Source organism: Cuculus canorus, chromosome 16, assembly GCF_017976375.1.
Source record: "Cuculus canorus isolate bCucCan1 chromosome 16, bCucCan1.pri, whole genome shotgun sequence".
NCBI classification, from domain to species: Eukaryota; Metazoa; Chordata; class Aves; order Cuculiformes; family Cuculidae; genus Cuculus; species Cuculus canorus.
Window position 1 is genome coordinate 13,857,578 of NC_071416.1, and position 129,158 is coordinate 13,986,735.

At 41.1% G+C, this 129,158-nt stretch overlaps 8 protein-coding genes across 14 annotated transcripts; 2 read left to right on the forward strand and 6 right to left on the reverse strand.

The window, feature by feature from the left end:
* Positions 1–6,177: 6,177 nt before the first annotated feature.
* Positions 6,178–31,428, reverse strand: RTF2 (replication termination factor 2). The gene is made up of 9 exons (XM_009558721.2): positions 31,291–31,428; positions 30,053–30,147; positions 29,856–29,949; positions 29,534–29,673; positions 28,217–28,295; positions 12,894–13,007; positions 9,695–9,749; positions 9,524–9,616; positions 6,178–7,062 (listed from the first exon to the last, which is right to left on the reverse strand). Exons 1-9 carry the CDS (start codon positions 31,357–31,359, stop codon positions 6,878–6,880), a joined length of 924 nt encoding a protein of 307 aa, XP_009557016.1. The 5' UTR covers positions 31,360–31,428; the 3' UTR covers positions 6,178–6,877.
* On the forward strand, positions 13,048–24,282 carry LOC104057364 (beta-1,3-galactosyl-O-glycosyl-glycoprotein beta-1,6-N-acetylglucosaminyltransferase 7). The gene is made up of 5 exons (XM_054081337.1): positions 13,048–16,066; positions 18,518–18,654; positions 20,049–21,080; positions 21,553–21,648; positions 22,360–24,282. The coding sequence occupies exons 3-5, from the start codon at positions 20,105–20,107 to the stop codon at positions 22,584–22,586; spliced, it is 1,299 nt and encodes a 432-aa protein (XP_053937312.1). The 5' UTR covers positions 13,048–16,066; positions 18,518–18,654; positions 20,049–20,104; the 3' UTR covers positions 22,587–24,282.
* Positions 31,429–33,150: 1,722 nt separating the features above from the next.
* On the reverse strand, positions 33,151–55,449 carry CASS4 (Cas scaffold protein family member 4). 4 transcript variants are annotated; one of them, XM_054081879.1, is made up of 7 exons: positions 55,095–55,449; positions 43,503–43,931; positions 40,276–40,380; positions 39,177–39,326; positions 36,055–37,380; positions 35,596–35,655; positions 33,151–34,912 (listed from the first exon to the last, which is right to left on the reverse strand). In XM_054081879.1, exons 1-7 carry the CDS (start codon positions 55,128–55,130, stop codon positions 34,499–34,501), a joined length of 2,520 nt encoding a protein of 839 aa, XP_053937854.1. In that variant the 5' UTR covers positions 55,131–55,449; the 3' UTR covers positions 33,151–34,498. The 4 variants fall into 4 exon arrangements, with proteins under 4 accessions (XP_053937854.1, XP_053937855.1, XP_053937856.1 ...); XM_054081880.1 differs by lacking the exon at positions 55,095–55,449 and adding an exon at positions 51,660–55,001; XM_054081881.1 differs by lacking the exon at positions 35,596–35,655 and having other exon boundaries at positions 55,095–55,448.
* Positions 55,450–57,603: 2,154 nt separating this feature from the next.
* Positions 57,604–65,726, reverse strand: CSTF1 (cleavage stimulation factor subunit 1). Of its 2 annotated transcripts, XM_054081312.1 has the most exons (7): positions 65,400–65,726; positions 64,817–64,987; positions 64,051–64,246; positions 62,561–62,838; positions 61,569–61,766; positions 60,606–60,996; positions 57,604–59,143 (listed from the first exon to the last, which is right to left on the reverse strand). In XM_054081312.1, the coding sequence occupies exons 1-7, from the start codon at positions 65,517–65,519 to the stop codon at positions 58,884–58,886; spliced, it is 1,614 nt and encodes a 537-aa protein (XP_053937287.1). In that variant the 5' UTR covers positions 65,520–65,726; the 3' UTR covers positions 57,604–58,883. The 2 variants fall into 2 exon arrangements, with proteins under 2 accessions (XP_053937287.1, XP_009557018.1); XM_009558723.2 differs by lacking the exon at positions 64,817–64,987.
* A 16-nt stretch (positions 65,727–65,742) lies between these two features.
* LOC128853800 (uncharacterized) lies at positions 65,743–67,272 on the reverse strand. Of its 2 annotated transcripts, none has more exons than XM_054081314.1 (2): positions 66,768–67,272; positions 65,743–66,550 (listed from the first exon to the last, which is right to left on the reverse strand). In XM_054081314.1, exons 1-2 carry the CDS (start codon positions 67,255–67,257, stop codon positions 66,375–66,377), a joined length of 666 nt encoding a protein of 221 aa, XP_053937289.1. In that variant the 5' UTR covers positions 67,258–67,272; the 3' UTR covers positions 65,743–66,374. The 2 variants fall into 2 exon arrangements, with proteins under 2 accessions (XP_053937289.1, XP_053937290.1); XM_054081315.1 differs by having other exon boundaries at positions 65,743–66,557.
* On the forward strand, positions 66,981–75,494 carry AURKA (aurora kinase A). Of its 2 annotated transcripts, XM_054081313.1 has the most exons (9): positions 66,981–67,116; positions 67,556–67,640; positions 68,937–69,213; positions 69,767–69,866; positions 70,538–70,729; positions 71,392–71,530; positions 71,887–72,035; positions 72,630–72,804; positions 73,400–75,494. In XM_054081313.1, exons 2-9 carry the CDS (start codon positions 67,590–67,592, stop codon positions 73,589–73,591), a joined length of 1,275 nt encoding a protein of 424 aa, XP_053937288.1. In that variant the 5' UTR covers positions 66,981–67,116; positions 67,556–67,589; the 3' UTR covers positions 73,592–75,494. The 2 variants fall into 2 exon arrangements, with proteins under 2 accessions (XP_053937288.1, XP_009557019.2); XM_009558724.2 differs by lacking the exon at positions 66,981–67,116 and having other exon boundaries at positions 67,438–67,640.
* Positions 74,587–83,040, reverse strand: FAM210B (family with sequence similarity 210 member B). The gene is made up of 3 exons (XM_054081317.1): positions 82,871–83,040; positions 78,939–79,111; positions 74,587–77,516 (listed from the first exon to the last, which is right to left on the reverse strand). The coding sequence occupies exons 1-3, from the start codon at positions 83,000–83,002 to the stop codon at positions 77,300–77,302; spliced, it is 522 nt and encodes a 173-aa protein (XP_053937292.1). The 5' UTR covers positions 83,003–83,040; the 3' UTR covers positions 74,587–77,299.
* Positions 83,041–116,378: 33,338 nt separating this feature from the next.
* Positions 116,379–117,356, reverse strand: MC3R (melanocortin 3 receptor). The gene has a single exon (XM_009558725.2). It carries the CDS (start codon positions 117,354–117,356, stop codon positions 116,379–116,381), a length of 978 nt encoding a protein of 325 aa, XP_009557020.1.
* Positions 117,357–129,158: the final 11,802 nt, after the last annotated feature.

Sequence of the window (129,158 nt, forward strand, 5' to 3'; positions counted from 1 at the left end):
CACCGAATTAAATAGGAGTGCTTGTTCAAATATTAGGAAAGCCAAGAAAAATCTTCTTGGAGAAACAAATCCTGCTGTGCTGGATCAGCTCCATGGATTAACTAACCCGGGATTCTGTTCTAGGAGTCACCAGCACCAACGATCTGTGAGAAAGGTGCAAGATGCAGACACATCTCGCCTCCGAACCGTAGGGGTGGTAATCGTTAAGGGAAACAAACATTTAACAATAAATATATGAGCTAGGTTGTCTAAAAGGGACACTATGAAGTGTTGGGAGTTCAACTTTGTAAGCTCGAACAGACAATGCAGTTCTCATGACTAGGTTTTTATGTTTATTAATGTAATTTACTGGTCGCAATCGGATCCCAGCAGGGAAGAGGAGAGCCAGCGTCAAAGGACAGTTATGGGCTTACTAACAATATATATAATCACATCAGGAAAACCATGTCCTTACAGCGACACAGAACGCAAAGCCTGAGTGGCAGCTGCTGCTTGGACAGACAGGACAGGAGCTGGGACACGGCTGGGAGGGGGCTTAGGGGTGAGGACAGCACATGCAGGCATTGCAGCTGGCTGATTATTAATCGTTTCCATTCATAAGCATAAAAGAGCCAAGTATTCCCACCCCCCATTGCCATTTAAAAAAGTATCTGACCTAATTATTACTATCCCTGTTGTGTAAATTCAGCGCTTTGTCAGTGTGAATAAATGTACATTAGCCTTAACATGAGTTAAACAAGTTTAAACAATGAGGGAAGCTTTGCAAAGCTCCCTTGCTTTTTAACTTGTTTGACACCACACTAAAGAGCCCATTTAGACTAAAGAGTTCAGCACATTTCGGGACCCATTAAATACCCAGGTTGAGACTAGATATTCCCTTTTTCTGTTTTTAATTTGTCCTACCTAGTTGCTAAAGTCAGCATAATTGAGCAATAAGCTGCTTTGCATTTCTTTAGCTTTGTAGGCAAGTTGAAGAAAGCTACACCCATCCCGTTCAGGGCAGCCCTTTCGACGCTGACAGGGCAAACCCCACTTATCACAGCCAAGAGATTCCTTAGAATTACTCTTAATTAAAAAAAAAAAAGAGGAAACTCATGGCATAAAAATGTGACATTCATGACTGTTAGGAAAAACTTACACAGTCAATTTGTTTCTATTTTAGGCTAATTTTAGGCTTCTCTCCCGAGTGAAGTCAGTCTTTGACAGCCGGCGTAAAAGTATTCCTTGTTTTCTGTTTACAAATTATGCTGTGCCCCGATATGGACATCTTCTGTCCTCCAAACGTAATAATTAAGTCTTAAGACATCCTTATATAGTGAGGAAATAAATTACATGGGAGAGAAAGGAGTGAAACACTGGACACCCATCCAAAACAAGAGAAGGAAGAGGGGAACACCTTCTTACCAGTAATATAGAAAAGAAAGTGATAGAACATCCTGATGTTCTGCACTGTGGATACAACTCTGCTCTTTAAAAATTGCCACACAGAGAGCAAAATAAGTACAGTGACAAGCTCCGAGCCCATCCTGGCTCAAACTGCCATTAAATTCAGGATGTGGCCTGAAAGATGGAGACAGTTCAGCTGGGGCAGCCTGTCTGGCTGCATAACAAACGCAAATCAGCCCCGAAGAACAAACAGGGCTGGAAACCAGAGTGCATCACCCTGATCATCATCAGGCAAAGCACTGTCTGACATCTGTAAGCAGCAGGAGTGAAGGAAACAAATGAGAAGGGGGAAACTGGGTGAAAACAGTAGTAGTGCAGTCTGACAGATGAAAAGCTTCTACAAGGGAAAGGGGCTGGTTTTCACCAACTTACATCCTTAACTTTTGAGAAAACCTCTTAGAGATGTCACAAATACTACACCCAAGTTTGAGCTCTGCTGGATGTGTTACAAAGAGCCGGCAGGGCAACACTTTAAAGAGAAATTCATTTTACTCAATGTCATAGCGAAATCTGTTCTTCCCCCCAAAAGACCTGTGATCAATTTGCTAATGGAGTTCCGTCAATGACCTGTATGAGATATTTTAATCCACATGAAGTTAAATGCTTGACAAAACCACAGCTATGAAACTGTTAGTAGTACCTCCACAGTAACTGGGCAGTCGGATGGATATTTAGATTAAAATCCTAGTTTACAGGCAGGATTCCCATCAATTGCAGATGCGTTAGGATTCCATCCCTCTTGCTCATTTTGAAGGTTGGTAAAGTTTAAAACAGAATAAACCCAACTCAATTACAGTTCCTTCCTGACAGCTAGAAATTCTATCAGTTCCATCTTACAGAAGGAAATGTGCGCTGTCTAGCAGTAATCAGTTCCATATTTGTGAAGCCTTCCAACAAAACACTTTCTGTCTACGATTTGTATTCATTTTAGGACACACTGATTTCAGACCCTCTGTGGATTGTAATGTATAAACAGCCCCTTTATTTTTTTAAACGCAACTAAGAAACTACTTGGCAGGGTCACTGCAGTTCTGAATCTTGAGAAAAATATACCAACTGCAACTGGCGTCGAGGCTGCAAAGCAAGCAAGACAGGACACTTACAGACCATTGTGTTCGCTCAGTTTAGCTAAGAATAGGGCACGAATATGAAATATTTTAATCCAACAAGCATCAAGTTTTAAAAGGAACTTTAAGCTTTTTTTGGTCAGCGTGGCAGGCATGTGATGATCTCATGGCATGGAATTTGGAGACTGAAGCAGAGAATTTCTGAGATTCCAATAAAATCTCCCAACCATCTCAGCAAACCACATGGATTTTCCCACTGTATGCCTCTCAAACTTTATTCCCATTAGAGAGAAGGCAGTTTTATGATTACTTCTAAAAAAAAATAGTCAAGGGAAATAAAACTTAACATATCCTTCCTTACCGAATGAACTCTCTCCCTTGTAGCTTACTATTCACTAACTACATCGTTTTATCAGCAGGATGTCACTAAATTCCAGGCCTTCCAGAACAGATACTACATGTTCCTCCTCTTCAACTCTTCCTTCCCCTTTTGAGGGGCTGCTTTTTCTCTGAAGGATTTGTCCAATTTTTGGAGATTCAGGGCTGCTACACCCTCATTTGCATCACCAACATTATAAATCTTTGTTTAATTACAACTAAAGTTCACAGAGATACAAAAGCCTTGAAGACACGCTGTTCTTAAGAGGTCTTGCAGAAAAAGATGGCTGGAGAGACAAGACCTCCAACATCAACGCACAAAGCATGAAAATAACAGGGGTTAGGGAGTAAAGGATGAAAGTCACCTTCTACAAGAGTGTGCGGGAGTCAGGAAAGAGCAGTCCACCCCAAACCCACCTTTGTCAGCTCTAGGATGTCAGGCGTGCAAGGTTCATTATCCTCCGCAAAAACAAAAAGTCAGAGTGTCAGCAGCTCCGGTTCAGCACATGCACGGGCCAGCACAAGGTGGTTGGGTTTATCAGCTGCAGCAGCGCATCACAGTCGCTCCTCAGCATCCGAGTCTATAGGCAGCCTTTCCAGTGGGTGAATTGTCAGGGCAAATGAGAAAGGAAGCTTTTGGATACCCTGTGAAACACCGTGAAATATCACATCCAGTTTGGTATGACTAAAAAGTTAAGCTGGCAGTATTGAATAATGACACGAGGCTGATCTCCGCTGAGTCTGAAAGTGTGAACACCCTCAGGTTTTCTGTTTTAGAGGTACTGAAAGGACTGAACGCTCTGCAAGCGTGCAGAGACAGGTGGTTCACGGGACTGTCGATCAGGATACGCAGCTTCACAGCCCCTTTTCACTCCTGCATATCTGGGCCATGTTTCATGACCAACATTTGATCATCGGGCTCCAAGAAGGAAGTTGTTACATTTCAGTCCAGTTCCCAGTGGGCAGGTTCCACACCACACAAAAAAAATCTCCCTATTATACAACTGACACTAAATGGATCCTTTTTAAGCTCTTCAGAAGAGAAGCCAAGTCTTGAACATCATGGAAACAGAACTAACTGTTCTGTGAACTCCACAAGAACAGAGACACATGGATGCAATGCTGCGAGAGACTTATGCGGCATCTCAAAAAATATAGGTTTCAGATTCTAAGACTTCTGCTGTCTTCAACTTTCACCAACATTCAAATTCACCTACATTAAAAGAAAATTAAATTGCCCTCCCCCACAAAAAGCAAACCACAACAAAGCAAACATCCTCCAGCAAACTATTTGCTTGAATCTATTAAAACTTGCCAAGTCAACGTTCCAGTCTCAACTGCCTAACCCAGCTGCCAGCAACAGAAGTGCCGTTTTTTCGCTCCTCTATTTTACATTAACAAAAGTCAATTGTGGTGAACTGCATCACATGCCAACCATATATCACATTCTTTCACAGCTGTTTTTTGTAAAGGGAAGGAAAAGACCTCATCAGTCACTGACAACCCTTCTATAAACCATAAACATTTTAAGAACTCCAGCCACAAAAGTCCGGATGGTAAACTACCAAACAAAATCCTAGCAAAGCAGCATAGCACAAATTATTGATTCCAGGTAATAAACTCAGTGCATAGGAAGAATCCATACCTCATCCAAAGCATGGCAGTCACAAACTCATTTTAATAGAAGAGCAGGTCGGTTGTAAAAAAGAAGTCACTATTATGCCCCAAGGAGCAGAAAGCTTGTTACCAAGTCAGCAGGCTGGACTTTGTCTAACACACTACCAAGAAAAGGGAAGCAAACTTGCTTATTATATTTTCTTGTATTCTTTAGCAAAGTAATAGCTAAATAAAAAGCATTAAGTTAATTCCCGTTAGGATTTATAACCAATTTAAATAAAAGAGAAATGCATGCCTATAAAACACTAATAGGGCTTTAACATATATTGTCAAAATAGAATTAGACTGCAAATAAAGGGCCTAACAGTACATCTTTCCGTGCAGTAATTTCATTTTCTGACTCTAACAAATAAAGGGTAATAATGAAAAGAATACAGAATGGGGAGAACAAAGCTGATTACTAGACGTGCATATAAAATGTGGCTGAGTGCTTCCCGGGGGCTCGAATAAACCTCAAACCATTTGATGTCATGTGTATATATACACTCACCTCCTTGGAAAACAAAAATGCTTACCACCATATAAATTCTACAACAAGCCAATTTTTAATTATACCTATCAAAATAGTAATAAAATCCTAGCAGTCTCATTCAACACGCTTGAATCATGGAGACCACCTATGCAAATACAAACACAGCATTTGAATCTCCAATTAACTATTGCCAATTATAAATGGGGACACTTTTAAAATTAAATTATGAGGATAATTAATCATTTTTTGCACACAAAAGCAACAATGTAACATCATGCAGTGTTTTTTTAAAAGCTTCCTACTTTCTGCCTTTCCATCCTGTTTAGTTTATGCCAAGATTATAAAAGCATATTTTAATTTTAAAAGAGGAAAAGCAGAAGGTGAAAAGCTTCCATCCCTCTCTCTGGTCATTTCATGTAGATATTAACGAAATAAAATGTTCAGCCACTAAATCATTGTTAAGGAATAGTAACATTTTAAAAGGATTCCTGTGCTTGGAAAAAAAGCTAAGAATAAAAGGGCGAAAGGAAAGCCCATAAAAAGTTATTCTGGTCTAACACTGACAAAATAAGCACCTGTACAATCTGTTCAACTGAACACGAAGTGTTATGGTCATATGATGACAACAGCAAGTTTTATTTAAATCAATGTCACAGGGATAAAAAGCATTCAGTATACAAGCAAAACTGAGCGATATACTATGCTTAGCATCTTTCTGTAGCAAGCAATTAACAGTCAAATAGTTGTTTGCTGTTAAGAATTTTATGTCAGAAAATAAAACGGTGTACTACAGATGATGTGAAAGCAGCACATTTCAGCTGCCTTGCGAACTGAAAGAGAAACATTCTCAGAAGACAACTCCAGCCTTGAAGGGTTCCCTCCATCAGCCACCAATCGTTTCTCCCCAAAAGCTAGTTAAGCAGAAAAGCCTGCTCCTATTCTCTCATCCTGTGAAAACACTCATATTTTCAGGTAACCTGCTGAATTCAAAACAACAAATTTCTCCTCAGAAATGTAAACAGAACCTCCCTGTTTCTGCAGAAAAGTAAGGAAACTCATACTTTTGTTCCACTATATTCTGATCCTCTGACAGAAGGCGGCAAGCTCAGACCTGATTCTTCTAACCTTAAAACACTCACAAAGAAAAACCCCAAAACTTTTTTGGGAAAAAAAAAAATCTTCACTATTACAGGCTCATCTTTATAGATAAATTATTTACAAGTGAATATTCTGTTAGTAAAAGCAGGCTACAACAATATGTACAAAAAGACAGCTATAAAACATCTTTATAAATTCCATAAAAAGATGCATTATTTGAAAATACCTATAGAATCTTCAGAAAATTTGCACTAGTGCTGCTGAGGGCCCCGGTTAACTGGTACAAAAGAAAAGCATTATCTCTTTTTACTGTCAGAAAGTTTCAAGAAGTTTGAATTTCTGTATTAATATGCTGAAAGCTACAATTACAGTTGCAGCAAGTCCCAATAGAAGATGACAGCCGGCAGACCCTTCTACCCTCACTCCTACTGCTGAGGACACTGGCTGGTGGGACTAAGAATGATAGCATCCAATTGAGAGAAGAAAAACTGTTGTCCAAATAATCCATCACTTTAGAATGAGGTCTGCTGATACAACACGGATTCTGGTGATCTAGTTCTTATTTAAAGAAGTTGCAATTTACACAAGTTCATTAGTTAATCACAAGTTTATGAACACCTTAGAAACTGAATAATTCCAGGTAACATCCGATTACAACAGAAGGTCTGTATCAGTTGTACAGAAAAAGCCTTAGGGAAGGAAAGCAGTAATGAATGTTACAATCAGGCTCATCATTGTTTCAGAAATAGTACGCCGTGTGAGTAACCCAATTGGAACACTCTTCCTTTGAACGTTTTGCTGAGCTGTGTGTTGTAAAAATAGATTTGTATGCCTCAGATTTCTCCTTGCTGTCTGCAATGGATCTCTTCGTAGCAGTAGAAGAAGCCTTATTGACTTTTCCTGGTATAGATGAATTTCCATTATCTGGCAGAGAAAAAGGAATAGAATGAAGCATGCATAACAGCTTACAATTGATAGAAATATTTAAACAGAAAAAAGTATTCGCAAATAATATGTACAGCAATGAAATACGTTTCTTTTTCAGGGCTATTGCAAACATATCCCATAATACTCAACAGCAAACATGTTCCTAACAGCAAACATAGTCTAGCTTTCAGATTTTATGCACAAAATGCATTTAGAATTCTTGGAGAGAGAAGAATTCTTTCCTGCATGTGTAAACCCCTTGCCCTGCAGTTTGGTATTGACAACATTTATTCCTCTCAGTGGAAAACAGCTCTGAACTCTAGTCTTAAGAAAGAAACGTGAAAGTATTCCATCACCCTGAATCATTGTTTAGAAATTAGCTATCAAATGACAAGCTAAACTTGTGACATACTCTCCCCAGGGAATCTATCTCCTCCCTTTAATGTCTGTGAAGTAATTTACAATCAATAACAACGGTCTGTATCAGTTTATACTTGGGACAGGAAAATGCCCATCCCTCTGCCTCTGATACCATCTCACTCTGTATTATACCTACTGCTACCTCACCCTCCTCTTCATTAACAACTAATTAATCTCCAAAGTTGAAGGACGACATATTTTAAAGAGCAAGTGCAACGTCTCTTGTGCAGAGAAATGAATACATAGAATCCTACAGGAAGTCTATATCCTTGGATTAATGTGGGCACAACGGCAGGTAAACAGTTAATAGGGAGCCCATCTGATAATGAACTTAAGAGAATTCTGTATGTAATCATAGGAATTCTATGTGCAATCCTAAATCATCATAGGTCAGATCCTTTTTTATATTTGGAGAACACTGTTTTTAATGCCACTAACGGCGATCTGGAAAGAATTACCAAATACTGGTTTTGAAAGAATGAATATACATGGTGCAAGTCCAGAAACTTTAGGTGCCATGTTCACAAATTAATTCCTATGCTACTGGCATTCCTCAGGCTATAGTTCTTCTTTTCTTTTCCTTCTCTCCTCTTAATCTCTTGCTGGTCAATACAACTGCTGCCATTTTAAATCTTTTTCTTTTACACTCTTGAAAAAGAAAAATACACCAAATGTTATCGGAACTACTAGGTTCTTAAATATCCAAGAGCTACTATAATCATCTGGAATGAAATACTTTTAAAAGTCTGTCCTTTATAAGAAGTGACAGCAGCAGGCAGGGAAGGCATTCCCCGAGGGAAGTTCTCCCACCTTCTCACATAGTTTGTCCACAGTTCATCAATTAACTATTCTCAGATTCTTCAAACAAATTATATAGACTTTTTCTCTGGCTCTAAGGTACATGATTGAACACTCCACACAGGAGCTTCAGACTTAGTTTAAAAAAAGTATCCATGCTTAAAGTTCTGAATGAAAAAATCAGTATGAATTTGAGACATTAAGTAACATAATACTTGTTATATAAAGAGAGCACCACCCTTTGGACTACAGGACTGCCAGGTTTATTAGTACCTCCATGACTACCAGAGGTTCATCAGTACATCCCAAAGTTACATTCCACTGCTCCCACTGACACACAGCAAATTAGCAACTAAAACGGAGGACTAAAAGTCAAGGCATCAGCTTGGGACATTTTAATAGACTTCACTGAAATAAACTGCCACAACACATTTTTTGATCACTTCTACTTCAGGAAAACAACTATTAATTCTCCTCACACTACCTCTTAGCCAATAAAACAGATATACCAAACCCTCAACTAGACATTGTTATTCAGACAGTGATATCATGTCATTCATTCCAGTTGGTTCCCACCAAGCACATCAATAGTGGAATGACATAAACAAGCAAATCTAGCTTGTTTGAAAAAAAAAAAAAAATGCAGTGTGGTGAAAAGACTTTATTATTTTCTTTAGCTGGATCACTACAGCACTTGCCAGTCACAAACATGAGCACAGACCCTGTTTAGCTATTTTGAGAAAGTATAAGAAGTAGTCAGTCTATCAAAGCACAGGATGATGGACAGCAGGTGGGACAAAGGCAAACTGGGCAGAAAAAGGAAAAATGGAGAAACAGAAGCGCTTGCACACTTTCTGCAGTCAGTTCTGTTGATTTTGCAGATTGTAAAACCAAGCTGTGTTTTAAAAAAAAGCTCAATTCACTACAGTTTCTACTGAACAAAGAGCTTTGTGCATGTTTGTGAAGCAGCTTCCTACTCCAGCTTGGAAAGGCAGCCTTTTAGGAAAGACTTGTAAAAGAGGGAGTTCTTTGAAAAAGTGAGCCACAACATTATGACTCCCTTGAAGGCAGAAGATTGATCTTTTATCTGAGAAACACACACATAAAAAAAAAAAAAAAAGGGAAATTAGAGGTATTTTCTGAAAACTATGGTTCAAAATAGCCAGAGAAGGATCTCTCCTAAAATATTTTTTCAAAGAACTATTTGTTCACATTTTCCAAATTTAGATTAAACACCAACCTGAACTTTTGGTGAAGATAATCTGCCTCTTTTCCCCAGAACTGGAATTGAGACAATCCTTTCCATCGTTAGTCTTTGATGGACCTGCTGAATCTATTAAAGTAAAAAATGAAATCATTAGTCTGCTCCATGACTCGAAAGGCCACACAGGATTTGTAGCTGTGACATTACCTTCAGCGGTATCTTGCTGAGCAGCTGATTCTGCTGACTTACATTTCTTTGATTTCTGCAACAACACAAGCAGAGATCGGGTGATGTACCAAAAGGATATACAGTTCTCGACTTTTATCTGACAGACACACAATTACACTCAATACAATTCTAAGTCTTACACAGTGGAATTCTTCCTTTCACAATATTGCTCCACACTTTTGGTATCATTTCTATACGGAAAAATAATAACCTTGGCAACCTTGAAGGCACCTTAAAGAAAACCACACAGGCCAAAACTGATCACAGTACTGATCTCTGATCACTGGCACAGGCCAAAACTTGAGCAGCCGGATCCAGTGGGAGGTGTTTCTGCCCATGGCAGGGGGTTGGAACCAGATGATCTTTAAGGTCCCTTCCAACCCAACCCATTCTATGATGCGATGGAAACTAAACTGTCTGGGTATGTGGTTTTGGTTTGTTTATTTTGCAGGGGGGGTGTGTGTGTGTTATCATAAAGTTAACCTGATACTCACAACTCACATGTCAGGCCAGTAAATTGCATGACATTAAACAGGGCACAATTAACTGTTATCAATAAAAACATTTTTCAATAAAAAAATTTCAGAATAATCCCGCATTTCATATCCACTTAATTTTATTTAGTTAAGAAAAACTTAACTGCTGGGTAACTTCCAATAATAATATGGCCCTTTGTCGCAAAATTGCTTGGGAAGAAAGGATGCAAACAGTTAATCTAAATTTTTTAAAGGCATCTGTGGACCACATTTTCCAAGTTAAATTATGTTTGTCCAGATTAAAACCCACAAAAAACAACCAGCAGGAACAAGAATCCCATTACTGGCTTTGATTATACAAATTCCAAGCTGAAAAAAAAGATATATTAAAACAGCGACCGATGTTACCATCACAGAAGATGACTCAGTATACATTCAAAATGGTGTATGTATTTTAAGAAAGCGAAAATAACTTAAAGAAAATAAATATATTTAAACGTGTTTTAAAAATGAAGAGAACCCATGCTGTCAAGCATATGATTATAGTTTGAGGAAAAAAATTCCATGCCAATGTTGCTGCAAAGCTTGGCCAGGAGGTGGTGGCAGAGGGTTACTATTGCAAAAGCAAACCTGACTCTTCTGGTGTCCTTCAGCGTACAGGCAAAACCTCTTTTCAGGGTGCTTCTACCTTTGTTATTACAGGTGGATTTAAAAAGAAAGGTTACCTCCCAGTATGTGGCATCTGAATTATGAGATGTTTGTATATGTTTGTATGCATATACATTATACATATTTCATCATGGGCAAATCTGATGTTGAGTTTGAATAACTTTTTATACTACTGCAAGCTGCGTCTTCTTTATGTTTTGTCTCACGGGTATAACGAAAAGGAGTTTGTGCTTCCTGCTCCAAACACAACTGGTCCACTTAGATTGCTCTCCCGGCTGAAAGAAGTACTCGAGGAAGAGGTCTGAACAGCAGTGTCAACAGACCTCAGACTAGAAACTCTTCAGAAGCTGGAACTGGAGCACACAGAACTCACAGGAGAGTGCGTAGTGCCAGTGACAGCAGAGAAAATTAGTTGTAGCTGCAAAAAGATCAGCTGGTGCAGCAAGGCAAGGCAGTATTGAAAAAAAACATCAGAACTTGAGGACGAAATGTAAGAGGCCTGCTGAGAGATCTGCAAATACTGTACCTAACTGTAATGTAATTCTCCACTAAACAAACAAAAAGTATTTGCATTTCACCTAAGGCATATAGAGCCTCACAACCAAGACAGAATTGCTCAGCACGCTTTGGTACTTCTTTATTGCGCAGAAGTTGGAGACAGCACCAGCTTCCAGACTATTCCAGATTATTCAAACCAAAGCTATAAGGTGCTTTATTAAAGCCATCTTCCTAAAATCAACTGCAAATGACCACTACTTTTAGGGCTGATTACTTAATACACTGGCATCTGCAATATTCTATTTTCAAATTATCTCTAAAGTTATTTCAAACATTTAATTACAAAGTACTGGGAAAAAAAAAAACCCAACATGTCCCCCTCAAGAGACGTTGTAAGATTTACAGTATTGTTCTTACACCAAAAGAAGACTGGTGCTCTGCACTGTACAGTAGGTTCAGAGCCTATGAACAGAAAGGCAACAGAGCAGCAGGATTTCTATGGGTAACCTAATAGTGCAGAGCAATAAAGAGTCTGTGATGAGAAGGAATCATGTTTGCCGCTAAGTAAATGAGTATTTGTCTCAAAACAATCTAGGAAAACATTTGCATGCCACTGAATCCTACAGGCACACAAAGTCCAGTAACGGGTGAAACGATCAACCTCCATCTAAAAAGTCAGCTGCTGAAAGTGTCAGCCAATTGATTCATGCTCTTGAGATTCAACTAAATCTGTCTGCACTCTGGACTGAGTAAACACTAAAGTTTTTGCTTGCTTTGTCATCCTCCAGAATAGCAAAGCCTGTTCAGAAAAAAATAGCATTGCTGAAAGAAGTCTCACACGCAGAACTGTCATTTGACAGTACAGTACCACAGAACGACTGCTTCACAGAGCAGCAGGAAACAGTAACGCATGTCGTAGGGCTGCAACAACTTTATTTTCATGGCATGCTGCCTGGTCTAATTAAAAGAAACACCAAAACCTTGACAGTATAGTAGGAATTAGCATCACCAGTAATCACTCAGGGCTATAAGAACCACATAACACAATGAGATTTCCAAACAGTAGTCTCAGAGAGTCAGATTGGAATCTCCATATCCCCATACTGTGATTCTGACAGTAGCCAGCAGAGGATACTTAGAGATCAGAAAAACTAATAACATACTACCAGGAACTACCATATGAAATACAGTGAAGATTTTGTTCGTTACTAGAATTAACTAACACAAGCTCCTTGTTTCAAGAAAAAACTGAAGTATAGCTGGCACATCATCCGTTTCATCCACTGCACTGAATTCTGTGATTTTTCAAAGCACTCTGTACTGCCTGCTAGTCAAAAGAAAGTTTCAGTACATACAACTTCACCATTAGAAAAACATGCAGACAATCTCATTACTTTTAAAAGTTCCACTGAAGTACAACAGAACTTACTGAGTAAATCTTCCAGGCTGCAGAAAGATTAGCAGCAAAAGCTATGTGATCTTAGAGCAGATTGCGTTACAGACAAGAACTCTTTCCATTTCGATAAGAAGTTTACCTTTTCTAATTTACTTTTAAGTCTTCTATCCTCCATTCTTTTCTTCAATACTTCCACATCTTCTTTACTACCATTAAGGATAATCACATCTTCCTCTTGAAACGCAACACCACACTGCAAGAAAAAAAACAAAAAGGACAAAATTAGTATTTTTTTCCCCAGTATTTTTATGCTGTTGAATCTCTTGTTAAAATTAATACTGTGTTCAAGCTTTCCAAGGTCTCCAATTCTTCCCTTTCCCGCTGTGTCTTTTCCAATAGCTTCCTATTTTAATACAGTCTAATGCCTCTTCTCACGTAAAACGTGAAAGGGAAAATCTCAGTTGTTTTTACCATTGAGCAAAATAATACTGATTGACAGCATCCCTCTTCAAAAAAAGGAGAATAAATACTCATCTTACTAGTGAAGCGTGACCTTTTGATAACCACATTTACAAAGCAGCTCACATATCAATCGGCACAGCAAATTCTAAAAGAATTTCATTAGCAGTCCCTTATAAACAACATTCTTAACAAATTCTTTATTTCCGTTAAAGAAAAAGTCCCACTGCATATCTTCTCGTTTTACAAGCATAAAATGTAGTGACTAGATTAAACAAAGGAGCCTTAGAATCTAGTCAATTTTCTGAACCTCACAGCTAAAAACCAAAACACTAAGGCACTTCGATTTTTCTTTCTAAATGCATTTGATTAAGATCCAAGCGTTATGCCACTCTGCTCTAGAATTTGTCTTTCAACTTAGTAATACAAGAAATAACAACTGATAGGAGATGTTCCTTTACACTGCGCAGGAAAAACATCGAATGTGTTATTCCTCTACATGCAGAACAGACAGCACCAGGGAATTTTTCTACCCAATAGCTCAGGAAACCCTGCTTTGTTTGTGCTTTCTGTATTATTATTACTACTACTACTATAGGGAAAAAAGGGGTAATAAAAGCAGCATTACTCATTAACCCAGCCTTGCTTACTCATTGTCCTTCATCTGATTTATTAAACACTGCCAAGTTTCAAAGTACATTTATAAATTAATCTGGATAATGCATGCATGGTGCTTCAGGTAATTCCACATTTGTTTACTGGTTGAAGACACAGATGTTACTCTGCACACATCTTCAATCATCTGGTGAAACCAGCACATTAACTATGGTGTTTTCTTTTCTAAGATCTCAATTTGCCTTTTTTTTTTTTTTTTGTTATTTTGTTAAATCCAAAGGCCTCCTGTTAATCTGCAAGATTAGTTTATAATCCTACCTTTGTCATGACTGTTCTGTTTTCTAAACAAAGGTTTAGAAAGGTTACTCATGTATTTGCAGTAGAAATTAAACAGATGAAAGGACATACGGACAGTACTCTGACACTGACTGCAGACTGCTCAAGCGATGAACACAGTTTAAAAAGTGGTCATTGATATTATGAAAAAGATGCAAATTAAGTAAGTCAGGCTGAATAATAAGTCACATAAGAAATGGGTGAGAGAAGCCCAAATTTTTCCATTGCTACTCAATAAGCTAGTGTTAAAAATACCAGCTTGCTATGATCTCAGACGCTTGCAAATGAGGAGTCCAGAAAATAAAGACAATCAGTCTTCATACTGAGGCAGGAGGGACTGGCAGCTGCTTTGGTTCTAGTGAAGCTCCACACATTAATTTCTAGTGGGGTATTCTCCAAATACAGCATGAAATACCAACGCCCTCCTGCAGGCCAGTGACTTTAAAAATAACTACTGCAAAAAATTTTTAAAGCATAGAAAAATGAGCGATCATTTACTCCAAGTAAAAGTTTATGTCAAAGGACTTTCAATAAATGTTGCATTTTGAAAAAGCAAACAAATCCAGGTTCCCATGTGGATGACACAGGTGGAACTGGTCTAAAACTAAAAGTATTTACAAGGAACAGAGAAATAAAGACAGTGTCCTTTTTCCATTCACCAAACCAGATATTTTTTGCCATGACAACAGTTAGATTATATCACAGAGACCATACCCTTCCAAATATACTTCAACTACAGCAAGTTACAGGCATAGAACCAACTCCACCTTCCCAGGTTTCAGTAAGCGCAGTAGGTATGATTTGTTGTTGCATCATACATATGCAAACATTTTTTTACCTGTCGGTACTGTTGGATACTAAGCTTCAGTTCTGCTTTTTTAAAAAGCTGACTACCCCTTAATGAAAAAAAGGACAGATTTTTAGCTCAACATTTTGAAATGCTGAGATAAAAAGCGGAAAGAAATTTTGCAGTTTTGCAAATTCAGAAAGATTGTTCCTTCAGATTAAGGTCTTCTGGAACAGATGCTGGTTTTATGATAGCACAGGGTTTCCTCTACTGCCTCTATTTACAGAGCTTCCCTTAACGTCTGTCTGCCATACCTGCAAACTGTGCCTTAATTTACTCTGAGGTTTTCTCAATTTATTTCTGACAAACAAGCTATTTTTATCTGAACATGTCTAAAATACACCAGCCTTCCTACTCGTTTCTAGAACCCCAAAGCTTCCTAATTCCAGTAAATTTAAACTGTTAATTTTTTACTTATTAAAACCAGCAAGAACCTCTATAAAAGTAAACACAGTAAACATTCTCCTTTGGAAGGAGGTATTGCATGTTACCTTTTAAACTTCCAGCTACTAGAAATCACCACAGGCAATCCTTTGCTATACTTATTTGCTACAAATTGGAAAGTTTCAGCAGGCAAACAGTTAAGAACTGGGGGAGGGAGAAGAGGAGGAGAGGGTTCGTTTCTTTTCCAGTTCTCATCATCCAGCATGCTCTGTTAACAGCACAGAGGTTAAAGCCTCCGAGGTAAAGCAATACTATTTATAATCAGCAGCAATGTACTCTACATATTTGAAAGTCTGATTTCTGTCCATGATATGCTGTCTCGGAAAGAGGGGCAGAGAAATTTGGAGAAGCGCAAGTTTAGTCTCTTTATTGTGAAGCAGAGGACGTTTCTGAAGCTAAACAGCATTGCTGCAGAATAAATACGCGAAGCATTGCGGGAAGCCAGATGAAACCTTAAATGAAAACATTCGTGTTAATGTTTAACCCCTTTCACTTATGCGGGACCTCCACACAAGCGACAGAATGAAGAATGCTGCCTGAATTCTGCTGAAGGACAATGGGACTTTCTTTATTTTCATTATGCTGCCGTCTCCTGGCTAATTTTGTACAAGGTAAGACTGAATAAATTAGATTGCAGGACTTCAGGTTTTACCTTTTCCTTTATTAGAACACAATATATTTTAATTTTTGTAAAGTGACAAATATTTTCACTTCAGAAAGACCATTTCACTTTAAAAGACACTCAAATCTGCAATAAGATTAATTTTTTTCCCTCACTTTGTCCTAGATGTACAGTAGGGTGGAGGCCTAGGGAGTGATGCTTGTATCGTAAGAATCACAATACAAATGATACTTGTTTTGCTCTGTAGAAAGCAGTTAATTTTCTTATGGCCCTATAACTTAACAATTTAAATAGCTTTCATAGTATTTGTTTTAAATTGCTATGAGGTCAAACACAGCATGGCAAAAAAACCAAAACAACAAATGCAAAACAGGAAAACAGACAGAAATAGCAAGGATGAACAGGTAAATCTCCATTAACCTGTTTAATATTTGTCAGTAAATACTGACGCAATATTTTCAAGTAAGAATGATGTAAAAATCCTAACACAGTATTAATTTGGTTTGATGAAGGATTTTTTCTTTTACTTGATGCGTGTCACAACACAGCAGCAGACTGACCCATGCTTCAAGAAAAAGCAACGCAAAGTAAAAAGCAGTAGAAGTACTGATTTTAACATTAAGTTTCTAGAGGATCAAGTATTCACTTGCTTATCAAAATGTCTACAGTACTGCCTGCATAAACACTTCACAGATGTTAAAAGGTTTGGAAATAAGGAGTTAATGCTTTTTAACCTTTTTATTAAAAGATTAGGTATTCTTAAATTTTTTGCTTCACTGAATTACAAAGGCATAAGAACCAGATTTTATCTAATAATATTAAGCAAATGCAAAGAGTACACACAAAACAGAGTATTTTAGAGGTGCAATGATGCAGTCTAAAATCCTATGGTAGGAAGAAACAGTGAATTGTACAATGACTTTTTACTACGAAATGCACAGCAAAGTATATAGTTAACGGAGTCTCCATAAACCGAGATGATATTTCACAGGCTTATTTTCAGGCATAAACATAACCCCACTTTTCTCTAGAGTTCACCTTTTTAATCGAGATGGAGCAGCTTAGGCTTAAACCCACAAATTTCTGCTAAGTACTATCCATAAAAACAGCCATAGAGTTGCTTGAAAATCCCTACAAACATATTATTTCAAGAATGTCAAACACTGCTCTTGGCACTTGTAAAAATTATGATAACTTCATCCTCCAGATTGAGAAAACCTTTCCACATTGTAGGAAAGGTTGAGTTTCAGAGAGAGTTTCTGATAACAATACCTGAAACAGCACTCTTGCATAACAAAAGCCAGGCAAGACAGGCACGGACTGGACGACACCTCACTCTTCGAGGGTAGGAGCAAATATGGTAGCATAGTCTTTGACAGCAGACAATAGCATAGGGCAAGAGGAGTCTTCTAACTGGCAAATTTCACACACAATGGGTCTAACAGCTGCAATTCTAGCTCTAAATCTGGTAAAACACTAGCAGGAAGCCAATGCTTTCATTCAGTAATATGCCTCGAGGCTGAAAGCTGTCAAATTATTTTCTCGTAGGCAAGGCTTCATTATTCAGTCATGCTTCAGAAACATTATCACTGGAGAAGGAATTGTTTCTTCTTACCTTATACTGGGGTGCTTCTGCACTTTAATGCTTCCACTTAAAACACAGCTTCTAGATGGCAGGCAGTTCAATAGGAAAAGTCCACAGAAAACACTTAACAATAGGAAACATCCCTGGAAGCTATTATTTGAACTGTAATAAAAATTTAAGTGTATGAAACAAAGAGGTTCTAGCTCAGTTCCCTAGGGAACTACCATTTGCAGCCTGTCCACAGAGACATATTTAAGGAAAAAAGCTGATGAGAGCACTTGTTCTGTACAAATGTTCTATATTCTAAGCATGTGTAAAGTCCCAAACATTTCTACAGCTGCCCAGTGTCTTCAGTGTAATCCTTACATCCAGAATGAACCTTCCCTGTGACGCACCACAGAGATCTCACCACATTCACTAATTCAGAGCAACTTCAAAGCTCCTCCTGTAATTATTTATTCAGAATAAAACAGTTTTCCTGACTCCAAGTGCACAAAAGACAGTGCTTCCCAAACACACACTCCCTCTCCCTAACTTCTGCTAGTGGGTACATAACGGTCTTCACGCAGATCTAGTCTCAGCTCTGGTAGTAGGCAACAGCACTGGTGTATTTCATTTTTACTGTGAGACATCCTGTCCTTCACCTTTAAGTGGTGCTCCTTTTCTGCCCCTTTCCACACAATATTGAAAGGGTGATGTGGATTTTATTTGCTGAAGTTTTTGGTTCAAACGGAGGAAGGACTCACATCAAGCTTGTTTACCCAGTAAACGCATCCCTTAGGAGCTGCAAAGAAAAAATATTCTTCTGGGACCTGATTTCCTAATGTTTTTCTCTGGCCTGTGCATTCAATGCAGACTGAAGAGCACTACTGACAGAACATACAAGCAAAATGGATGAACCCTCTACCTAACATACAACTCCACTTTCTGGAACGCTAAGTGGAAGAGAGGCATTCTCCCAGCACGAAATCCAGTGCATGCCAGGAAGGACAGTAAGATAAATACATTCTTTCCCAACAGTCTAATAAGATTTTAAAATTGTGGTATTACAGAGTATGCATTTTCTTGGTTCAAATAATGTATTTTTAAATGCTTTTTAGATTTTATACCTCATTTCTACTTTAACTACAATGCCTTCTTTATTTTCAAGCTTCTATGACAGACGTATACTGCATTTTCATTTAAAAAAAAGTATTTTCCACTTCTCCTAATGAAAACGCAGAGCCTTCTAACTGCAATATCATTCCTATAAAGAAACTACCTTTATAGAAATATGCTTGTTCTCTGATCCTAGGTAATAACGAACATTTTGTGAGGTTGACAGCTGCAAAGCATGAAATATTCACAGGTGAAATACAAATTTTGTTAAAAACAAACTCATTGAGTAAAACAAGATAAATTTAACTGTCTTTAAAATACAGATAAAATCTTTAATTTAACTATTAAGTTTAATGGCAGTAGGTGGACTCTTCCCCCAGCTGTGGCATTTTCTCTGGGAAGTTCTATACCAAATGCTTCAAGGATAAAGACTTCAAGTAATTGCTGTGGAATTCAGGACTGCTGCACTGTCATTCTTCTGACTTTTCAACAAGGTGTATATATAGGAAAAAAATCTCCACAGAAAAAATCCTATGCCATTACTGATGTAAATTATGCAGTTATCTCTGCATGCTAGTACTGCCAGTAGTACACTTATCTCACAATATGTACATATGCTAAAATAAGAAGCAAATGTTGTCCACACAATCTGTTTTCCAAAGCACTAATGCAAAGATATCAGAGAAAAAAAAAAAAAAAAAAAAGTCTCTCAAAGAGTTAGAAACACTTGCTGACTTTATAAGGACAAAAGCTCATGTATTTTGTGGACTACATTTTTGCCTCTTCCTTTTGTTTATTTAAGAAATTTTCTCCTGATTTAATTTACTGAATTCTGGTCCTCTGGCAGAACTTAAGGTTTCCCAGGCCTTAAGGAAATCTCAGCAGCAGCTTTCCCTTAGCACACAGCACTCACATGTCTTCCCTGCTCTAAAGCTAGACCTTGATCAGCCAATGGTACCGGAATTGCCTACTGGCACACACATTGCCTCGAAGGAGGAGAAACTTCTATCTGATGGGCTAGGCTTGCCCTTGCTCACAGAAAAAGCATAAAAAGCCATTTGGCATTCTTTGGATAGTTTTGTTTTTCCTAGAAAGACAGTTTCATAGCTGTGCAAGTTCCCTTTACAGTGGCTGAGTACACTGCAGCATAAGCATGGGCACAGAGTCTCTCTTAGTGACTGGAAAGAGAGCAATCTCAAATCTATTTATAAATGCATGACCAACATGTCTTATATATCGAAAAGTCAAAAAGGTTCTCTCCCTCTCTTTATCTCACTTTTCCTTTCAGATAATCTGAACGCTTAATTAAACTATGATGAGAAGACAGTACCTGGAAAATATAAGATGAACCCACTTGATGCTACAAAATCAGGATTTTTAGTGTGCATTGCTGTCTGTCTGTTCATCTACACTTTTATCTGCCTAAAGGATAAGCTTTCTGAAGAGCCAAATGGCCGAAAGTTTAATGCAAATATAGCAGAGTGTGGGTTTTACCCAGATGAGCTTTGTTCAGCTCTTTTCATGGGGAAAACTGCTGCCTTAAAAATTGGAAACTTCTGTCAGAATACCTACCAACCCAAACCACTCAACTGCATTCAGACTTCGTGCAACTGTTCCATGGTTTTGAAGACTCTGCATTTTATCACAAGACCACTGTCAGATGAAGAAGGGAATTTCTCATTGGCATACATTATCACGATTCACAAGGAGCTGGAAATGTTTGTAAAGCTACTGAGAGCTATTTATATGCCTCAGAATATTTACTGCGTACATGTTGATGAAAAGTCACCAAAACATTATAGAGCTGCTGTACAAAATATCGTTAATTGCTTTGAAAATATTTTTATTTCCTCAAAAAGGGAAAATGTTGTTTATGCAGGATTTTCAAGATTACAAGCTGATATTAATTGCATGAGAGACCTAGTTCATTCCAAAATTCAGTGGAATTACGTTATTAATCTATGTGGTCAAGATTATCCCATTAAAACAAACAAAGACATTATACAATACATCAAAAGTAAATGGAATGGTAAAAATATGACTCCTGGGGTAGTCCAACCACTTCATATGAAACACAGGACACAGGTTAGTTACAAGGAGTATGTACATTCTGGAATGTCATATGTATATCCAACAAAGAATATAAAAGCTAAACCTCCATACAACTTGACAATATATTTTGGTAGTGCCTATTACATACTCACTAAAGAATTTGTAGAGTTTACATTGACTGATGCACGTGCAAAAGATTTGCTCGAATGGTCAAGAGACACGTACAGTCCGGATGAACACTACTGGGTGACACTGAATCGTTTAAATGGTAAGACCTATGTTATTTCTACTATGACTAACACCCAGGCCAACAGCACTGTAAGGTCTCTGACGCAGACAGCTAGTGAGCTCCAATTCAGAGCTAACAGCGCAACCACTTAATTGAGTTACATTGCATAAATAAGGTCATTTCTCCAGCCTTGATGCTGCCCTTTTCAACAGTGACATCTTCTGATGGCTGAAAACAGAGCTCGATTCCAGAAAAGTATTACTTATGGTCTAGATCATTATCTACAAGGCCAGAAAATTGCTGATTAAAAAAAGTAATTTTTTTTGCTACATAAAACCTCATGCTCTGGAAGAATATATAAAGCAGGAAAACTAAGAATTATTTCTGTTCTTATGATGTAAATATCTGTAAAGAAATACTTAATGTGGCTACGTTTAAAAAGCCTTCAGCAGTTAAAATTTGCCCTTTAAGAAGTAGAAAGAAATCTTATCTGATTCTTATGTTTTTAAAGATGCTCCAGGGGCTACACCCAATGCAGACTGGGAAGGAAATATACGAGCCATTAAATGGAAAGATCAAGAGGGAATCGTGCATAAAGGCTGCAAAGGTAATGTGAATTTGGACCATGAATCAAAATTTGATTCACTGACTAGCATTCATTGCAAATTATGTATTAGGCTTTAACCTAGATGTTAAACATGCCTCAGTGGTTATACTTATTTTATTTTGGAAGTATCAAATAAAACAGCAAATCATTCTACCAAATGACTCCACTGTATCTAATCTAAACATCTGATATATTCTTGCACAGATCATCACACTATCCATATACTGACAATTGCTCTTTCAACTTCCAACCACATTTACTCGACAAGCGTGTTTTTCAAGTACTTTCGTAAAGATTGGGTTAAATCCCTTTAATTTAAATAATAATAAAAAAAGCGGAGTGCTGACCATACAGAAAGAATGCAAAAAAATATTTAAATATGTAACTGTATAAACTCAGCACAATGATTTTATTACTGCATGATTAAATGGGGATCCAAACAGAAGTAGGAGATCAGCAGTTCAATATGCCCAACTACAAGACACAAGATCAGGTAGAGCAGCTGGAAGTTAACATGCATCCAGTTGCACAGAAGACAAAAACAAACCCTCACCTTTATGTTTAAACCCTACCATTATCCTCCAGATTCATTTCAGCGATGTGAAACCGTAAGATAATTTTTGCTGATAATGCTACAGATTGCAATTATTTTTTTTAACTATTCTGCTCAGCCTTCTGCTGCTTTCAGGCACCTTCAATTTGTCTTTGCAGGTCATTACATCAGAGACATTTGTGTTTACGGATTAGGGGATCTGCAGTGGATTATTGAGTCACCTCATCTGTTTGCCAACAAATTTGAGCCTGCAACATATCCGCTTGTTATGGACTGCCTAGAGAGACGCCACAGGCTTAAAGTACTGCACCAGGCAGAAGTCCCCATCGAAGAGCACTGGCGTTTTCAGGAAGAGAACTACTTCAACATGAAACTGAATGTTTGACCTTTGCTAACATCGAAACAAGTGTTCAGACTGACGGCAACCATTAACATTTTTAGCCACAAACTTCACTCTGTCCATTACAGCATGAGGGTAAGCACAATGCTGTACTGCCAGTGAAATACACAGCTTTTATTTATTCCAGTATGATAAAGAGCAACAACTGCTAATGGGTTAATTCTCAAAGGGGACATGCCTAAATCTCTAACTTACTGAAGACAAGGGGGAAATTCACAATCCTTTAAGTGACTTATTTAACTGGAAAAATACATATTCCTCATGTCTGCAGCCAAAGCAAGGACTAACTGGTACGGAAATAATAAAATGGAAGCACCAACTGAACAAAGATAAAATATTAAAAGCACAAATTAAAGTCATGTCTACTGTATGTCTGATGAAATACATTGTTTTGAATAATGAAGTTCACACTAAAATTTTAGAGCTTGTAAATAGGCAACTGTCAACCAGTTTCAGACACAGTCCGCTTCGCTGTTCTTTGTGAGGCTCTTTTCCAGGGCCAGCTGCATCTCTAATTTCATTATGTAGCACAGCAACCTCACCTGTGCTACTCAGGCTTTGCTCCTGATGAAAACAGGGTGTGTGCCAGTAGCAGGGGTCCTGCAAACCATGTTTACCTTTAAGTCTCTGTTTCTGAGTCTCTGCAGCAGTTTAGGGCAAGGAGACATGGAAAATTTGAGGCCAGGGAACAAAGGAAAAATGAGTGAAAAGTCATCTTTCAATCCCAGTGTACTTGTCCAAGGGAAAGAAGACTTCCCTGAACCTTGCAACAGTCTGCAGCAATTGGAGATAACACCTAACAGCAACCAGGACAAGTATCTTTTCTCCCAAACCCTCTGCAGACCAACCACAGTGAGAAAGTGGCTTTCAACAGACAACATAGGCAAAAGCAGGGACGAGTAATAAAAAAGAATAAAGATCCAGCCCCTTGTCCAGGCAAGAGTTGCTGTTTCCGCTTCAGGACTCCTAAGTTAATAATTTCATTTGTGCAACTAAAAAGATTGGGGGAATATAAGGGAACAGAGGATATATGACTACCCTTGCACCGGATTAAAGCTCTACACTCTCCAAAGGTCTTTAGATAGGGGCTACTGATGGAAAGAGAGTAGGAAAAACCTGAATTGTGAGAAATCATTTCAAACTATTCATCCTCTTCTAGAGGTATTTTCAGAAGAATGCAGATTAAACTTTAACTACAATAAATCCAATTATTTTGCATGAACGGATGCGAACAAATTAAATACATCCATCCCGTTACTTATAAGTTCACTTGATTAGAAACTATGAATTATAAATAAATGCCTAGGAGAAATTTAGACGTAAGCTTCAACATGTACCCAAAATATAACTCACTTTTTACAGGAAAACTCACTTATAGATGAAGCATTTTTCCAAAATATCAAATGAATCAACAAAAGACCCAATAATAGAACATGAAAGTTTAATACAAACTTATTCCCAGTTTCTTGGAACTGTACTGCTCATTTTCCCACATGAATTTCTCGGAAATGTAACTTCTTTCAAATGAACTTTAACCTAAAAGAAAGATCATCTGGTCCCTATTTATTTACACAAACTTACAAACTCAACCCAAAGGCCTGTACTCAGTTTCATGGATAATCCAGGACTTATCTTGTGGCTAAATATTGCTGCAGATGCTTTTTTATGGAGGGAAATAAAGAAGGGGGGGAAGGAGAAAAAAAAAAAAAAGCAATCCATGCATCATGCTCAGACTGAGCTCGTTGAGAGTTGTTCTGAAAAACATTGCTGAAGCTAATGGGTCTCTGCTATGTATTAATCACAGCAATATTCATAATTAATTTCTCTCCAAACCACTCTCAATCCACTGGCGGCTCTGGCAGCATTTATCCACTCCATATTGGTTTTTAGAATGTGAATGGAATGCACCTTGTTTCCATTCCTGCAGCAAATCCAGTATTGAGCTTTCACCTTTCATTGCCATCACACAAAACAATTGTGTCTCACTTCTGAATTGAATTAGAAGGGTAAGTTCAATAGAAAGGTGATATACATCATGAGGCTGATTTGCAGAAACTGAACTGGTCAAACCGGGGGAAAAAAAATCTGCACAAAAACCCCTCTTAAAATATAATTTAGGTATGACTTTATCCATGTCAACCCAGGAAATCACTGGAACATGGTCCTCCTTCCTTAGAGGATTTTCTATTTTAAACGAAATTTGACATAGATAACCCCCCTAGAAAAATCATAATTAAAGCATCACTTCTCTATCATTAAGATACAGTGTTTTATACATTATTCTGAGTGACCACAACCACATTATATACTTGAAAGATTTTTTTACTTCTAACAGCAGTTGAAAATTAAGCAATGAAACGGTGAAAGCTGAGAGTATTCAACACACATAACATGATAATGCTTACAGAACAATACTTTTTATGAGTAGCTAGATCACAACGTCTAGATTTCATCAAGCGATGTTTACTAACTTTTGGTGACTGCTGATCTAAGAGAGCATATAGCATCAATGTGACTTTGTTCGAGGTAAGGTTATGCTCTATAACATACTGCAGACACATTAACTCTGTATCTGAAAGATGTATGCATAATTTCTATCTCAAAAAGCCTGAGGCCCGTGTCCAACAGCTCTATATCTAAGTTAAACATTTCACTAAGTGTTTTGCGTGGCACAGACTTTGTTAGAGTACTTTTCTGATGTGTATTAAGAGTCTGTTGACTCTGGAAACAACTCCAAAATCAATTTTAAAGTGATAGGAAAAAACTACATTTTAAAACATAACCTTGTCCTTAACTTCCAGAGTGACAACCTGAACTCCCAGGAGGACTTCCACCACGGATACAATAGCCACTATCCTGCTTCCAAACTACCTTTAGCATGCTACTACACCAACAGTAACTTCTTAGACAGTAAAGTTAACATCAAAAATTGGTAATGGTGCATTTCTCTACCCCCGAAAAGTGTGGTTAGATAGATACTACAACACTGCTAGGTAATTATTTCATTCCTTTATCTCTAAAAGTATATTTTTTGTCAAATACCAGATTTCCCAACAAACAGGAACCAAAGACCACCTTTGCAAGAATCACAAAGCCAGTTAAAACAGCAGTTCCAAAACATATAAACACTTAAGGTCCCATCAAAATTGACAGACCACCACAGATGAGCACTACCTTACAATCTACAAGATCCTATCAATAACAAAAGGAGTGAGTATAAACAGTCTTGCTTGTTCTTTTAACTTTAGTCTGTTGTAGAATTAAATACAACAACAGGTGAGAACATCCTATTCATGAGTACGAATTTTAAACTGATAATTTGCACGTTGCATACCATTCTTCCTGAAGAACAGAAAGCTCCGATATTCAGAGCTTTGATATATAAGACACACATCAAACTCCGTCAACTGGAAGCAAAGTTGTTTCTCTTCCTGCTGACTGAAAGTTCTATCCTGTACATTTTAGCTCGTGACTTAGTACCGATAGCTTAAATTTTCTCTTCTTACTGTACAAAACCTCAAAAATGTCTCAAACAAAACATAATGCCTTTTTACACAGTAGTGCAATTTTTATTTGTATTCATAAGCTTTTCTGTTTTAGACAAAGCTCTTCAACTCTCTTCAGTCTAAATTATCAGAAGATTCAAAATCTGTCCCAAGCATTTCATCCAACAAACCCGCTGTCCAACATAAACCATCACTAAAAAGTTCTCCTTGCTCTTTAAAAAAAATCTTTGGCCGGGCAGTTTTATGTTTGGCAAGACAGTTCAGAGCATTTACCATTCCAGCAATAAGAGGCAATTTCCCTCAGCACTGATACAGCATCTGACTGTTTGCCTTAAGAGTTTTCACATTTTAATGTTATTTTTAAGCCTGAATCCTTCACTGTACTGCTACTTAAGATGTGAAGCAAGAAAGAAAAGCTTACTGTCAAGGGAGGCAAATCACTTAGAAAGTCCTCACACATCAATTACAGATGCCTTACTAAAAGCCTTCTACCCACGACAGTTTTCTCTTACGTTCTTGCACCTCTCCCCAGTCTTTTTAACAATTTCAGTAAAAGCAGATAAATATACATATTTAATGCTGTGAGCTCTTCACAAAGTTTCCACTGAGGCAGAATGTTTTTTCTTTTTTTTTGAAAGAGAACTCCGACAGAAAGACTGCTTCATCCTCCCTGTATGTAGACTCCATAAAACCTTTCAAATCTAGTACTACAGTAAACACTATTGAGACAAACCAAGGAACGCTGAAATCTTGGAGTTTTCCATTTCCTTGAAACAGACAATCTCTCCATATGCACTAATTTTTTCTTAAACACTTATTTGGTGATCTGCATATCACTGGACAAACAGATTGCTCTACTTCTTGTATGAGCTGCCAAAGTAAAAACTGAGAGGAAAACTGAGCAGCGAGACACCCATCTGTGGGACTTCCACAAAGTGTTAAGCATTCCCGTGAGCCACGCCAGAGGCCTGGAGAGGAAGAAACCCACGGCTCTGAGCACAGGCAAGAGATTTTCTACAGGTTCACAAAACCAACATTTTTTTATATGCATCTTGTAGCACACAAATATCTATTCAATATCCAGTTCAGATTATATACTTTAAATTATATGAACATAAAGGTGAGTGCTGCAGAAGTGCTGTTTGGGCTGCTGGATATCTGTATTCTCTGGGGAATGTTTTCACTGCATCATTACAGCATCTGTTTGACAAAGTCCTTCGGGAAACCGTTGCTGTTTACAATTTAGCAGACTAATAAGACTGCTCCGTAGGCTCACAGGCAAAATTAATACACAAGAATAGTTTGTTTTGAAAGAGCTCTCTTGAATTTCACAGTAGTGGGGAAGAGAATTGCCAGACAACCTCTAGACTGACACCCAGTTTACATCCATGCTACTACCTTGTCCCCTGCCATGAAAACAGAGTCTGCGAGCTGAAAGGAGAGCCTGAATGCACAGTGTAAACAAGCAAATGCATGATTATTCTTTTTCAACTACTCTCATTATGTCACTCTCCAAAGCCACATAACAATCCCTCTGCACACATGGACGTTGTCAGGGACACACAGAGCACATATTGGAAGGTGACAAGGCCATACAACAAAAATGCTGTGGCCCACACGGGCCTGCATAGGTTGGATATCGGTTCAAAAAACAGTGTGATCCTTAAAACACAGCAGTTAGCACCAGCAGAAACACATATGGCAAGCCACAACATTCAAACATTCTGTACTTCAAAAATTTTTTTCATTTTGAAAAAGCATTTATCAGAACAGATTCCACTTAATAATAAATCCTAATCCTAGCATATATATAACACTTGATTTTTTTTCTTCTTCCTGAGTTCTACTTAATTTTACGATATGCCCCACTGCCGCATGAAGACAAAGTGCTGGGGAAATGCTGGCAATTAGTGCCTTGGATATAAACAAATTGTTAGCTACCAGAAAGCATGACAACTAGTTCCCCATGATCCTCCTAGAGAAGTTCTGGGCCCTTTCTTGATTCTGAATACAGAATGAGAATGTTATCAGTATATATTCAAAAATCTACCAAATCACTCTTTGATCTTAATCAAAGGAAATGTGGACTAAAGCTGAAGGAAAACTCACCTTGTGACAAACTTCTGATTTAATTTCTTTGAGAGCACGTTCAGAGAACACGCAGCCACAGTTCCTCAGGAAGCAAAACCTTCAAAGAAAAAATGACAAGACATATAATTGTTTTTAAGAAAACCTCTGTCTAAAAGATATAAGTTTTCTGATTTAACTGCATTTCTAATTTAACACAGAAACAATACTGCAATGGGCTAGCAGGATACAGCTCACTTTCTCTTTACAAATTCTTGCAGCTGATCAAGGTATTTAAGCAGGCGCTTAATTACTTCCACAATGTAAGACTCAAATGAAAAGTATCAGGTACATTAAACACATTTTGTTATTTCCTTCTCTGTATGATTCAACACAGGTTTACAACAATCTCTCAAGGGGATCTTAACAAAACAGAAGCTCTCAACATGCTTTTGTAATTTGCTACACATTTAAACACGCTTCTCTGGAATCATCACCACAATCGAAGTTACTTTGAGTTCTACCGCTCAAATGGTTTCACCTTTCACTGAGCTTATTGGTTTCACTTAATCTTATTCAAGCTCTCTAGCAAAACTGTAACAAGTGATCCTAGCCAGGGTCTGCTCTCCTCAGATTCTAAGTGAAGCAATTACGCACACAGTTCACATGATGTCCCTTTCCCAAGAGCTGCTCTTTAATCCCTTCCTTGCCATTACCTTCAACTGAACTAAAACATACTAAAGTGGCTCTGACAAAAATGGGTTTACTTTTCAGGTTCTCTCTTTAATTCCACCTGAATACCTCCCAGCTAATTGCTCTCTGGAGGAAGAAATGCCTTACAACTATCAAAGCTGTGAACTTGGGTCTCTTACCACTCAAAATTAGCGTGCACAGAGAAAGAAATTGATAAATTGCCCAAACCAGGATGCAAGGAAATGTCCTTCCTCATCCCAATAAAAATCAGATTCCATCCCCATTCTGATCCTAACAGAGAGAAAAGTAGAATGCCTTGATGTGACACAAAGGGAACACTCATTCAACTTCCTTCTGCTTGTCCCATAGCAATTTCCCGCGATTTAGCCTCCAAACAACTTTTAGTCACTTTTTCTCCGCAAACATTATCCTCTATTCCTATAATATAAGTATAAATTATTTTAGGAAACAGTTAACTTTCTATCTTTCCTCTTGGATGTGAAACAAACGGACATTTACTGTCTCCTGAACAGTACTGTCTCTCAGGAAGGCAAATCTTCTCCATAAAGGCGCGAGTACATGAGTTGAGACATTATCAATTCAAACATTTTTACTTGCTCTATATCCAGTTTAGCTTCTAAAAACAAACCCCAGAAGCTTACTGACCTGTGTCTTCCATTCATTTCCAATCCCACCACAGGGCATATAAAGCATGCAGACTGGATGTCATCATACTTGTCGCCTTTGATACTCTCTTTATCACCACTCCAAGCCGGATTATCCACAAGGTTTAGTTCTGTTACATTCTGCAAATTAAAAACACAAGCCTTAAGCTGTTTCTAAATGATTTTTGAGCCACGATAACATTCCCAAGATTTTCCTCACTGTGATGTCCTATTTTTCAGTATAAAGTGAGAACACAAGCAAATCGAAGTTTTCTAGCATGTTTTAACTTTCATGGCACTAACATGAGACACAGCCTGTTTACCTTAATGCTCTTGATATGTGATGCTGCTTCCATAGGAGTTTTATCAGCCGACTTGTCCAACAAAAATTCAATGATGGCATCTTTATTATACAACCTATAAAACAAAATTTTTAGTAGTCACGTTTGATTCTCATAACATTCTTGTGTTTATAAATTAATACCTTTTAATATAGCAGTCTTTATGGAAACATTCATACCTTCCTAGCTCACAGGCTACAATTGGTCGACGTAACTTCTCCTGACTCAGAGCACAGTAGAACCACCTTGCCACCAATTCAGCATTTTTGTCAACCTGAAGGAAGAAAAATCTTCATGATATTACAATAGCTTTTATATTTGCAAACTATTTAAACATAAAATCAAGTAATACTTGAAACATTAATCAAATTCCTAGGTATCTTGCCAAATCTATTCCCTGCATTCAAACCTAATACATAAAATAATTTTAACAAAACCATTAAGCAAAATTCATGGCCTGTTCCAAGGGTTTGCCTCTATCAAATGAACATGTTTCTGCAACTTGGGACTTGGTACTTGTGTTCTTAACTCTAACTAAGTTTTCTTATTTTTTGCCAGTTCCACTTGCCCCCTTCCTTCTTTATTCTTTTTTGCTCTCCACATGTTCTCCACTAACCTCTTTGCTCTAGAGCTACAGCATGTCACTGCTTAGACCAATTACCGGTTCCACCTGGTTTGGGTTGGAAGGGACCTTAAAGATCATCCAGTTCCACTCCCTCCCTGCCATGGGCAGGGACATCTCCTACTACATCAGGCTGCCCAAGGCCCATCCAACTTGGCCTTGAACACCTCCAGGGATGGGGCAGCCACAGCTTCCCTGGGCAACCTGGGCCAGGGCCTCACCACTCTCATGATGAAGAAATTCTTGCTTATGTCTAGTCTAAATCTGCCCCTCTCCCGTTTATAACTATTGCCCCTTGTCCTATCACTACAAGCCTCTGTAAACAGTCCCTCCCCAGGTTTCTCATAGCCCCTTCCGGTATTGGAAGGTCACTATAAGGTCTCCTTTGAGCCTTCTCTTCTCCAGGCTGAACAACCCCAGCTCTCTCAGCCTGTCCTCATATGGTAAGTGCTCCAGCAATCAGATCATCTTTGTATGGTTCTCTGGACCGGTTCCATCTTCCGAAGCGCTACCAACAGACATCCCACCCCGAGATGCAGGAGGCTCCTAAGCCCCCTCACATTAAGCAGAATGCCCAGCATGGCCCCCAGAAGGCCTGCGGATCCCCGCTGTTGGCTTTCACTGCCACGAGGGAGGCCAGGGACCCGCCGGCCGTCCCCGGGCCGTGCAGAACTGCTCCTCTCCTCCATCCAGAGCGACAGATTGGGCCGCGGGCACCGGGTAGGCCCCAGCTCGCAGAGCCGCTCCGACAGCCCACAGCCGCGCTCCCCACGCCTCCCCGCGGCCCCCTCCAACCTTCTCGACTTTGCGGGGCCCCTTCACCAGCTCGTGTCGCTTGGGGATTGTGCCGCCATCGCACCCCATCGCGCTCTCTCCCTCGTTTCCGGCCTCGTTTCCTGCTTGCGCTGTACACTTCCGGGTCAAGCAGAGCACTTCCGGCCAGCGCTGAGGCCGCTCTAGCGCCTCACAGCATCCGCCGGCAGGGGCGGGCGGGGCGGGCGAAACCATCGCGCCGGAGCGGGAGGGGCGCGGGCCGTGCCACTGCGAGGGGACGTGGGGGGAAGTCCGCAGCGCCCCCTCCCGGCGGCATGCGAAGCTGCTGCCTCTGCGCTGCCTTTGATTGGATCATAGACTCGTGTGGCTGGAAAAGGCACCTGAGATAGAGCCCAGCCGTACCTGACCGTTACTAAACCGTGTCCCTCAGCACCTCGTTTGCCTCTCTTTTATAGCCCTTCAGGGTTGGAGACTCCCTGGGCAGCCTGTTCAGTGCCCAATAACCCTTCCATGATGTTCACCCGGGCCGGGGCAGCGCGCTGTTCAGCCCGGGCTGGGGTTGGGGCGCTGGAGGAGGGCTCGGGGCGCTGGGGAGGAGCTCGACACGAGCCCGCAGTGAGCCCAGAGGCGTCCTGGGCTGCAGCGAAAGCGGAGCGGCAGCAGGGAGGGAGGGGATTCTGCCCCTCTGCTCCTCTCCTGTGAGACCCCGCCTGGAGGGTTGTGTCCAGTTCGGGAATCCTTAACATAAGAAGGAGATGGAGCTGTTGGAATGGGTCCAAAGAGGGCTATGAGGATGATCAGAGGGCTGGAGCATCTCTCCCGCACGAGGACAGGCTGAGAGAGTTGGGGTTGTTCAGCCTGGAGAAAAGAAGGCTCCGAGGAGACCTTAGAACGACCTTCCAGTGTCTGAAGGGGCTACAGGAAAGCTGAGGGGCTGTTTACAAAGACTTGTGATGACAGGACAAAGGCCAACGGGTATAAACTGGAGAGGGGCAGATTTAGACTGGACATAAGCAAGAATTTCTTCACCATAAGAGTGGTGAGGCACTGGCCCAGGTTGCCCAGGGAAGCTGTGGCTGCCCCATCCCTGGAGGGGTTCCAGGCCAGGTTGGATGGGCCTTGGAGCCCCTGATCCAGTGGGATGTCCCTGCCCATGGCAGGGGTGGAACTGGATGATCTTTAAAGTCCCTTCCAACCCAAACTATTTGATGATTCTACAAAACCATTTTTCCTGATGTCCAGTCTGAACCTGCCCAGGCACCGCTTGAGGCCACTCCCATCACTTTTATTTAGGAGAAGAGACTAACACCCACCTTTCTACCACCTCTCCTTTCAGGCAGTTGTAGGTGGACAGCCTCCTCTTCCCCCAGCTCTCCCAGCCACCTCTCATAGCCTTTGTTCTCCAGCCCCTTCCCCAGCTCCGTTCCCTCCTCTGGACAGACTCCAGTCCCTCAATGTCCTTCTTGTAGTGAGGAGCCCAAAACTAAACACAGGATTCGAGGTGCAGCCTCAGCAGTGCCGAGTGCAGGGGCACACTCACTGCCCTGGTCCTGCTGGCCACGCTGTTTCTGATACAGACCAGGATGCCATTGGCCTTCTTGGCCAACTGGGCTCCCTGCTGGCTCAGTTCTTTCCTCATCTGGAATGTTTATGCCCCTTCTTTTGAGAAACTTCCCACCTCGGACACCCATTTGGGGGGTTTATGGCCAAGGGAGGCATGCCTGTGCCCAGGCTGGCAGGGGCTAAGCTGCATCCCACCTTTCCTGCCCTCATCCAAAGCTGCTAAGGCAAGAGCGGGCAGTCACAGACACTCAGTGTGTCAGGGAGTGAGTTTAATACAAAAAACAACAAAGCCAACATGAAATACAGTTACTGCCTTTATCAAATATTTGCAAATGTTGGCGTTTAAATAACAGTATAAAATGCAGTGAGTGCCAAATGAAAATCATACAGAAAAGGATGATGGTGCTGGGTTTTCTACAGCCACACCACGAGCATGAGCACTGTCACAGTCCAAATTTGCTCTACCTGCTCACAACGCTAATTGTCTGTTTTTTCAGAGCAAAGAAACTGTGTCATGTTGCCAAGACAGACCCAATTTTGATATTCCAGATAAAAACTTCAAAATAAATTAATTAGGAAAAATACAAATAATGCAGGTGTACAAACAGGCTGGCTGGGTGGTGGCAGGGCCTTCATCGCCGTATTTCAGATCCAGCAAATATGAGGATGAAGTTAAATGAATCTGCAGTAATGGTGGGTCCAAGCCCTGCGGGAGCTTCATCAGTGCGAAAAACAATACCAACTTCCCTGGCTGTGGGAGAGCTCGTCCAAAGCCTCTGGTGAATTTAGCAACTCGAACCAGTTCTGCTTCAGTTGGAGCACTGCTCTGAACAGCTTCAGGCTGCGATGGAGCATGGCCAAGGTGGCTCCCCAAGGATTTTGCCAGGATCCAGGACTCATAGAATCATATAAAGGTTTGGGTTAGAAGGGACAATGAAGATCACCTAGTCCAACCCCCTGCAGTGAGCGGGGAAATCTTCAACCAAATCAACTTGCTCAGAGCCCCATCCAACCTGACCTTGAATGTTTCCAGGGACAGGGCACCATACTCCTCCAAGTCAGTTTTTCTTCTGTGCTCAGATACCAGCTGCAGCATTTCCCACTAACATCTAGGCTATGCATAGTGCCTGCCAGATTTTGCCTTGTAATACATTAATTGCATTTGAATATGAAGAACAAAAGTTAGCTTTGGAGCTGTTAGAAAATACATTGTTATTACAAATTTTGAGTAAAGTCCTCAAGAAACAATTAATAAAGGGGCAGCATAACTTACAGAACATTGTGCAGCAAAATTTAAAGGGAAACTTTACATACCCAAATATAAAAAATAAAATAAAATATATTTATTTGACCTATATAAAAATTAAAGAAATAAGAAATTGGCCAGATAATAAAATAGTCTTGCTCTAAGACACAACAAACATTCCTGGCCAGCCACTAAGATGATGACACTTCCAGGCAGGATCTGAACAGTGGAGAAGAAAATACAGATTGAATTTAGCAGGTGGATCTTCACCTGCTAAAAGTGCACCAACACCCAGGGAGTTCTAGAGGAGACCAAAAAGTTGGTGTCACTGAGCTGCATTTGCCCTCCTTGGCTGCCACATGTCAAAGGAGCAAAGAGAATCATAACAATGGAGCTTTTGTAAAAACAGCGAAGTGCCTTTCATTCCATCATTGCTCTAAACTGCTGTGTGTACTTCCACAGCTCCTCAGTTTGATCCTGAAGTTCTCTTATGGCATCTGTGTTTGGATATTGTATTGCAGCATTTTTGGTGGCCAGAGCCAGATTCTTCAAGAGGCTGCAAAACTGGCTGCTGCTGTGGAGAATGTCATTCCGAGCATCTCTTTCTTGAGTTTCCTGGCAGAGACAATCCACCAGCTTTTGCCCCACCATAATGATCAATTTGCTGTGGGATATGAAGACTTCGGGTGGCTGGTTGTTGCTTAGGCTATTAGTAAATACACCAATTGCCTTGTGAAGTGCACTGAAACACAACCTACAGTGTTCAGGGAGAGCGATTTTCTTTCCAGAGTCCTGCTTGCTTTGTATTACAGCCTTTTTTGCAGATGGCAAAACCTGGAAAAAAACAGATAAATAGAGACTCAGCTTGGTGGCACACTGATTGTTTCTTTATTTGCTCTATCCTGTGTTCTTCGTATCTATCTTCCTTTACAGGGAGTTTTGTTAGTTAATAGTTTGCAAATTGCCCAATCCCAGAAGTCTTTTACCATCAGCTCTCTTTCCATATAGTACTGGACTTCAAAGTGGTATTTTCTCCTGATTTTGTCCCTAAACAAATTCCACTGAACACAATTTTAATAATGAATAGCACACAAAATGCTGAAAACATCAATAATTTATAGAGTCTACCACAAAATATTTAGACCTGGTCTTTAATGGTGCTGACTTCAAGAGAGTTATGAATGATTAAAACTGTACAGTAACAAGGATGGATCCTTATACCAGTGCACGAAATACTAACTCTCACAGCCTTAGCCCAAATGATACACAAAGGTAAGCAAATAAATTCTACGACTTTAAACAAGAGTGGTTTATTACATCTGAGGAAAAGAAATGTTTTGGATGGGTTTCCAGCAGTGTATCTAAGAAGTAGTTCTGGGAAATGAACTATGAGAAAAGAAATAGATCTCTATGTAAAGATAAGTGTGTTCAGATGTAAATAATTTTGGATTTTAGCAAGCACAGAAAATCAGGGACTAGAAGTCCACAGGAGTAGTAGTTTTCAAAATCAGAAATACCTTTGGTTTAGAATCTGTACTCTTCTTTGCTACTTCTTTACCTGAAATGATTTTCTGTGCCTGTACAAATCAAAATGAATGCAAAGGTGAAATGGTTTACATGAAATATTTAAATATAAATGTGATTTTCTATTACTTCATGGGGAAACAACTACTTGCTATGCAGCCTTCATGTTAAGAACAACAGTGGTTCCTTTATTAGAAGCAACTAAAAAATTGATGTCTGATCCTGCAAGATCTAAGACTGAAACCAACATCAACGGAACATAACATTTCCTAAATACTAATGACAAGCCAGCATTTCTTTGTGAAGCCAAGAGAGTTATATTCTTAGTAGACATTTCAGTAATTCTAAGGAGAATTATTCTAACACACAAATCTGATAATTCGTAATAAGGAGTTAATTTGTTAAATCCAAACTTTCTACAAAAGCATGCTTTCCAATCCAGTTATACTAACCTGTAACTGAACGTAATCACAGTCCTCAGTGGCATTTTCTTTTGGTTTCTCAGAAGAGGGCTGACTTTGGTTGGGTTCATTAGAAGTATTTCTTTGTAGTGAATCTATTTCTATTCTTGGCACTGTGATTTGTTTTGCCATTTTGTGTTCTGGGTTAATTTTTGATAGCTTCATTTCTTGTTCCTTCTCATTCTTTCTGAAGAGAAGCTTTCCATTGGCAATGATGATGGATACGAACCTCTTGATATCATCTGGAATTGTGCGGGCTACCATAACAAAGCGATCAAGATCATCTGGATTGTTCTGAGGTTTCTTGAGGACCAAAGCCTCCAGTGACCAGTTGCAGTTGTTCAGAGCTTCTCTCGTTTCTGTTAAGATTTTGAATGAGTTCATGAGAATTTCCAGCTGTTTTTTAATTCTGATCTGGAGGTTATTATCAGTGAGGTTAGAAGCATTTACCTTTACAACTTGAGCAAAGGCCAAGAATTCTCCCAGTGATACTTTTATGTGATCGACTGCTCTATGGATTTCTTCAATGCTTTTCTGCAGGTGCTCTTGTAATCTCCACTTACTACTCACAAAGATCATTAAACTGGCAACCGAGCTGGATACGCTGTGCTGCAATCTAGTCAGTGTCTCTATGGCTACATCAAGGTCCAGTTTAATTTCTTTGACAGGCTCTTCTGATGATGGCATAGAAAAAGACTCTGCAGAAGAGCTTGAGGATGTAGAGAGTGTGCTGCTTCTGCTATCCACACTTGAAACAGATAATCTGTCTTGTTCTAATTTGGCATCTCTTGAGAGCTGTGGAGGAGCACTGGATGCTTGGTCTCCAGAACGATCGCTGTTTTTTTCCATCTCTTTCTTGGACTGCAAAACAGTGGGCAAACCTTTTGGAATATCATAAACATTCTCCTCAGAGATCTGATTCTCAGCTTTTGTTGCTGGCAGACTTGGAGGTGCATCACTGTTTTGTGGCAAAAGAAGCACATCCCGTGAGGATGGAACATCGTAGAGATGGATATCTGGAAATGTTAATTTCCGTTGTGTTGGTGGAATATCATATAATTGTGGATTTACAACTTTGGCTTCAGTATTTGTTGTCAGTGCCTTGTACCTGGCCGGTGGTATATCGTACAGCACCTGGTTCTCCAAGGAATGACCAGAAGGGTTTTGTTTTAACCTTGTCTTTTCAGGCGATACTGGAATATCATAAATCCATTCTGACTTTCGAGGATTTGGCAGTGTATTGTAATGGCCCCAGAACTTTTTCTGAGATTCATTTTCTGAAACATCAGTTTCTCTTTTGGGAGGGACATCATACAGCTGCAACAGAGCACACAAGATTTATAAACAGTGTTTTGAAACAAGAACTAAGAAATAAAACTGAATTCTCAGGGCATATAAATGTGAGCAACTCCGGTAACATCAATGGAACGGCACTACAGAAAGGCCAGACCATAATTTTTTATTTTCTTTCTAAAATAAGCGAGCTGCATATATGAAGGTTAAAATATTTTGAGCATAGGTGATGAAATCATACAGCAGAGTACCCAGCCAGTGCAATCTGTGGGTTCTTCACCGGTTCCTTTGAGGTAGGAAACTTTCATAGTTGTCTGAAATGGCTACAAGAAAAATTAAATGCCAGTTTATTAGTAGCTAATGTCAAACACACAGTTTTACAGGATGAAGGCGAAAAGTTTTTATTAGCCTCTGTGTAAGAAAACACTTGATTTTCCAATATCCTCATCCACATTTATATGTATAACCTGACAAAAAATAAATTACCAACAGATAAAACTGACCATTCTCAAACAAATGTAATGAGTTTAAATTTTAATTGATATAGGTTTGCTAAGACAGATACAGATTTTGTCCAATACCTTAAAAACATATGCATGCACAGATGAAATCTCTGAGCTGGAAAACGAGCGCCTCTTGTGTAAGAAAATCCAGAGTAATGTTAATAGGCACTTCAGGACAGATTGTACCAGGATGCCTTACAAGCATGAGGCACAAGCATGAGGGACTGCAAGGAAGTATAGGAATGTGCAGCAACAAGAAACAATAGAAAGTACCACTATGTAATAAAAACTTTAGAAAGAACAGGCTAGGTCAGGCCAAGTTGCATAAAAACCCAAGGGTGTTTCAGACCCAAGCCAGAAATTTTCCAAATTACCCACAAGCAAAGAATGCTAAGAATCTTTTAATTTGGAAGCAATGATAAGCCATGTCTCCAAAAGGAAATCTGCTCCCAGGCTGTTGCAGCTGGTCAGTAAACTATTAACAGCCACGGAGATGTCAGGAATGCCAGTTTCGATGAGCAATTGCTCATATGCCAGCATCCCCATACTGGCTAGCACCAGTCTCACCGCAACTGCTGAACGCACCCTGTACAGGACTGGCTTCTCCAGTTGTGAGGCAGTCGCAAACCTACAGCACTTCTCTTTAAATTCACCTCAGATTTCCTGTGCTAGGATGGTCTGCCCTGAGATCCTGCACTTCTTTCCTGGGCATGTGCACTATGGAGCCTGTCAAAATTCTGTTGGATCCTAAAACCCTTCAGGAAACCTGAAATACTTGACACACAACTAATGAAGAGTTACCATTGAGGCATTTTTTTTTGTTATGAAATTTCAGATCTGCCCTTTCTTCAAGTATAGTACCTGTCAAACAGTGGGAAAGAGATGGGAAGCTTGACACCCCACTCCCCCATCCCAAAGCCAGGTGTGCTCCATTCCCCAAAAAGAGAGCGGAAGAGTGCTGCATGGAATGGGAACAGTTAGTTTCTTTCTGCTTAAATATTACTATACAAACAGACAGTCAAGAATGTAGGGTATTGAATTTGCTTTTCGCACTGTCATAAAAAGAAGTTAAGGCAAAAGTTCTTGTTGCCTGCACTCTAAAAAGCAAATGCACATGCAGTGGTGCTCCTAGTCCTGGTAGGTAACCCAACTATCCAGGAGTCTGGTAGTATTTGTCTCTTTAATATGAAGGACAAGGTATTGCACTGAAGATGTGCTGGTCTAATCCCCGCAATCACCTTGAGGGAGGTTCAGCACACATACCTAACATCATAGCAATGAGAGATTTTTCTCTCGTGTCCAGCAAGTTTTACTTACATTGCCCGCTGGTGAGTCTTTCTGGGTAACAACTGCTGCTTTTTCTGGGCTGGACGAGGTGTTGTAAAGCTGCTTCTGCTCTTCTTGGAAACACTCGGTCGATCTAACCAGCAGAGAGGCCTTTCGTGCAGTGGGTGGAGTGGCACCACTCTGCTCAAAGGGAAAAAAACCCAGGTTGCTTCAGTCCTTTTTAGAGCCCACTGAAGAATTCAGTGGGCCATATAATGCACAGCTCCTTGTTTGACCCACGCTGCCCAAACTCAGCCTGCTGGAGAGCTGCTGGAGCTCCTTCCACAGCGCTCGTTTGGGTCTGAGCAGGGATCGCCCCAAAACATAAAGTGGGTAACAGAAAGAAGTTTCTGGATAACTTGACAATAAGTGAATTAGAGTGGACTGAACCCTGCAGTACCAGTCAATTGGAAGAGGCATGGGGAGGGTCCGTAGATGTGCTGCAGTCCCTCCCCAACCTTTGCACAAGAGGCTGTCCCAGCTTGGTGACCTGCACAGGCTGCAGTGAGACATAGAAGACGCATGATGACATTCACGCTCTGCAGGGAAGCACGGTATCAAGAGCAGGATCATGCAACAGGATGCTTCAGCAGTAGATGTAATCTGTGTGTTGTCCTGACCCTGAGTGCATCACAGTTACAGGACCCATCCCTTGCATTTTCTTGCCCAGGAGGCGGGCGGTGTGGGTGATATTTAGGTCTTTTTTTTTTGTACACATACTAGTGACTTTTCTGTGAGCATCCTGAAATCTTCCAAATCAAATGACACAGAGACAAAGCACGTTTCCTGATGGAAAAACCAAGGCAGAGACATTGACACTTTGATACTGAGAATTTGTCTGTGCCCTGAAACCCAGTAATGGTAAAACTGAAACTGTTTATTAGAAAGATACCAAATCTAAAACGTATTTCTCTTGACATCTAACAAATTCAACAGAAAACTGTTTTAGGTTTTGAACTTCCCTAAAAATATACAGGGTTTTGCCAGATTTTGCAAAGAGCAAACAGGAAAACACTAGAACTTGACTTAAAATCTATTCTGAGGCCCTACAAGGTCCCAGTTACAGGGGGGAGACCATGGCAGAACTCACCTTTGTGAATAAGGACTCCCGGCGCTGTGTGGATGGAACATCATACACCTCACTCCTGATATTTGGGACTGACGCTCGGCATGCTCTCGGGAGAGTAAACAGGTGCTTAGAGAGGGGAAAAAAATCCAATAATAAGAAAGCTGCAGTAAGCAGCAAGCTCAGGACATCTTTGAAAACTCAATTAATTGAATAGGCCACTGTTAGCGTAGTTACTCTTAAGTCATAAAAAAACTTCTAGCTTTTCACTGACAACAGTAGACAAGAATGGACCTTACAAACACATGCATGGTATTTTTTTCCTCTTAATTCTCCTTCGACACCATTTCTGCTTTATTTCAGGTAAGGATTGACGCTCACAAATCAAAGGTGATCTGCTTTACTAACCAAGGGAAAGAAAAGAGTTGGAGAAAATCTAGCTTCAGTTATCACTTAAATCTTTAAACACCCAAAAGCAGAACCACTAAAAAAAGAAAGTAGGGGAATTTGTACTTCTCCAGTCTCTCAGAGCCATTAGGCCTCCCTCCTTTTTTACTCCCACATTTAGTGGGAGTAAAAGCAGCAAAATGTACAGGCTGAGACACATTATTCCACAGTTATGAAAAACTGACTAATTTGGAAGGAATAAACATAGTTACCTTGTAAACATAGTTACATGCATGTTACACAGCTCCATAAAGAGGGAAGTCTGATATGGAAATTACATTATTTAGGCCAATTCTCCTTTTTGCTTAAAACATCATTTTGGAGCTGTGACTAGATCTGTGGGACAATCAGCTAAGATGCCAAAATATGAATGCTGGGAAAGAATTTTTTAAAACTCAACCCCAAAACTGTGGAGGTTTGTTCATTTAGGATGGGTTTAATCTGCATCTCTGCAGCTAGTTTATAAGTGGAGCACTGAAAATTACTGACCCACAGGAAGACCATTGTGTTACAGTAAATTATTTAAAATTGGAGGTAATGGTCTTTATCCTGTAAGGGTTGTAGTGACAACATTCAACAGAACTATTGTAGAGGACAAGGACTCCAGCTTTACAGCTGGTTGCTTTGTCTTTGTGAAAGCCCTTAGCTCTCATCTGAAGAAAAGGAATGACGAGCGAATGTCCTGCATGTAAGCCTTCTTGCTTGCAAACACAAGCATAAAAGAAGAGACTTTTCTGAGTAGAAAGTGTAAAAGATGCGGTATTGAGAAAGCCATCCTTAGCCAGGAAACTCACCGAGTACCACATCGTATTATTTTTTAAAGTACTTTCAGTCACTGTAAAGCAAGAAGGTGCCCCGAGTATTGGGCAGAAGTGACGAGGCTTTTCTCTAGGATGAAAACATATAGACTTTGAGGGATTTTCTTTTGTTCTATTGCTTTCAATCAGCTCCCTCAAAGACTTACAGTGGCTTTGCCCAGCTGCTCAGAGCACAGCTGAGTATGCCAGGAACTTTGCCAGCTGTCCCATAGGATCTGCGTGCGGTGAGCTGGAGTGCTGCACTTCGTTTTGCACTTGCACAGGCTGTTCACCCCTGAGCCTCCCCGGGCATCTGCATGCGGCTTGTGGCCACCGCCGTACAGTTGGGGAGGTGACAGCTGTGACGTTGTGCAAGAGGCAGCTTAGGCAAATCTGAACTTCCAAATAATAAAAGCAGGCTAGGACATTTTTCCTGTCTCTGTTAAAGCTTAGGCATAGAAACTCATGAAATGACAGAGAGACGGGAATAGCCAAGGAGCTCTTCTGATGGTCTGTTCATTCAGATAAAGAATTACAGATGACATCTTCAGCCAGATTTGCTGGCACAACATGGAAAATTTGTATCAATCTCATGTTCAATTTGCAAATGTCTTCTTTAGTGTTAGGAATGTGGAGAAATCAGATCGCAGCAAGTGCTAAAGGGTCTCTTGTAGCTGTTAGTCAGTTTGAGCTTGCAGTTATGATAACTGTACACAAAAGCTGGATGTGCAGCTGCAGTGCAGAAAATTAAGTTTCAGTCACCAGAGATGCACAGAGCTTGTCTGTTTTCCAGCATTCGTTTGCCACGCAGTAGGAATCAGCATTTTGGTTTCTGTAACTTGCCTTTCGCACAGTGGGAGGAAAGGTGGCCGACTGAGCCCCACAAATGAAATGATCATTAAATCAGCCTAAAAAGCTATTTAGTTGAGGACTGAATTTCTTTCCTTTTCTTTTTGTCAATTAACATTTCTAACATGGTTTCCATACATTAAATAAAGAGCCATTCAGGGCTGAAAAGAGCTCATAGGACTGAATAAAAACTTGCATTTGGGCTCCCTCCCCACTTGCTCTATTTACCTTTTATCATTAAAGATTCCCCATTCATTTTACACTGTAGAAAACACAAGTTTTTGATGTTAAGACACTTGATGCAACATTTAGTCAAATTACATGTTCCATGTATGCATTTTGTTTGAACGCCAAACACAAGGAGCAAGGAGAAAGAAGAGGCCAGGCCAGAGAGCTGTAACGAAACCCTAGGAAACCAGATTTGAAACCTCCTTCCATAATCACAGGGACTGGTGGCTGCTGTCATCCCATATACCCCATTCACCGTCTCAGAAGCACCAAAACCAGCCTAGGAGAGAAAATGATTCAGGCCACACAACCAAACCCTGTGCCTCCAGCATCTCTAAAGTAGGTGCTGTTACTTTGTGCAATAGTAGTGACAACCTTGAGTAGCAGGAAAGAGAAGCAGCGCCTCTGAGCTTGCTGAGGCGCTGGAAATAGTAGAAGCCAGACTAAAGGCAGCAATAACCCAGCAAAGGGTGATTTTATTTTCTTTCTTACAAATCATCTTCCTGTGTAGATGGACGTAAAGACCCCACATGTGCCCAGAAGACTCTGGATGGATGCATATTGTAGACCATCAGAGTAGAAAGTTCTGTGTCTTGTTATTTTAACCTTGGGATGGGTTTGTAAATAATTTCTGGATTCTTCCAAACAAATGGTATGTTCTTTACTTCCTGCTCTATTTTACAGCCTCTTTAAACTGTCAAAAAGAGTGAGGGACTACAGAATATAGAGACTCATATATTGCCCAGAGCAGCATTTCTCACATAATGCTATAAACTGTAGCAGAATTGATGGGAGTTTCCTAAACACCATTTATTTCACTTTGCTGCAAATTCCGCCGGGAGACTCAGGCCAGCAGCCTGTATTATTTTCCTGCTCCTAATGATTGCTTTAATAATAACATTTGTTACTTTCGGCTGCTTATACTCTTACCTGGTTTGTTGAGCTTTGGGTCTTCTCACTGAGCAGCTGTGCAGCCAAGGGTGGCACCTGATATATTCCTGGGGCAGGCAGAGTAGAGACCTTCGCTGGAGATTTAACCCATCCCTCCATCTTCTCATAGGTAGATGATGACACCGTAGGCTTGGGGATGGAGGGAACCTGGTAGATGTTTTGTTGGCCCACGGGCGACTCTGCAGAGTCACTCCAGGTGGGAGGAGACAGCAGGGCAGCTGGAGAGGCGGTGAGGAGCTGGAGACGGTTAGCGGGGGCCAGGCCCTGCCTGCCATGGAGGGAGCATTTCCACCAGCCCTCACTGCCGATGACGTTTTGGTCCACAACCGTCAGGATGTCTCCTTTGCGGAAGGCCAGCTCATCTGAGCACTCTGCCTTGTTGTCATACAGCGCCTTCGCCAAGGTGTTCTGCAGAGAGAAAAAGTACCAGCATTGCACCATTACACCAACAAAAATGTTAATTGGTTTCTAGTTCGGTGTTTATCTCCATTTCAGTTTAATTCACATCCACTGTTTTTCATGGGAAACAACATTTCTCAGAGCATTGGTTTCAGAGAGTTAAGTGCTTGCAGCCTATGTCTGCTATTTCTGTGCAGTAAATAAATAGATCGTAATAATACTGTGATATGTATCTTCACCAACTTTTCCCCCAAGGCTCCCGAAGAGCACTGCTAACATTCATTACTTACGAACATTCCTGCATAAAAAATAGGTAATTTTCCCCACTGGCATTCTGTGAATTCTTTGTCAGAATCTGCAGAGGAAATGCATCACCCATACAAAAATAAAACTCATGCCTTCCTGCCTGCTACCCAATTTGTCTGAGGACTTCAACTGCACATGAAAAAGCTAATTATTTCTTACTTGAAAAAAAAAAAAGGAAAAAAATCCAACCTTGCTTATTTTCCTTCAAACTTTTTCTTTTCCGAGAACCTTACGAAGGCAGACCTCTCAATGGCGTCAACACTAAGGGGGTTCATAAGAGTCGGATCCTTCTGACTCAGAGCATCCTAGGCTAATAATTTATTTGACACATTAGCACAGGGAAAAATCTAGTTATGTCCGTAGTGATCCCAAACAAATAGCTCTGCTGTCTGCTAAAGCTTCACAGCAGATCACTGCGTTTGTGAGCGTATCATCAGGTGAGCACACCTGAAGCAGTGCCTGTGTTTCTCTCCATCACGCAGACATCACCTGTATACTTCTGTCTCCAGTATATCTGGCAATATCTTCATAGAGTGCACTTACTGTAATTTTCTTTTAGACAGGAAACCAAGGAAGAATAGAGTGAATGACTTTCCTAAGATTACATAAAAGCAGCGAGACAGTAAACATTCATATTTCCCAGCTTCTCCATCACAGGGCAGCCCTACGTGTCTCAGCTGAGGCCCATAGATTTCTGGCAATCACGACTGTAGATCACAACATTTTAGTTATTTTGGGTATTGCTTACTCATTACAAGATGCCAGTTAAAAGAATAATAAATAATAGCAGCAGGTAGCTTTATTAACCTGGGGCGTTTGTGCACAGGGCAGAGTGTTTTTCAGTACGAGATATCATTTGCTTTCAGCTTGCAAATGAGACTGACTGCTTCCCAGTCTGCGAGACTCGGGCTGTGGTTCAGCACTAGTTTATCAGAAAGTGCGAGTACTGTCCAAAGCGATAGCACCCAAATAGGAAACATGATGCCTTATATTTTCGTCCAGAGCATTTGCTGTAAAGCAACAGCTGGCTTGAAGTTGCAGCAGAGGAAAACCAGTTTGTCAGCTCAGCTGACGAAAGCGACCTGGTGTTAGCAGGACGCATTTATTTGTCAGGGTGGCCAAGAACAATGGCCTTTTTATGATACATGGGCTCGTCAGCAGCTGCCAGAGATGGACAACCGCCCCCTTCACCTTATGTCCTAATGTGGTTAAAACAGCCCACTTTCTATATAGACCATACCAAACGTTCTGAACCACCGATGTTGAAGTCAGGCCTTCAGGAATCCCACCACAGAGTGCAGCCCAGCGTGGGCTTGAGCTTCACACATTGTTGTAATTGTGAAAAAATAGAAAACAGCCAACTTTTTCTATTATTCGTCAGCAACACCTCTGGTTGGGGCTTAACATTTGATCCCTTCTTGCACTGTACAGCCACACCGACAGACAGACCCTCTTCTCCAGACCTAAAGCGAATGGACAGAGGGACACTGTCCTCCTTTTGGAAACAGGCAACTGAAACGTGAAAAGCCTTATCCAGGCACATTCAGGAAACTGGTGGCAGAACCAGGAAGCCCGAACTCAGGAACGCAGCCCCTGACTAATGCATCAGACAACAAGACTGTCCTTCCGAGTTGCACCAACACAAATGAGGGGAAAATTTAGTTCACAGTGTGGTTTTAAAAGGCATCTAAATGATGACACTTCCCCAATTCTGCCTTGTGGAAACAGCATCTTAAGTACCTTATTGGGACTAATTCTTTAATTAATCAATGTTTGAAACTATGGAAGTCAATTTCAAATCTCATTTGTTTTAGGTTAAACATGCTGATTTTCACTAGGTTAGAATTTGACCTGGACACATCAATGAGACTTCCTGCAAATCATTACTGTAGACGACAACCTAAGTGTGCAGAGCGAGGGGTACTCTTCCCATCAGTGATACTTCAGCAACAATAAAATGTGACTGCAGCAGGTATTAGCAGAAGAAATAATTGCAGCAGTTTTCTCATCTCTTTTCTAGACATCACTGGGTTTGCTTTGCTGCAAGATGAGTGACGCAAGAGAACAGCCAGGTCAGTGAAAGCAAAAGGGAGGTCTAAACTCTCTTCAACAGCCAAGCCATTCCACAGAATAGAGTTATCAAAACTCTACCAAGCAACATTTTGTTTGGCAAAGTCATATGGCAACCCCACTGAATGAAAAGTTTAAAATTTAAACTTAGGCTATGAAAGTCACAAACCTTTTCAAAAGAGGGGTCTCTGAGCTTGAGGCACAGCGCACATCCCTTTGGTTTTGCTGTGCAAACATCCAACGCCGAGTAGCCCACAGCAAGACACCAATTCAAAACAGAACCCGGTGGTTCAAATTTTGAAAGGTTGTCTCCAATTTGTGAAGCTCAAATTAGGACACGTGGGCTCCCATCAGCAGGCAACGTGGACACCCAGGAACCTTTGCAATCATCGCAATTTCAAGGCAAGTAGAGGATTAAAAAAAATCAGAGGACACCTTGGGAAACTTGATCTAACTAGAACAAGAAATCTGTTCATAGTTCATCTCATGTTCCATCCATGGGGCTGGAACTGAAATATTTAAGACCTTAAACAGAGAAATAAAGAAGTGATGGAGACAGGTCCCAACCTCCAGACTCTGGAAGATGAACGATTTTTAGCATTGTCAGATCTCTTCAGGTCAGCAGAGCTCTCAAACAGGAGAGGGGGAGAGGGCTAATGAGGAAGAGACTGCAAAGCATTTCTTTTATGCACTGTTATTGCCAAAGGAATGTAGGCACCACTGTTTGTATAAAGTGCTAGTTCTAAGAGTCCTAACACGGATTCAACAAATATTAGCCCAGAGGGCTGAAACAGATGCTGAAGACCAGCCTAATACTCGGAAAACAAACTGTATTAAACCTACAGCAATGCCTACCATCACAGGTGCTGATGCGTTTAGTTATTTTAGAATAATAAATATATATTTAAAGTATACTTAAAAGCAAGCATTGAACTACCTGGCTTTAGTACTGGAAAGCACTGTTGGTGTGGCAGCTAAGAGTTTGCTATAGATTAGCTGGTTTTCTAGTGGAGTTTGAGGTGGTGCTAAAAAAAAACCTGCTGGAGCCACTAAGCTGGGTCAGGTAGGGAAGCTAGATTGGTTATATCCATGTTCCACTGAAAAGTAACACATAGCAATACTCCCTTGAAGAGGATGTGGCCATGCTGAGCAAATCAAAGCACTGTGAGGCTGCGTAAGGAGCCGCCACTGCCTTTGTGTCCCTCAGTGTCACCCAGCCCGCGAGCCACCTCCACAGCTCAGCATCCATCAGGCTCCAGTGGCTCATGGTAAGAAACAGAGCGAACTACTGAGAAACCACTGGATGCCAAAAGCTGTTCCAATTTGCTTTCCAAAGAAATATCTTTTTTTTTTTTAGGACACTTCTAAGAGAACTCATCCCAGCCAACTGATCTTATGAGCCCAATAACCGAAGGGGCAAGTTGATAGACAAACATTACAGTGAGTGCTTGGTCTGACAGCACAGACAGACTTGGTAGACCACGGCTATCTCCAGAGACACGGGGTGAGGTTATTTGTAGCACAGGCTCTGGTTCACCTAATGTGGGGGTATTTTTCAGAAATTGGCCTCTATCTACACTTTCAGCTGTCTAGGACATATGTAAAGAATCACTGTGGCAGCCGCTTTCTGTCATGTAAGCAGAAGCATCCCTGAGCTGCCATTCACTATAAACAAGTACTGCATTCCCAGGATCGCAGAGACCTTAAGGGATGCTTAGCTAGGAGGAAGCTGTGCTTTGGGGCCAAGGGGTTCTGCATTTTTTCTTTATTACCCAAGGAGCGGAAACTGGCTGTCTAACGTTATCATCCACAAAATGCCACCCAGGGCCAGCTGTGTACAGTTCTTTGTTATTTTATGCGATCTCGTTAATGTGTCCTTACAATAACCAATATGTAATAAGTACTAAAGCGACACAGATGAGATCAAAGTGTTTGTCCTTCATTGACGTTTGTTGCTTCTTCCCTGCCAGCAGCCCTGAAAAAAAATATCCTAAGACAAAGAACATCTTAAAAGCCACTGCATCGCCCCATGAGAAAGCACCTCGGCAGACAGCAGTGTTACTCTTCTCTCACTGAGCAGATGACAGACACAGACGTCGAAAACGCCCTCTGCAACCTCTTCCTGAGACTTTGTCCTCCCCTGTAGAGTCCACGACCTCATTAGAACAATGCAAATTACTTTCATCTATTGAGCCAACCATACTAAGTTCGGTTAACTTAGGAGTGAAGAGATGATCTTGCGTAGCTGGAAGTGATTCCTTTGAATGGATTGTAGATCAGATGTTAAGATAGGAACTCTCCCTACAAATTGGAATTTTCACATCTTTGTTGTTTGTGTGTCCTCAACCAGCAATGCTCCCACTACAAAATCTCTGAGCCCTTGGGAGTCTTCAGAATGAAAGCTGTTAACTCATGTTTATTAATGAAGAAAGGGAAAATTTTAATTAAGAGTCAGTAAGGCTGCTAATTGTGCAATACTATAATATAAAATTCTATAACCTCAGAATGGGAGCACTCACACAGAACGACATCTGTGCTGTATATATATATTAGATGTCTGTGCTAAGGCAAAAAAACCCCACTGCTACTAAGATTTCCTGATCCTTTTCCTATTCCAATCTCTATCCTTAGCCTATAGTACAATCAGCAGAAAAAACACCCCCATAAAACATATATGTGTTGCTAGAAAAAACTTCCCAATTATCAAATAATTTGAGCATCCTCTCTGCAAGTCTACCACAATAATTTCTGTACCCTCCTTCCTACTCAGCTCTTATTTGCAAACTTCAATTCACTGCTATGTACCATTTCACACTGTAAGTACATAATACAGTGCCTCACAGCATTTTAAATTAAAAAAAAATCTGTTGTCTTAAATTTGCTTCTTAAAAAAACTGCTGAAATAAAAAAAAAGAGATAAATTTAATTACAGGAGATTATTTTGTGGATGAAGAGAAGTATTTTGCGCATTAAAAAACATCTGTAAGCACTTTTACTGCAGGAAAATGAGACTTAAAATGTTTGAGGAGAAGGAAAAGATAAAATGAAAGGCAATGGGTTGTGTTTGCTGAGCCGTTATGTTCATGCATCACGGACACCCTCTGACGTGTTTACAGAACTGTTTCCAGTTAATCTCTTTGCCTCTGAACAAAGCTGAAGAAATAAACATTCTCCATTGCCCCCTTAGCTGGGAACACGCATCCCAGAGAATTCTCTTTCAAATAGACCAAGTTGAGTCGATTTAAGATTTGCCCAATTCAATTAATTGTAGAAAGAGTTCATATGGTCAACGTATACAGGACAAAGAGTTTCCCTTGAATGCCAACATCTTTCTCTACCCTTCAAGCTCTGGAGTTTGTGCATCCCACTCGATGTGCAACATTTTCTGTGACTAACAGAACACATTCTAGTTTATTCTTTCTTTTGTTGGCATATTTTGGAAAATAAGCGGTTTTGTTGCACAAAAAGATGTGAAACCTCTGTACAAGCTTTGGCAAGGAATGAATGTCAGCTCTTACTTGCCTTGCCTATTCAAAGCGTTAATTGAGTTTTGGAAAGTGGAACCAGGTGCTAATCAGCAGGTTTTAAATTCTAAATGGTCAGATTTTTAAACTTCAGGCAGAACCACTTAGGTGGAAATTGTACAGCTCCACATCAGCCAGTTCTGTTAACCATTCTCCAAACTCCCTTTTTCTCCCCAAACGTAGTTAATCAGATTCCAATCGTAGTAAAACCAACAGAACCATCCTCGCCCTATTTTCAGTGCAATCGGGATGTCATTCCCATTTGTAGCATTTTTGCATGTGTGGACTTATGCCAATGTTCAAGGAAAAATAAACCACCATTTCCTGACATTTAAAAACGCAGCGTTTCCGTGTTTCTGTGTTTTAGTTCCTTAATTTTTAATTTGGTATCTTAATTACATTTTTACCACAACATTTATCTTGAAACATTGATTTAAAGACACAGAGTTTCGATGAGAATGAATTTTCTCTGTTTGCCTTTAAGCAATAGATGCTTCACAGACAGTCCTTAGAGCAGGGTCCTCGCTCTCCTTCCTGCACTTGCCCAGGGACCAGGCAAGAAATTCCTAGGACAGGTTCTTAGGAGCAAATTGCAGATTTTACTTCTGCAGCGACTGCTGGCTCTTCTTCCTCCTGGGTGCTGGAGCGTGGCAGGATGCTGTCCCTGCATCCCATCTGAGCTGTGGCTGAGTTCCTGCTGATGCCCTGAACACGGCAGAAGCGCAGGGGCAGCAGTCTCAGGGGTGAAGGGGTCTCTGATTCATAATGAATCAGCCTCTACACCCAAAGGCTGCCACTTCCTCCAGCTCTCTCACTGCAGTTATCTGCCCCAAAAGGTTAAATCTGGTTTTTAAGACCACTGTCTTGGAAAAAAAAAAAAAAGTTGCATTTATCTGAAATGTTGACTTTTCTCTGAGGAAAGAAGGGGATGTTTTTTTACCTGCACTGATCACTAACGAGCATCCCCGCTGCCGCGCATCCACTGTACATCGCCCCTTCGTGCCATTAACACAGGGCACACCCTGCCAGGGACCAGCTGCAACGTGAGGCTGAAGGGTTCCGTTAGTGTCACAGCCAAAGAAATTCTGCTTAGCACAAAGCACGCTGACGCTGCTGCCTGCATGTGTGCTGCGCTGGAAGTCAGAGCAAAACCATTAACATATGACTGCAAAATGGATCTGATCCACCTACTCCTTCCCTTCTCCTCCTCCTCCCGGAGCAGAGCAGCGTTTCCTAAAAATGAACACTGCCACCTCTCCTTTCCGCTTTTGGGCATCAGTTCTCCTTGCAAAGAGCACTGCAGGACGCGGTCAGGCGTTATCCTAGAGTGCACAGGCTTCCCCCGGCTCACATAACTCATACTGAAATTACTTAACGTTTTCTTCATCAAAGAGTGACTCAGGGTGTTAAAACATTTCCATTACCCATTTTCCAGTAATCAGTGCAAAAACCATCATCTTTTTTTGACATAACATACGATTCAAGTGTTAATCATTTCAGTCCATTATTTCCAAGAAAATATGAAAAGCAAGGAGTATCCCAATGGCCAGGCAGGGTCGGTCACCATAACTTTTTTAACAAGGCATATTATTGCCTAATATGTACAGGCGCAAAACATTCCTGAGAAAGCATTTTGTTTTTTCAGTTTATTGTGGATTGTATTTCAAAACTAAGACCATGAGCTCTGTTAGTAACGTGCAGATGGGATCAGCAGCAGGCGCTGTGGAAAGGGATCCTGACAGACATAGATTTTTACACTATGGACACTTCCACTACAAATGAAATGAGAAAAGGGATTAAATTAACTGCAATAGAAATAAAATAATCCAGTACTTACGTTGACCTTCATTTTGGTGTCTCTGATTTCCCTGTTACTCCATCACCTGAGGAGGAGGAGGAGGGTGAGCTCTCCTCCTCTGCAAGCCCAGGGCAGGGATGGGCAGGAGCTCTTGGAGGGTCCAGCTGGAAGCCTGGGAGCAAAAGCCCAACCTCCTTCCACCTCCCTCTGCCTTCAAAGGAGCCCCGGAGGAGCCCGGCTAATTGCATAGCGCAATTATCTCCATGGTGCAACTGGGCTGCAGCTGCTGATGCTAATGAGGGGCTGTGGCAGCTCAGACACATGTCCCTCTGCAGCCCCTCGGGAAATGTCTTTTCTGCTCTGCAACTGTCTTAACAGGAGGACACGGGGCAGCGGGGACCGAGCAGAAAGCAGGGCTTGGGATTTGAAGGGGCTTTGCACCTTTGAGAGCATCACTTTTTACTCCTGATTTTTTTCTTTTTAACTTACAAGCGGTTTGATATACTTTGAAATTTTCATGTTCAGGTCTCTAAAACACTGAACAAATCTTTGTAGTTATAGAAATCCCTGCAAAATAATCTCACTCTTGAGAAGCAGAAAACTTGAGGAGGAAAGTTAAACATTAACTGCAGCTCGAGGGTTTCGTTTCTCTGATTATTTTTAAGAATCCTTTAATATTATTCAATAACGGTGTTATTTAAAATTATTCATAGTTGCGATTTGCCCGGTTCTGCCCAGGTGATGTTTTTGCAACTGCACAAGTTTTACTGCTTTGTGCTTGTGAGTATCTTGGGGTCTGCAGACTTTTTCTGGTTTTGCCTTTGTACACATTGCCTTTTCTCTGGCAAAAGCCTTTTCCTTCCTTTTTCCATGGTAGCTTCAAGATGAAATTAGAAGCTCACTCCCAAACCCACAGTCACATAACAAGAAAAGCGATGCGTCTTGAACAGAAAAATGCTGAATTGAAAATGCTTTCTCAACAAAATCTGCACCTCTGGGCTGGGGCTCCGAGCAGCTACTGCAGTTCTCCAAATGGGAAAGAATTCCTGGCACAAAGCAGCTCACTTGAATGCCTTCGTGGGGGGAGGCTTTTCTTTTTCTTTTTACTATTACAACCAGCAGTTTTACTAGTTGGAAGACTCCACTTCATGCAGAAGATAAAGAACAGCCATTCCCTTACATCCCTGGAATTTTTCAGGTTGCTATCAGCATTTGAAATCATCCAGAAATACAAGTAACAGAGCCACAATGTGTCCACAGAATTACTTTCCGATATAGTAAAATGTTCTCTTGAATTAATCCCAATCGGGGCAGAGACAGCAGCGTGGAGGAGCAGAGGAAAAGGGGCAATAATCACCGAGCAGCAGGAGGCAGAGATCCTTTCCTCGGCCCCAACCTCCTGCACCACCATCACCTCCTTGAAGGAAGTGGAGTGGACTGAGTGGATCCCACTCAAAAATAAGGCAAACTGAGACTAGGAGGGGAAGGAAAGGTGTTTACTTAAGTATTTGCTTAATGGTTCACAGCTTATTCACCCAAAGCAGTGATTAGAAATTTGTGATAACAGCAATAAATTACTTAAGGTGAAAATTCCCTGCGTCAAGGCCATTTTTGTCCATGACAACTGAAGTTTTACCTCCAAGACTTCCCAAGGAAAGCAAGTCTACTTCCACCCGACTGCCTCTCTGGGAATAGCCCCAAATTTATTATCTAGGGCCCCGGAAAACGCAGACTTCACCATCCCTTCCAGTATTTCCTCTTGGCTATTTAAAGTAACTCTTTGCTCAGTATATTGGCTCTGGCAAATCCGATTTTGAAGCACGTACTTGTTCCCGAGTGCTTGAGATGAGGGAGTGCCGGCAGGCGCCCTGTCGCTGCTCGCATCCCAGCTGCAGAGGAGCCCACACAAACAAATCTCCTGTCGTTCTTCCCCTGCTTGTTTGTGGATGGGATGGGGGTACGTGAACCGGGCAGTTTGGAAGGAGAGACAACATTCAGATCAACTTAATGAGTGTTTTTAGAAACCAGTCCTATTGTTCCCTGGGCAACAGCACAGACAGTGTTGTCAAACAACACGAGGATGGTTTCCGGAGAGCGGCCGTCACAGTGTGTTTTAAGCAGGGGCTGCAATGTTTCCTGGGCAGCTGTGTCACAGCAACAAGAAAGGGGTAACACCATTTCTCTGACTGCACTGAAATACTGAATTCATTCTCAGAAATGGTTTTCTTTGTGAAGGTGGTCGGGGCACAGCGATAACTGCAAACCCATCCCGGTGCAGCTGTTGACGGGTGGCACGTAGTGCCTCGAGAAGCCCAGGCAGCAATAAAAACACATCCTTAGTATTTCTGTATTAAGTACAACATTCAAATATGATAATGAACAGTACTGCCGGGGTAGCAGGAACCTTATAAGCAGCTCATAAATTACATAGCAGAAATAAATTTGACTTTTTTCAGTTGTTACTCAGCTGAATTTGACTGGGTGTGTGATGGCTGTGTCTAAAAGTCTCAGAGCAGAGCAGGAAAAACGCTTGCTACCATTACATTTATTTAGCCCTTGGCAATCCATTTATGAAAGCTGAAAATATCACACCTAGAAAGAGAAACTCTCCTCCCTGTATAGAAATGAAAAATCTGCACCAGTTTCTGATGGCTTAATGTGAAAAATAGTCCTCTTTATCTTTACATGCCTCAATGGAAAATTCTGAGTGCAAAAAAATGACTCATCAATCTACTATTAAGCTTTCCCCCCCGTTATATTCTGTATCAAATTTCCAGAAGGCAGTTTGTTTACAGTACACACTGAGATCATAATGCAGGATGAATATAATAATCTCATCACACTGCTTATTAGGCTCGCAGACAGTAGGACAATCAAGACACTGACTTTGAATCAAGCCTTCTGCGTTCTCTAACCCTTATAGGTGCAGGAGGGTATTTTGCACATCTATAAAATCATAGTAGATGCAATATGAATTTACAAATAAATGTAAAAAAACACCTTATAAGCTACTACAGTCTTTCAAGATAAATGAATATAGTACTTCAAAATGTCTTCTGTTCTGCATGTAATGTAGGGAAATTATCTACCGTGCAACAGGTCACCTGGACTGTCACTGGAAACCTCTGACAATATAATCGTGTCTCTGATGCTACTACAGGATAGCAGTAAGGCAGGTGGAACCTTGAAGTTATGTATTTATTATTTCACAAATGCATTTATTCACAGGTATTTGCTATTTGGGAATCCTGCTTCGTTCCTCCCTAAGAAGACATTTCTTGCAGTTAATAGTTTTGTTAACAGGGAGAGATTAGGTACATCAGCATCGTGAAGACCCCTCCTTCCACCTCGAGATGAGAATCCCAAACATTTCCAACATCACTAAGCATCATGCAGAACTCAAATATCAAACCCTGCCCCAGGACCCTTTTTTCTTGATTGTTTATAGTGTACTAAAAAAAAACCCAGACATACCTTGGCTGTTCTGTCGATTCTTGTGTTTTTATCCATTGTTATTCACCAGCAGCGTCACTTTGAGCAGCACAGATAATTGAGGGAGGATGAAGAGACTTCAGCTTTGCACGGTCACTGTGTTGTGTCTCAAAGACCCGCGTGTGAGAGCCCTACCCTTACAAGCACTTAGGAATCGGTGAAAAAATTCTCATGAATGATGAATTCTGTGACAACATACACGATTGAAAGGAACAGAATGCAAAACAGAAAACCCCTATTAGTGTCTAAAAGTGAGAAAAAGAGTCTGTCTGCAAGTGGAACTTGCCTTCATCCCTCTGTCACCAACGTGTCGCAATTAACCGCAGCCAGAAGTCTCACACTTCTGTTCTGTTACATGTTCCTGTATTTCCTCTTTTAGAAATGTGATGAATACAAGCACGCTGCGGACAGCAAGGGGCTGCACAGAGCCTGGTAGAAATAACACTGCCACAATCTTATCATTTCAAGGTTCCAAAGCCAACATCTTTCACACCTTTCAAAGTTGTCTCAACTTTTGAGGCATTGATAAGATTTTTTTGTTATAAAGGGGATTTGGGCAAACCCTTTGTGTTCTCATCCATACCTGGGGGTGAATGCTGTGTGAAAGACTCCTCCTTCCAGCACGAAAGCTTCAACATGTACACAGGAAATGCACGGTCTTCAGCTCCTGACCTGCAATATCCAGCGCAACAAATAGAGCAGTTGCGCTTGCAGCGTGTTTGAAGGGTCTTGCACAGCCACAGGAGAACTTTCTAACCTGAGCTACAATTATCTTTTTTCCTTTATTGCACTTCATTTTTCCCTGGGATTCAGTCTCACAAGGCAGCTCTAGTGGAAAGACAGCCTGTGTCGAGGGAATGAGAGATATTGATCCCAGACCAGAACCCCTCAAGTAGAAAGTTTGAAATCTGTTTCAACGTGTGGCACGCAAGCCTAGCTCCAGAAGTGGCCTTTCAGGAAACGCTCTCCCGAGAACCATGTGCCAGTTACTGACAGTCAAGTCAGGGTGCTGAGGGGTGTGGAAGGCTGAAAGATACAAAGCTGTAATTACAATTTGGCTCCAAAGGTGCTTTGCTTTTACATTGGCATGGCTTGTTGGCCGAACACATCAGCTGTGGCATTACCTTGCTATATTTCCATAGCTTCTTCCAAGAAAAGACAAGTTATGAGACAGATGGATACAATGGACCTTTAGATAGGTGATGGAGACTATCAAAGGTAGTGATAAATCCTTCGTATGATTGTGCTCTCTGTGTAGAGCAGCTGGCTGGGACATAGCTACTAAGAGATAAAGACTTCAAACTCATGCACTGGGATTTCAGTTATCAAATTGAGATTTTTTGTGAAGCTTCTCTACCTGTAGCAGTGTGATCACTTGGAGAATGTTCACTTCAACTCTTCCAGATTTTCCCCATGAAAAGACGCATTCCTCTTTAACCAGATGCAGATCTAACAAGATGACTATGTTCTTCAAGATGTTGCTATGGCTCTTCTTCACTGTACCCCATGCCTGTGTGCTCTGAAGGCCCTGTCCCCTCATCCCAAATCCATCACCTTCAACTACCAAAGTAGCACTGGGATGGAGTAGTATGAAACTATTTCACTCTGGGGTTGCATTATCTACCTAAACAGAATAAGTTAAGTTTCTTCCAGCCCTTACTTCTTAAACAGAAAAACTCCAAACTTCTGCCCTCCAGCAAGATGGACGATACAAAAAGAAAGGTGCCAATTTCATTTTTTCACATCAACAGAATAAAACTATTTCAACACTGCAAATTAGAAGACTGCAGAATTAAGGAAGCTTGAGGTGAAGTTAGCAGCACGCTAACTTACCAACCACAGCAGTGGTTTAATACATAAAACACAAAGAGTGTTTTGAAAACAGACGCGTCCAAACACCAGAAGCAAATGCGTTGCTTACGGACAGCTTCTTTAACAGAATCAAAACAAATGTGGCACTCAAAGCAAAAAAGCCCCGGCTATCAGTTTAGCTGTCTGGCTGCAATAGCAGTTCTGGTGGCTTTTTACGTGGAGTAACAAGGAGAACCAGAGCTCGGTGGGAGGGTAAAGAGACGTTCTGGCACACAGTTATAAACGCAAGCTGTATTTGCTCAGTGAAAGCAGTCCTCTGCACTTTCTTGCCTCACGTGTTTCTATAGTTATAGGAACATGAATGGAGACAGATTAGGAACAAAGAGGATGCTAAGTTTAAGAAATGTTTTGCATAGCAGTAGCTTTTAAGAAGAAAATTAAATTTCATTCTCTACCTCTTTTAAAAATCCATCCCACCTTCTATACCATAAATCTGTAGTTGTATCTGACTCGCAACACAACAAAATAGTTCATCAAGCTTTAACGGGTCCCCAAAGACGTAGCCTTCCAGTATTCTATTCATTTCTCCTTTGTTACGCAGAAAACTACTAAATTTCCTTCTTTATATATTAAATAATTTTTAAAAAGTAATATTTATTTAAATACAGACAAAACCTGTACCCTCAACAGCCCTTGACAAGACACTCAATTGGGGCAAAGGAAAGTTAATCCAGCAGCAAGAAGAATCTTACATTTAAAAATTCTCATGAAAACAAATGCTGAACTTGGGACTAAAGGAAGCCCAGAAGCACTGCACAAGGATGGTTGAACAAATCCATTTGAAAATCTGCACAGGCAACCATCTGTAAAGGAAGCGGTGAATATTCAAACTTATAAAACGCCAAAGCACAGGGTTTTGTAATGACCTGTATTTCTGTTGACGAGGATGAGATCTGGAAAACATGGACCATTACACATAACAGAGACAAGAAACAGAGAGTCTGGATTTTTGGATAACAAAAAAGAATGTAATTCAAGTGCTGTGTAACAGACATAGAATGAAAATTCCTCAGTAAAATGAAGCAAAGTGACATTTCTGAGGTACATATCAAAAAATTAATACGCACAACACTGTCTTTCTTTCGGAGGACACTAAAGGTCTCTGTGGCAAAATTATTCTCATTTTCACATGCTGCAGGCCCTGTCACATTTTTACAGTTGCCATGTTTTATACCTCGAAAATACTATGAATTGGAGATTCCACTTAAGATAAATTCAAAAGAAGATGAGGTTTCAAGTCTGAGCTTTAATACCAGAATAAGAACACAACTTCTAGAATTCATCTAAACAACTGAAAATCCTGTTTCAAATCCTTATGGCACAAGATTGGCTCAAAACTGAAGGTCCACGTGGCCGATTAAAAAAAAAAAAAAAAAAGCCCACCAAAAAAACTCCAGGGTAAAAGATACAAAACGGAGCTTTACAAAGAATGAATCAGAACTGAAGGCAGCTTAAGGCTTCATTAAAATATCTGCCAAGTTATGCTGTTACTTGTGTAATCCATTCTTTTAACAGACTTCAGTGGGATTGCACAGATACAATGCAGAGCAAAACTGGCTCACACTGCCCAGTTTGAGCAAGATACAGTCACATATCTTTCGCAGGATTTAGAAAGACAAGAGAACAAGTTTAATCCTTCCTGCAAGGATCATTTTATTCTCCCACCCACACTCCTCGAGTACACTTAGAGATGACTTACAAAAATTAATGCCACACACACTAATAAAAAAAATTAGCATGGGGCAATATTTAAGTCTCAGTTTTTAGATATTTTTCTGCCATGACCGACAGAATTAAAAAGCAGACACAGCACGGCTTTCACCTAGGCATCTTTTGGCAGTACAATCAATACAAGATGATACAATGAATCTGGATAATCACTGTTTTGTAAAGCTGTCCTTAGTCTGTGGTTGATCTTCTGTACCAAAACCTAGCCCTGTAGTCATCACTGCAGGTCATGAAGCCAGGGTTGGTAGGGGAATGGACAATGCAACGGACAATGCTGTTGTGCCCAAGAGAAAGGAGATTTCTTCGTTCAGCAGTTCTTGAATCCCAGCAGCAGAGACTTATGGTCCTTTCATCTGGAAGCAGCACATAATCTTCTGTGTGGTTGAAGACAGCTTGTGTCCTGTGTACTTGTCGTCCACTCAAACCAGCTCCTAAATATATGCAGTAAAATATTAGCCCAAATAGGATCAATTTTAGGAAGTTTCCAAATATCTAAGAATAAACTTCCCACAAGTACCAACCTCTCCAGTCAGGAAAGGAACCTTACGTATCATTCCCACATACAGCAGGTCAGTGATAAATATTCTATTCCATGGTACACACGGCATATTCTAAAATTTCTTGATTTAGAACAGAAAGATTAACTGCTCCAACTGTGTCAGTAAAGCCCGACCACTCAGCATGAATTTAGGTGCATTTTTGCCTTTTTTTTTTTTTTTTGTATGATGCTTACAGCATAACTAAGGAAAAAGACCACAGACAGTAGAATGCAGATTCTTGTTATCAATGACAACTTTTGTTTTAAATGTGTATATCACATGGCATATCACGTGACCTACCTTGGCCCTACCTTCTCTCAACACCCTTCAAATAAAATGTGTTTCATACATAGGCATTTACTTATCTATGCAGGTTATTTTGCAAAGGTTTATTGAGGAGGTGCTGCACCCTGCTGGTTGGGAGCAAAGTACAGCTAGCGTACAAAAAAGGAGCGGGGACATCCCAAAAGCTGATTATATACAACTTTCAGCATCCTCTCCTCCTTCATGCTGACTCCTAATGCTTAAGCACATTACTGCTTGACCTGTTAGTTTCCCCCGTAACATTGCTGCCACCACATGCAAGGCTTCTACATCCTTCACCATCTCTTAAGACGTGCCCACATCAAAGCATGACATTGACAGCACACTCCAAGTACGACTACCTTGCACACCACCTGCATCTTTGTCCAAAAAGAAGAAACAAACCAGCTGTAGCCATTTTTCAGAATATTGACGTGGCTTACGAGAGTAACCTTTGCACAAAAGTATAATGGTTAAAACAACTGACTCCAAGTAGGTTCAATTCCTCCTCCTTGGGTGGGTGCTCTACAGGAAAAATTCTACTTTAGCCAGATTAGGTGTTAGCTTTGACTCTTCCAGTTTAAACAATGACCCTAACTTAGCAATAAATAGAAGAGTCACAAAATCAAAACGATCACCAGCAAGGAAAGCGGTGACGCTCTTTTGTTTTAATGAGGCTGATTTGTTTTAATTACTATTTCTAAAACACACTTAAGAACAAGAAAACGAAGTCTTCTCCATAAATATCCCAGTCCTTAGGGCAGTATCCTTCTTTACTTTCCTTTAATTCATTGATAACTTCCCTCCAAAACAGAGTAATTATGTCAGAAGAATCTCCAAAATCTACTAAATAGGTTTACACTGACTGACAGACAAGAATCACAGCTTGTCTTCTGGAAATAAGCTACAGGAAGTGTCTTCAAAAGTCTGGCTGCCAAAGCAGCGGTTTCCTCTTGCCTTTAAGAATTATGGCTCTACTGACATTATTACCCCTACTGCTGTGGGTCAGTACCTGAAAAACGAGGCACCTGGAAGGTCACCTGCCACATACCTGTGTATTTGACCAGTGTTCGACCAGTGGATATCTCCCACAGTTTAGCTACAGAGTCTTTTCCACTTGACAGGATATACTTTGAATTTTTTGAAAAAATAGCAGAACAGACTTCAGCTCCATCATGTGCCTTCTCGAAAGTAGTGATACAGCGGTTTGAAACACCATCCCAGAGTTTGATGCATCCATCCTTACTTCCCGTCACATACATGTTAGCGCTCGCGTTGTAATTTACTGAGCATATAGCATCAGTGTGCTGATCTTGAGGATTGCAAGACACAAAACACTGGAAAGTGTTGATATCATACAGTCGTAAAGTAGGGTGCTGGGTACCAACAAGTATGAAATCTCCAGAAGGGTGAAAAGAAATTGAGCGCAACATCTCTGCTTCCTGTTTGATCAAAAATACATAATTGGTGTAAGAAAAAAAAAAAATCTGAAAGGGAAGTGTCAATTCTGGTGGCACTGAAGTGCCAAAAAACCTAACTAAATTATCAGTTAGCACAATTCGTTCTGTTTCTGCAAAACAGAAAATGCTTCCTCTAGGATTACTGTGACAAGCTTCCTCGAAATGCACCTTAGTTTTTACTCTAGAGCAGCTTGCAGCGCCTGCTCGGTTTTGGGATATCTCACGAAAGTGACAGGAGACTTTGTCAGCCGCTCATGCACCCCAAAGCCCACCACGACATAATCCCAAACTCTCCTCCATTAAAAAAAAAAAAAAGACTTCAAAGTTACTCATTAGATTTGGTCTATATCAACCGAAAGCAGGGAGGCAGTAGATTTAAAGAACATAAGTATCCATTATGCACAAACTCTTAACATTTAATTACCATAATGTCTGTGAATTTTGTAGCTGCATACTCCTACACACCTTATGAACTCAGACACAATTCAGCTCACTGGTACCTCAGTACTTATACATTCAAGCTTTGGTTGCTCTGAACTGGTATTGTATCTAACCTGTATATATTTGAAGGCTCTTTTGGCAGAAGGTTTTGAATAATCAAACAATTTAAGTGTGTAGTCCCTTGAACCAGATGCTAGGATCTGTTCTGTTGGGTGGAAAGCTAAACACGTAACTTCATCCACATGATCATAGAGAGTCCGAATAACGGGGTGATTTTCCATGTTTTGCTGTGCTGTCTCATTCATCATGACCTACAAAGAGCATTCAACAAGTTAGCCGTAGAAATCAGAACATGCTTTTGACAGGAGTAGGTTTTATGCTTGCTAGTGTGGCCAAACAACAGCTACCTCAGCTACCTTTCCGATACATGGTCTGGCACATAATCACTATGATCTTAATTATTTGAAGGCCCATTATATATTGTTGTCAGATAAGAACCCTGTATCTTTAGGAAGGTTAACCGACTTGCTGAAGGACAAACTAGTTTCAGTAGCAGAGAACTGGTGCAACAAAACATATCGCCTTCATCAATGGTCCACATCAAAATACTGTATTGCCCTGACAAGGGAAGCTGTACCAACCAGGAAAACAGCAACTTATACTCATGCAGAATGTTGCTGAGAATTGGGCAAACCCACCCCTCCCTCTTAAATTGCTCCCTACTAACTGCACTGGACAAAAGAGTGAAGCAAATTAGTACATATCCTGTGAAACAGTTTTATAACACAGTGCTGGAGGCTGCAGGGGCCACAAGTATAAGGGGGTTCAAACCGAACTGTGTTCATACAATATAGTAACTAGCAGCAAGTATTGGGAGCAATTCTGGCTCAGTTCTCTAGACTGCTGTCAGAGGTTATACATATACTTGCCCTATTTCTTCTTCCTTTTCTTCGAGGGTACTTTATGAGACGTTGTTGGAGTAGGAAATACGGTGAGACAGATATTTAGTCCAACCCATTGAGCCAGCCACAAGGCACAGACATGGCACGAAACAGACAGCACCTCAAGAATTCACAAAGTGGTTACGATTCAAGTCATATTTTACCTCAATAGGCATAGCACTTTTGGCCAACATTCTCTCTGTATCAAGAATTTTTATTGAGGCATCAGCAGATCCTGTAGCTATTAACTGTCCGTCTCTGCTATATGTAGCTACTCGACACGGTCCTTTATGAGATGTGACATAACAAGTCTCATATTCAGAAGCTTCAGGAGACATGGTCTGTACATCTGCGTCAAATTCCAAGTCAATTCCTGTGCCTGGAGCTACCGTATCCGACCGTCCAATTGCATATTGAACAGCACTGTCATCGTTCTCCATTCCTGAAAAAAGAGAAGTTGATGCACTTAAATGAGGTTAATGTTTTCCTTAGACAGAGAGGCTGTGGCCAGATGTATGCTACAGACTTCTGGAACAGCTACGAGACACGTTTTGAGAGAGGCAGCCCACACTGAACAAAGCTAAGCTAGCAGAGCAGATTCAGTTATACAGCAGTACTTCTTGTAAGAAATGAGAGGTACTTTAGTTACGCTAGAGCAGAACACAGCTTTTAAAACTGACTGTGGAAATACAAGCAGCAAACACTGTGGTATATTAAGTACTAATAAGTGCACTGACAATCAGTTACTGAAGCCATTGACAGACCTCAAGTCAGCTTTCCAGAGAGGGAGAAATAAGCCCCAGTATAATTATATCAGATTTGAAGTAAAAAACCCCACCCCACAAACAACTATCCCAACACTGTAAATGAAAATGTTTATTCCTCTTCACACTCACTCTGCAGCACCATAAGTAGTAACAGGGCACACAAACATTTTCAGCTCTGTGCTCAACTGTGATCATCAGCTGATCAAATGCAATAGAACAGTTTTTCTCGCTTTCATCTACAAATTGCAAGTCTAGCACTTGGATTTCAAACAGACACAAGGCTTCACATAGTTAGTTATACTCTTGGAACTCAAGTAGTTCAGGCAGCAGAACCAGTTCTGTTACAATACAGAGAAGCCATAATGTTAAAGCAAGACCTCCTCCAGTAACTTGGTCAGCTTGTTTCGACAGCACCCAGGTATTTTGACTATGTACTGCAGCACAGATGTACTTCCAGAGAAAGATACACAGAAAGAGAACAGGAGATACTTTTGCTGAGACCCTAGCCTGTGGAGACTGATATGTAAAAGCTAGCAGAGATCGTCAACAGAAAGGCTCCTTTTCCAACACTGTCAGGAAGAATCATATAGAAAATATTTCTAAAGTTGGCAGAACTGTGTGGGTCAACTTTCTATTAGGTCTGTGGACTCAGTGATCTGTTCTGCTTTTGGTGCATACTAAAATATGAAACACAGAGCTGGAATGCACTTTAAAAAAAGCCATGGAGGCAAAGGCTGTATCTAAATATACAAAGTGTTATGCTATTAGTAGACACAGCCTTTGCATAAAAAGATGTCTTTTCAGTAACACTAACCTCTTAATTCACAAGAACTTAAGCTACAGATTTAGAAACTGGACTTTTGTGTTAGCTTTTTATTCCAGCTTACCTAACTTAATTAGGTGCAGCAGTTGTTCTGATGGTGCACAGACTGACTGTGGTTTTATCTCGTTTATCAGGCCATTGGCAATATTTATGTATCCATCATACAGCAGCTGACTAATTATCAGTTTATATAGTTGCTGTCGGTCTTTCAAACTGACTTTTGTTCTATACATTGTAAGCAAGGAATGCCTTGGAGGGGCCTGAAATGAATAAAGAAGAAAAATCACATACAAGAGAGTTGCATGAAACAGCCACAATCTTTAAATAAAGCACATCCTGCTGCATTTCAGTGCAGACACCAAATACTGCCGTATTTCAGGTAACAATCACGGACAGAAATGAAAGAGAGAAAAAAAAAAGAACCTGTTGCACTTGTTTGCTGTCGGAATGGAAATCTCGGCAGCGAACAGCACACCGAGCGCGTTCAGGGCAGCAGAGAGGGCAGAGTAACGCGGCAGTAAGAGGCACAACAGCCACCTCCGTGCCTGCCCCTCGCACCGCGGCCGCCCGCCCGCCCTCCCACCGCCCCGGGACCCTCCTCCCGCCCGCCCTTCCTCTCCGGCCCCCGGGCCGCCGGAGCCGCCAGCGGGCGGGGAGGGGGCGTGGGGCAAAGGGACTGAATGAGGGCGGGGAGTGCTCGGCAGCCACGGAGAGCGGGCTGCCCGCGCGGGCGGGGGCCGGACGGCTTCGGGCGGGAGCCACCGGATTGGAGCCGGGCCGGGCGGCGGCGCCGACAGCGAGGGGGAGCGCGGAGCGGCCCCGGTACCTACCGACCCTTCCTTCTGCCTCCCTCGCTCTCCCCCTAAAATGGCGACCGGAGCCCTGAGCGCATCGATTGGCGGCGGCGGCAAGGGAGGAGGCGGCGGCGGCGGCCGGGACCGCAGAATGCTCCTCCGCGAAGGCTGCTGCATCGAGCGCCCGCAAATCGATTGAAGGCGACTCTTGAAGGAGAGAACGGCAGCATCACATGACCGTGACACCTCGCGCGCGCGCCCGGGCGCTGGCAGGGCCCCCGCGGGTCACGTGACGGGGGAACCACGTGACAGGGTCCAGCACCCAGGGAGCCCCGGGGGGGGGACGGCGGCGGTGTCGGGGTCCTTCCCCCACCCCGAGCACCGGAGGGGCCTCGGCCGGCAGAGCCGCGAGCCGCCCCCCCGCGCAAAAGGGAGGCCGGGAGTTCTTTTGTCCCCCAGCTGCGAAGCTGCAAGAACGCCACTTCCGGCGGGACAGCGGCCCCCAAGCAGGGGCGCGGGCCGTGCAATCGCAAACTGCCATCGCAGCCCCCGGGGCGGCGCCGGCCTCTCTCGTTCCCAGAGCCCAGCACGCCAACCCCCTCCCCGCCGCCCCACTCACGTCAGCCTCCAGAAACGGCAACCGAAGAGGACGCGGGTCAAGGAGCGGGGAGGCCATGCTCCCCATGCCCCGTGGCAGCTGACGTCGATCACACGCTGCAGCGACGCGGCGACCCGACATCTTTTTTTTACCTATCCTGTATCCCTTGTCAACACCAACACACAGACCAGGGTCTCCTTCGCGCTTGTTTTTAGCGCCGCGGAGACAGCTAGAAGTTGCCTTCAGTCACGTTTTTTCGCAGGCCCGAAGTACTGAACCTGGCTGCAGCTGCCGCCTGTCCCTCAGCGGCCGCGGTCCCCCTCACAGCCGGGAGCAGGACCCTTGGGTGGCGGCGACTGTGGCGGCACAGCAGCCCCGGGCTCCCTGCGCACCGATACCCACACACTGCACTCACGGGCCGCCTGCTGACAGTGTCGTCCTGCTCAGCGACTCCTCAAGGACCCGTGCGGCTTTGGAAGCAGCTGTGGGTCACCGTGACAGGAGGGCTTCTTGTAGCGAGTGCTGGTGTCGCACAAGGGTCTGCGGGCTGGGAGTCAGTGCCACACGAGGGTCTGCAGGCCGGGTGTCAGTGCCACACGAGGGTCTGCGGACTGGGAGTCGGTGCCACACGAGGGTCTGTGGACTGGGAGTCGGTGCCACACGAGGGTCTGCAGGCCAGGCACTGTTGTCAGGCGAGGGTCCACAGGCCAGGTGTCAGTATCACAAAAAGGGTCTCCAGGCTGGTGTTGGTGTCACACTAGGGCCTGCGAGTCTGTTGGTGCCTACAAGGGTCTACAGGTTGGAAATTAGTGTCACAGGAGGGTCTGCGAGTCTGTTGTTGGTGCCCACGAAGGTCTATGGGTTGGATGTCAGTGCCACACTAGGGTCTGCAAGCCCAGCGTCGGTGCCACACGAGGCTCTGCGAACCTGTTGTTGGTGCCTACGAAGGTCTGTGGGTTGGAAGTTAGTGTCACAGGAGGGTCCGCGAGCCTGTTGTCAGTGCCCACGAAGGTCTATTGGGTGGAAGTCAGTGCCACACGAGGGTCTGTGAGCCCGGCGTCGGTGCCACACAAGGGTCTGCGAGCCTGTTGTCGGTGCCCACGAAGCTCTGTGGGCTGGAAGTAAGTGCCACACGACGGTCTGCGAGCCCGGCGTCGGTGCCACACGACGGTCTGTGGGCTGGAAGTCAGTGTCACAGGCCGGTCTGCAGGCCGAGTGTCGGCGCCACACAAGGGCCCGCAGGCCGGCGCCCCCTCGCCCTCAGGACCCGCAGCACGCGCAGCGCTGCCCGGGGCCGCGGTCCCAGCGAGCAGGAGGCCGAGGCCTGCCTCACCCCGCCGCCCTCCCTCCCGCTCCCACAGGCCGCGAGCTCCCCCCCGCCGCTCCTACCTTTGCGGCCGGACACAATGGCCCCCGGCCCCACGCGAGGTGGCAGCACCGCCTCTTCCTCGGCCCGGGGCGGCGGGTACGGAGCAGGAGAAGGAAGAGGCCGGTGCCTCGCGGGATGTGGAACGAACCTCGGCGCCCTGCCTCCGCGGCGGCGGCGCGGCCCCAGGCCCGGGCGGCTGCGAGGAAGCGGCGGTAGTTGTAGCGTTGCCACAGGTGGGTGGTCTCGGCGTACGCGATTTGCGTAGCGAAAGACCCGGCCGAGGCAGAGACTTTGCGGAGAAAAGTGTGTAAGCGGGGCGGCGATCCACGCAGTTGGAGTATAGAGGCGGCCGGGCGGTGGAGAGAGACGGTACGTAAAATACGCAGGTAGCGCAAACACCGCCCTCGGGGCGGGCGGGTCGGAGCTATTCTGGATACGCAGCGAGGCCGCCGTTGCGCACGCGCCCCAGAGGCTCGCGACGAGCGCGGCGTGCGGAGAGCCAATCGGCATGCGGGACGCTTGAAAAGGAACCAATCGGCGTGGGCGAGTGGCGGGAGAGCAGCCAATGGGGAGAGGCGGTGGTTTAAAGGGTATTTAAGGGAGGGCGGTTTGAATCCAAACAGTCGCGGCGGCTGGAGGGAGCGGAAGCTGAGGGTGAGTGGAGTAGGGTCGGGCAGCGTTGGGGTGTGGGGCCGCGCTCCTGGGGGCCTCCGGTGTGAGGAGGGAGGCAGGCAGGACTATGTGTTTTGCAGAAGAGACCCGTGTTGTGGTGTGAAACTGAGCCCTCTTTGCCCCGTCTCGCCCGCAGGCCGAGCTGCGCGCAGCCGTTCTCCCCACGCACCATGGATAGGATGAAGGAGAACCGTTCCGGTCACCCCAGTCACACTACAAAGGTAAGTGAACTTTCAGGGGAAATCTAAATTATGTATTTGGAAGAAATTTTTTGACTGTGAGGCTCCGGCACAGCTTGCCCGGAGCAGTCCTAGCTGCCCCATCCCTGGAGGTGTTTAAGGCCAAACTGGATGGGGCTTTGAGCAGCCTGGTCTAGTTGGAGGTGTCCCTGCTCGTGTTAGGGGGCTGGAACTGAATGATCATTAGGGTTCCTTCCAACCCAAACCATTATATGACTAGTTTGGTTGGTGGCTGCGTTTGTCTTGATAGTGGGGAGCTACAGGTTTCAAACAGTCTGTAGAAACTATTTACTATATAGTAAAAAAGGAGAAAACTGCCTTGAAACGATGTTTTCCCTTTGCAGGAAACAACTACAAGTTTTCTTTCTCGTGGAGAGAGCAGTGCCCAGGCCCTGCTTAATTTTTAATTGTTAATATTGCAATGGGGAAATCCTTATCTTTTAAGTACAAAATCCTTTAAAGAGAGAGCAAATCTGTGTAGTCAGCTTATTCAGTACAGCTTCCAAAAGCAAAAACAAGGGCTGTGTTAACGTTGGTGTTGGTGTGCCTGTGCAGCTGTGTTCAAGGTCACCCTGATTATATTTTCTCTGTGTAAAAACACAGGCACTTTCTTACTATTTTAACTTAAAACCAAATAGGTTCTGGTGAAGTTCCAGAACAGCATGAAGCGAGCTTGTTTTTAACTAAGCTTTCAATACATAATTTATAGTGGGTTGAACCAGAATAATAAATAAGGGAATAGAAAAAGTACTAATTGCTGCATAGATTGTCACTAAAGGGTCAAAAATGTAAGAAGCTAATCATTAGCATTTGAGCTCAAGTGTAGGCAAGGTATCCTAAAGCAACGAAGAATTTCTTAAATAAAAGTCTAAATCATCTTTCTTTACTGGAAGCAGAAGACCAAAAGTAGATAGCTTAACTTCGCTAAATAAACTTGTATTGTTCTCCTGAGCTCCCCTTGCAGCGCAAGATTTAAGATGAACAGCAGTAAAGGAAGCAATGACTTGCAGTGTATGTTTTTATAGCAAGGATCTGCTGTCATAGTACTTCGCCTGATGTTCTTCAGATGTGTGTAGAAAGTAAATAAAAATGCTGCTGTAGAAAACTGGTAACTTCTAAATGTAGAAATTTAAGAGTGTTTTTATTTATAAAACTCAAGATCAGACTACCCTAACATCTTCTGTTTGTGGTTAAGAGTTTTTTCCTGCTCTATTGAATGGGTCATAAAGGTTGTAATATGCTATTCTACAATTCATATACCATCTTTTCTTTTTGTAGGTTGCTAATCCCATTGGGGATGGCCCGAAACGTGTCCCTGTGTCTCAGCATTCTGCCCACAGCCGGTTACAGAACAGTGGAGTTCAAGCGCAACATGTTCTGTGTCAGTCAAACTTTGCCCAGCGAGTTCCTGTGCAATCGCAAAAACCTGTACTGTCAAACCAAAAACTGTCTAATAACCAGACAACACAGCGGCCCCGACCAGTATTTCTAATCCAAGCCAATGCTAGGGCTCAAGGCAAGAGCAACGAAAAACCTCAACAGGCTCCAGTACCTGGTAATTCTGAAGATGATGTACATGTATTTATACGGTTGTGACATATGGGATACTTCTGCTCTATGAAGCACAGTGCAGTAACCTAAAGCTGATGTTGATACGGAACAGTCCTGTAGAGGAGTACTTGGTTGTGCCCTGAAATGGAGCAGCAGTGCTTGCTTTATCTTAGACATTACTGTGGTATCATTGTTGCCAGAATTGCCCATTTAGAGCCAATATGGGTGTCTGAAAATTTCCACATGCTCACTAGTCAGCTCTGAGTTCATGTAATTGGCACTTGTACATCAGTTTTCTACTGTTTGTGTTAATCTCTTATACACAAGAATGCTGTATTTTTTTTAAGGAGAAGCTTTTAAAGTTACATTTTGGCAGCACTGATAAATGCTAAGGTGCTTTGCCAATGTTAAGTTAAGTTGGGTTGTTTAAAATGTCCTTGAATGTATTCTAAGAACTGTTTCAGTTACTGCACAGAGGTTAGATTTGCTTCCATAGGAATTTTTGTATTGTCTTTATGGGTCTGAGGTATAAAGCTGATCTACTTCTCTATACATAGCAAAAAATTCTGAACCAGAAAGTTCCTCTAAACAGAAAAATGAAGAGACGGCTAAAAAGAAAAATGAAGAGGCTACAAAGAAAAATGAAGAGACTAAAAAGTAAGTTTTATGCATAAATTGTTCCAGCTGAGTCCTCTTGGATTAGTGTAATTTTTGACTTCTAGGACTTCAGGCTGCAACTAGGTTGCATCTTAGCTGAAGGCTACCTCTTGGTTGGTGAGACCAGTTGTGCCACACTTCAAAGACAATGTGAAAGTCTAAGAAATCTTACTTTGACCTGATAATTCCCAGGAACAAGGACTTGCTGTGACTTAAAGAACTTCTGGCTAAATGTGTAATAGCTCTTCCTTTGAGAGAATGCAGATAGCCATTGCTCTGAAAACAAAGCCTCCTTCACATGTGCAAGAGGCTGGATTCTAACTAATGATGAAGTTAGATTTGTAGTACGGCTGCCTTAAATGTTTCTGATGCGTGCTAGTAATACATCTGTATTCAGCATATTGAAATGAGCCTGGTGTGGTGTACGGAGTTTTGATTTTTGTACTAGTGTGGTTGTTAGTATCTCTGTGCATAAACTTTTAGAAGCTAGCTTTCAGGACTTTAGCAGTCTTGATGTGTATGTTATCCTCTTGATGTTCTCTTAAAAGACTAAAATCTAGTTCAGACCGCTGTGTCTATTGAACAGGAACATCACAGACTGTAAACCTAGGAGTCAAAGCCCTCACAAGTATCTAATCTAGCTTATGGAACTTTTCTCTTTCCTCTTGCAGAAGGCAATGGACCCTTGATGATTTTGAAATTGGTCGTCCTCTGGGGAAAGGAAAATTTGGAAATGTGTATTTGGCACGTGAAAAGCAGAGTAAATTTATTCTTGCATTGAAAGTGCTCTTTAAAACACAACTTGAGGAAGCTGGTGTAGAACATCAGCTACGAAGAGAAGTTGAAATACAGTCTCATCTTAGGTAATAACTTTAGTGACCAATTACATTCCTTGCTTTGTCTTCATTTAAGTAAACATAGTAACCTTGCTAATGATAACATCTCTTGAAGGAAAGAGAAGCTGCTTTTTAAACGTGACACCTTGAAATTGCTAGTTAGGATTCTTGCCTTTCTGCACTAAGATTTACATTTTTCTACATTGCAATGAAGTAAGCCCTGGTAACAAATTTTCCTCTTACAAACCCCTGCCCTTGTCCACTGCTTGGATTTATGTGGGTAACAGCAGTTTCTCAAGAGTTTGAGCTTGTTTCTGTTATTCTGCTTCCTGGAACGAAGGCCAAACTGGCTGCAGAAACTGGTTTTCACAGTAGGCTTAAATTCCAAAATCCATAGGAATTTGTACCTTCAACGGTAAACTACTCTTTGAGTTGCTGTAGAATGGTATGTTCAAGAAGACAGGAATTGGCCAAACTCTTGGCTAGCTGCTTCCTAGTAGGGAGTCTAAACTGCTGCTTTGAAAACACTGCCTATCTGCTAGAGGTTTTATTAATGGATATGTAGTGAGCTAAAGGAACACCTGGATGATGAAGTTTCTTGCTTGCCTTGAATGAGGGAGGCAGGAAGGGGAAATTAAAGTTGTATAGACAAATGCCTTGTTTACAAGGATATTTAAATATTTTTGCAGGCACCCCAACATTCTCCGATTATATGGCTACTTCCATGATGTTGCAAGGGTCTACCTTATCCTAGAGTATGCACCTCGTGGAGAAGTCTACAAAGAACTTCAGAAGCTTGGCAAGTTTGACGAGCAAAGAACTGCTACTGTAGGTTGTTCTAGCTTCTTATGCTATTTGGTTTTCATATCTGGGATATTTGCAGCATAAAGCTAGCTCTTCAGATAAAGTTCTGTTTGAAATTAAGATTCCTTAGATGCTAGCTTGCTTGTGCACTTGTAACAAGGGAGAAATTGGGAAGACAAATTACTGTAAAGCACTAATATAACTACGTTCAGCATCGCTTGGTATTGGAAGTGCTCGGTAACTTCAGGCAGAGCCTGTATTGCCAGACTCCAAGGGATTAACGAGTAATTTCTCTAACTCTAATTATGTCTAGAAAAGGCTATACTGTAGCTAGAGTGATGTCTTAATACTTCAAAGGTTTGTTTCCTTTCTAAATGCAGTACATCACAGAACTAGCAGATGCCCTTTTGTACTGTCATTCAAAGAATGTGATTCACCGAGATGTCAAGCCAGAGAACTTGCTGCTTAGCTCAAATGGAGAATTAAAAATTGCTGACTTTGGATGGTCTGTGCATGCTCCATCTTCTAGGTAAGAATGTAGTATATATCTTATGCAGTGAAATACTTCTGTAGTGACAATGTTAGCATTATTGTCCACTATATGGAATGGCGGTAAATGAACTTCCTAAAATATTGGGGAAAGTCATTTAAGAACTGAACCACTACAGCAAAGGTCTTAATAGTCAACTGGTGTAGCGCAGAGGGAGCATTGTTATCCTGTTTTTTTCAACTTGGCTAGTTCAAAACTTGCTGAACCTGAAGTGGAGAAGGCTGGTGTAGTCTTGTGGGGCTATAGGGGTCCCTGATATGACAGACCAGCAGTTGTGTTCAAATATCACATTAGCAATATTCTTAGATGTTTCCTCAATTTAATCTGAATTGCACTTTATGAAGGAAAACTGTATTTAATCTAGTAGGGGGATGAAAAAAGGAAGGATAAGACTGAGACACTTTAAAGCAAAAGTAGAAAATTCACTGCTGCAACTTTGTTGTCAGGTATTCTGGTGGTGCTGAGCTTATCCAGGTTAGACTGCACTGACTGCCAGCACTAGTTTCTCTCTGGCTTTTGAAGCGGATCCTATAATTGCCATAACTGTTAAATGATTAACTTGCTCTTCTTCAGGAGAACAACTCTCTGTGGGACACTTGACTACCTGCCTCCTGAAATGATAGAGGGAAGAACACATGATGAAAAGGTGGATATTTGGAGCCTGGGAGTTCTATGCTATGAATTCCTTGTAGGGAAACCACCTTTTGAAGCGGAAACCTATCAGGAAACCTACAGAGCCATTTCCAGGGTATGTGCCAATGCTTATTTGGACCTGAATCATGCTGCCTTTCAGTTATGTTATCTTACTGAGACTTAACAAATGGTCATCTGGAAAAAGGGCACATATTATAACTAGAACTGTGACAAGACATAATGATATGCATAGAACTAGATCCCTAAAACTGTTTTCAGTCATGTAAGACCTTAAGATACTTTGCCTGACTTCCTTGGCTGTACCCTGTTTCTGCCCGTATCTGAACTACCTCTTTTATAAAGCAGTTAATCACATATTTCCTTTTCAAATTTATAAATATAATACTTTAAAGGTATTATTAAAAATATCTGAGCTCAACCTTTCCTGTTTCTTATCCTAGAAAGGTTCCAGCAAAGTAATCTTGTTCTAAGTATGTTGGAAAAGACAATAACTTAACTTCTACAAGCATTGGGAACCTTGTTTGCTTCAGCATTATGATTAAATTAATCTCATCTTAATAGGCATAAGGTGCGTAGCCCATAAGGCTGACACATCTATCTTTTCTAGACCTACTTTGGAGGGTAGAGCTCTGCCTCTCTGGTTATCGCTGAATTTTTGCATCATCCTCAGTATCTTTCCCTTTCCTTAGGTTGAATTCAGGTTTCCTCCATTTGTAACAGAAGGTGCAAGGGATTTAATTTCAAAGCTTCTGAAACATAACCCATTCCATCGACTGCCCCTGAAGGATGTACTACTTCATCCTTGGATTACAGCAAACTCTACAAAGACACTCACCAGCAGAACGAGTGATGTTGCTGCCCCATCCAGAACACAGTCTTAGCAGGGATAACCTCATGGGATCAACAAGAGGAGTCTTGTACTGTGACTACTGTAATGCTTACAATAGGAAAAGCAGGTCTTGGAATCCAGTGGCAATTGGAATATGAATCCTTGGTTGGCCATTGTCTTAATTTTACATTGCAGTTACACTATTAGTGACAGGTTGTGGAATACCTAATACACTTGAAATCCAGTTACATGTGGGCCGGGTTTGTTGATGTAAGTATTAAGCTGTTCAGGGCTCTTATGATGTGGTCTGTCCTGGTAATGGCTCATTGTTCCAACAAAGAGGAAGTTCTAGCTTATTGAACAGTGCAATATCCTGGAGATACCTGCCTCCCGACTTACTCGGTGGCTAAAGGTATCGTACCTGTGGTGTAATCTGAAAGAGGTGAATGCGTTTCTTTTAAGTGTCCTAAAAATGATGTGTTATTTGTTTTTATTTTGTCTTAAGTGAGCACTCAACTTTTTAAATAAAGTCTTTGTTATGTACTGCCACCAGCATGGTAAGGTGCTTTGTTTATCGCTTCTGGCTGTCTTCTAACCGCTTGTCTTTACCATCAGTACAGCGTGACTCCTCTTTTCTAATCATAAAATAAGTTTATTTTCCATCTCTGTCAGAAAGGAAGCTGGCATAAAGTTCTTGGTCAAACTGCTGGTACCACAAAGTTGGTGCGGTTGCTTTATTCTACAATTACATCACAGGGTTACAAGGTAAGTACAAGTGTGTTGCTCCCTGCCTTGTGAGTTTTCTGTGATTACTGAAATCTGGGACTGCTGCTGCTTTTTGTCTTTTACTGCAGCTTATTCAAAGACAACATGCTCTGACAGCGCTTCTAAGAAAGGCCTGGAGAACATTGTTATCAAAGAGGATATTAAGAGGAACTAACGTTAACATCTGTTGTAAGACTTTATTCCCAAAAGGTATCAAGGGTCAGGCCTTTTGCCATCAAAACATGTGAGCTGACTATTTTCCAGTAAAACACTTCAAGCAAATTAAGATAAAACAATTTATTGTATTTTCATTATAAGACTAAGGTCATCTTCACTATTTTACAAAACATTTCAAAACCCCATCCTTTTACAAGCAAGGATTCTAGAATTCAAAATACATTCTCAAGTTACTTTAAAATATACTTTGCAAAAAAACTTCATCTGAACAAATTGCCAGTAGTTTATACAACCATATTTCTTTTTAATAGGTAATCTAAATTCTCGTCATAATTTAAATGAAGCTCTTTCCTGCAAGAAAGTCTCTGTAGTTAGTGCTGGTGACTCATAGGTGCATTTGTCTTAAACAATTCCTCCTTTACAGAATGTTTGTTTTTTAATGTTTTGAGAAAGGAAAAGCTTTGAATATTCCTTTCCTAGCAGCTTTAGGAGAAAACATAGTTATCAGAAATGACTGATTAAATGAAGAAAACAAAGATGCCTTGTGATTATTCTGGAATTTTGTTATCCTTGGTAGCAGAACATTGCCCTAAACTGATATAAAGAGAGAAGGCATATAGTAAAAAACCCTAAAAGGCTTCTGTGAACACGGAAAGAAAGAAAAGCCCAAGTAAGACTTAATTTTATAATATCCTGATTGCCAACTTGAAGCTAGTGCCCTGGATGGGCTGCTAGTTTTGGCAGCCACACTGCAAAATGGGCTTGAAATAGGAAAAAAATCCAGTCAATTTTTAATAAGCAGTTAGTCAAAATGAACTCACCAGCAGGGTGGATATGTGAAGCAGCAGAGCATTGGCTTGCCATGTGATAAGCTAAGCAGCTGTGCATGACAAGCTCTATTAGTGGCAAAGCTTAGAGGTCTCATGGAAGCAGACATGCTGCAATGCCTGGACTCTTAAGTATGTTCTGTTCCCAAGTTAAACACTGCTCAAAATCGCATCCTATGTTGTGTATCGTTACATACATGCTATGTTTGTATTGTACATCAAGGCTCTAGCATGCTCACTGCTGCAACTCTTTTTCATCTTAAGATGCTGAACCCTCATTTGGGCTAACAGCACAGCTTATCTCTGACCAAGCCCTTGCCAAAAATGTTTGTTTGTTTCAGGTGGCTGTCTGTAGTACCAGCTTGCTGCCACAGGGCAGAGAAAGTAAACTGCATCTCTTCCAGTTTTTCCTGTCTGGGAGAAAATCGCTGATTAACCAAGTGGTAGCAGCCTATGGGTTGGACTTCAGGAATGGGAAAGAGTTAGAGTGCAATTTAATCTTATGGATGAATGGAGTTAATACATTGATGACAAAAAAAAGAAATTAGTTGCTCCTCTTTCCGTTCCTCAGCCAAATCTCATCCTGACCATGATTCCTTCCTTTCAATTCACTACATAAGTTTACTTTGATTGTCTAGTTTCCTACTATTTTACTTTGATCAGAACCTGTCTGAGCCATCTTGCGGCAAGAGTAAGCACAAACCCAGAAAGAGACAAAGTAAACCAACTAGACCTGGAAGGAGGAACGGGTCCAAAAGACTGACAGGTCTGGCTTGAGCATCTCATACAAGCCCAGTCCTAAGTTTACCATGGAATGTTACACTGACTGCCTAGTTTTGGCAATCCAGTCTTTAAGTTAACTGAAAGGTGGTATGTAAACATAAGCAACTACATTCTAATAAGAATAGTGTCCAAATCAGGAAAGGAAAAGCACCTCTAATTGGTACATTCAACAGTCTGTCAGACAACAGCACAAGAATTGCTCTTGAGAAGCTATGAATTGTAATGTCTGGACTTCAGATGGAGGTGGGAATTTCATCTGCAGGAGCAGAAAGTTGCTTGGATTAGTTTCCAGATTAAAAAAAAAAAAAAGTGTCTCCAGTACAAAGCCAGATCTCAGTACATTAAAGCCACATGGGTACCTTGCTGCTGACTTGATGATCTTTGGAATATGTTCACATAGGAGGTAATTCTGGTTACATTGATTTCAGTAGACTCAGGATTCCTTCTGAGTGTGCAGTCATTGAAAACAAAAAATTAAAAAAGGGCTTCAGAAGGGCCAGTTCCTAGCCTAAAAATAAAGCACATTTTCAAACAATGAAATCTTGAAACATGGAAGCACCACAGAGGAGCTGTAGTTTCAGAACAGTGCATCACTGTTTGACCCATCATAGTCTGGGTCAAACAATTACCACTGTGCAATAACCAAAAACATGGGTACTCCCACTCAAGTTAGTTTAGCATGTGTGTTGTATTGCAAAACTGGGGTTATAATATGTCTTTTGTAACTAAAGAAATGCCCACCTGTCACCTTAGATTCTACTATATACACTTAGCAAAAGAACAATTCGTATAGTAGGATACTGTTCATTCCACAGAATAAGAGGAAGAGAACCTCACTCCTAACTGCATGGTAATAAACTAATGCTGCCACTTTTGACAAGGAAAAAATTAAGGCCCCAAAAGTGAGATTATAAAAACCCAGAACTGTGTGTTTTAAAGAGACTCCTCCCTGTCAAGCATTTATATTGCCACTTGCAGTGGAAACCAGATACCCTTTTAACAGTTTTTTCTAAGGAAGTGGTGGCAAAAGGGAATGAAGATAAGGACACCACTTTTTACAGTGCTTACCTGAAAGAGCACGTAAGAAATACAAGAGGAGGTCAGCATTAACATGAATCCAAATAAGTCTTTTAAAGAAATTTAGCTATATGGAAAGCTACATGGACACAGAGCATTTAGAAGACAAAGTAAAAACCAATAAGAAATCATCATGGATTTGAGGCAGGAGGTTTAAAGAAACCAATCTTCCGACAGTATCGGACAATAAATGGCACAGAAACTATAGTAATGCTAATTCGTACTGGAGCAAACACTTTGTGAATAGCATATGCCAACACAAATGTGCTTGTACCGGCAGCCATTTTAGATTGCAACGTTGATTCACTGAAACCAAGTTTGTAGAGAACTGCAGTCATATCCACACCACTGAGGAAAAAGAAAACAAGATTTTTTTAGTTTATTTTAAGGTTGCAAGCTAATGGTTATACATTAGAAGTGCTATTTTTTCATGGAATTTAACATGAGATGCTTCCAGTTGTGGAATTTATGTTTAAATCTAGACGTTGTTAAATAGTAAAAACAATGAATTATTTCAGCAGTAACAGCTCAAGTTACTTCCGTAGCAACAACACAGGCAATGTTCTTACATGCAAATTTTTTTCTTAAATTGACAAGTTTGTATAGCTGCAGCATGTGCTTGGAGACTACTCAGTCCCATGCTCAACCTTCTGATAAAATAATCGATTCCTCTCTTTTAAATTTTCAAAATTAGAAATTTGTAAATTGGTAAATTCATCTTCACAAAATTTACAATAAAGTCTATTCTGTGTCTTGATGAAATTTATTACATATACATAGATCAACCCAAATCAAAGAAGGTACCTGTTGTTAGTCTTAGCGTTCTAACAGAGGAGTACAAAGTTGTTAAAATGACAAGTACCTATCTCACCTAAAATCTAGAAAGCAAAGGAAGTAATATGGATCTCAAATAAGCATTATCCACCAAATCCATTAATATTTTAATTCTATATAGACATAGCAGCTTTCTTCAACGTTCCCATGTTCAGAGTAATTTTCCAAAAGAAGCTGTTACAGTCACTTTTCCCCCTTCACTTGCCAGTACAGCATCTTGTAACTGGGAATTTAATCATACCCGAAGGAAAAAGTTTTCACTGTCACCTTGTGCCATGATGTAGTAAATGAGAGAAATCAAGCATTCCCACTGAAGTCAAGAGTAAGCAGCAGGGAATGTTTTGAGAAACAATGTGTGTGTTTATTTCCTCAGCTGAAATACAGATATGCCTTTTGAGCATGAGGTAACTGATGCATTCCCACCAGAGGTCTCCTACACAATTTCCAACCGGTCTCCTACATGGTTACCTAGTATTTTCTTTTTTAAATCTAATCCTGTTTTAGCAGCTGTTGCCTTCTGTAGTTTCACCTGCAAAAGCTGAGTTCAACACACAGAAAAATAAGTTTATCTCTAAGCTCCAGCACTTCTGTAAGGCTCTATCTTTACTGACCATAGTACTGTTTGAGAGCAGAGATATCTCTGCAGAAAAAAATGAATTCTCTCATCTGGTGAGTTATTCTGGTGCAGTCTCTACTCTGCTGTTTGCCCACTGTGGACTGTGAACCTATGCAAAAAGACTGTACACCTACCTTCTCTCATGCCTGATGGGAGATTAGATCCCTTTGTGGATCCATTTATACTCAAAATTCAGAAGATTACTTGTGTATAGATCAGAGGCATAGACTACATCTCCTTCCATAAATAAGTAGAATGGTAAGACATTTTTCTTGGCTAAACCATTACCTAGAGGTTACAGACAACTGTACAAATCTCACCTTGACACAGCCAGATAGAAGATTCCTAGAGATACTAATGAAATTCCAACATGGAATGAAACGCCTACAGCACCATATTCTTTAAAAACTTGTTTCAGTTGCTGGGATTTGTTGAGTTTCTTGTTTTCACCACTGGGATCCACGGCTGCCTTCTTGGGGGGTCCACCTGCATCCTAAGGAGAAAACAATTAGAAGTATTTATTAGCATTAAGCACAATGTCATACTCCAGTCAGCTGAGCCAATCTCAAATAATGAAAGAAGTGGCTTGCATACAGCCCATGCAAACTCCCTTGTCCCAGCTATTCATATAAAAGGGATGCACTGAGCTCAGTGCAAGTTCTTACACAATGCAAGTTTCATAATTAAGGGGAGTTATTATAGTCCAGTCTCCCATTTGATTCAGATGTGTGCCAAGTCACACCCACACAGCAGCTTGAGAGATGAGACCGAGGTGCCAAAGAGATCTTTGCTTATACCCACTTTTGCTTTATACAGTGAATTCTTCTAACATAGTGTTTTGTTCAGGGGTGAAGCAGCTGATGGCAGTGATACCACACTGATGCTGGCTTGCTAACAGCTTACTGATAGAAGAGGTCCAACATTTAAGTTTCTATAAACCACCCTCTGTGGATCAGCTGAAAAAAAAGAACTAGAGAACTGCCACTGCTGACAGCAATTAGCAATACTGTTGCCATGGTGTAAACAACAGGTACACAGACATGCCAGTGCTGGTGTAAATAACTTAATTTCACTGAAAATGTTTGTCATAGTAGAGTTTATTGTCAGCATTTTATCTGGGTAAATTTGAAGTAGAGAATTTCATACTAAAATACACCCCAAAGCAATCCGATAGTGCAATGGAGGCAAAGAAGGGCATATGCACTGCTAGTACTAAGGCAGCCCTTGGATACCTCCTCATACTTGCCACAGAAGAAATACTAACTGGATAAAGAGAACGTTTCTGCAGAGACATGAGGATTTTTCTCTAATTAGTGAGCAGTTGTCAGGAAAGATTAGAAGACTCCTTTCTTTTCAGCTGAATTCAGCAGCAGTTGTGACAATATGACAGACACACTAAAGGCCACTTCTGCCCACAAGGCAGGTGCAGCTACTGCGTGCCCAGCATTGCTGTGTCCTACTGAAGAGCAGTTTCAAGGCACACAAATTAGACAAAAAATACCCTTTGATTAATTCTTGGACTTCATGTGATTGTAAATTAGGATACAAGACAGGCTCCTCTTACCATGCTCATGGTAGGATGAACTCGTTTTAATCAGTGATTCTAACCACACCAACCACAGCACTGCTCAAAACCCCTCCTAAACTGTTTGCTGCTGTTTTCCTCTTTTTTTTGTAATCATAATTTGTGTTACTTTGTATTTCATTGTGACAGGAAATCATGCTGATCCATAAAAACGAACTGTGTAGCTCCACTTATTCTGATTCTTGTATTTTTAAAATTTTCAAATGTATTGGACAATGTTAGATTTTTTTTTTTTTTTTGCTCAGGAGCCAAAGCAATATTTGAACAAAAACTGAAACTTGATTAAGAAAGAAAAATGTGCAGTAGAAAATGAAATCCTTTATTGCCTAAACCAAGCAGTTTTAATACTAGAAGGTAAATGAGGAAAAAATGTTCAAGTATATATATATATTTTTAAACAAGCTCATTAAGCAAATCAATGGATTCATAGTTAGAGAATGTTATTGCTTTCAGCCACTACAGTAATTAGATTCCATACATGGCTGCTACTTCATGTTTCAGAACCCATTCTCCTACTCTTCAGTTTTATTATAGGAAAGAGACGGTGGGAAGAAAGAATGCTGCTTTAATCCCCAGTCTGTAACATTTCAATACTGAGTTATTGAATGAAACTCATTGAATAAACTGAACAAAATACTCTCATAATACTTTCTGCCAAAAGCTGTCCTAACAATTCGATCATCATCACATGCTTAGTCAAGAATACACACTTATTCAACAGTGTGAATAAAGCCAAGTGTGGTTTGAATGGTATTTTAAGATTTAATAGCTTATAGTGAACTTTTCATCTGAACAAAAATGATCATCATCTACTTAAGGAGCCAAACATGAAAATTTTCTTCAGACAGCTGCCATGAAAATGAGAGCTGACAATCTACAAAGACACATAAGCCTCAGAGGAATTCCGAGTCTTACAGCCACGCTTGCAAGATGGATGACAAGAACTGAAAAATAGCTTGTTCTCATCATCCAAGCATACTTCAATAAGCTCATGCTCTCAGGCTCACATGTCAGATAAATTCTGAATCTTATTGAAGCAAGATGTTCAAAAAGTACCACTTCAAGTGACATTATTTGGACTACCCAGCACGGTCATGACCTGAATAATGTAGAGCTTAACACAGAAAGCTAAGTATTTTCCATATAATTCTGCTATAACGTTTCTGCTAGAAAGCAAATCTTAATCACATCATTTGGGCAAAGATCTGGCTTCTGGATGAACTAAGGCACGAAAACAAATCTGAAACATCATGTTATGCTTTGTAATGAGCTTACAGAAATTAACCTGAAAATTAAGCTGTAGAAATTTAACTGTAAATGAGGCTTTGTATGGAAAGCTCACGTTCACATTCTTGGCACAAGCAGATGCAAAGCATAAACATGATTTAATAGTCTACTGCAGAGTAAAAACCAGTTACATGCAAGATCTTCCTTTGCTTTCCTCCCCAAATCGATTCAAATCTATAAACAAAACAATGAATAGTACAAATAAATGAAATTTCTCCTTCCCTTCCTGAAAAAAATGAGCCAAATGTCAAAAGCAAGGTGAAACACATCATTAGCAGGGTGCATGCTCTTATTTTCTCTCAGCTGGTGAGAGAGAAGCAAATAAAATTCTCCCTCCCTGCCCGCACCCTATCAGCCTGCCATGGGCTGAAACCTACAGCAAGTTGAGAACACTCCTTCACCACCTTTACCAGGGACACCGGGGCTTCTTGGTGTCTTTTTTTATTCTCCATGACTCACTTAAATGCTCAAACCCCGCAGCCCCCAGGGAAAACACAAACCACTGGGGTGGGTCCAGGCCACCTGAACCCCTAGTCTTGAAAACATCCCCAAAAGCTGGAAAACACATCCAGACCAGTGCAACTTGTGCTTTAATGAAAGCCATGAACCATGGAATGGGCTGGGTTGGAAGGGGCCTTAAAGATCATCCAGTTCCAATGCCCTAACTTGGGCAGGGATACCTTTCACCAGATCAGGCTGCTCAAAGCCTGATCCAACCTGGCCTCAAACACCTCCAGGGATGAGGCATCCAACGCTTCTCTGGGCAACCTGTGCCGGTGCCTTTCCATCCTCACAGTCAAAAATTTCTTCCTGATATCTAACCTACAACTATCCTCTTCCAGCTTAAAACTCTACCCCCTCATCCTATTCCTGTATTCCCTGATAAAAAGTCCCTCCCCAGCTTTCTTGTAGCCCCCTTCAGTACTGGAAGCTGCTCTAAGGTCTCTCCGGAGCCTCCTCTTCTCCGGGCTGAACAACCCCAACTCTCTCAGCCTGTTCTCATAGCAGAGCTGCTCCAGCCCTCGGACCATCTCTGGGGCCTCCTCTGGACTCACTCCAACAGATCCATATCTTTCCCGTGCTGAGGCCGCCAGAACCGAACGCAGGGCTCCAGGCGGGGTCTCAGCAGAGCGGAGCCGAGGGGCAGCATCCCCTCCCTCATCACGCTGGTTGCGCTTTTTTGGCTTCAGCCCAGGACACGGTTATTTTCCGGGCTGCGAGTGAACGCGTCAGCTGACGCCGAGCTTCTCCCCCCCCCACCCCAACCCCCTCTCCTCAGGGCCGCTCCCACAGCTGTGCTCGGGATCCACAGCACATCCCCGTCCTCCCCGCGCTGCACCGAACGCAGCCGCTCCCCACCGAGCTCCCTCCCTCCCCCACCTTGGCGGAGGTGCCGGCGGCCCATCGCAGCGCTCCGAGGGGCGGCGGCGGGGCGACGCCAGCCCGGGCGAGGCGGGGGGCGGCGGCAAAGGCGGCGGCGAGCGGGACCGGCGGCCGGAGCAGCCGGTACATAGCAACGGCGCGAGCGCGGCGCAGTCCCCAGTGCCGCGCGCCGAGCGGGGCGGGCGCCAGGCCTGACGAGTCGATGAGGAGGCGGGATGCCCGCGGCCTTAAAGGAGCCGCAGCCGCTTTTTGAAGTCACAATGCAACTCCAGGGTAGTCAGGGTTAGTCTCATCAAATTAGGGTCGACGAGAGTTTTAGGCCCATCTCTGACATAGGAAAAAAAAAAGCGTGCTTCCAACATTTGTCCCCCGGTATAATCTCCCACTTGCAACTTCCCCAAGTCCTGCTGGTGCCTATGTCTGTGCTGTAAAGGAAGAAATTATTAATCCTAATTCTGCCCTCTCCCTGTCCCACTCGCATGTGAAGCCGGAGCAATTGTGTTTTAAAGTATTCCTCAGGTGAAGGAGGAATAGACATTATTTTAGACTACTTAGACTAGAGATTAGGAAGATTAGACTAGATATGAGGATGATTAAACTAGATATTAGGAAGAATTTCTTCGCCATGAGGGTGGTGAGGCACTGGCACGGGTTCTATGATTCTATGAAACTTTCTGCAGAAGCTCATGATAATTGACCTTCCAAAGAGAGTCTGTCCTGGGCATAACAAACAGCACTGCCAGTCCTACAGTTTTACTTTTCCTTTAGTTCTTACTTCATAAATCCAGCCTCTCCCCAAATGCTTTGTAGAATAGTTTCTTGGAACACAATTTATTATGTTTATTACTGTTCCAAAGCAATTTGCTAATGCGCTCTCTGTGCCTGTACTCCAGCACCACCCCAGCAGACACATGATGTTAACGTGGCAGTGCTCTGATCATAGCACACTACAATTTTGTCTATTTTTTTTTCTCAGTTATAAAAAATGCCAGGAATTAATTCTGGTCTCACTCCGTAAAGGAGATGTCAGCCAGGTTTCCCTGGCATCACCACCACTGGGCTCTGTGCGTACTACACTCAGCGTGAGTTTTGCTTAGAAGCAGAAAGGAGAATTATGAAGATGAGATAACGTGGGAAGTCAATAAGATTAAGATGAATTAAAATGCTATCAAGGAAGGAATAATGGGAAATTTTACTTCCTTGATGTTAAAATATATGCCTGCTCAAATATAACACAGCGTCTGTTTATTATTTGAGGAATCCATATGCAGGTTATAAACATATCTAGTAGGAAATTTCTACGTCATGAATGCTTGAGTGTGTACAGTTGGCTTTCAGGGACATATTCCTTCTCAAGCAAAAACAGGAAAGTCATTAATACTTGGTATGTTCTATTGAATGGGAGAACACTGCATAGCTAGGATAGCTAAATCCAAAGGAAGCCAACCCAGCTGGTTTTGTCTGTGAGAGGAATTAGGAGAAAAATCTCCATACAGGACAGTGAAGGAGGAGTGATTTGCTTTATTTACCTGCAAATCCTTGAAGAGTGGGGCTGTGTGACCCTGTTTTATTCCAGTACCCTAAAGATGTGTGGGAAAATCCATTGCAGAGCTCTGGGTGTCCAAGCAGCAGGAACTACAGCTTCAGCCCAAATTCCCCTAAAAGCAAGTCTGGCAATTTACGTGATGATTTTTGTGGGAGCCTCTGCACAAAGATGAATTTCACCGGCTAAGCAGATCTTGCCCTTTGCCTATTGACTCCCTCGTCTCATTAGGCAAAGAAGGTTCTAAAGTACAAATAGAAGGAAACAGAAGTGAAAACATCCAAATTGCTTGCATTTATGTGACATGTTGATGAGTTTACCCGCCCATCCTTGGCACACACTTGCATGAGGAGGCTGTCCCTGTAGATCAGTGAAGGTTTCTCTCCTCAAGGAAGGATAGTTCTTTTCAGGATCTTTGTGCCTTAGTTGGTACAACAAGTCAGCAGCATTAATTCTGCTCTCCACAAGAGTCCTCTCCAGTAATCTGACGAGACCTTTTTTTTTCGTTTGGATGGTGTGATGTATAGCCATTTGTGTGTGTGAGTGAAAATCACATCCAATGTCCCCTGCTAGGTGTGAGATTGATAGCCTCAGCAAAGCGAGCAGGTTATTTGTTCACAGAACAGATGAACTACAGGGAGCGGCAGCAGAAGTAGCTTCCTTGGCACCCACTAATGTGCTTAACCTTAAGGTGGAGGGTAACTCAGTCTCCATGTTCAGCAGCTCTTGCCCTTTTTGCCCTGTCTCTGCATAATAATGCTGCCACCAAAGCCACACACCACTTTCTTCATGAAGTCAGTGGCTGTTCTCATCTTTCTTTAACTACTAACCCGGGTTACATTTGAGGCAGAAATAACTGCTGTACTCACTGCTAGTTCCTTGAGACATGTTATCACGTACCTGTTCACGGTTTGGAAGACAGGCTTTACCGTTTAACTCAAGTCACCTTTTTTTGGCATCCAGCAGAGCTTCCATTCCTCATGTTTGTGAAGAAGTTACCATCTTCTGAGCTTAGATTGATATTTATTTTGCAGTGAAGTGCAAACAATTCATTCGGGTACCTGGGGTTTGGCATTTGGATAAGACTTCAGCTGGCTATTTAATTTATCTTTCAGTGCAACCCACTCTGAGGAGAGGTTTAGTCCCCCACCTCTGGAAAAGAACTAGCAAACTTCTAAATAGATGAAGTCAGCTAGCCCAGCGTGTGTGGCGCCTTGTGCTGATAAATATAACAGAGAGAGCGATGTCAGATGATGCTGTTTCATGATTTTTTTAAATGTCTGTTGCTATTAAAATGGATAAAGTGGTGTTTTGTGAAGGGGAAAATTATGGGGCCAAATTCAGAATTAAACTGCTTTGTCTTCTCAAGCTGTTTCACACCTCTTCTAATTCCCATGGATGTTCAAACCAGCACAGACTCCTTTGTTGGTTTGTTTATTTTTTTTAATTGTTTCAGTGCTGTACTGGTCATAATTTAGCTTCATGAGAACTTAAGAAAAATTAGGCAGGAGATATTTTGTGCTTGCTTTTTTAAACCCTCAGAAATTTCGAATTGTTTTCACAAATGAAAAAGCCAGTTGTCCTTTTCCCCTTATGTTTAAAAGCTGTGTAAATAGTTGATAACATTCTGTGATAGAAGCCCATGACTCAGATTCTCAAGTGCAGTTTTTTCTGCCCTTTGCTCCTTACCAATATTGCTATAAAACAAATTGTCAGCCTATTTAGATGAAACAAGTAACAGCCAAGGCCAGATTCCCTCTTTTCTACCTCTCACTGCATAATGGCATAATGAGATTCTGGCCAAACAACTCAGCGCAATGCAATATTCAGTCTGCAGCATACTCAGAAAAGGCTGATGTGAATTACTAAAAACAGTCATTAGCCCCTATTTATATGAGGTTACTGGAAATTGTTCCCACATCTTTCAGCTGGTTATGCTGCTGCACCGGGACACATCCTTTCAATACGTGTGACGCACTGAGTCTGTACTCTAATACACACAAGTGAGTTTACCTTGAAGCTTTTGAATATACTCATTTAGTTTGCCAAAGAGATTCTGACATAACTGGCCATCAGGAGAAAACAACTTCCATTAACTTCCTTAAAAACTTCCATTATCTTCCTTAAAAGTATGGGGAAAGGGGTTGAGGTGGTCACTAACAGCTGATGGCTCTATAGAGCTGGCACTGAGGAGCAAGCAAAGAGCAAGGAGCCTTTTGTAGAAGGGTGAGACCCCATGCTTGTTCCTGATCTTTGTTCTTGCATCCTAAGACTTGCATCAATAAGTTTCCTGAGACCAGAAGAGGAGCAGGTGGAGGAGGGCGTGCTTTCATCTGGTGTCTTTTGTTATTTTTTTTCACTCAGAATCTGAGATGCAGCCAAAATTGTAGCTACTTTCAATGATCAAACTTGAAATAATAATAGTATTACTTGCATTGATACCAGCATTTAATCAATGTGAGTAGCTTGTAACACGAGCCAGTAGCTAGTGAGCATCACAGATTACAAACCATAGTTATAAGCAGCCTTTTGAACAATTCCTAACAACAGGGAGTATTCATTTAAAGCATCTAACTTATTGCTTATAAAAGATTTGTGTCATATTTTCAAGTGTGATTTGCTAATGTAGGACCAGTAGAAACAGTCATTCTGTATAGGGTTGTCAGCTGTGAGGTCTGACAAAATAAGAAGCCTTTTCTTGGGCTCTGGCACGTGATTACTCTGTTACTAACCATATCTCTAGTGCCTTGTTCCTGTACCTGGTTCTGATCTTGCATTATGTTGGTGTTTATTACATGATCTCAATAGGAGAAGAGAAAAGAGCCTGTTCTTTGGCTCTGGGCGTGTGATCATCCTGCAAGTTGTCATGTTCTTCTCGTGGCACTAGCTGGCACAAGTGCCCGTCTATCATGAGTCAACAAGTGTGACCGCAGATATTCTGTCTGTATGAGTGAAGTCTTTTAATGTGTGGCAGCTGTTACTCGAGAGCAGGCACTGTAGGAACTTGTTTGGGATCAGAGTCCAACGTATGGAGACTTGCTTTGGCAAATTATCTGCAGTAGCAAGAAGGAAGAATGCAGGGGTGTTACTCGTTCCCTGACAGATATTCCTTCTCTGCCAAACACATGCCTTACAATGTTTAGTCAATGGATGGCACTGCTGACTTTTCAGAGCTGGGCTAGTTTTGGGAGCTGGCTTGTGCAATGCATTTGTGACTCATTGTTCAGTTTAAACCATGTCTGAAAACTTGCTATTGCAAAGTTTTTACTTCAATAGTAGCCACGCAGCCACATCCCCTGGCACAAAGAGGGAGCCGATGTCGTGGGCTCCATTTGAGTTCCTCCATTGAGGAACTCCATTTGGGAAACATAACCGAGTCCCCAGGCAGTCCTCATTCATCACTCCCTACTTCTCATTAGGAAAAAGGCTTGCTGCGCGTCATCCTGTGGGTACAGAAAACGGGGAGGGTCTTTTTTAATTGAGAAGCCCTACAGCTTATTTTACTGAAGGAGTTCAACCTACTTGGGCTCTGAGATCACCAGAAGTCACATAACAGTTCTGTGCTGAGATAATGAGCTCTGCTGAGAAAAAGCTGTATTATTTCATGTCTGATGCCATGCCAGTGTGGTTGCCTGACTTCTAATAAAACTAGAGGCCACTGCCAAGTATGAGCATATCTGCTGGGAAAATGGACAGATATAGAATAAATTGCTGAATATTTTTTCTACTGACACAGAAGGTTCTTTACTTGTTCTTCAGATGTGCATCCAGTTGCCAAAGTATGCTTTCAGGACCACTGTTTAAAATCTGCTACAGTGGCAAGTCTGGAGGAAGGAGAGCTCAGCAGGGATCCTCAGCATTATGGAAAGAGGGAGGAAGTCCATTCTGCTGTATTCTACTTCCAATTATTACTTACTTCTTATTAATAACGAAAAGACATTCTTCATTATTTCATTCTTCATTACCCTATGGAACAGTATGTTAGAATTCACTCAGTATTGTTGTATTTAGCAAGTTTATTTGTTTACTATCGACTGCTTCTGACTTGAACTCACTGAGGCAAATTCTTCATTGCGTTGTTGTGAACCTAGAGTTTATAAAATGGGAGAGAAGAGCAAGGAGGTAGAATAATGTGAATTTAAATGGGGAATCAGAAAGGAGAGATGAAAAATTGAAAACAGTAAGGCTCTTGGATGTTATGCAAAAGTTATGAAGCATTCAAAGAAAAGAAGAAACAGGAAAAAAGGAAAGGGAAAGGTTAGAAGAAAAGCTGTCTAAGAACAGATCCTCTTATTCCAGAAGCCTGGATGAGTTTGAAAAAATAACCCGATTCCAAAAACTCCTAAAGAAACTCAATCTTATAACACTCCTTGTTTAGCTGGGTGTAGGTAAGTGAAATGAATAGTGTTGGAACAGTATAAAACTGACATAAATCAAGGAGTAATCTATGCCTTAATTACCAGTCTGCCGTAACAGCCAATTCAGTCCAATAGAAACCCAAAGTGTTTTCCATGGTACAGCATCCCCCACATACGTGCCTTCTACAAATACTTGCCTTCTAGAAACACTTTCAAGATATGAAGAAAAATGATAAATTGATAGACCATTTTGCTTCTAATTAGCAGGTCAGAAGTATCGAACCCTAGAAAATCTGAAGGCTTTGCTTATAATTGGAAACAATCAGCATCCTACAGGGCTGCCTGCTTTGTTCTTATCTGTGAAGCGTTGGATTTTTAATGGATGCAACGTGCACCACAGATAGCCAAGAGATGATGTTTTTTGGGAAGCTGCTTGGAGAATCGTATTGGAGAAAAAGATCTAGCAATATACATTGTCTGTTAAAAACTTCACTGGGTTAAGCAGTTCTGTTTTGTACTGGCTCGTGAAGCAAAGACATCAGTGTTTATCAATTCCTGCTAACGGTCCATATGAATTCAGCTTTTTGATGCAGCCGTTGGGGTTTGAAGTTGCTCCTGGGTAATGCCTAAACATATAAACATTAGGCATGTCGTTGTAAGCAGTTTCCATGGGAATAGCATTAAAAGCTATTTAAGAATGAAAGAAAAATGAACACATCTTTTGTAGATTTTTATGCCGTAATAGTTGATGCTGAAAGCAGGTGTGAAGCGGTTCACTCACTGACACAATGGTGCACAGAGATGTTGAATTCTGTGTTTATTAAGGGGGCGAGGTATTTATAAGTATTTGTGACAAGCAAACACTGTGGACAGTAGTTGTATGAATATTTATAATTCTACCCTGTCTTCACTTTATGTGCAGAGGAACTGCATTGATAAACATGGCAGTCTTTTCTAAGCCAATGTTTAGTACCAGTATTTAATTCTCAGTGAACAGAAAGAGCTCGGGCTTAGTTCAGTTTATTTCCTTCTTTTTTTGTTATAAGAATAAAGTCAGAAATTAAGAAGGAAATGGGGCGATAAACTTTTTGGTCTTTTTTTGAATGTGAGAATGTGGCACAGGAGTACCAAACCAGGACACTCAGCACTCACAGATGCTCTAGAATAATAAATCAGCGTATAAACCAACAGTGAACAAAAAGGGGGAAAACCAGCCTGTGCAGTCCCTCTGAATAACTCTCTTTTTACAGCAGGTAACTGCAGGGTGCGAGGCAGGGAAAGAAGAGCAGGGGGGAACAAGGGCAGGATCGATTCATGGAGTAGAATCTCATTACAGCTGCCAGGGAATAGTGCCTAACAACAAATGTAAATGATTATTTCAACAAGATCTGAAAAATGCCTTGTTAATGTCATTTTGAATTGTGCAATTTCATCATCAGTGCTGGATATAATGAAACTAATAGAAACTAGGAGTGTTAATTATGAACCAGATCAGCCGTCTTTGCCATTAGTGACAGTGTCATCTGACTGTGGTGCATGAATAGACTTTCTCGCATGCCATTGACAGACACTTGTTTTTAGGAGCGGATAAACCCCAGGTCAGTAACTTACTTACCTAATGCATTTTCTGAGTCACCAACCAGCACCTTCACACGTGTGAGAATGCAAAGGGATAGCCTTCAGCTTGTGAAACTCCATTCTCTATCAGCTATTTCACTTGGAATAGAGTGTTTTCCGCAGGCGTCTGAGGGTGCTGGTCCAGGACTGCCTCTGCAGATGTTCAGCTTTGGCTGTGCCCGGCTTATATGCCCAGCCACGCAGAGGCATATCCTACCCAATCAGTTGAACTGTTCTGCATTGAGCACCACCGTCAGCCTGGGACTGGGCCAGGGGAAATTCACCCATCTCAGAAAGTTTTCTTTTTCGCATTGAATATATAAAAATGTGACCCTTGAAGCATATGCTTTTGTTTGCCTTGGTACGGGTTGCCACACAGGGCAATCAGGCCCTCACCTCGTGGCAAACTCAGCATGTACTGCAAGAGAGGCTTAAAAAACCTTAGGAATTTTCCAATCTTTATTTAAAGGAATGAGGAGATAGTTCACAGGATGTACTTCAGGGGACAATACCAATCAAATTGAAATTCTAAGCTATATATTCATACTCAGCAAGGTTGTTTTTTTTTTTAAATGATGTAAAATGCTAGCTAGAAAAATGATTTCCATCTAGGTTAACAATAGGAGCTCTTGCATAAGCCACGGGAGCTTTAAAAAAATGCTTAAAAATGATGTCTTGAAATCTTCTGTATGGGACTGGCTGAAGATAACAATTGGAAGAATTTCCACTGGAATCTACATTATATTTAACTTGTTGCTACCAACATCCAAATAGCATTTCTGAGACAGAAACCATATGTGCTCACAAAGTAGGACCTGTATTGCGTAGTTTTATTATTTTTGTAGTTAGAAATGCTCCAGATAAAGAAAGGAACCTTTGTTATTAGGAAAAATACTTAATAATAATTAAAAGCCCCCACTGTGTCCAGCTTGTTATTTCCTGCTTTAGACTACCAGGTGCCAATTTTGTACTTTTCTTCTTCAGCTGAAGCATTTGTGTATTCGTAGGGTACAAGAATGTCCAGCAGGGAAGATATTCAACTTTCTCAAACCTTGTTGAAGATCATGGAACACTGCCAAATATTTTTCTTTTTTAAACATAGAGTTGTACGTTTAATAAATGTTACAGCATTCCTGACATTATCATTCCCATATCTGCCTTAATAGGAAAGGACCTGAAGGTTGCTCATTTCCATGCTCAAAATCGAAGACCCTTGGCGACTAGAACACAAAGCTAGATAGCTTGTAATGAATACTTTTTATGTGTGTGTGTGTATGAGTATGGGATAAAACCTGATGAACAGGTTTTTCTTCTGATTTTTAAAGAATTCAGATTTCTTCACTTTCTTTCCTGTGTGCTCTCAGGCAGAGATTTCAGAAAATTTTGGTGTCGTTTTGCACATTTCTTAAAGCATGTAAAATAAAAAGAATTCCATTGGTGAGCAAGTACCTTATAGCAGTATTTGGTGCTCTGTAAAAAAAGAAACAATCATCTGCTGGTGTAAAATATTTCGAACTTACTAGCTTGCTCATTCATGTGAAATTTTATTCTTGTTTATAAGAAAAAGTTGGCTTTATAATGTGCACTCTGAGCTGTTTATAGTGCTGAGTTGCTTTCAAACTGCTGCTTTGGCATGGGGATGTGGGACAGTTTCTTGCTGGCCAGCTGCTTCAGAGAATTAATTCAATATGCAGATCCTGAACTTTAATGAAAGGCTAATTATCTGGTAGTCGCTGAGCCTCAGAAGCCTGACTGCACCTTCAGGCTCTTGACTCGAGCCTCTGTGGAAGGCAGCTGCCACTTGCATGCTGTGTTTTGTCTGTTGAGGTCCTGGTTTTGTACACGCACACTCTTGTTACCACCAAGCCCAGTAGCTGAAGGAGAAAAACATGAATTTCCTTTAAAACTCACTTGGAGTTCAAGTTGGACTTTAGGAGCTGTAGTTGCTAATGACCTAGAGGTGATTCATCCATTATCGGATAATCTGCTTTTATCTGAAATTATTTAAATACAGTGAGGTGAAGACAAAAAAAAAAAATCTCCCGGAACAGAGGCATCTTCACATAGGAAAGAACAAAGTATTTTTAGTTAATTGAAGACTTTCAACCTCTAAGAAAATCTGGCTGCTTTGGACTACTCAGTGGAAGAAAAGAGGAAGGAAACTTGATTTACTGTACATTTAGGCAGGCTTTGAAGCTTCTTAGTTATCCGAGTGCTAAATTGCAGGCTGAGGCTGGGGTATGTGGCTGCTAGATTAAACCTAACTTCTGCTCTTTTTTTCTCTTAAAAACCAGTACTTAAGGAATTAACATTTCTTGGACTTATTTTACTGTTTAAAATGAGCAGATGCTCACCTGACATGGCTTGACATCCATTGATTTTAAGTTTGGTTTTTGTTCCATCTACTGTATCCTGATTAAAATGGATGGACCGTCTTCTAATGTTTGATGCTAGAACTTAAGTTTTGTAAAATTTCTTGGGTTTTAACATTCAGTAAGCGAAGAAGCAGAGAGAGATGCCTGAGTGCTGGGGGCAGCTGGCAAAGTCCTTGGACTGGCACAACAGCTTTAATTGGAAATAACTTGACTTGATGTGGCTTTAGACCGTGACATTTGTTTTCAAGGATTTCTCACTAATAAGGTTTTTCTTTCTTTCTTTCCCGTTTGTTTTCAGATAGAAATGTTTTATTTAATGGCTTTGTCAGCTTTCCTATCCTGTCAGAAATCAGATGAACAGCCACTCATTTATAGTGGAGCAAGTAAGGCAAAAAAGCGGTTTATGTATTGATATTCTGTGCACCTAAATTATCCGAAGGAAGGAAATAAGTTCAGTGTCTGATCCTGCAACTCTCTTCACAGAAAATCTCATATGAATTCCTAGCTTTTTCTTGAAGAAGTCCTAGCCTAACAGAGTGTTAATAAATAAATAATTTCTTTGTCTTACAGAGCTGACAATGGACAAGAAGCTTTGTGTCTCACTTGATTTATCTGGATAACAATGTAGCCTGGAAAGTGCACTTAAAACTACTTCTACATAGCTTTACTTAGTGTTGAAGGTAATTCTTATTATCTTAGTTATTTTTGTATTTATTAAGGAATACATTGATGAGAAACTGTATAAGCTTTTGAAAGGACTAGTGATTATTTTAATGTAATGTATTTTATTGTATTTTTTTTTTTCCCAGGGATTTGTCATCTCTTTTTTACATAATCTGGATCTAAATCACCCTGAACCTGAAGTCTGATATTACTGGTGGATTCTCTCTTGTGTCGCTTGTCAGTCATTTGTTTCTTTGTTGTGTTTGATTTTCATCTTGCATTGGTGAAAACTTGCCCAAGCTCTCCAAGGGTGGCTACCCCAGTACCACTACATTTCACTAAACTCAAAGTGATGGCTGTTTCTTTCACTCAAGGGCACAGTTACCCTAAGAGAGGAGGAGGAAAGAAGAAAGAAAGAATCTCTGGACTTCTTCGACCCACCCTGACCCCACCAACAGGGCTTTTTTATTTTTTTTTCCTGTACTTTGTTTTTCAGAAAGTGTCTGTGATTTGCAACCAAACCAAACAACCTACAATAAAACAAGATATGAAACATTTCAATTAACCCCCTCCACTAAAATGCCTGATTTCTTTCTGTATGCCTTTCTGGGGCTGAGATTAACCATGTAGTTTACAACTTGGAGGTCTTTGTGGGTTTGGGACTTTGGAGGGCTGAATTGCAGAAGCATTTAGATTGGAATCTGTTCAGCAGAGTGCACTTGAGGGATCAGGAATCCACCCACAGGCTCTGCTGAGGCCACCCTAGGGCTGTTTACAAGAGGCAGGGGCTATCCAGAGGAGACTGAGTCAAGAGGTGTCAGGAGTGGGTGAGGAGAATGAAAACATAGCTGCTCAATGACTCAGTGCTGCAGTCAGTGTACGCACAGAACATCGGGCATCGCGTCATTTCAGTCGTACAAATAACCCGGCAGTCCTTTAGTGATATGATGTATTACCATGTAATTGCATAGCTAATTTGGCAGCAGGACTAAATGAATTCTGTAATGTAGAGGTCTGTGAGATACACTAGTCTTTTATGTTGTGTTTCCCTCAAATAATCTGGAAGGTAGCCAGATAAACAACTCGTGATAATAATGGTGTCATTGTTCTTTGTCAAATCTCGAATGTTAGAAAGAAAAAGCCCAGCTTTTCTGTGCGGCAGCCAGACGTAGTCATCACTCTTGTCTGTTCGACTGGGTGAAGAAGCTCGCCATCACAACTGAGGGGAAAGGGAGATAAATGCTAAACAAACTGTGCAAAACAAACCCCTTCCTGATCAGGAAACCCTTTGTTTTGTTGTAAGCTAAACCGTGCCTATTTTTTTTTTAAGAAAAAAAGAACTGATTAACAAAAGCATCAAATGTAACATATTCTTTTCTAAGGGAGGAAGATGATTTTCACATCCAAAGCACCATATCACAGCCCTCTCCCCAAATAACATGGCTTATTACCAAGACTTAGTAGGCTTTCCCACCCATAATTCTTAAACTACTTTTTAAAGATGGGTCATTTTTTTAACCTCCTTTTATAGATAGAAAAGCAAATAAAGGCTAAGCAGCTTTCTCAAGACACACTATAGATTCCTAGTAAACACAGCGAATCATCCAATTTCGAGTCCCAGCTAATGAGACTAGAAACACAAGCACAGGAAAACTGACAAAATACATCATAAACCTGCATGGATTTACAGTGAGCGAAAACACGCATCATGAGCACTCCTCAAGCTGAGATGCCTAATTTTATCCTCGGTTAGGTGGCAGTACTCTGTTTGCCTTTGCCATTTGAATTGCGGGCAGAGATTGTACCCACTGAAAGAACATCCTTTGAAAACCTTACTGTGGTGTCTGATAAACCGGGTGGGGACCGGAGGCTTGTTGCAATTAAAGGATAAAGGCTTGGCTTTGTTGTTGGGATTGAGTGTTAAGCAGGGCAACACTACAAGAGATCCAATCCCAAAACTATTATGCGTGTGTGGGATTCTAGATGCCAGACTGAAGATATACCAACTCCAGCAGGAGCAGATAGACATGAAACATCTCTGGTTATGTTAACCCTCCAACTGCAACTGCAGGATCATGTGCACCAGGTTCTTCTGAGCTGGCAGGATGTGAAGCTACCTGAAGGATGAATGTTCTAGCTGTCCTAGGGCAGGATCAGGGCTTACTAACTAAACCACAGCAGGAAAGTAGTGAGAGTGCTATGCCAGCTGCGTCCATGGAACATCTCTGCAGGCTCTCCTCTTGCACTATGGCAGATCTCCACAGGGACTTTACAGGTTTACGAATCAAAGTTCTCTTCCAGGTTCACTGTTCTGGGAGAAACACTTGACCTCATTTATCTGTTTACTTAGCTCTAGGATAGATTTTGCTATTTTAACCGTTCAGAGTAGTCTAGTTGGATAGTTTAAGGATTAAGTGAAGGATTAAGTGATATGTGAAGCAACAGGTGATCCACAAGAATTTAGTCTTTTGAAGTATAGTCCTGCCTTTTGATAGAGGTTAGCTTAAACTTCAGATTCCTGGCTCTGGGGAACTGGACCTTAACCCTACTCTGAGACATCCTGAATGTGTCTTGTTCTGAATCTTTTACCTTCCACGCAAATTTCAAGAACTGAGATCGTGACAGTTAGATCGTGATAGTTTTAGGTTACATCAAGATGAACTCTATACTTCCAATCTATTATGATGTTTGATCTTTCTGACCTCAAATCAAAGCTGTTTTCTGAAGCATTACCATGGTGATGCACAACACAGTGTATGTCATTGACGGTGCTTTTAGAGCTTTATTGAAATGCTTTTTAGCTGAAATAATAGGTCATTATGTTGGAGATTGACTTACAATGGGTTGCTATATAAAATATTTAATAGAATCTCTAAAATTGTATCAAGATAAATAACCAGAAAATTAAAAATACCTAAGTACAGAGAGCTGCAAACATAGACATTTGTGAGTGAGCACAACCAAGCCTTTCCTTCCAAAACACTGGAGGCAAAAAATATTTGCTAGCAAATTAAGTATTTGTTTCTGAAATTTGTCAGCTATCTAGTTTCTGGGTAAGCCCTTAGTAGTACCTATTCCTAAGAAACTTCTTTGGATTCATGAAGTACTTGCTATTGTGAAGCTAATAGATATGTTTTTGATGAATGTATTTTTCTATTTGAATTGTGAGAGCAGTAACCTTTAGTCATACACAGATGAGATCATTTCAATTCTAGGCTTAGTCCAGCAAAATTGCTTGATTCAGAATCTGATATGCACATTGCCTTAATTATTTTTGAGGTTTTTTTTTTCCCATAGATTCTTACGTGATGATCAGATTGTGAGGTTTATTTGTGTGTATGTTAATGTTAAGCTCATCTTACGTCTGATGAATTCATTTCTCCTCTGTTGTCCTCTGCTCTTAAAAAATATGCGGGACTTCTTTTATTGCTTTTTAGAACATCCTTTGTAAACATCATATTCTGTAGGTCTAATCCCATCTTCCCTAAAAACCAGCAACAGGTATTTGATGTGTAATCCTGACCATATTCAGGATTCTGCAGGAATCTTAAACGTTAACAGGCAGTTCAGGCTCCACTTAGGAGGCTCCTCAGGCTCCACTATGAGGGCCAAAATCCATTAATTTTCCTAGGGACTCCTAAGTCTCTGTTGTTGAGATGTGCAAGAGTTGATTGATCTCACTTGAATCTGTGTGTCTGCTCTGATTTAGGCTGGTAAAATGCAGTCAGTGCTATATATTTTGCCTTATATATGATTAATTTTAACATATTTTGATATTTCAAAAATCATTAATGAGAAAAGAACCATTAAATTTACATACACCAATGCCTAAGCAGTAATTTTAACCAGATTGTTGGTATTAAAAGTAGATGTAATTATATACTGCTTCACATATTGGGCGTTATTTATGTCTGAATTGTAATGTACCTAAATTATTATTTTGATTAAGCTGATGAGTTCATTCTCATTTATCTCCATTTATCTCCTTCATTTTGATTGATTGCATTCAGAAGCCTTTTAGATTTGCACAGCTGACCCACTCTGAGAAGCCTCTTGCTAAAGACCGTATAATTCTTCATGGCTATTCTTCATGAGGGCATTGGGAACTGGGAGGAGGAATGGGACAGGGTATTATAAGTTACAGTACTGAACTTCCTGACTGAATTTGGGAATTGCTCAAGAAGTTTAAATTAATGCCTATCTATGCAAATCAGTTCAGCTTTGCCTCTAGAAGCCTGATAAATGAGTTGAACTAGCAGACTTGAACTTGTTTGTGCTAACAGTCACCCTGATTATCTGCCTTTTTCCAGCTGTTCCTTACCAAGTCTGGAAAAATTCTTTTCCAAGTATTTTTATTTTCCATTATATGTGTAATTTCCTGATGCTGATGTTCTGCTAGTTGGTAACCGCTCTCTCTCCTGACAGAGGCACCTGACATATTCATAAGGCCATTTCCCAATTAATAGGGAAGATTGTAGCAGTTCTTTCAGAATTAACTAGAACTCCTGGTGGCCGCTCTTGCCATGGAAATGGCGATGCTGTCAAGGCAAGTTCTTATCCTTTCCCCATCGTATGAATAAGGGCTCCATGTGGTTGGTGGGGAACAAAGTATGAAGCTGAGTGCCAGAAGACTCTCCAATCCAACATGTAGTGTGTTTGTCTTCTCTAGAGAGGTGATTCAGCTCTTTGTTTCCAATATCAGGGAGACCGTAATTGCACTGATGCTGGTGGAAAAAGACTTACTTCGGAGTTTCCCATTGCAATGGGAATTTTGAGACTATTGTAATACTTAAATTATTTCAAAAGTAAGTACTGTGTGCGGTTTCAGGAGCTGGCTTAAAAATCTGTTAAGTCCAAACTCATTCTAATGTTATTTGTGCTGAACGGCATACTGGGCTAATTGCAAAGCTTTTAGCCATGTTGTCGTCCATGCACTCCCCACTTCTCTGCCCAGGAGTCCAAAATTACATATAATGGACAACATTAAAGCATTAAATGGGCACTGCAAGTGGCTTAGATTGCAGTCTGCCATAACATCTACGTCATCTGTACAGGAAACAAAAAGTGATATTGTCTGGAACGTTTCCATTCATCTAAAACACATCAGGAAGGCCTTGCACTTGACTTTTACCATAAAAAGTTCTTTATCTTTGGATGCCACAAAACAGAAAAAGGGGATTTACTTAGAATATATTTATGATTCTGACATAAACCATGAAAGTTGTACTTAAGGACTATAGTTCAGGTAGTAAAAAGCCTTAGCAAAATAACAGAAAATCCTCAGTTTTTGTGGCTAGTATTTTAAGCATCTTGATGCAGCAAAGAGATACACTATATTGTTGGTGAAGGGGCTTGTCACGGGAAGAGAAGAAGGACAAGGACTCCTGCCTATTCCCTCTCTAAGTCCTCAAAGGAGAGGATTCACCTAAGTGACAAGGACACAAAGCTGTTTTTCTGCTGAGGCTTCTGCTGGTGCAAGAGAAGCTGGAAGATTTTCAGAGCAATCGGAAACACAGAACTGTCTCTCCTTTTCTTTGGTAAACAACGTTTATCCTGACTGGATGCAATCTGCAAAATAAGTCTGGACATATTCTGAAGCTCCAGAAAAACCAAGCTCTGGTACAGTATGAACGAGGGCCACAGACTAGGTCAGGCTGAAATGTCTTCAGTGCACCTTAACTGCACCTGGCACTGCGAGTACCCACCTGATTTTCTTGTTGTGGAGGTCAATTACTTGTGCTGCGCAACAGAACTGAATGGCTGCAAGTATTTACCCACCTTTAGTTTTTCCATGGTTATTGAAGTAGTGCCTTTTCCATGGTTATTGAAGTAGTGCCTGACTTGAAGCTGCCATGAAGAACGATGTTTTCACCACAAAGGAAAAACAACCAGCCCAAATGATTTATCCTTCCTTGTTTCTATTCCCTACATGCTGGTGATGAACTCTGTAATCAGGCACCAGGAGGACACTCCAAAACAAGTTTCTCTGGGACTGCAGCAAACCGGAAATGTTCGCTAGTGAGTTATCTTTGAAGACGATAAAAGCATTCTTTGAACCTGTTAGTGAGCAGAACAGACCCTGTTGGAGGTCTGTGCTTGACTGACTGCATCAGCATAACCAGGATGAATGTAGTTATGGTGCGCAGCAGGTATCTGAAAACAAGTTTTCCTTGAAAACACTGTGCTATATTATGTCCTTCAATTACCTCCTACTGCTGAAACTGCTTGGAGGAAGATCTTTGCCACTGATAGTAGAGGTGTTAAAATCAAACAAGCACTCCAAGTTTTTGCTTCACCGGGTCGTAGAAAAGAAAGCAACCAAGTCTTCATAGTTCTTTGAATTTGTGACCTCTCCTGACTCTTCTACTCTGTAGTTATGTCCTTATCCCCGAAGCATAGAAATATCTTCATAAAACCTGAATTTATCTCCCAGGTGAGAAGGAAACAGTGTAAGAAGAAAGGGAAGAAGTAAGAACTCTATTACAAGAGAGGGTATGTGCTTTTCATGCTCACTCATAATTGTGGCCTGTGGCTGTCTCTGTCTGTATCATAACAGTATCCAGTCGTGATATGGAACTGCTGGTCTTTGACATGAGCTGCATCTTGTCGTGACATGACCTTTGACATGAGCTGCATCTTTGACATGAGCTGCGCCAACAATGATAGAGTAGCAACAACTGTGCTTTCCAAAAAGAACATAACCCACTGGAACCTCAGCTGTCATGATGTCAAAGACAATCAAAAGTCTTGGCAAGGAGCAGTAAAATGATTAGTTCTTCAGTTTCTGAAGGGGTTTAAGAGGCCTGTTTCTTTGTGCTTCTCCACTTGCTGTAGTTACTGCAACAGAAACTCTCCTGCAGCTCCCTTTGAAGTGAGCTATCTTGAACCCTTATGGAAAACTGATAATCAAATTGGGCTGATCTTTAAGTGATCGATTTACTGAAAAATGTCATCTGGAGTGTTGCAAAATACCCAACCAAACACACAAAAACCATCAAACCTCCAAAGCCCTGAACGCATTGTAGCTTTTACCATTGTTCTGCAGTTGGAACAAGATATTGAGGAAAACAGGTCTCTCAGAATAAACTCAGCATGAAATATTCACCATCCGTGACACGGGCTTTCGTCTTTTAAATTACCAGTGTCCTGAAGTTCAGATCCTGCCCATCGCCTTGACAGTTCTGCTGAGCTCCTGATTCTACACTGTTCTCAGACATTACTGGTTGGTAGCTCTAATCACGAAATCCTTCTGTGTAGCTTATTTTAAAAAATGTCATACCATTTGGGGAACAGTGTACAAAGTGTGCTTTTGTCTACAGAAATGGCAGTATCTTTCCAGTCTTTCTCCCTTTAATTATCTGGAGAAATAGATCCCCTTCGAGTACATTATGGCAAACCTTTAATTGACAGCATCTCTGGCATGAGAGTGTTATCAGGTTGGTGCAGTGAGTAAATTGGAGTGAGCTTGGATGACCTCTTGCTGTTGTTCAGAAACAACATTGCACGCCTCACAGCATCCATCTTTTGCTTCGCAGGAGCACCCCAGAGAGATGATCATCTGTTGTTAAAATAGAACACCTTTTCTAACAAGAACAGTAGAACTAGAAGCACAAATCTGGAATTATGGCAGCGTATTATAAATGAAAGCCGCCAAGAGACAACCAATGCACAAATCTTTGCTTTGAGAAGAAATTACATGAAAGGTACAGTTGATATCAACCAAGAGAGTAAGCTGCATGAAAAGAAACTACTGATGAGTATAAGAAATGCTGATGCACTGAAAATGCCTTTGCTGTTATTCATTCTCCATGGACACTTACTTCAACACGCTTAGCAATCAGCTACAGGCAGTTCAGTTTTAGTCTGAGAAAGCGGTTGTAGATACTTGGATTTTATCAGCCAACATCAGGCTGTAGGGAAATGGGCTGCTTGTACTACTGTTGTGTCTTCTAACTCTTTCCACTTCCATGGGTCAGTGTTTCTGGGAGGGCTCTTCTCCCAGTGAGTCTTCCAGAAGCATTCAGCAGGCCAAGACCTCTGGAAAGTATACTGACAATGTTTGGGATTGGTGACATCTTCCGTAGCGAAGTTGCTGTTTAGATGCTTAGATAGGAGCTGATCTGCTTTGAAAAATCTGCCTGAGAGCTGAGTCCACACGGCAAAACTCCCGATACCGTAGTGTCACCAGGTTTGAATCACGCCACCCTAGTTTTATGCATCTTTCCCTGAACTCTTGCTCCCGCCTTTTGCTCTCTCGGAGTTTGTCAGCTGCAGGTGGTTAAACGATGTGAGTCCCTGTCACCGCTGGAACTCTTTTGTAGGTAGAGTTTCCTTTTCCTCATGGAACTTGCTGTGCTGCAGGAGAGAGCCGCTGCCTGGCTCTGGAGCAGTGCAGGTCAGTCCCAAATTCAGGCAAAAAAGCAGCCACAGATTGAGCATTCAGAAATACCTTGTTGAAACAAGAGTCTTTGGCGATGGGATGGAGGAGCCCCTGACAGCGAGGTACAAAAGCACTGACCATGATAAATTTTTCAGAGAGGATTTTTGATTAGGATTAGGATTTTCCCCTTGATCCATAGTTCACCCAGTTAGGATTAGGTGACATTCTCAAGCATTTTTGTTATATTCATTGAAGGCGTTTTGGAGGTCTGAAGCCAGCCAGCGTAATGAGTCTGGGCTTGAAGCATTTGCTTATATGCACCTTGCCAGCGTCTCACAGTATGGTGTCAAAAAAGCCTTAATTTTCATGTGCTTTACAGTAAGAGTTAATTGATTTGTAATTTGTCTTAGGTTTTTTTTTTTTTCTTTGTTAATAAGAAACTTCTCCAATTGTCAATTAATGTACACTGTTGTATCCAATGATCATCTTATTCCACTTGAGGGACTCTTCCCATGGTGGTCTCTAACCCTGTTTAAAACTGAGTTTTTTGTCAAAGCTAGATTCACCATGGCTCCATAGCCTTCCTCCCTTCAAAGAAAGTAATTACTCATCCAAAATATATACACTTTGACTGTTATGTCAACATATCCACTTCCTGCTGGGTATTAAACTATATTATTCCTGGAGTCTGGACTGGCAATATGATTTAATAACAGGTTCTGATACAGAAAGTAGCAAATGAAGGCAAAGTAATAGTAATTTTTCATTTGAATCACAGACAAATTGACTGTTTTGCGGTACTCGTCTATGGCAATTATACGTTGTTTTCTTCTAATACTGATTTCCTTCCACAGTTTATTAGCGTGGATGTCAGAGAAACAAGCGTATTGTTTTAGTCTATAAATACTTCTGGCCTAGTGGAGGAGACAGCCCTGTGATTAGATCTGCTGATTAGGTCTGTTTGAATCCAGGCACTCCTGCGAGATAGTGCTTTTGCTGAGCGCCTTTCATCCTGCCCCCGCTACGGCGGAGCGAGGTGCTCACAGCATCGACCTGCTTGTGGTGGTCGTCTGTGAACAGTCTGATTTGTGACTGTCTGGGGAAAAGATGTGCAAACTCTCTGCAGGGTTAGTACTTACTGAAAGCCAGATCCTCCTTCCCTGCCTTGCACGAGTCACGCCGCTGAGCTTCCACCGCGGGTTTACGCTCTGCTGTGGCGCAGTGTCAAGCTGCTCAAAAGCCTTCTCACTTTTTCCGTTGTTTCAAAACAGGATGTTGAGGTCTTCAGAAATGTTAACCTGCTGAGCTAGATTTGCTGTCAGACTTTGGCTGGATTTGCACGGGGGACACTCAGCAGTTCACCTTTTGTGGTGCTTAGGGGCAGGATCCTATATTCTTCCAGAAGTCAAGGAGGGAATTTTCCTGCTTTCTGAAAGAATTCAGCCCCAGCGTGCCTTTAAATACAGAGAAACTAGAGGGAAGAGAAATTAAAAAGAAAATGCTTTTGTTTGCCGATTTCTCCATTAGAAGTGTTGTATTTTGTAGTTCCACAAAAAAAAGATAATAACAATTGAACCAGCAGTTGGGTTGACAGAGGATCTAGAAGAGAACTGTTGAGATTTAAGCTTCCCACAGGAAGTAGGTGGTGTTAATCTTTCCAACTAAATTGTAGATTACTTTGTGCCAGTTTGTCTTAAAATGACCATTGTACATCTGTGGCTTTCATTTGTTTTTCACATTTTAATCCAGACTATCTGGATGTGTAACAGGCAGCTGACCAGAGGATGCTTAAATTCTTACTAAAACAACACAAACAAATAAGACTTTCATACATGCTAAGAACAAATGTGACTGCAAAACAGTCAGTACCAGATTTTCCATGAGCTGTCAGCGACCGATTCAATGTGTACCTTCGTATTGAAAATGTCTGTGGTTTGTGACATACATATAAAAATGCACAGCTATATATGTAAATAGACATATTATTTAATTTACGATGGTGATAAAGTTCTTAACGAAGTGCTGTTTTTTTACTGTGGGTTACTAATTGCAGGATGTGAAAGTGCACACCTTCGCTACGTAGACACCGTGAATGTCCAGTCAGTGTGAGTCTGATTCCAGAAGTGCTGGTGCAGGGGGCACGATGCTGTTGGATCCACAAAGTAAACAGAAAGATTTTTGAAAAATGATTTATTACAACATTAACATGACCGTGCTAAGCAATATTTTTCAAATACCTATTTTGTAATGACAATTTCTCATTGAGATATGGCTTGTTTCTATACATTTCCTCCCCTGCAGAAATTACTTTTTGCTTTTAACACGCGCTCATTCATTGTGCAGATGGCTTAATGATCTCGCATTCATTGCTATATCAATGTGGGAACTGTATTCTTAATTAATTCCATCTTTTCCTTTATTCAGAAAATCTGATTGCGTGAAGTTCTTTGATGTGGTGGTTTTGATCACGGAGAGCTTTCACTCACCATTTACAGAGCTGTTTTAATGTACTTACCTCTTCAGGAAAAATAATGTTAAAACCTTGTGTTACATGTGCTGCTCTTACAATCTTCCAATAAAACAAGTAGGCAGTATATCAGTGAATTAATTTTCTAAATAGCAATATTTGTGCATATGCCTGGGAAGCTGTTTGCCTTTTCTGATTGGTAATTACACAAGAAATTGGGAGTAACTGTCACATTAGGAGTGAAATATTATTTCAGTATATCAGAATAATTTTTAATTAAGGAGAATTACCAAAGGGACAGCATTTAAGAAAACAAACCACAACCCTGTCACATAGCTCCAGCTGTCCCAGAAAATTCTGTTCCCTGAGCTGTCTTTTGGCTGGAACAATCTGGAAAATACTGCTCCCTGAACTAAATATCTTCCCTGTGAGCTTTGCTGGCTTTGGTATTCAATATTAATTATGAAATGGTCTCCTACATCTTTTCTGGTCTCTTCCCTAAGCTTTGCAGAACCTTCAAAGATGAAAACTTATAAGCAGCATGTTTTGGTGGCTAAATAAGAAATCTTGTTCATTTAGGAGGGGGCAAGAGCAGGGAAAGGTCCTTCTGCCCACAGTACCAATTAAGTAGTATTTTGTCTGTAAGCCAGCAACGAGGCAAAACCCAAAGCCTTGTACTCTAGTTTTCCTTGAGCAAAGCAGACCAAAAGTCTGCTAGTCCAATATTCAATAGCTCTTCACATATTGTTTTTCAGATAATAATTGAGTTAGTTTTGAATATTTCTTATACATTTGGACTGTTAGTAATTTCCCTGCTCTGAGATTCTGCTAAGGAGCTGCACTTAGGTCAAAAAAAGATATTTATAATCCAGCATATCTGAGAAATAATTAGTTCCATTTTGATTACCCTGTCTCATTAACAGAGAGAGCATTGATTTTCACTGTACTTGTGTTATCATACTGAATTTAGACTGTGGATACTTCACTCTAAGTAAGATTTTTATTTGGTCTTTTTTTTTTTTGCCTTAAATGCCTGTATTTTTCAGGCTTTAAATTTTAAAGGATATTATTGGCTTAATTGCTGTTCAACCTGTACAAGTATAGTATGTTTTTATCTAACACAAATTAAGTATATGTAAATATAGAGGCCAAAGCTACAAGGCAACTTTTTCACATATCCCTTGGAGGTTTTCTCTTTCTGTCCTTTTGGGGTGAGCAGAGGTTAGGACCAACTCCCATCAAGCCAGCTGGAAGCTATTGTTGCTGGATAGATTCATATATAAAGTCTTGCTAGCAGAACTGGGTGAAGGCAAATGTTCCCTTGTCTCATTTGTCTGATTGCCTTGGAAATATATAAGCCTGCTAAGTGCATCTGGCAGAGTTTTTTGACAGCCAGAAAAGAGGTATTTTAATGCAAGAGAAGAAATCTTTACAACATGAAGTCATAGTGACATGTCAGCTCCTACTGACACTACACAATAAATAATCAGAGGCGGCAGAAATACAACCTAAACCACTTTAAATTAATATTATATGAGGTTAGAGAAGAAAATGATGTATTGAAACTCTCAGAACATCATGTTTTTTCCACTTTTTGAATGAATTTTTAAAAAGAATATTTAGTACCTATATCTGTGTACCATCTGATGCCGTGTATGCATGATTTCATTTCAATAGATTTTGTAAGTAATTACCACCTACTTGGGGAAATTCTGAAAAAAAATGAGAAATACAATCTTTTCTCTCTTGCTAGATAGTCACTGCCCTATGAAAAACATGCTTTTGTTTCCAATGCCATTTCCTTTTCTTCTACCTTTTGATTTAAAATTTAGGTTTTGCAGTTATTAACTTTTATGACGTATCTGGTTTATAAGTTTAAGAAACATTTTTTAACAGCAAAAGAATATATGCAATTTAGGCAATAACAATACAATAGAATTATAGAATTGCATGCCAGATCATCCATAATAAGCTTAAATTATATGAATCAGTGGAGGGAACAATATTTGCATTGTTTCTACACCCACAAGTCAACTTGTGTATGCTCTCAGTTGTATATGCTTGTATATAATTTTTGTTTCAACTTAGCTTTCGTAGTTGAAAGAACAAAGCTCGTGGTTTCTGATCTAAATACAGTTAGAAGCAGAGAAAAACTGCTCGTTAGTAAAAGCTTTTTAATATTGAAATATGCAGCTATGACTTTATATATAAATGCAGACATGCTTCCAGATTTAACATTCTCAGTGCACTTCTTTCTTCTTCATCTAGTCTGATTTCAATCAGTGGGAACTTCTTTAATTTCATAAATAATCCAGTATAGTGTTTTATCGAGTAATTGCACCTAAGTTGAATTTAAATGTTTACTTCTGTACTCTTGAAAGTATGTTAGTCTATATGAAACTTTCCAGAGTTACTCCTGTGCACAGACCTGGTTTTTTTTCACATGAATGCTAATGGCACACCGGTTTATGAACTCTAGCCAGAAGTTTAATAATAGAAAAGGCAATTTTGTGCCAGTTGTATACACGGATTATGGATTTCTTTTTTTTTTTTGTTTGGACCTCATCCTGTGAAGTTCCCATTTGCTCCTCATGGCATTAAACACGGGAGTAGCGTCAGTACTTAAATACAATAGTACTTAGGAAATGGGGTGAATTATTTGTCTGTTCAGCTGTCATTTGAGTAACAATAGCCACCAGTACAGGCAGGACTGCATTTGATTCACAGGGTTGTGAACGGTGTGGCATGGCTGGCAGAGGGGCACGGAGCAGCAATGGGATGACTGAACCAACATCTAGTCAGATTTTGTGACTGCTGCAATAGATGTCACAGGGAGCAGCAAACTAAAACAAGCTTGAGAGAGGAAAGCTGGTTTTAGAGAATTTTAGTCGATTCTGCTTAAGAAAAAATCTGTTTTAAGACTAATTTAGTGACTGCTGATGGATGCTGCCCCTCTTTGCTGTTCCCCTCCCCTGGAAATGTATGTTCAGGTCATTGCGTAATGCAGGAGTTTGTATTCTCCTTTGTTTTGTGCTTTTAAGTAGCACCTGCTTTCATGATTTTGGTGTTAAGACAGACGTGACTTTTAGAAGAAAAAGGCTGGGCTCATCAATAGCTGTTTATAGTGGGAAGACCCCTGGCCGCTGTCCCAAGACTTGCTGTGCGGTGTTCTCTGACTCCTGAATGAAAAACACCAGGACCAACCTGGGCGAGGAATATAATTTTCTTAAAACCCTGATCTTTTCCAATGCTAAACAATTTTGCTCTTGAATCAAAATAAACCCAACCACAACAGCAGCAAACCCCAAACATCTTCCCTGGCCAGAAAAAGAAAAAATAAATCATTTATTAACATATACCAAATCTGTTTTGACATTTAAGAGCTTGTGCCAGGCCTATCCGAATTTTCTTCTTTGCACACCCGCAGCTTTATGCAATTCACATGGCTCATCACCATAAATTAAATCATATGTTGATTTACTTTGCCTATGATCTCTTAGAAAAACTGGATGATTAATACCCTTTCAAGCTTGTTTAAGCACTAGACTTTCATAACTCTATGCAAACGCTTTTCATTACTGGGATTGTACGAGAGTTGTGGTAGCTGGTTTCTCAAATGAGGGATGTGAAGGTGGTTAATGGTGCCTGTGATCGCTTTTGTGGAATGCCTGATCATAGCTAGATTACTCATTCTTGTCTCAGAAGGAAATGAAAAGCAGTAAAGTCACAAAGGCAACAACTAAGGTCTCCCACCTCATACCTGGCTGCAAACCTGGAAGTATAGGAATAGAGTATCTTTATGCATTAAGGAACAAACTTGGTGTTATATAGCATGCCTTTTTGATTAAATACATTGATTACATAAACATAAAACTATAATGCACTACTTTTTATAACATTAGTACAGTGTTTGGTTTAATTTTTGTACATCAAGTTGTATATGCAAATCCATTCATTGCTTTCTTTCGTATCAAGGTGTTTACTGCATGCCTCTTGTTCTGTCTTGCCTCCTGATTTATTTTACCAGAAGTGTTGAGTATCCAAGTCTACCTAAAGTGCTGTCATGCAGAGAAATCTGAAATCAAAAGATTATCTTTCTTTTCTGTCCACATACAATTTAAGAACTTTAAATGACAAGTCCTTGATTTACAACACATTTCCAAGTACGGGCTGTGCACTTTACTAAAGGCAAATCTTTTCACAGGTATCACCTAATTGACTGCAGTGGAGAGGAAAGCAATAAAAGGCTACAAGGATTGATCTGCTATATAAAATGAAGAAGAAATTCAACCTCGTTTTGAGAGACAAGTGTTGTGTGAAGAGGTGCTTTGTTTTTAAAGGCTAAAGACTGAAGTAGCTTGTAGGCTTTGTGAAATAAGACAGTAAAATGATACAGGTGAAATCTGCACTAATTAGCTACAGGCTCTTGATTTCACAGTTAATGGTTCTTATCTGTTGATAGGAACCAAAGCTATCCATCTTCAGATCTTGCCCTCTCTGATGTCTCAAATGTGTCTTGCATAGCTTTTCAGACTTTAATTTCCCCTCCAGCTTTCTCTTGTCTCTCTTTTTTTTTTTGCCAGATATTTTCTTAGAGGTGGTGATCCTGGTGGTGATGAAAATCTGACTGGCAATGACTCGTGGAATTAACTCATTGTGTGTTGGGACTCCTGCAGTACTATAGCTCCAGGTCTTCCAGTGCTTAGGCTATCTCAGAACCAGATCTTCTCTATCATCTCAGAGGTGATGGCATAACTGGAAGGGACAGAGATGCCTCTGCCTGACCCTTTCCATCATATGCACATTTCATAAAAATGCTACTTTGTATGTCAATCACTATTTCATCTCAAATTTGGGAAGGTCATGGTCTACAAGGTTGAATAGAAATTCACTGTCTTTCACTGACGTAGAAATAGAGAGACTCCTTAGTTCCCCAAACAAGTGGTTTCAAAAAATCCTGCCCCTTCTCTTTTTTTTTTTCCTGAATATATAATTTTGTTTGACCGCTTACCTTGACAAAACTAGCAGGTAGGTAAAAATATTTTGCATTCTATGTTTTAACAGTCCCTGTCAGCTCCCTCTGTAGCAGAAGAAGAATGTTCCTGGCTTAGACGTGGTCAAGCAGTGACCTAATTTGACTGTTCTAGACAGTGAGTGAAAGAATCTCAGTCACTGAAGAGGAACTGCCTTGCAACATTTACCTTTGGGAATACCTGCCATCATGCAATAAGGTATTATAAAAAGAGAAAAAGAGTTAAATGTAATACCCTTAGAGCTGAAGAAGTCTTGAGGTGACCCTCACAGCTGTATGTTAATGCCAGAGGAGGCACTCTGTTCCTTAATGCACTTATTCTGAATGACACCTGGATGCTTTTCTCCGTGTGCACTTGAGCAGCTTTAAGTCACACACACCTACACTCATGCAAAACTGTTAAGGTGTAATACGAACCCCTAATGAAATGAGCGCTAATAGGCCCTCAGAGCCTTTTCTCATCACAAGAAATAACTGTTTAGACTGATTCTCCCAGCTGTACCTTTTCACCGCTTTGATTATCAACTCGCTCGGTATAATGGCTCCTTTGGGGGAAGCTGCTTCAGTAGCACAGTTGTTGAAGGTGGAGAGGCACTGCGATTGCTACCCAACTGCTTGAATAAAAGGGGGTTGTGTAGGGTAAGTAAACTCAAATGGGAACGTGTGTAATAGCAGGTGCATATACACGAGAGGTTTGTAGCTGTTCTGCTTTACCTACAATTTCTTCTACCTCTGTGAATATGTAAGTCTAAAGAAATGTTAATTTTTCAAGATATCTGTAAGTTTACTTGGGCTTATGTGTTAATTTCAGTAGAGATAGTGAATTTGAACAGCTGGAAATGTTTCTAATTCCATGTATATGTGTTTACTTAAAAAATCCCAAGCCTTTACCCTCTTAATTTATACTATAATCACTGTTACATCAATTAATACCTGGTTATGGTATTTATATGTTAATTCAGAGCAGTCTCAAGTCCATCATATTTGGCCTCTGGCTTTTTAGTTCAGTTGCAGCTTACCCAGTATGCACCCTAAAATTCCAGTGAGTACATCAGTAATGCATCAAAAGTGTTGTACTGCTTATTGCACCCATTGCTGTGCACGAGGACTGCTCTCTATATTTTATTTTTTTTTCAAGAATGTTCATTTCTGACCTTGAATCAGTAATAGGTACAGAACAAACTGAAATTGCATCAATTAAGGTCAAAGATGAATTCCTGACTGTGTTTATTACTGATGGAGACAGTTTGAGCAGTAGGATCAAGGATTTATGGATTTTCTAAGTAAATCTCACTTTAGCAGTGAGATTTGTAATCACCAATCGTTCTGTAATCATTCTTTGTTTTGTAATCACAAGAGAAGAATGGCCTCAAATAAAAGCTGTGTGTCTTATCAAAAATGAAGACAAACCCCTGTGGAAATTCATAACTGCTTAGGGTGGGTACCTATATGAACATTCATATTAGCAAAATAGTAAATAATTTATTTCCATCGCCGTCCCAGAACAAGAGTGTATGTCCTTCTCTTGTGCACAGTTATTTAAATGGGTAAGAGTAGTGCGCAGATCTACTTTTATCATTAGCGTTTTCAGAATGATGTGAATATTGCATTACTTTATCTCAAAACTTAAAAGTTGTGGCTCAAGTCTTCCCGATAAAGCAGCCCCTTCTGCATTTCTGCCCCACTGACCAATACAGCATTGCACAAATACTGAATTTACTGCATTCTGTGTTTTACGGTTTCTGTTTCAGAGATATTTCTAACTTGTCTGTGATAAATAATCCTCCTCGTAGCTGGCACGTCGAGGGCTGCTCTGTGTACCACTGAGTCAGTGAGTGCAATGGAAATATGCTTTTTGCTCAAACGGGCGCTGGTGCCGGTAGCAAGGTCCTGTGTTGGTTCCCTACCCAGTGATTTTTATGTTGACTCTAACAGGTTTATATTGTGGAAGTGAGGAATGAGCATAGTCCTGTGCTAAAATTTAAATTGCTTATGGGGTGTATAATGGCAGTGGCGATGTTAAGGGGATGCTTATGAGAAGTGGATTTGGAGCTTCCCTTATGCTTGTTATTTCTGGAAAAAAAAAATTAAACACAAAGAATAAAAGATGTTTGCTTTTTTTGAGCAGACTTAAAGCATGAAAAGCTATGTTTTTCTCTTTGGAGAGACTCTGATAGAGCTTATTTTCATTCATCAGCCTGACTTGAGCTGTGACCTCATTACATGGCAGCCCAGGAAAGAACACAATGAAATGTGCAGATGTGATGCTGTGCGCTTCTGGTATAGTGAGCTTTTCCTCTGCAAAAGGTCTTTAGCTGTAGCTCTGGCCTTAAGAAGCTGCTTTATCTTCCTTCCTTAATGCCTTTGTCCCTTTAGTGTGCATTATTGATTCAACTGCTTAAAAACAAGGCTGTATTTTAACCTCTTGTATTTCAACCTTCAAAACTGAGCAGAAAAGCACCATCTTGAATGTTCTTCAGAGGTTTATACGGAAAAAATATTTTAGCCTTTGTACAGTTCTTTGAAAGCTGTTTCTTTCCTCTGCCTTCCACCTGAAACCCTATTGAACACAGGCGTTGTGTTATAGTTGTGATTAACAAGTTAGATCCATGCCTGTACCCAGAGCTCTTCTGAAGAGGGAACACCAGAGCCATCTTCCGACTTGGTAGCAACATTTACAGTGATATCATGGAAACATGGAATGGTTTGGGTTGGAAGGGACTGTAAAGCTCATCCAGTTCTAACCCCCCTGCCATGGGCAGGGACACCTCCCACTGGATCAGGTTCCTCAAAGCCCCATCCAACCTGGCCTTGAACACTTCCAGGGCTACCTGCAGCTGACCTTCAGATTGCTAATACAGGTTATGAGAGCCCTCCTGCCCCTGCTGTCCAGATTTCAAAGCCTTATTCAGAAGGGATCACCATATATGAATCCATCCGAGTGTGGCTTGCATCTGCTTTTGGGTGGAGGAGACGGGAAGGAGAATGCTGTACTGGAACTATTGCATCTGCTGTACCCATATCCGGTGTTTCTATGTCCAGTTTACCTGGTTTCTCTTATGCGGTCTCAGAGGTGTGAAACTGAGATTGGACTGGGCAGCAAAAGGGTTTCCAGTACATGTCATGAAGCAGTATTCATTTGTGGGTGAGCTTAAAAATCGCCTTAATGCGTTAGGTGAAGCTACCAAACCAAACAGCTAACCCTCGGTCCCAAACTAGGTTTCAACAAGTAGAAATGTCTTATTTCAATGAAAGATAATCAAGATATTTGTACTAATGGCCCCACTGATGACCTTGGTTGACTGTAGAACTCTCTGCCTGGATTTTGCTATTTATCCATTAGGACAAATGCTTTCAATTATAAAATATTTAGACAGTTATTGATGGGAAAATTGCATACATAGTGCTGAATTTTATATAAAAGAAGCAAATCTGGCTGTGATTTGCAGAATATGCTGTATTGAGTTGACTTAGTGGGATAACTCCTGCAAATTCAAATATCTGTCTGAGTGTATGAGGGGGTTCTGACAAGTCTTTAGAGTGAGGATAATCCTGTGGTGCTTGTGAACTCCCTGATTTTCTTGTGAAAAGCCCTGAATCAATAAATCCATATAACTGGCACCTTTAGATGAAAAGGATATTATCTGCCTGCCTTATCTCATACAATCCAGGGGGAGACTGCACGCATCCTGTTCAGCCCAGCACTCTTACTAAGGAAGAAGCATTTCTTATGGAGAGATTATACATTACCTTAATAGTAACAACTCTGAAGCGTTCATGTTTCACTGCAATTATAAACAGAGGCAGATTCTCAGAAGGTAATGCTCTGGTTACTGACATGAGGGTTACTGCCCTATAGTAGCATGCATTGCTGTCGTGTCTTTATTCTGCTTTATGTACACATCTATAGGGTGCACTGCTTGGAAATGGTACTGTTGTGGAGGGCTTCAGCTGATGATGCAGTCCTTGTGTGTACTTTGGATGAGTCCTGACTTGAGCCTCAGCTCCGAGGACTGAGGGTGGCTGAAGGCCAGTGCCAGGACTCCTTTCTCAGCTAAGCGTTAAGGTTTCCTGAGAGTGCAGTCCTCTTTTTCCCCTTGCTTCCATTTCACACCTGGAGCTGTAGCTATGGGTATTCATTCGCTACCTCTTATGGGGGGGGTTCAGTCCCACGAAGACTGCTTCTTTCTTTCCTCACGGACTTGTGGTGGTTACCATCCTGGCTCCATGCAGAAGACTGCACTGTGGATTTCCAAAGCATGAGTTAGAGCTGGGAATCTGGAACTGGGAGTGGACAAACCCACCACTCATCTCTGTGGATAACTTGCGGGGAGGAGCCCAAACTTCATCACAAAGTGTGAGAGATCTTTGAAGGATTTTATGGATTCTCTTTCTACCATATTTGCACGTGGGGAAGAGAAGTCTGGCTTTTTTTATGCATTTTTGTATAGCTCTGCGGAGAGCATGTAGAATTGCGAGGTTTTGTCCAGTGTTAGAATCTATTTCTAGTTTTGTGCGCTAGACCACCAAGACTGTGGGCTGACATGGATTTGTGCTCCGATAAAAATGAAAATGACTCTAAGTGATGTCTTCAGACTAATTTATTCGACAGATGTATGTTTTGCTTAAAGGCAAAGCACAGTATGAATCAATCTCATCGAAAATCACTTTTAAAAAGAGAAATAAGTAGGGCATCAGGTGCGATAAAAGCTAAATACACAATAACCTGAGGCAGAATATCATGGCAAACCATGCTCCAGAGTATAAAGGTACATAACACTGACAGCAGGTAGGGTTTTTTACAACGAGTAGACACAGTCTTTGCACACCACGAAAGGCCAGTTGTGTGGTTTCCTACGCTGATTTATTTCAGTTCATCCTTATGTGCCACATCAGGTGTTGCAGAAGTAAGGCAAACTGAGCTAACAGCATAGATCTTGGCACTGCTAAACTAATTTGTGAGACAGATAAGGCTGAAAGCATTCAGGCTTAGCTTATTTGCCAGCTGTTGGGATTTTGCTCTAGTCTCTACCTGAAATAAGGGAGAATTCTCATCTGTGCCTGTTCTGCCACATGCTCCACAGTGACTTCGGTGGTTTTTTTTTTCAGTTTGATTATTATTATTATTTTTTTAAATTAAAGGTTATAAGATTAGGTAAGCATTTCAAGTGGGAGTTCTGGGAATGTGCAAGTCTGGTGGATAGAATTATGGAAGAAAATGAGAAGGCAATTAGGGCACTTAGGTGTGAGCAGGGGGCAAGGGGAAATAGGGAGCATGAGGTTGGTTTGGGCTGATGGGCCGAGTGTGACTAAAGCACAGGGAGAAATAGTTCTTTGCCCCATGCAAATTATACACTCTGTAGGACTGCAACCCTACGTAGGTTGTAGGACACCGAGAATAACACAGTGACACATAGGCCAGTATTTGCAAACTGTGGGGCACGGCTTCCCATGGACAGTCAGAGCTGGGTTCTGGAGCCAGTAGCACTGGAACACCATCAGCCTGGGTTGTACCGGGACCAGTGTGGGAAGGCAGAGCTGCGGGCAGAGCAGGCTGGGAGGGGGCTGGGGGGGGGTAACTGTTCCTAAGCTGACAGAACTGACAACATAGCAACTCCACTCAAAGGGGAAAAAAAAGTCTTAAGTCAAGTGAGATGTTTTAGAAGTTTGAGAGCATTAGACAATATTTGACCCTCCTACCGCAAGAGTGTCAGATTACTGCTCTTCCTATAAGTGAGACACCAGAAAGGTGCTAAGTAGACTCCAGAATGGCTTAGAGTTTTCTTAACCTGGCACTGTCTGTGATGCTACCGATACATTGAATTACATAGAAATCATGTCAGCCTTTGCTCAGTTACAACGTGCTATTTGAAGGCCAATTATGTGATTTGTTTTTATAAAAAACAGAGGAAAAGACTAAATTAATGTAGCTGATATTGCACGCTTGCACCACCAGCTTGCACACAGAGTTTGAAAAGGATTGCAAACAACACGTTGCTTTCTTGTTTCCAGTGCAGCAGTGCCCATCCACTGAACTTGGAGTAAAGCTCTTGAAAAAGAAAAGACCCATGACATATATTTCTCAATGCATAGAAGTCATATCTGCTCTACACATCTTATTTCTTCCAGGCATCTAACTGAGCCAAATGGATGTCTCTAAGGACTCCGTGCAGATTTCACACAAAGCTAAATTCAAACTATTTTGCATTTTAGCTATTTCTTATGTTCAGATCTGTACAGCCTTCAAAATTTTATAGGGATGGGTCTCATTGGTCACAATTTATCAACAGGAGATTTCTGTGACTTATTTTATTAACATACCAAATACTGCATTGATTAGTGCATTCCAGTTTAAAAAAAATTATAAATTTGAGGATATAATTCTCAATAAGTAACATAAATGCCTTATTAATATGAGTCACTCCTGTCAGGCAGTTAAGTCACACTATCTCTGATACAGTAACTGTTACTCTTCATTTAACTGATTTCTACTGAACGAGTATTTCAGTGCAAGGAGGATGTTTACTGTCACTCCTCAAAGATTTTATTCGGGTTGCTTTACAGAAAGCAGGTAAATGTCAACTCATTCTTTTATTAAAAGGCAGAGGCATGGGAGTAAGTGTAAAGCAATGCTGTTGCCTGCTGGTGTTTGTCTTGCAAGTGAATAGCTTTCCATAGAGCTTGCTAATGGAATCTTTTATAAGACACTGACTTGTGGATAAAGGCACAGAGATAAAGCAACAGGTACAAATGAATGTTAGAGAGAATATTGTTTTGGTCTCTATAAGGTAGTATTCCTTTTCAGGATTATTTTTTTCCCCGATAAGTTTAAGCTGTTTTGTAAGCCACTCCGGTTTTCATTCTGTTATAACTTTAAATAATTTCAAATAATTTAGTCGAATCTGGTTTTCATTTTGAAGACAATAAATGAAGACATCAGTAGAAGATTATTTTTTCCTTCCTGTGCCCTTCCTTCAAGCACTGCTTTTAAAACAGAGCTGCCACACACCCATATATTCCTACACCTATTGTGTGTAACCTCTCTCTACTCTCAATACAAAGCCAGATGCTTACAGCATGCACTGTCCCACATTCATGCCGTAACAGCAACACACTATTTCTTTGAAAGTCTTTCTCATCTCCAGACTCCGGAAAGCATAAATGAGTGGATCAATTACTGAGTTGCACATTATCAAGACCAAGTAGGTATTAAAGTGTGAAGTGTAGCAGACACAGTATGGATTCATTGGGCAAGAAATGATAAGTATGAGGTGAAGGAAGAAAGGTGCCCAGCACACGATGAAGACACCAAGTAATATGGTGATGGTGACAGCTCCCTTCATGCAAGTACGCTGGTAGGGCACCCCATCCACGGGGAGGGCTGCGATCCGCTTAACGTGCAGGCGTGCAAACAAGAACATGTGAACATAAAGGGAGGCCATGAGAAAGAGCATGGTAAAGAACATGGTGATGAGACAGACAATGACAGTTTTGCTTTCTGAGTAGGCGATGAATATGATGCCACAGATGATACAAGCAATCCAAATGACCACAATCAGGGTTAAAGCTTTCTTCACAGTCATGATGCTGTGGTAACGAAGAGCATAGAAAATAGTTATATACCTGTCAATGGCTATAACCAAGAGGTTGCAAATTGAAGCTACCAAAGAAATACAAATCATTGAATCAAAAACATTGTCCATATGCTGAATAAAGTGGTCATCAATGATCAGATAGCCGCTGCTCAGGATTGCAATCATGATAGTCTCCAAGGCATTTGACATGCTTACTAACATATCTGCTACAGCCAAACTACAAAGAAAGAAGTACATGGGAGAATGTAGGTTTCCATTCTTCAGCACTGCAAGAATGACAAGGATGTTTTCCAGCAGGCTGATGATCCCTAAAGTCAAGAAGACCTCGGCTTTTATGAACACCTGCTCACAAAATCCATCGCTGCTTCTGTTGTTCAGGATTGAGTCATTGAAGTCTTCAGTGACATTCAGCAGCACAAGCTGAAATGAAAAGGCGAAGCGTGTGGTATTCATTGTCAGCAAAGGACACGAATTCACAAGTTACTATGGACCTGATAGAGCACAGGTTACAGAAAGAAAAAGGAGGGGAAAAAAGAAAAAGGATAAGTAGTCCTTCCAAGTTGTTGCTGTGCTCACGTGGTGGAATCAAGCAGGACTTTTCTTTAGTCACTTTTACAAGTAGAAACAAAATCTGCATTTACAATGAGTTTTGTGTCAGTCACAGGCTGCTTTTCTCCTTTATAAGAAAGCCAGCTTCAAGTCTTGCAGGTATCAAACAGTTTTCTCTGAAGGGAAAAATCATCATCAGCACATTGTTCATTCTAGATCTCCTGGTGACTGCAAGCAGGGAGTTTTCTCATCTGCTATCGTTAGCTGGGGCCAGCGCAGGTTTGTTCCCAGTATGTTGTAGCTTAGTGAGGTATCTCTTGCTATTTCAGTGGCAAGAAAGGAAAAGATAACTAAGGGATTTATACATGCATGAAACAAAAACCAACTCCTACTGGATGCTCGGTGCAGAGCATTGGCCATTAGAGAGCAGGCACCTCTCTGACTGACAGCTGCGAGTGCAGCATCCACACTGCTGGCTCCACTGGCAGATCTGAAACGGTCTGGCGCCCTCTGCAGATGTCAGATAGCCTTAAAAATTGGCTGAAAAATGAAGTTTTTCATCCAGCAAAACTTTATGCCTGTTCTTGGCAGCTCAGTCCTGCCCATGGGAGCAGTGAGTGGGTGTTCAGGGGTGGGCAGGATGCCCAGGAACTATCCTGGCCTCGACTGCTCTCCTGCCCGCGGCCAGAGCTCCTCTTGCCTGCTTGCAGTGAGCTGGCTGAGTCCAGAAAAGTCTTCCCTTGAATGTGTTCCTGGGATCACTTAGGCTTTGGACCTTGTGGTTAAAGACGGCAGCCTGAGGGTGAGCTGCAGCAAAATAGTACCACCATGATATAGTTGCCGAGGTGCTCCGAAGGCTGTATCTGTTTAGATAAGGTTGGTTTCATCAGAAACAATCTCGAAAAAATTTCATTTCTTGCCAATGAATGGTTTGGGGTTTGTTTGTTTATTTTGGTTCATAAATTCCTTGCTCACAAGTGAAGCAAAGTGCAGGTGTGAGTCTTCGCTGCGTGCTCTCCGTGCCACGGCTCTCCAGCTCTGCTGAAGGACTGAAGAGCACGATTCTCCAGCTCTGCCTAAAGGCTTAACCAGCTCTTGCAAGCTGATCTTCCCCTTCCCCTCTGCAGAAGGGTGCTATGTTTTACTGACAGAGAAGGGGCATCCCAAGAAGGCCAGTGGCTCAGCTGGTTATTAACCAGTCACAGGGATATTAGTTTGTAGCTGAATTTAACTTCCAAACAAACTCTGGCAGCACTGGTTTCAAGGACAGGTTTCTTCAAGTTCAATTGCCTCAGCTAAACTTTCTTCTTCTTTTCTTTCTAATACTATTGCCCAGTTCATGATAATGGACGCTGAAGGTTGGTCTGGTTTCCTTGATAGCATCTCCAATAGCTTGAAGCCTTCTGGCCTAACTGCCCTTTAGCTTTCTCATTATCCCTTAAATCTCTGAAAAGTCCTTTATTCCTAAGAGTAAATGCTGGGTACGTGGGACTGCTCTGGTATCATATCTATTTTAACACATCCACACACCCTTAGGCGCCTGTACGAGAAGAATTGCCCAGGTAGACATCTGTGCTGGAGAAATGAAACGCATTTCCACATGCTCTTTCCTTTCTTTACTCTTTTAAAACCAATCCTTCCCTCCAACAACTGTTTTTTCTCACAGGAGCCCACCATAACTGATCTGAACTGGAATTGCACTGATTTTAAGCCTATGCAGGACCAGGGAGATTTTCAGTTCTCATATATTAACATACAAGCATACGGTAGATTTTCCTTGAATGTTATTCACTTGTACTGTATCACTGTAGTGAATTTTCTTAGTCTGATTTTTTGAGAGCACTCAGTGATGTCTGTATGCTTTGTGCTAGTGTTTTTGCAGAAATACTGAAGAATCAAAGCCATACAAAGTCACGTATACTAATGTCTGGGGTTTCTGTTATAGGTTTGTTAGCTCAAAAAGTCACAAATGTTTCCAATTTCATATTGAGCCCACAGAATTATTATAATGCACCCATAATTCAATACCAAGAGGCAACAAATCTCAAATTTGGTGATGCCTTTACAAGGACAATAGCCAGTGCAGTAATTTTAATCTGAAAAAAAATAGCTGAGGACTTGCCCACTAAGTTGCTCAGTTAGTGATTTAAAGTTCTTAATTGGTCTTTCAAAGTTTCTTCCTAAATTCAGAGTGACATATTTCAAAGCAGATAGCTTAAAATGTCAAACTATCTCTCCTATGCCATGGCAGGGAAAAGATATTCCTTTTGTTCAAGCGTAACAGTTATGGCTTTATGCCTAGAACAGCTCTTTATTTTGTGCAGTGAACCCCAGTTGCTTCTTGCCAGCTCTTTCAAGCTGATGGAATGGACTGAAGATAGGTAGTGTTTTCAAGATGTAATGACTATCACTGGCTTTGTAAATGTCTTTCCAACTGAGGAGGAGCCCATCATTGCAAGGCAGGACAGATGCCGCTCCCTTCCAGCCACGTCCTTGGGTAGTGTCTTGTGAAGTGCCAGGTAGGGATTGTGTGCTCCCAGGCTGAGGACAGGATTGAAAGCAAGGCTTTCATTTGTGGAGAAGAGCTGACCCTGGAGGAATAGTATGCTTCTGGGCTCGGCTCTGGTTTATGTGCTGGTGAAGGGGCACTTATGTTTTAAGCACCCATGTTTAAACCAGTTCATAGGAGCACCTTGCCACTTACCCTCCAGTCCTGTCTTCCCCATCTGGTTAGTCTCAGCAATATACTGCATTAGTTCTCTAAATATCGACTCCAGAGTGCTCTGTCCCTTGTTGCTGCACTGTTTCAAAAGACCCATACAAATTTCTCTGCTGCATCTGAGAATAAGAAGTCATTAAACATATTTTATTGTGAATTTCTGAATGTATCTGATGGCAGGAATCAAGCTACCATTTGCACTGAGATGCAATTTGAAGTAGAAATTGAATGTTATATACCAAAGTGGATTAATGGCACTATTAGCTTTTCCATTAAGTGCTAAAAATAGTGGGCTAGAGTCTCATGTATCTGATTGCAAGCTCAAATTGGCTCTAAGGTCTTTGCAAAAATGGGGAGAAGGTGTGTTTGCACAAAAGGCAGAGATGTCTTTGGTCTTATTTTCACAGGGCGTAAGGGATTTTCTCTGTTCAGCATTGGAATACCGATGTGATCTGTAGTTTTGCAATAACATAACAAGTGACTTCCTCTCAGCTGTCAGTTCCTGCTTAATTTCTAGAGATACAGTTAGCGGCTGTGTCCATTGCAGTGCAAAACAGACAGGTTGTTCTAACATTCGCTGCAGTGTTACGAAGGATTTACATCCCGACAATTACTACCTTACATGTGAGGAGTATCACCTTGTTAAAATGTACTAAAATAACAGTAGACGTTCATACCCTCAATCTTTTAGCTAGTGAAGTCTGCTTGTCTTGGGTAAGGGAGTAGAGCCAGGGCAGTTGTTGCAACACAGGGCGTATAAAATTAAATAATCTTGTTTTAGGTCCTTCTTACACCAAAACCTGGTGAAGAGTAGATTGGAAAGTTAGCGAGATGAGTTTTGCCTTGTGCATAGCTGTTCCCACCTCTTATACCTAAGGCCTCAAGGGGAAACTTTAAACTGCTGCCTGGGATGTGCTCACACTGTTGCTCAGAGGAGTCTGGGGACGGAGGTCACGTGGGTTGAGTGGGAGCAGTCAAAGTTTTGGATCTTTGAACTTTTCTAGGTGATGGTGAGCCAATAAACTCACAGCACACCTGAATAACCCATTGCAACTCTGTTAATGTACGGAAAGTGTCATCTCCTACTTTAAATCAGTGAGTAAAATGACCTTCTCACCTCTTGTCTTGGGCTCTGCAGTCCATGATTAGTGTTACATTTCACAGCCTTCTCTCCGGGTGCTGTGAGAGTACATTCATTTGACACCCAAGAGCAGTGTCCTCTTTCTGCTGTGCTCTTGTTTATTCCCTGGACTCAAAACCCAAACTCACTGTTGAAATTATTGACAATGTTTTTTAATCTTCTGGTGTGCTGAATAAGAGAAGTCCTTGGTTTCTGTTCTTGTAGTTGCTATGCAACTGTCATCTACTCTGTAGTTCACGATGCTGTATTTAAGTCAGACAGCGACTAAAGCCATAAGTCAGAGGAGAATAGGTGTACAGGAAGGGAAATAATCTCTTGCAGCACTAAGTTCGGTCCCCTGCCGTGTCAGTTCTCATTGACAATTATATCTCCTCCTTCTCATATTTTTTCTTTAAACTTCGAGCCCCAAATCCCTGAACTGTATTGTTCCTTGGAGATGGAGAGGTATCTGTGTGTTTCACTGCTTCGGCGTGATTGATTCGGTTAGACCATAACGATCAGATAGATGGTAAGAAATCTCTGTGGCTTTGGCCTCTAGAATTACCCCTCTCCTTTTCTGATTTTTTGTTAATGAATCCTTATGATGAGTCTTTATATAGTCTGAAAAGTTTATAGAGGCAAAGGGTGATTTTTATGCTTGTTTTACTTTGGCTGACTATGCAGACTTAACCCCCTATACTCTGATTTTGAATGCAGGAGTTTTCTTCAGAGTGATTTGCTGGAGGTGGATTGTGGAGATGGTCTTCAAGGTCTTGTAGCCAAAATAGTGAAATAATCTTGAAGACGTCTCCTTGTTTTTATTCTTTTTAGGAAAGGATTTGGCAGATAAAGTGTTTTGTCTTAGCAAATCAGAAGCAAAGTGCACTGTTTTCCTGTGTGTGCTTCTAGAGTGCCCATTACTTTACAGATATTTCCAAATCAAAGCCTGTAAACATGTGCTTGAATTCATCACCTGGATGCTTCATGATGGCTATTCAGCTCTCAGCTGACATACAGAGTCATTTAACGCTGAAAAGCTGCCTCAGTAGAGTTTTAGTTTTTGATAGTAGAATACTTGACAAACGCAATAAATTAAACTTCAGCTTTTATTTACCAAATGACCTGTAGATCATAAGCCTCTTGAGTATTGACTTAGTTCAAGTAAAAAACATGTTTAGTAGTTTTATCTGACATCATGAATATATCACTGATTATAATAAATAGTGGAAATGTGTGTTAGGCTGTATTTTACTTAGAGATTATCAGACTCCAACAAAACTGGAAGCAGGTGTCTTAAAAGAACCTGGCAAAGAGAACATGGGCTGAGAGCACAGTAAACACTTGGATGCCAGCGCTGTCCAACTAAAATGCAGTTTTTTCATTAATATCTTAGAGTAACAACTTTTCCAGAGCATTTTTAGTACTGTCAGATTCAGACTACAGAATCCATTTCAATATGAGATGTCAGATGCGATATTGGAAAGATTTCAGTTGTGTTCTTCCAAGAAGTTGTAGTTTATATACCCCACCATCGTGTCCATAGCTATTGATGTTATTTGCTAGGCTGAGGCTCCCTATCATTTAAGGCAAGAATGAATCTGATACCGGCTGAGGTCGGGGGAAGTTGCATATGTCTTTACCAGGTAACTTTAAAGAGATTTTCAAATCAGAAGAGTACGTCCTCACCTAACAGAACCGTTTGAGACCCTGGTGAAGCAGAGCACTAGCAGTTTGAATCATTTGCGATATAACTCACTGAATTTTCTCTCAACCCTGGCTGGAGTGAAAAGCACTGGTACCGCAAGGGAAGAGGCATCCTGCCAACCTTTGTGATTAATGAGGAAAAGGAACATGTAGTAGTGATTGCAATGAACTTTCAGATGACTATTTCTGTAATTTCAGCCAGTTAACAGGTTAATTTAAACAGACTCGACTTTTGGACATTATAGATAATTTTTCTTCTCATTCAAGAGTAAAAGGAGACAAAGCAGACCTGATTGCAAAACCCTTGCTAGCACCTGCAGGTGCTTTGTCATACTCGAGGGATTTTAAGTGCTTTAGACTAATAATACTCAGTATCAGTTTTATCCTCATTTATAGAGTGAAAGACAAGCAGATGTGATTGAGCCAGCTGCATTCTGCTCTTCAGCTTCATCAGTGCCAAGAATCCTTGGAATAGCGTCCTCATCTCCCTGGAAGCCCCTTGTCTTCGTAAACCTCTTCGCTCTGTGGTGCTGGGGCTGAGGAGTGGGTGCATTTGGCCTTTTAAAGCCTAATAACCTAATGCTGCTGGCTGACTTAATTCCTGGCACTGTTGCTAATTGTAAGACTTTGGAGGCTGGCAAGCTCTAAAGAAGATTTTACTGGTCTGTCGGATGCTGTGGGTGGATGGATTCGGGGAGAGATTTTTCAGCTGATGCTTAGAGCCCTCAGTGTGTTGTACGCTGGAGCTGGACTGTAAGCTGTGTCTGTCACCGGCCACCCCTAGACCTGCAGAAGCACTTGCCTATTTGTGTGTACCCTGCGTGAAGACTGCAAAAGAAACTACCTTAGCTGACTTAAGCCATCCTGGTTGGGGGGGGGGAGGGAGGAAGAGAAAAATGAAAATGGGGGGAAAAAGTCCCACATTTGTTTATTTGGTTCTAAGCTCACATTTCAGAGTACGGGACTTTCCTGAAATCAGGGAGTGGTTTCTTCTTTCTAGCTCTGGTAAGACAGCTTCTCTCGTAAAGACTGTGATAAGAAATAGAAGAACTTATCCTTTGTTTTTCGTCACCAGTTAGGCCTAACTTTTGCATTGTTAATTTGGTTCGAGGGTTTCCTGTTCTACTCTTTTTGTGTTTGGACTATGCTGTCCTATGGCTGTCAAAAAATTCAGCTTCAGTACTTTTATCTGCATTGCTTTTTGCAAATAAATTCTAGAACACAATGAGGCGATCTTTACTTACTTCCCATAGTTTAGAGGTAATTAGGAACAGCCAAGGCTGTATTCACCTGTTAAACCAACCACACGTACGCACTCGCACTGCTGCACTTCAACGGTAAAATGGCACTTCAACGCTCCTCAGGGTTAGAGAGCCTCTCCTTTCTAGATCCTGAAATTTTCAATATGAGCCAGGTTTTTTTTGTGTAATATTCACACTCTGTAGTTTGACATGGAATATTTTCTGTTAGAAACAGAATCTTGATTTGGAAAGCAAAATATATTTAGAAAACGAATATGGTTTGTGAAAACTTGTGTCCATTTATTATGGAAAACAGAAACTATAGCAAATTAGTCTCACACCGTTTGTTGTTCCTTCTTTTTTTTTTCAGTTGAAGTGCACAAGGTTATTTACACAGCTTTCTTTGTATTTAATAATTATGTATGGCAAGGCATTTCTGAATAGTATATTTTCCCATTTAACACCAGAAAAGAAGCTGATGTTTGTTTTGTTTGTGCTGAATATTGTTTTGATGAGAAAAGATATTATCATGAAAAGGTTACATCTATCATTCATTTTATGTGACTTCTGATGGCAGAAATAATGAAACTTCAGCTGAATTCATCAAGGGCACTTTTGTTGGCTTCTTAGAAACTCTCAAAACGTTTTGTAACCTTGCTCTTCTAGATCAGAGCATCAGAGGACACAGGTGCCAGAACTCTAAACCAATGAAGCCTGACGTCAGGACCTCTCTCTTTCATATATATGTGAAAGATATTGCATCACAACACAACAAACTCTTCCAGAGGGGCAGAGTGAACCTTCAGCCCCCTCCTGCTCCCCCTTACTCCAGTTACTTTGAATCTGTGCTCTACTATTCCCTTCATCTTCTGACTGGTCATTATGTTAAATATGTATCTAAATATGTGTCTAAATACAATATATTGACACTATAGAGTCCTAATACTAATAAGGGTTTTCTTTATGTCGGCCAATGCTGCCTTTCCTCCTTCAACCAATGCCAACTTGTTTGGACTGTCCGGAGGGACCATGTGCTAACAGGGTCTCCAGGGACCTCTCACTGCTATGAATACACACCCTTGCCTAGAAGGGTCGTTATTCCTCCAGTGGGTAGTTCAATGTCAGAGCTGGAATGGAAATAAAATACTGCTTTTGACACTTTGCAGTAGAGAGATGAGATTCAGTGCTGGGGTACCCAATTCCTGTATCTTAACCACGAAACACATTTTTTAAAGAGGTGGTTCTTTCTCTCTCATTGAGAAAAGTAGAGCAATAAGCTCATTCAAGCCTGATCTTTGTGTTTTTTTCCTCTGTAGATGGGCAGAGGAAATTCTTGAAGTCTCTTCCTTCATTTTCCATGTTAAGTGAGACACGACGAGTGAATACAGCCAAGCTCTGCAGACTTCTCCTTGCTTTTTCCATTGCCCAGCAAATAGCCTGACAATAAATAACTCGGGTTAGAATTTCAAAAAGCTTTTAGTAATAACCTGCCACTGGCAAACATCGGTGGCAAAGGTTTCTAAATAACAGCTATAGCTAAAAGTACAGAAGAGAGTGCAACTGAGTGCCCCCTATATAGTAAAATAGAGGCTACTGATGGATACTTCCTGGAGGGAAAATTGGCAGGGCAAGGGCTCGATTTAGCCCATTTCAGTTTTCTGTGGCTGATGCCTTCCAGGACGTGCCTGCAGACCTGTTTTCTTGGAAATGCTCTTTCAGAATCAGTTCCAAAAAAGGCTGCCCAATGGCAAGTTTTATTTCAGTGGAATTCCTTATTCTAACACCAGATTTGTCAATGATTTTTAAAGCCAGCATCTAGGAATCTGGTTTGTGTTCATGGAATTTAGTGATTCGTAATAAGACCCTTTATAGAAAAGCTAGGCTTGCAACTGCACTTGGTAAAGTTTTGGTGATTCACTGTCTTGCCTGAGCTTAAAATGACACCACGGCGTGAACAGAGAAGGGTGAGGATTTTAGTGAATGTGGCCGTTATGTTTGCACCACTCTGTGTAAAGCCTGTAATGGGATCATCGTTGTATACAGCACGGATGGACAGCCAACAACATCGCTTACCTGAGACAGAACGACTGTGTGTGGAAGCCTTTTTGCTTTATTCTCACCCTGCCTTTTGCTGACCAGGACTGAAAACAGAGGAGGTGACTCTAATAGAGCTGTACTGGTACATAGTGCAGTGGCCAGAATGAAATGGGGGGAAGATGGGGAGGCAGCTGCCATCTCCTGTCATCTTTCTGTAGTATTTGCTTTTGTCACAAACAAAGTATCTATTTTGATTGATGAAAGGACCAAATTTTCAAAAGGAGGTTGCAGGAGAATAGATGTCCTTTTGTCATAGAGCCCTTTACAGGATACAAAGGCTGCCATGGAGTAGGGAGGATGCAGACTTCATAGAGGGTAGTCAGGTCTGCATTAAATGGGTGCTGCAGCCTTGTTTCACAGGTTTCAAAAGAGTGATCTGACTCTTGCCCTCAGAAGCCTTCAAGAGCCATGACTGCTTTACCTCTCTTTGATTCCACAGACGGTCTTTTGCTATATCAAACCCTTCAGAATTTACCCCGGTCATTTGCAGGAGTTAGTGTGCATCCTGGACACAGTCGCTGGAGAGTTCACTGTATTCTGACTCATCTCATTTAAATCTGTATATATGTCTCTTCCACGTTAAACTGCTTTGATGGTCCACGTTTTTTGACATCCTGAAATTAAGGTTGTGTCTGGTGCCATCTTGTGTCACAGAGAGGTAAATATATAGAGGAGTCACTTCTGACTTGTCTGGTTTTAGGGTGCATCACTGGGTGCAGTATGAGTATTAAGGAGGTAAGATCACCAGTGACATTCGAAGCCTAGGCAGCTGTAGGCAGTTGAAAAATGAGTCAAAATATGAATTGGTGAAGTGTCACCAGCTTCAGCAAAGTTTCCTTGACTTTAAAGATCAGGCTGTAGGGGGAACGGATGCGAGCAGTGTTGGCTAAAGGCTGCGAAGCCTCAGTTAAACTTGAGAGGAAATTTCCATGGGGAGCACTGCTTGGTTTCATGTTACTTCTTCACAATTTTACAAAGTTGTTCTTGTCAGGGCTAGAATCCCCCCTTTCAGGCAAGAGATGTTGCTTCCATCCCCCATGCCCCACCCTGGCAGAGGGGACCACGGATGTGGTTGTGGCTGCTGGGATGGGGGCAGCCGTGGTGCTCTCCTCTCCTCCTGTGTGGGGTTGGGGCTGGTGCCATCATCCCCTGGAGATGAGCAGCCATCTGGGATGGGACGTCCCCTCCTCCCCGCTGAGAAGAGCCTGGGGACTATGGAGATGCACCGTGAGCACTGCTCTGACATTTCCTTTATTAATGTTTGTTGCACACAATGGGAATCTCAATGGAAATATCTCAAGTAGATGAAGAATCATTATTTTTAGAAACACGTGGGTTGTTTCTTTTTTCTTGATAGTGACAATGAACCAGTATCAAAGGCACAAGACTGCTGGAAACATTTTGTTTTTCATAATTCAGCAACTAAGTAGTTTGTGTGTTACCAGTTCACAAAGGAACATCTAATAGCTCCACTGCTAATTACTGGTTTGCTTTATTTATGCATCAAACTGTCACTACGCTTTGCAGAATGTGCTGTACCAAAAAGTGAAGAATGAGAAAAGACTCTTTGCTTTTATAAAAGAAGCCAGAAAGCGACGGTTCCATCAATTAGGCAGCATATACCTACTTCTTAGTTTTAATGAATAGGTGTATTATCTCTGTGTTCTAGTTCCAAGGTTTTTTTTTTTTACTCTCTTTTATGGATTCTCCCACTATTCATTCAAGATGAGCACAGTTGATTAATTACGAAAGTAACCCAAACTGCCTGAAAAAAAAATTAAACCCACGTTTCATGGGAAAAAAAATTCTGTTATGGGATTTCTGATGAAGCATACAGAAAATGATTAAATTTGCCACCTGTCCAGCCAGTGTCGCTGGCATGGGCTTCCACTGCCCAACATCGGTGCCTCCCTGCAGGCTGATGCTCCCTGGGCATCTGAGTCCTGCTGAGTTGGACATCCTGCCACACTGACAGCCCTGTCCCAGCCGCCTCATCCCTCCCAGCTCTCTCCTTTCTCCCTTGGGCTTTATTTCAAAATTACATCTGTGAACTAAATGGTAAAAATTCAGTGGTAACTGATACATTCTGATGCTCTCAGATCTGGAATCTGCAGTCTCCTGGTCCTGCCAGGAAAAGCTGGATCAAATTTTGGATATAAGACCCTGATTTCAACAGGAAAACATAAACTGTTCATTTTTCATATTGAAATATATTATTTCTGCTTACAGTTTAAGAAGAAATTTACGGACGTATAAAAGATGTATGAATTTATGTACCTTAGGAAGGATTTATGAGTGAGAATCCTGCGAAAACTGGCAGAATTTGTGCAAGGATTGTGCATTGATCATCACTAGATGTCACTCTTGACCTGAATTTAGTTTCTCAAACTCAGTCACTTGTCAGAAGTTTTAATTTTGAATTATTGTCTTCTATTCATCCCGTCTCCTTTTTCCCCTTGCATTTAATGCACAGAGGATCTTCAATTCAGTGCAGCATAATCTATTGTGTATAAATATTTTTCTTGCTTAAAACCAGTGTCAACATGAGATCAAATAGAAACACTTAACATTTGCAATACCATCAATTTCAGTGCTATATATTCACTGGGGAAATGGAAAAGGCAAACTCCCCTGAAACGGGGTTTCCTTGCAATGTGTTGGTTGGGTTTCCAATTTTGTTCAGACCTTGTTGGCACAGTCATGTTACGCATCATGTGAAACAAAGAGGAGAGTGTCCATTTCAGCTCAAAAAAATCTCTTTTTCTTCAGAGTACTGAATTCTGCTCATGTTAAAAAGCAGAGGTGGTATTTAGGTGATTTATGTG

What these genes read in the sequence shown, in the direction of transcription:
- FAM210B (XM_054081317.1), bottom strand. Translation starts at nt 83,002, where the DNA reads ATGTACCGGCTGCTCCGGCCGCCGGTCCCGCTCGCCGCCGCCTTTGCC. An exon ending in CCGCCGGCACCTCCGCCAAG is followed by an intron (nt 79,112 to 82,870) that starts GTGGGGGAGGGA and finishes TTTTCTCCTTAG; the next exon opens with GATGCAGGTGGACCCCCCAA. An exon ending in TTCTATCTGGCTGTGTCAAG is followed by an intron (nt 77,517 to 78,938) that starts GTGAGATTTGTA and finishes CTTTTTCCTCAG; the next exon opens with TGGTGTGGATATGACTGCAG.
- LOC104057364 (XM_054081337.1), top strand. Translation starts at nt 20,105, where the DNA reads ATGAACCCACTTGATGCTACAAAATCAGGATTTTTAGTGTGCATTGCT. An exon ending in GACACTGAATCGTTTAAATG is followed by an intron (nt 21,081 to 21,552) that starts GTAAGACCTATG and finishes ATGTTTTTAAAG; the next exon opens with ATGCTCCAGGGGCTACACCC. An exon ending in CGTGCATAAAGGCTGCAAAG is followed by an intron (nt 21,649 to 22,359) that starts GTAATGTGAATT and finishes TTGTCTTTGCAG; the next exon opens with GTCATTACATCAGAGACATT.
- MC3R (XM_009558725.2), bottom strand. Translation starts at nt 117,356, where the DNA reads ATGAATACCACACGCTTCGCCTTTTCATTTCAGCTTGTGCTGCTGAAT.
- CSTF1 (XM_054081312.1), bottom strand. Translation starts at nt 65,519, where the DNA reads ATGTCGGGTCGCCGCGTCGCTGCAGCGTGTGATCGACGTCAGCTGCCA. An exon ending in TGCCGTTTCTGGAGGCTGAC is followed by an intron (nt 64,988 to 65,399) that starts GTGAGTGGGGCG and finishes CTCTCCTTCAAG; the next exon opens with AGTCGCCTTCAATCGATTTG. An exon ending in GCTGCACCTAATTAAGTTAG is followed by an intron (nt 62,839 to 64,050) that starts GTAAGCTGGAAT and finishes CTCTTTTTTCAG; the next exon opens with GAATGGAGAACGATGACAGT.
- CASS4 (XM_054081879.1), bottom strand. Translation starts at nt 55,130, where the DNA reads ATGGATAAAAACACAAGAATCGACAGAACAGCCAAG. An exon ending in CCCAAAGCTCAACAAACCAG is followed by an intron (nt 40,381 to 43,502) that starts GTAAGAGTATAA and finishes CCCCTCTCTAAG; the next exon opens with CACCTGTTTACTCTCCCGAG. An exon ending in GGGAGTCCTTATTCACAAAG is followed by an intron (nt 39,327 to 40,275) that starts GTGAGTTCTGCC and finishes CCCTTTGAGCAG; the next exon opens with AGTGGTGCCACTCCACCCAC.
- LOC128853800 (XM_054081314.1), bottom strand. Translation starts at nt 67,257, where the DNA reads ATGCCGATTGGCTCTCCGCACGCCGCGCTCGTCGCGAGCCTCTGGGGC. An exon ending in CATTGTGTCCGGCCGCAAAG is followed by an intron (nt 66,551 to 66,767) that starts GTAGGAGCGGCG and finishes TCCAGCCCACAG; the next exon opens with ACCGTCGTGTGGCACCGACG.
- AURKA (XM_054081313.1), top strand. Translation starts at nt 67,590, where the DNA reads ATGGATAGGATGAAGGAGAACCGTTCCGGTCACCCCAGTCACACTACA. An exon ending in ACCCCAGTCACACTACAAAG is followed by an intron (nt 67,641 to 68,936) that starts GTAAGTGAACTT and finishes TTCTTTTTGTAG; the next exon opens with GTTGCTAATCCCATTGGGGA. An exon ending in ACGAGCAAAGAACTGCTACT is followed by an intron (nt 71,531 to 71,886) that starts GTAGGTTGTTCT and finishes TTCTAAATGCAG; the next exon opens with TACATCACAGAACTAGCAGA.
- RTF2 (XM_009558721.2), bottom strand. Translation starts at nt 31,359, where the DNA reads ATGGGGTGCGATGGCGGCACAATCCCCAAGCGACACGAGCTGGTGAAG. An exon ending in GTAGCCTGTGAGCTAGGAAG is followed by an intron (nt 29,950 to 30,052) that starts GTATGAATGTTT and finishes TTTGTTTTATAG; the next exon opens with GTTGTATAATAAAGATGCCA. An exon ending in TATCTTCACCAAAAGTTCAG is followed by an intron (nt 7,063 to 9,523) that starts GTTGGTGTTTAA and finishes TTTCTCTGCCAG; the next exon opens with ATAATGGAAATTCATCTATA.